Source organism: Bos taurus, chromosome 9, assembly GCF_002263795.3.
Source record: "Bos taurus isolate L1 Dominette 01449 registration number 42190680 breed Hereford chromosome 9, ARS-UCD2.0, whole genome shotgun sequence".
Taxonomy (NCBI): Eukaryota; Metazoa; Chordata; class Mammalia; order Artiodactyla; family Bovidae; genus Bos; species Bos taurus.
Genome location: NC_037336.1, coordinates 72,106,105 through 72,250,283, shown reverse-complemented (window position 1 = coordinate 72,250,283; position 144,179 = coordinate 72,106,105). Strand labels below are relative to the sequence as shown.

Here is a 144,179-nt window from a genome sequence, read left to right as displayed (position 1 = left end):
AATCCCAGACCACCTGACCTGCCTCTTGAGAAACCTATATGCAGGTCAGGAAGCAACAGTTAGAAATGGACATGGACCAACAGACTGGTTCCAAATAGGAAAAGGAGTACATCAAGGCTGCATATTGTCACCCTGCTTATTTAACTTCTATGCAGAGTACATCATGAGAAACGCTGGACTGGAAGAAACACAAGCTGAAATCAAGATTGCCGGGAGAAATATCAATAACCTCAGATATGCAGATGACACCACCCTTATGGCAGAAAGTGCAGAGGAACTCAAAAGCCTCTTGATGAAAGTGAAAGTGGAGAGTGAAAAAGTTGGCTTAAAGCTCAACATTCAGAAAACGAAGATCATGGCATCTGGTCCCATCCCTTCATGAGAAATAGATGGGGAAACAGTGGAAACAGTGTCAGATTTTATTTTGGGGGGCTCCAAAATCACTGCAGATGCTGATTGCAGCCATGAAATTAAAAGATGCTTACTCCTTGGAAGGAAAGTTATGACCAACCTAGATAGCATATTAAAAAGCAGAGATACTACTTTGCCAACAAAGGTCCGTCTAGTCAAGGCTATGGTTTTTCCAGTGGTCATGTATGGATGTGAGAGTTGGACTGTGAAGAAGGCTGAGCGCCAAAGAATTGATGCTTTTGAACTATGGTGTTGGAGAAGACTCTTGAGAGTCCCTTGGACTGCAAGGAGATCCAACCAGTCCATTCTGAAGGAGATCAGCCCTGGGATTTCTTTGGAAGGAATGATGCTGAAGCTGAAACTCCAGTACTTTGGCCACCTCATGCGAAGAGTTGACTCATTGGAAAAGACTCTGATGCTGGGAAGGATTGGGGACAGGAGGAGAAGGGGATGACAGAGGATGAGATGGCTGGATAGCATCACTGACTCGATGGACTTGAGTCTGAGTGAACTCCAGGAGTTGGTGATGGACAGGGAGGCCTGGAGTGCTGGGATTCATGGGGTCACAAAGAGTCAGACACGACTGAACGAATGAAATGAAATTAACCCATCATGTGCTAGGCACAGTTCTCAGTAGTAGGAATATAACAGGTGGGTGTCTCAACCACAACAGTGATGTGGTGAAAGCTAGAAACTTTTCTTGTTGATGCACCATATGAGTCTTCAGATCCTTCAGACAACACCCACCCTCCCCCTGCCCCGCAAAACATAGCTGATGTATTTAATTTAGAATAATTCAGTCTTCCCCACATGTAAATACTGTAGCTCATATTCATATCTGCTACTAGTTTGTTTGTTTTGAAAGAGTAGCTGTTATTGAGACATTTGGAGGGTGGGATAGGAAGTAGAAAACTAAGGCCTTCCTTCAATCTAGTTACATGGACAATGTAAAAGTTGATCTTTTTTTTTTTTTCCCACAAAACTATTCTATTATTTGGGCAAAAAAAAAAAAAAAAAAGAAAGAAAGAAAGAAAGAAAATCCTAAACTGGAGTCGGAGAAGGCAATGGCACCCCACTCCAGTACTTTTGCCTGGAAAATCCCATGGATGGAGGATCCTGGTAGGCTGCAGTCTATGGGGTCACTAAGAGTTGGACGTGACTGAGAGACTTCACTTTCACTCTTCACTTTAATGCATTAGAGAAGGAAATGGCAACCCACTCCAGTGTTCTTGCCTTGAGAATCCCAGGGACGGGGGAGCCTGGTGGGCTGCTGTCTATGGGGTCGCACAGAGTCGGACACGACTGAAGCGACTTAGCAGCAGCAGCAGCAAACTAGAATAAATGAGCCTCAAAGAGAGGAAACTTAAAATACTAAATAATGGGAAAAAATAGAAATGAAGCAAACAAAAATCAGGCTTTTCTAACAACAGCCCAGACTTCTAAATAATTTTTTAGAAAACAAACCAAAAAAGTTACACAGAATGTTAAAATAAAAAGCTAAATGTAGCCTTCTCTTCTCTCCATACAAAAATTGTTAAAATTGTTGTACAGAATGTGTGTGCACTAAGTCACTTCAGTTGTGTCCAACTCTTTGCAACCCCATGAACCGAAATCTGCCAGGCTTCTCTGTAGGATTCTCCAGGCAAGAAAGCTGGAGTGGGTTCCCATGCCCTCCTCCAGGGGACCTTCCCAACCCAGGGATTGAACCCGAATTTATTTATTTATTTTTTTAAATTTTATTTTATTTTTAAACTTTACATAATTGTATTAGTTTTGCCAAGTATCAAAATGAATCCGCCACAGGTATACATGTGTTCCCCATCCTGAACCCTCCTCCCTCCTCCCTCCCCATACCATCCCTCTGGGTCGTCCCAGTGCACCAGCCCCAAGCATCCAGTATCGTGCATTGAACCTGGACTGGCAGCTCCTGCACTGGCAGGAGATCTTTACCACTAGCGCCACCTGGGAAGTCCATTGTACAGAGAAGGAAATCCAAAAACGTTCATTTAAGGGTGGTCCGATTTAGTGTAAATAGCTGGATGAGCAAAACACCATATTTCTGAAGAGTGAATATTACTTAATATGACAGAATAAAAACAAAATAATTATCTTCCTCAAGACTTTTGAAAAATACATTACAATCCCTATTCCTTACTTAATTCAGAACTCCAAGAAAAAAGACTTGAAGATCCTAAAATCATAAAAATTATTTTTATTGTCACTTCTAATTCTTATGTTTGACTAGGGCCAAATGCCAAAAGCATTTAAAACTTTTCCATTTTCTCCTCATTTACCATAATGTTTGCCAAATCTAAAAAGGGAGTGAGAAATAATTTTAGTTTAGTTTTTTTTTTTGTTTTAACATGTGGAGGAAAAAAAAGGCATATGACTATGCCAGTTCCTACCATGCTCTAATCACAGAATGTTGGGTTTAATTTGCATAATAGCTGTTGCAAAACTTGTCCCCTAGCAAATAACTCTGACTCAGCAAAGTCGTGAAGTGAGCAAATAGTCTTCTGGCCCAACCTTTTTATGGCCTGGGCCCCTCTCCGCCCTTCTTCCACTGTGGTCTCTGTATTTCCCTACTAGGAAATTCCTAATTTAGGGTTAGTGGATCTCCCAAGCAAATTTTTATTTTGAAGATATGCAAATAAGAAATGCAAATGAGCAGCCTGAGTTAGGAGAAGATTTCTTCTATATAATTCTGTATCTATGTCTGTATTATGAGGTCACACTGTGCTATATTTGTTTGTGCTTCTGACTCTCCCATTGGACTAAAAATTGTGCAGCACATTTCTAACCCTTGTCTCTAGCTACAGCCCTGGAGCATAGTAGGTAATCAATTTATTTTTGATGAATTAATAATGAATCAATGTTTTCATATTTGGACACGTTGACAATATATGTTCTGTCTTTATTCATCTCAACTGCTATCTCTAATTCTATTTTCATCTTTCCTCAAAAAGTACATTTGAAAGTTGGATCTGAGTAAACAAAATGGAAATGTAACTTCCACAGAGTATAAGCAGAAAGCAACTTCATTCTTCGTCTTCATTGCCTTTCAAACCTACCCTGAGGAGGTATTCCTTCTCTGTCTGTTGAATAAAACTTAAGGGAGGTCCTAAGAATCTTATAATAACTCTCAGGAAATTTTTCAAAAAGAAGACCTCTAGTTACTTCTAAGTATAGGAAACAGCTTTATTTTAATACCAATATTTTTTGTTCCAGGTACAGTAAGAACTCCAAAACTATTAAGTGAAGGCTTCTTCTTTATCCAGCTCAAGCTGCCCTCAGGCTGGAAACTTGCAATGGGGAGAAGGGGCGTGGTCATAGAGTTTCCTTTCTATTTCCTTGAACTTCCGTCTCCTCTCTACCAGCTGATCTGGGGCTGTAATTGGGGATGGATAGTGGAGGTTCCTGGAGAAGGCAACCCACTCCTGTATTCTTGCCTGGGAAGTCCCATGGACCGAGGAACCTTTCGGGCTACAGTTCATGGGGTCACTAAGAGTCAGACACAACTGAACAACTGAACAAAAACAATGGAGGTTCCACGCAGACAGTTTTCTTTGAGCACCCTAAGGGTTCTCAGAGGCCCCTCGTGAGACCTCACATCCAGCCCTCTGATGTGGATGATGTATATTCTAAATAAACAATTGTGACAGCCACTACCCTCAGCACCGACCCAGAGGGCTTCCCTTGCCCTGATACTGATAGGATTACATCATTGGGTTAATCTCTTGTGTAGACTGCTTCCAGATGGATTTAGTCACAAACCTCACTGTCCACTTGGTCCAGAGTATACTCAAGCATCCTTGAGTATACCACCTGTCCCTATCGCAGCCCTCTTCCCTTTCCCTGTCTTCACACATGGCTTCAGCTTAGCCTTTTAGCTTTGTCTTCTTATGTATGGCCTCAAAATATTCCCACACACTAAGAAACACTCATCAAGCTTTGCAAATGTGTCTCTGAAGCCTTTCTCACTAGGCTTGAGTAAAGAGGAAGTAGTCCTCTCCTTTCCATATGTCTGGTGTCAGGGGAAGAAAAGAGACTTGGCTTGACAGCATTTTTTTCAAAGGAACTCTCTCTTCCGCCTTACCTTTTTACACCCTCTGGTGGATGTTAAGATGGAAGGGTCGCAGAAATAGCTTTCTAAAAATATACATTTATTTATTTTAATTGAAGGATAATTATAATATTGTGATGGTCAGGGAGGCCTGGCATGCCACAGTCTGTGGAGTCGCAAAGAGTCGGAAATGACTTAGCAATAGAACAACAAATTGTGATGGTCTCTGCCACACATCAACATGAGTTGGCCACAGGCATAGATGTGATCCTTCCCACCTCTCTCCCCATCCCATCCCTCCAGGTTGTCACAGATCACCAGCTTTGGGTTCCCTGCATCATACATCAAACTCTCACAGGCTATCTATTTTACATATGGTAATGTTTATGTTTCAATGGTATTCTCTCAAATTATCCCACCCTCTCCTTCTCCTGATCATCTTCCTTGCTAGCCCCATATAAGAGGTGCAGCACCTCACTGAGGAATGTGGGAATATTTGCTACCTATGATATTTGTATCAACCTTTTGAAGCTGTAGTCAAAATTGAGAGCAAAAGCGCCTATTTTAATTAGTCACTCAGTTGTGTCCAACTCTTTGCTACCTCATGGACTGTAGCCCACCAGGCTCCTGTATCCATGGGGATTCTCCAGGCAAAAATACTGGAGTGGGTTGCCATGCCCTCTTCCAGGGGATCTTCCCAACCCAGGGATCAAACTCAGGTCTCCCGCATTACAGGTGGATTCTTTACCATCTGAGCCACCAGGGAGTACAAGAATACTGGAGTGGGTAGCCTATCCCTTACCCAGGAGATTTTCCAAACCCAGGAATCAAACTGGGATCTCCTGCATTGCAAGTGGATTCTTTACCAGCTGAGCTATCAGGGAAGTCCATTTTAAATTCTATCCAAACACAAATGACAGGGTTTACAGTCACCTGTTGTTTCAAACCCAGACTCTTTTTAAAATAAAAGGATTAGGTTTCTGGTTCAAAATGTTAAGTGAGGGTATGAGTTACAAATGAAGAAATAGAGGAAAGGAAACAAGAGGCAATGAGATTTTAGCTGATTTCTGGAATACAGAAAGAAGACTGGGGATTGAACACCATGCCAGTCTGAGCAACCTCAGGAGAAGGTGATGTGCGAGGTGGCAGATGTTCTTTCAAGCTTCAGGGAGGCTAAGCTCAGCATCAGCAGGTCCAAGGCAGGAGTGGGAGGCAGGAGGCAGCATTCCCTGGAAGGCTTTCAGCAGAACTTGGGCGTTTCCATCTGTCTTCCCTAACCTCACACTTAACAAGCCACTGGCCAATACTCTCGCTAATGCTAGTGGCTGCCTTTCCATCTGTCTTCCCTAACCTCACACTTAACAAGCCACTGGCCAATACTCTCGCTAATGCTAGGAGAAAAAAAACCCCACACAGATGTGGTATCTAAAGAAAGGGGTGACTTATCACACTGGGCTTTGGGTTAACAAGAGTAGACTCTAGCACAGAAGAGTGAAGCCCTAGCCTTTTTGCCAACAAAATTAGCTTAAATGTCCTCTGCAGAGTTTCCACTCAAAGGTAAACCCTGTCATTCAGTGCATGCGTGTGTGTGTGTGTGCACATATACACACACACCTTCTCTACAGCATGCTGGTTTCAGGAAGAGCCTTGATGGGAGAACAGAGGTACTCAGTGCCTTTAGAAACTGTGTCAGTCACCTCTGTTCATCAGTCTTATCCTTCATAAAGAAATAAACACCCTAGGACAAGCAGAACACAGCCAGGGGGATCTGGGCAGCCCCCAGAGGCTGTCTGTGCTGGAAGCAGGAAGGACCCCAGTCTCTCATCTTGTAGAGAGGCCTGCTTGGTCTGGGGAGCAGCTGAACACGTGGTGGGGCATCCCAGCACAGACACCCTGACTCATTTTTCTCATCTTTTGTATAAATTGAGCACGATGATGGTCTTGAATGTGAAGAAAAAGAAAAAAAGATTGGCCTGGAGTACTGAGAAGTCTGAACTTAGAAGCAGGTTATTTAAGAGCCTTCTGACCAATGCCAGCTGTCCACATCTGGAGAATTTTAGGGCCTGTTAAGTGGGAAGTTGGGCTTCCCAGGTGGTGCTAGTGGTAAAGCATCTCCCTGCAAATGAAGGAGATGCAGGTTTGATCTCTGGGTCAGGAGGATCCCCCAGAGTAGGAAACGGCAGCCCACTCCAATATCCTTGCCTGGAAAATCTCATGGATAGAGGGTCCTGGTGGGACTCTTTGTCCATGATGGTACAAAGAGTCAGACATGACTGAGTGACTGAGCATGCACTAGTAAGTGAGAAGTTGAGTTTGGGTACAAGTCCCCCACCCCAGTGGAGGCAGGCAGAGCACTTGACTACAGAGGAAATTTCAGGCTCTGCCCCTAAGAAGAGTGAAGCATCAGGCTCACTGTTGAGCTAGCTTGTTGCCAGGTAACCAAGAACAGCTTCCCAAAATTAGTTATCAAGAGAGAAGGACCAAGAAAAATAAACAGAATGACTAATTCTAGAGAAATTGAAGTTTACCCAGGGAACCAAAGAGACTTGAAAAAAAAAAAAAAAAGCTTTATTGTGCCCACCTTCCCACAGTACCATTACCCACGTACTTGCCTTCAGAGCAGAAGAGTTGAATTGTCAAAGCTGACACATTCGAATCACAGATCTCATCTAGCACCAACCTTCACTAATAACTCAAAGATTACTGGCAAGAAGCAGGGACAGACATGGCCCTCCTTTCAGGAGAAGCCCCCATCTGTCAGACACAGCTTTTTAAAAGGTCTCTTTCTCCCTCCAAAGAATGCATTTTTTTTTTTCAGATTTCTAAACAAGGTATGTGGCATAGTTGTGTCTTGTCTATTCCCCAATCAGTCATCCTGCATAACTCCATAAATCTCATGGTTTTTTTTACAATCTTGACTTGATACGTTTCCTCCCTGGGATTAATTTTGAGTTTTACTGAGATAAATCATCAATACTTTTTTCAAAGAGTAAATGGTAGAACATTGTCTGAGAATGCCTTTATTTTGCCTTCATGTTGGAGTAATGATGTAGATCATTATACAGCTCTAGGTTGTCTTCCCTTTTATGGATCACAGCCTTGGCGTGGAGAAGGGGCTTGTGTAAATCAGTGACGCTGTGAACCATGCCTTTCAGGGCCACCCAAGATGAACAGGTCATAGTGAAGAGTTCTGACAAAACGTGGTCCACTGGAGGCTGGAATGGCAAATCACTCCAGTATTCTTGCTGTGAGAACCCCATGAACAATATGAAAAGGCAAAAAATATGACACCAGAAGATGAATACCACCCCCCTCCCCAGGTCGGAAGTATGCTATGGGGGGAGAGCAGACGGCAATTACTAATAGCTCCAGAAAGAATGAAGCAGCTGTGCCAATGTGGAAATGATGCTCAGTTGTGGATGTATCTGGTGGTGAAAGTAAGTACTTTGGCCACCTCATGTGAAGAGCCGACTCACTGGAAAAGACACTGATGCTGGAAAGTATTGAAGGCAAAAGGAGAAGGGAGCAGCAGAAGATGAGATGGTTAGATAGCATCACTGACTCAATGGACATGAATCTGAGAAAGCTCTGGGAGATAGGGGAGGACAGGGGAGACTGGTGTGCTGCAGTCCAGGGGGTCACAAAGAATTGGATACAACTTAGTCAGTGAACAACAATAAGGTTGTCTTAACTGACCACCTGAATTGGCTCCCCCTGCCTCTGTCTGACAGTAAATATCATTAATATGTTTACAAGAAGGTCCAGTCAAGGTCAGTGGACATGTAGGATATGACACTATTGTGACACAAACATACCTATGTCACATCTCCTCCATCACAAGTGTCTTATTTTCAGGAAGAACAGACAAAGAAGAGGACATCTTCCAGAGCATAGATTAAAGGGAAAAAAACATTTAAAAATAAAAATTGTGTGTGATGGCTTCAGGGGGTTTGACTGAGATACTTGGGATTCAGCAGACAGACTCTACGGTGGCCCCCTTCATGACCCCCCTACCTAGTGTTCACACTCTGGTATAATCCACTCCCATTGAGAGTGGGCTGGACTTTTAACTTTCTCCTAGTGAATCGGCTACAATAAACGTGATGGCATATCACATGTAATAAGGAACTACATTACCTTATTCAAGACCTTCTCTTGCTAGAAGACTAGTGAGCAGGGCTCTCTCTCCCCAGCTGGCTTTGATAAAGAGCCATATTGGAAGGTCCATGTGGCAAGTATCTGAAAGGGGCTTACAGGATTTAAACTCCCCCAAAACTGAGAGGCTCTCAGACTAACAGCTGAAGGGAAATGAATTCTTCCAAACTTGGAAGCAGATCCTTCCCCAGGCAAGCTTCCAGATGAGACTGTAAACCAACTGACATCACCACAGCCTTTTGAGATCTTGACCAGAGAACCCAGAGAAGCTGTGCCAGACAATGGGATAGTACATGTTTTGAGCTGCTGTTTAAGCTGTGATAATTTGTCATGCAGCAATAGCTAGCTAATACATGATAGATCAAACCAAAATCTGGTCCATAAGAGTTCCAGAAATAGAAATATTCAGTTCAGTTCAGTTCAGTTCAGTCGCTCAGTCATGTCCAACTCTTTGTGACCCCATGAATTGCAGCACATCAGGCCTCCCTGTCCATCACCAACTCCCGGAGTTTACTCAAACTCATGTCCATGAGTCAGTAATGCCATCCAGCCATCTCATCCTCTGTCGTCCCCTTCTCCTCCTGCCCCCAATCCCTCCCAGCATCAGAGTCTTTTCCAATGAGTCAACTCTTCATATGAGATGGCCAAAGTACTGGAGTTTCAGCTTTAGCATCATTCCTTCCAAAGAAATCCCAGGGCTGATCTCCTTCAGAATGGGCTGGTTGGATCTCCTTGTAGTCCAAGGGACTCTCAAGAGTCTTCTCCAACACCACAGTTCAAAAGCATCAATTCTTCGGCGCTCAGCCTTCTTCACAGTCCAATTCTCACATCCATACATGACTACTGGGAAAACCATAGCCTTGACTAGACGGACCTTTGTTGGCAAAGTAATGTCTCTGCTTTTGAATATGCTATCTAGGTTGGTCATAACTTTCCTTCCAAGGAGTAAGCGTCTTTTAATTTCATGGCTGCAGTCACCATCTGCAGTGATTTTGGAGCCCAGAAAAATAAAGTCTGACACTGTTTCCACTGTTTCCCCATCTATTTCCCATGAAGTGATGGGACCGGATGCCATGATCTTCGTTTTCTGAATGTTGAGCTTTAAGCCGACTTTTTCACTCTCCTCTTTCACTTTCATCAAGAGGCTTTTGAGTTCCTCTTCACTTTCTGCCATAAGGGTGGTGTCATCTGCATATCTGAGTTTATTGATATTTCTGCCGGCAATCTTGATTCCAGCTTGTGTTTCTTCCAATCCAGCGTTTCTCATGATGTACTCTGCATAGAAGTTAAATAAGCAGGGTGATAATATACAGCTTTGATGTACTCCTTTTCCTATTTGGAACCAGTCTGTTGTTCCATGTCCAGTTCTAACTGTTGCCTCCTGAGCTGCATACAGATTTCTCAAGAGGCAGGTCAGGTGGTCTGGGATTCCCATCTCTTTCAGAATTTTCTACAGTTTATTGTGATCCACACAGTCAAAAGCTTTGGCATAGTCAATAAAACAGAAATAGAGGTTATTGGCTTGGCCCAAAAGTTCATTTGGGTTTTTCCATAATGGAACTTTTTTGTCAACCCAGTATGAAGACACAATTCTGAAATATAAAGAAAAATCTAACTACTTAGATTGAAAACTGTTGTGTGGATTAATGTGTGTGTGTGTGCTCAGTCACTCAGTCATGTCCGACTCCTTGCAACCCCATGAACTGTAGCCTGTCAGGCTCCTCTGTCCATGGGATTCTCCAGGCAAGAATACTGGAATGGATTGCCATGCCCTCCTCCAGGGAAACTTCCCAACCCAGGGATCGAACCCAGATCTCCCACATTGCAGGCAGATTCTTTACTGTCTGAGCCACCAGAAAAGCTCATGTGGAATAATAGGCGGGGATAGAAAAGATTCACCAATTCAGTTCAGTTCAATTCAGTCGCTCAGTCGTGTCCCCCATGGACTGCAGCATGCCAAGCCTCTCTGTCCATTACCAGCTCCTGGAAGTTTCCCAAATTCAGGTCCATCGAGTTGGTGATGCCATCCAACCATCTCATCCTCTGTTGTCCCCTTCTCCTCCTACCTTCAATCTTTCCCAGCATCAGGGTCTTTTCAAATGAGTCAGTTTTTTGCATCAGGTGGCCAAAGTATTGGAGTTTCAGCTTCAGCATCAGTCCTTCCAATGAATATTCAGGATTGATTTCCTTTAGAATGGAATGGATGGATCTTTTTGCCACCCAAGGGACTCTCAAGAGTCTTCTCCAACACCACAATTTAAAAGCATCAGTTCGTTGGTGCTCAGCTTTCTTTATAGTTCAACTCTCACATACATACATGACTACTGGAAAAAATTCATACCAAAATATAAAAATTCAGGATACCAGGAATAAGTAAAACAGCTTAAAAGATTTTAAGAAAGGGAAAGAAATGCAAATTTCTCTAAAAGGAAGGAAAATTAGGTAGACATCCTCTTGCTGGATACCTTCAAAGTTCTTATTTTAACCTACTTATATATTTACTCACACCATTAATTCAACATGCAGACAAAATAAAAGTATTCTTAGACTGCAGAGTTCAAATAGTTTTCTACTATTTACCTTTTTGAAAAAAATACTGTGACTATACCTCAGGAAAACTTAAAATGAATCAAATGAAGAAGGTATGAGGTCAAGAAAGAGGAAAGTAAACTATGATGAAGAATATACAGTGGATCTGGAAAAAAACCTGTTCAAACTAAAACAAGTCAAAGAAGGTGAGTGGATTCACCTTGACAAATATTATTAAGAAGCTCGATGACTTTAGTGAGAAGGTAAAGGTATATGCTTCTTTTAGTGAGACTACAAAGTAGGCAGAAAAAATCTATAAGAAATTATAGGTTCAAATAAAAAGCAATCTAAAACATGGTATGATTTTGAGCACTTAAAGAATAAGACAGTAAATTATTTGATTTTAACATTTGGACATGTTTTTTTCTCCTTGTGTCACAGCTTTTAGTGACATATGAAGACATTTCTTTACGTTTCCTGTCTTATTACTTCACTTAGCTCTTTAATCTTTAATGAATAGTATATTCATAATCATCATCTTATAACTGCTGTATGGTGAATACCAGTTTTAAAAGTCACTCTATATATTACCAAGGCTGTTGCCCCAGAATCACACGCCTGCCTCTCCCTTAAATGGAAACCAATTACTCTTACTGAAGTTTTAGGAGGAACCTGCAAAGAGAAAAACAAGAACTGGTTAGTACCAGCTAGGCCCGAGATGGTGGAAGATTTGACTTCCAGTAGACCTTGAACCTCATTATACCCTCCTTATAATACATCAGCATGCTAAATAACACAGCAACCAGTGCCATGAAAACTACCATGACAACAACTGGAAGAGCCCACATGAGGAATGAAAAGGAGGGTTGCATCAGATCTGGGACCAAACCACTCCTCTGTTCTTGGATATGTCATGAATATTCCTCCCACTCTTGCCAACTCCCTCCTTTATTACTTCAATCATCATGTACATTTGATATCTCCACCCAAATTGGGTTGAGAAGCTGATTTGTGAACTAGGTTCCTGCTTCTCCATTCTCTGGCCATTAAATAAAGCTTGTGCTATTCCAGTCTCAGCATTGGTTTCATTACTGGCTGCACAAATCCACTTAAGAGAAACAGCCTTCCTGTCCAAGACAAAGGGTCTCAGCAGGGGTTCGGACCCCAGCATGGGTCCAGTCCACCAATTTGGTAACACATAGACAAATTATGAAAAATTAATTAGAGCTGAAGACATTAAAAACATAAACCCTATAAATATTGAGAATGTAAAAATTCATTGGGTTGTAACAGTTGAGAGGTGTTCTAGTGAGAATCACAGGCCTGAGGAAAAATCCAGTAGGAGAACTAAAAATAACTCTAATGAACTGGGTGGTAAGAGGAGGCCTGAGGAGCTTTGTGTTTGTGAAAGAGCCATTGGGGATTGAAATGAATGCATTCTGTTCTCTGCTGTCTTTGAGTAAGCTTAGGGAGTTGGTGATGGACTGGGAAGCCTGGCGTGCAGCAGGCCACGCAGTTGCAAAGAGTCGGACACGACTGAGCGACTGACTCTCTGCTCACCAACACCCAGTATGAGAGGGACAGCTTGGGGCAGCTCTGTCTAACTTCCAGGAAGAACTAGGTGAGGAGGAAAGGAACGATCCCTCTGGGTGAACCTAGAATCAGTTCCTCTCAGATTCTGCCCCCAAATGCTCAAGATTGTGAATATGTCAGGGTGAGGAGTGCTGCTTCTCTGGCTGTGGAATCACAAAAGCCCCCTCCACTCCCCAGTTCTGGAGGGGAGCGCGTCCCTTCAGGCACTTAGGTCTTTCCTACCCCGAGCACTCACTCCATTGGCTCTCGCTCTAAGGCAGCACAATTCCCCGGGATCAGCCAGGCCCAGGCAACACAAAAGCCAGGAGGAGGGGTGTCTTCTGGGTGCCTGGCAACCGCTCCTTCCAGCCTCGCCACACAAAGCGGCTGCCGGGAACATTGGGGCCTGGCTGTCTTCTGGAATGGGGGAGGTAAACACACAGGAGCAGCAAGACGCAAACTGCTATTTTCAAACAATCTTATCATTCTCCTCTCTCTCTTACCTTCTTGCACAATCCGGAGTCTCTGAAAAGAAAACAGCATTCCCGGCTTTGTCATACCTCCCAGGGGCCCAGGTCTGTTTCCCAGCATGTTAGCTTCTCCACTGGAAGCAGCTTTATCAGTCGGTGAGGGTTCAGGACTCCTAGACTTGAAGCCTGGGTCTGTAGCCAGTGGATGGGGAGGCAACTTCCCAGCTCATCATGAATCTCAGGTTTAGAATTTTCTTTGCCCAGTGAAGCCCCCAAAAACCTGAAGTTTGAGGGAGTGATGTTTGGCTTAAAGACAGCCAGAAAGGAAGAGTCCAGTTTTGACAAACCCAGATCTTGTCCCTAACTGGGGACTGGGCCCTCTTCTTCCTCACCATTCTTCCCTTCATTGTGGGGGGTCGCTGTAGGGTGGAATAAAAAAGAACACAGAAAGAGCCAGCTGAGCCTAATTTCTTGGTGTGTGGAGCTCCCCCACTCCTTGCTTTTCTCCCTAATTTGCTGAGATCACTGCAAATGCACCCGAGTTGCCGCTGTCAAGCTGCAAAGTCATTCTCGTGCACCATCTACCACAAGAGAAGGAAACACGAAGCCATTGGGCTTCCCTAATCCCTCAGTGGCTTTCTCTATATCTTCCCACACTGGGCTAAGCAGGGCCCTTGGTCTCCACTGGGGCCACTAGGGCTTGCTCCATGCTGTGGTCTCTTCACTTGGGTTCCAGGCCCCTCCTTCAAGGACCAGGTTCTTAAATGGGGAGGGATGAACCAGGCCAGAGGGTACTCTCTGTGGCTCAGCACCACCCCATTCCAGGGGACCCAGGCGAAGGATATCCACCATAAGATCCCCAAAGCCTGCACAAGAGCAATCAGGGCTTTTTATTGCTTTGCTAAATTCCCATCTGCCACAGCAGGCAAGATATGGGCTGCTGAAGTCAACTCATCCATGTCTCGCTCCAGTTTACATGGAAGTGAGCAACTGGCTCCTCATCTCTCTTCTCCCCCTTTCCTTCACCTGGTTCAATGGATAGGAGAGGATTTGGGAAGGGGGAGGGAACATAGGTTCAGTGAGGGTGGACATGCAGCAGCATGAGGCACTCAGCTGCATGTGTGTGCACGCCCAGTTTAAATGAGCAATTCTGAGCTACAGGGGTGTATCTCCCAGACCAGACACTTCTGTACCAAAGACTCTAATTCCAGTTTAAATACAGATCTCAACCTTTTCAACAGCCTTCAAGAGTAGACTTAGGGAACTGATCTGCAGCATCCTCTGGCTTTCAGTCAACTCTAAATCCTTTTCTGAAGTTCTCAGACATTCAGGCACAATGTCTGAAGAAAGGTTTCTCCAAGTGGGGTCCCAATTGTACCCCACTCCCCTAATTCATATATTGGAGGCCTAATCCCTGGGACCTCAGCATGTAACCTTATTGGAAATAGACACTTTACAGATGCAGTTAGTTAAGGAGGTCATATGGGAGTAGGATGGTGTCCTTATAAAGAGACTTGTGTTGTTATTAATCCAATATGGTTGGTGTCCTTATAAAAAGAGAATACATAGAGGCATGCACACATAGGGAGAATGCCATCTGAAGATTGAGGTTATGCATGGCTCTGCTAACAGCTTGATCTCAGACTTGTAGACTCCAGGGCTATGAGACAATTAAGTTTCTGTGTCTAAGCCGCCCAGTCTGTGGTACTTTGTTACAGTAGCTTTGTTAGTCTGCTAACTAATACACCTAGGATGTCTCATCAGTTGACATCACTTCTGGCCTTGGAAATCTGTCAATGTGGCACCATCTACTTAATGCTCCCACTTTTCTCAGCCTGGGACCTATAGTCACTTATTCCCTGATTAATTTCCATCATGGACTCCCCTCACCCTCAAACGAATTCCAAAAGCTTAGCCTGTAACTCGGGCTCTCTGGTCAGGCTGGAAGATACAGGGGTTGCTCTTGTACTCCTAGAAAAGATTACTTTTTAAAAGAAATTCAGGGCTCCTTTATATCTTTTCATGATTTGAGAGTTCCAGTTGTTTTTTTTTTTTTGCAGCTTTTTCAATATGAGATGGGTGTTGGGCCTGCCTGTTCCTCATGCCAGCTTCAGGTCTCAAGTTCTAGCTTATGCAAACCTCCCTTCTCTCCAACTCTTATCTATCTATTTTAGAACAAGAATTCAAAAAGGAGATGAGTGCCATAAAAGATACACATTAATGTGGTTATTTGAACTTAAAAATGAGTTTAAATATTTCGTGATGAAAAAATAAGTTGTTATTCAACCAACTAAATCTCCAGTACTTTGGCCACCTGATGTGAAGAACTGACTCATTGAAAAAGACCCCAGTGCTGGGAAAGACTGAGGGCAGGAAAAGAAGGGGACGATGGAGGATGAGATGGTTGGATGCCATCACCGACTCGATGGACCTAAGTTTGAGAAAGCTCTGGGAATTGGTGATGGACAGGGGAGTCTGGAGTGCTGCAGTCCATGGGGTCACAAAGAGTCGGACATGACTGAGCGATTGAAGTGAACTGAACTGATTCAACCATTTGATTTAACAGTAATGCCTATAAGAAGTCTGGATCAAAGGTCACAGTCTCAGAGAACCATGTCTACACAGTCTCAGAGAACCTAGAAAGGAAGAGTATTAGAGTCAAAATGAAGGTCAGGGCACAGGTACAAAGAACGCAGTCAGATCAACTGGAAAGGTCTTGAGTTCTTCTGGTTGCATTCATTGCTCCACCTCATCACCATGCATTGGGCTGGGTGCATCGTACATGACATTTGTGAGAACGGGTGAATGAGTGTTTGAAAGAACACCTACATTCCCTTTACTCCAGACAGGCAGGCAGGCAGCAGGAGCAAGCAGCTTAGCAGACCCACAAAACTGCACACAGCAGCTGACAAAGGCAACTCCCCCATCAATGTGGTGCTCTCTTTTCCCAGCAGACATTGGCAGCTACTGTTGCAGTCTCCAGGGTCCTTTAGCCCCTTGTAGCTGAAAACCTGCTTTTCCCTCTGTCTATCAAAAGGGGGCAGCAGAGAAGAGTAAATTCAGGGGCATGGGCGGTTGTGAGCAAAACCACCCCAATCCCACCAGCATCTGAATACAGATTGTCCAAACTGTGTCCTCCTAAAAATTAATGATTTTTTTAATTAATTTTTTTTTGTGGAGAAAAGAAGGATTAAAGTTAAAGAAGTTAGGGGAAATCTACCTTAAAATTAGATTTCCCCTAACACGATTCTCAGAGGCTGAGAATCTACCTTTAAATTATTTTGTGTCTATAGTGAAAATTTTCTTAAATATAAAATGTTTCTTGGTGTCCTAAGTACAGTATGGTCTTCCCTGAGTGACTTTCACTTTCTTTCTAAGTACAGTATATCATATAGGGAATTTCTCAAACATTTTGGACAATAAAAGAGCCCCCTCATTTTTCAGTTCCTCAGAATGTCTGTTAATATCTCACACCTCTGTAGAAGAGGAAATAGGAAGTACCACCTTAGCCAAGAGAGTTTCCCAGGTGGCTAGGAGAGAAAAAGAATCTGCCTGCAATGCAGGAGCCGTAGGAGACGCAGGTTCAATCCTAGCCAATCCATTCTTATCTTAACACCAGAGTTGATTCTCTCCACTTTAAGGTATTGATTCTCTTTACCAACAGGGAAAGAAGGACTGGGACGTTGACCCCTGCCATTTCATAGAGTAAGCTCTCTAAAAATGGGGCTTGAAAGATGGGGCCTGATTGTTTCTTGGCGCTGTCTCTTCTCCCCTTCTCTCCTGGTGGTAAGCATTCATGTGTGCTCATTCACTAAGTCTTGTCCAACTCTTTGCAACCCCATGGACTGTAGCCCACCAGGGTCCCCCCAGTTCAGTTCAGTTCAGTCACTCAATCGTGTCTGACTCTTTGTGATCCCATGGACTGCAGCACACCAGGGCTCCCTGTCCATCACCAACTCCAGGAGTTTACTCAAACTCATGTCCATTGAGTCAGGGATGTCATCCAACCATCTCATCCTCTGTTGTCCCCTTCTCCTCCTACCTTCAATCTTTCCCAGCATCAGGGTCTTTTCAAATGAGTCAGTTCCTTGCATCAGGTGGCCAAGGTATTGGAGTTTCAGCTTCAGCATCAGTCCTTCCCATGAATATTCAGGACTGATTTCCTTTAGGATGGACTGGTTGGATCTCCTTGTAGTCCAAGGGACTCTCAAGAGTTTTCTCCAACACCACAGTTCAAAAGCATCAATTTTTTGGCATTCAGCCGAAGCTCTCCTGTCCGTCGGATTATTTGGCAGGAATATTGGAGTGGAATTCCTCCTCCAGGGAATCAATCTTCCCAACCCAGGGATCAAAGCTGCATCTCCTGCAGCACCTGCATTGGGAGGTAGATTCTTTACCACCCAGCCACCTGGGAAATCCTCTGGTCATGAGAGCAGGCCCCAGATTCGTCTGAGAGTTAAAGATCTCACTGGGTCCTCCAGTTGGGTGTGTGGCTCTGTGAAATGTTGAGTCAGGTCATGCTATTGTAGAGGCTGGAGATGCGTGGACTGTTCTAGTGGACTGTTCTGGTTTATCACCACTATATCAGTTGCCACTCTACTGTCATATGGAATATCTGCCCTTATTTAGAAAGAGCTCCTGATGTTGTATGGATAAACAAACTGAGCATTAACTTGATTCTCTTCTATGGTTGCTACTGCTATTGCATTAGTGGATAAATTTTATTTATATAGCACCTGAACAGTTTTCAAAGTGCTTTCAAATATTTTCTCTGATTTTTATCTTAACCACAGTCCTTTGAGATAATTTTTGCTAAGGAATCTTTGGACTCTGGTCAACAGTAGCCAAAAACAAATGTGTTGCTGGGCTTTGACTGGTTTATAGGACTGCAGGAAAAAACAGGAAGAACGAAGTCTTGGGAGAAACCAGGAAAATTCTGGAGAAATAGGTAATAGTGGGTGATGTTTTCTGTTCTGTCATCAGGAATGAGTGACTGTTCCACTCAGGTATTGACCTGTGTCACCTCTCAAGACTCACATTCCGGGGATAGAACATCTGCTTGTTGTGGCAGGCATTAAAAGCCTACCCCTTGGCTAAGGGATGGTGCATATTAGTTGGCAGGTCAAAATGGCATGTCATTTCCCAACAGAAAATTACAAGGTTTTGCCAAAAGGAGAGAGCTTAGCTGCATGGCAAAAAAATTTATCAGCTTTCGGCAAAGCAAGTGTATGTTTTCCTATCTTAGAGATAAGGAAACAGCCTAGAAGAATCGTTTGAATGGCTTAAAGTCAAGTAGATAATAAACAAAAAATACAATAGCATTTATATGATCTTACTCTTGAATCGGTTTGTTTGTTTTTTTCCTAGACTTACCTGTACTTCCATGGAGCCCCTTGGATTCAACAGCTATTATTTATTGAGGGTCACTGTGGTTGGATTGGAAGGACCGATGCTGAAGCATTGGAAGGACTGATATTGAAGCTGAAGCTCCAATACTTTGGCCACCTGATACAAAGAGCTGACTTACTGAAAAAGATTCTGATGCTGGGAAAGGTAGAAGGCAGGAGGAGAAGGGGAGGACAGAGGACAAGATGGCTGGATGGCATCACCGACTCAATGGACATGAGTTTGAGCAAGCTTTGGGAGATGGTGAAGGACAGGGAAGCCTGGCATGCTGAAGTCCATGGGGTCACAAAGAATCAGATGTGACCAAGCAACTCAACAACAACAACAATGGTAGGATACTGTTCTAAATACTTTCTTTATATTAATACATTTAATCTTCATAAGAACTCTAAGAGATGGGTGCTATTGTTATCCCATTTTAGAGATGAGAAAGCTGAGACATAAAGAGGTTCCTGAGTTAGTAAGTGATGCAGCCAGAATTAAAACCAAAGCTAGTCCTAGAACCTACTTTCAAAGTGATTTTATAAGGAAGCAATACAAAATCAATTTGAAGTTTTATTGTTCATCTCTATCTTTTTCTCCTGTGTTCCTTTATGCAAATATTTAGTGAGTGACTCAAGGTTTCAGCCACCATGCTAGACTCCGGAGGAGTGGCAGGGAACATGTGATCACAACTAGCCAGGTGGGCACAGTGGTTACAGTCTAGCAGGGAGAACAATTTAGGAAATCATCATGTCAGCACTGCAGTCTATGCCATGGGAGCAGGGAGTGGGGTCCTTGGCCCAGCTTTTGTAAAGAGAGGACAGAGAAGACTGAGGCATCTGGCAGAGGGAGATGGGGAGGAAGTGGGAAAGGAAGGAAAAGATCATACCTCCCAATTCCTCCAGTATTGAAGGGCAAGTATAGAGCCCAACCAGACCTCATAGAAAGCCAAAAGCCAAGACCATTCTCCTGGGGCCTGACCTAAGAGTTCCACCTCTCTGTTTGACTCTGTGATTTTTCATTCTCTTGTTCCCTCTCCACCCAGCTTTCTCTGATTTTGCACATCTCCTCTGCTGCCTCTACTATAACTCTGGCTTGTACAGATTTTGGCCTGCCATGGCCTGCCATAGCTCTGACCCCAGGCTTCACTTCATATTAATCCAAACATTCACCCACCATTGGTGGATACAGTGGAATGGCCCTTTCAATTTCCATTCCATCCTCCTTCTGCTTGGCTAGAGTAGAAAACTACACTTCCCAGAGTTCTTTGCAATCAGGCTCTAGACATCAGTTGGAAGTATCTGCAAAACTGCAAAATGGTAGGAAAAAAAAAGAAGAAGGTAGATATGATGGGAGGCTATTTTCTTTGCCTCCTTGGGAGTTTCCACTAGCCTCTGAGATTAAGTGAATGTGAGATTTTCCTGAGGCAGTATTTGACATCCATAACTTCTTGGAGAATGCGAATGTGGGGTGGGTTGTGCATGCTCAGTCATGTCCAACTCTTTGTGACCCCATGCTCTGTGGTCTGCTAGGTTTCTCTGTCCATGGCATTTCGCAGGCAGGAATACTGGAGTGGATTGCCGTTTCCTCCTCCAGGGGATCTTCCTGATCCAGGGATCGAGCCCGCATCTCCTATATCTCCTTCATTGGCAGGTAGAGGTAGATTCTTTACACTGTACCACTTGTGAAGCCCACAGTTGTTAGGGTTAGGGTTAGTGTTAGGTTTAGTATTTAAAACTGAACTTATTGCTCCATTAGGTAGCCTTAGACATAGGAGCTCAGCTGATGAGTCTGCTCTGTATTATTCTGGGAGTCATTTCTCAATGATTGGAATTGAATCTTTCAGGCTTTCCAATGATTTTATAAGCCCCCAGCTCCCTGTGTCAAAGTCCTTCCTGTTTAAAATTCCCAAAGAGAAATCTGACTGACATATAACCAATCTCTAATTTAGTTTAGAGAGTGAAGACCCCTGAAGAGAGGATCCTGGCTCATCCCTTTGGCTCCCTAAACATGGGAACTCTATTCCTAGTTTGGACAGTTGGGCTGGAGGTGAGCCTGAGGCGACTACAGTGAGGAGTGGGACAAGAATGTCTAAAAGCGTATGAGGTCAAGGAGGCACTGGCCCATCATAAAGTCCAAGATGGGACTAGATTGCAGAGTTTCCAGTGAGGAAGCAGCAGGAGATGCATCCAGAGAAATCAGCTGAAGCCAGATCATGCTGGGCATTTTAGGACTCATTAAGAAATGTAGGCCAGTCCCAAGAACAGTTGGCAGTTGGTCAAAGGTTTAAAACAACTGGAACCATTTAAGGGTCTGGATTTTAGACAGAAGTCTTGGCTGTAGCATGGAAAGTGGGCTTTGGGGATCAAAGAATGCAGTCAGGTAGACCAGTTGGAGGTCACTACAGCTGTCCACGCGGGAGGTGGAGAGTAGTCTGGATTTAGAGAGTGACAGCAGAGATGGGGGTGGGTTCCCTGGTGGCTCCGATGGCAAAGGATCTGTCTGCAATGCAGGAGACCCAGGTTTGATCCTTGGATTGGAAAGATCCCCTGGAGGAGGAAATGGCAACCCATCCCACTATTCTCACCTGGAGAATTCCATGGACAGAGGAGCCTGGTGGGTTAGAGTCTGTAGAGTTGCAAAGAGTTGGACACAACTGAAGTTACTTAGCAAACATGCACAAGACTCTCAAACCAAATATTTATCAAGTATGGGGAGTAAAGAGTAATTTTTTTTTCTGCCATTATGGCATAAAAAGAAAGATAACCTAAAGGAAAGCCTTGGTGATTGAAAAACTGTGGATGCTGCCATCCAAAAAGTTCCAAGGAAAATTTAAAAATTAAGAATAATTTAATTGGAAAAATAGGTAATAGAATGGAGAAGGGTGCGCATAGAGCTAAGCAATACAAAAGCAGATATAGGTTGAACCAACAGATAAGACATTGCAAAGCAGAGGAAGATTATAATTTGAACAGCCCCATTAATTGCCCAAATGGATCTTTGTGCAAATTACATTTTAACTTTGATTTTCTGGAAAATCTGTTTTATAAATAAACAAATTTCTGTCCAAGGGAATGGGAATGACCCACCTATAATTGTGCGATGTACGTATTGCACAACAGTGTATGGCAACCCTAATTTGAAGCACTTTTCTTCAGATTTATACTTATTAGATAGACAGTATTATAACAACATTAAGAAAATATTTCTTCAGAAAATACTTTTAAACATGGTTTACCCATGATTAGGACTAAATTCATATGGAGAAGGCAATGGCACCCCACTCCAGTACTCCTGCCTGGAAAATCCCACGGACAGAGGAGCCTGGTAGGCTGCAGTCCATGGGGTCGCAGAGTCGTACACGACTGAGTGACTTCACTTTCACTTTTCACTTTCATGCATTGGAGGAGGAAATGGCAACCCACTCCAGTGTTCTTGCCTGGAGAATCCCATGGAGAGAGGAGCCTGGTGGGCTGCCGTCTATGGGGTCGCACAGAGTCGGACACGACTGAAGCGACTTAGCAGCAGCAGCAGCATATGTGACCTAAGATTACTCTGTCAGTGTATTTGTTATTTTCAATTTTTCCAAATTCCCTTCTAGTCTCTGCCAATATTCATACTTTACAAAAAAAATTATTATGGTGGTAATCAGCATGCAATTTTCTACTCTGATTTTTTCATTTCAAATAATGGAAATAATATTTTATTATATCGCTATACTATCCTTCTTTTAACAATTCATTTTATAATTTTATATCAAATGGACATAGAATGAATTTAATCAGACTTCTTTTTTAATCTGAGGAAATTTAATCAATATGTTATAACTATTAATATTCTACTCATTAAAAATATTGAATACCCTTAGAAAAAGTTATTTGGGTAGTATGAACATGTAAAATAATAAATATTCTTCCAAAAAACTTCTACCAAGATGAATATTTTATTGGAGTATAGCTAAAAAGACCTGCATTGGTATCTGGATATTTTTGTCCAGAGATCATATTTGCCATTTGTGTTTATACTGTAATGCACTATTTTAGGATAAAAACTGGAGGTACATTTCACAAAACCAGAGGGCAAGGGGATGCACCACAGAGAAGCAACAGGGTGTAGTGGAAAGCATGTGAGTTTTGGAATGCAATGGATTTGGACTGCTGTGCTTTGAAATGGTATGTTCTGCAAAAAGACTTGCAGAATGCTCATAACAGCTTTATTTATAATAGCCCAAACAAAACAGCCCAGGCGCCCATCAGTAGGAAAATGGATAAATAAACTGTGATATATTTACCCATGGAATACTAGTCAGCAATAAGCAGAATAATCTACTAATACACACAAACATATGGATGAATGTTACAGTTATGGTCAGTGAAAGAAGCCTTACACAGGAGTATATACTCTTTGATTCCATTCTATGAGGAGCTAGAACAGGGAATGGTTACCCATGTGGAGAAAATCAGAACATTGGTTGCTTCTAGGGGTTTTGATGGGAAGTTACTCAGAAAAGACATAAAGGGATTTACTGGATGATAGTAATGTTCTGTAACTTAGTAGAGGTTTGGAGTGGACATATGTATGTGCGTCTCTGAATTTATATAATGTTACACATGGGATTTGTGCATATTGTTGTATGTAAAATGTCTCAAAGAAAAAAAAAGAACCTAAACAGTTATTGGACTCTAGTTAATGACATACATACCAAAGTATTTCAACCTACTTTGAAATACATAAAATCTAAAATGAATCAATGGATGGATAGAGGGATTAAAATCCAGATACACAGGTGAAAGAGCAAGCCATAGTAAAATGTTGATTATTGGAAAGTGTTTTTTTTTTTTTTTTGATCTGTGACATGTTTCATAAACCTCTCAGTTTCAATTTCTGCCAAATGAAGGCAGTAGTCTTTACTTCACAAAGTTGTTGCAAGGTTTAAGAAAAATCATCATAAAAACAGACCTGGAGGATACATAGCAGAGGTGATGCTGCTTACCTTCTCCTTCATCTCCTCTTATTTGCCTTGTCAGTTTATAAGCTGTCATGTGTAGTTTGGGATTTGGTCGCATTAACTATGAGCAGGTGGTCTGAAATGGTGGTTGCTGTTGTTTAATCCCTAAGTCATGTCTGACTCTTGTAACCCCATGGACTATAGCCTGCCAGACTCCTTTGTCCATGGATTTCCTAGCAAGAATATTGGAGTAGGGTGCCACTTCCTTCTTCTCCAGGGCATCTTCCCAACCCAGGGACAAAACCCCCACTCCTGCATTGACAGGTGAATTCTTTACTACTGAGTCATCAAGGAAGCCCAGTCTGAAATGGTATGTAGCAAAATTATTGAAATTATGGGATATGAACTGTCCATCTGTTGATTATATCTTCCTTAAGTGGAGGAACAGTTTTTAAGGATAGTAGTGGCTCAAATTCCACTAAAGAGGGACAGCCTGTGGCGATACTTGCTTTAAAGAGAGTACCAAAAAAGAAAAAAAAGGACAAAGTGTTTCAGAAAGTAGTCAAAGGGGTTTTTAGAAACTACATAGTTAATCAGGTCATTCGTGCTGCGATTCATGGGGTCACAAAGAGTCGGACATGACTGAGGGACTGAACTGAACTGAACTGAACTGAAGAGCCCAATATGTGAGCAGTCACTTATTTAACATGTATTTATTGAGGGTTTGCTGCATGTCTAGCACTATGCTTAGAGCTAGGGACACAGAGATGAATGAATGCTCAGGGTAGACATAGGGGCCTGCCCTCATGGGGCTTACATTCAAGTCATGCTAAAGTTAGTTGGATTTACAGGAATCAGTCTGTCATCCAGCAAATATTTACTGAGTATTCACTCTGTGCCAGGAGCTTGGAATATCCATAATGAACCAAACAGACACAGTCCATTGTCACAGAGCCTGTGATCTAGCAGAAAAAAGGAAGGTTGAATCAAACTGCTGTTGTAACTATAATGAAACTGTATCACGGTAAGTGTACAAAATTCTATGAAGGAGAAGTACAGTGTTCTTCAGGAAATTTCGTCAGAAGAATATTTCACATTAGTCTGGGAGAAAAGACTTTTTCTCCTAAACTTTACTCTGTTTAAAAGAGAGAAGTGAGCACAGACCAGAGCTGGGGAGAACCAGTGGCCTGCACTGGGTCAACAGTGAGATAAAGAACAGAATTAGAGGTACCGGGAGCAATGTGGTCAGTCACATTGTGTGCTATTCCTTTGCATGTCTCCTTGGTTTCTGCCTTAGGAGATCCTATGTGGTTCGGCTACAGAAAGCAAATTGAGAATTGCTGAATTGCTCTTCACCATAGTAAGGGATTCTGGAATTAGGTTTATCTTCTACTTGGTCAAAGACTACAGAAAACACCCCCAACACATCCATGGTGCCAGGAAGCTGCTGGAGACACGGGGCCTGAGATCATTAAACAAAAGCAATTATACAGCTGATCCATCGCAAGAACATGTCCCCAGCCGAGGTCATGGATTCCCAGCAGAGAGAAGACAGAAGCCAAGAGAATACCAAGAGCTGATTAGAATACGTGTGTCTTGAAGATAAAACAAAACAAAACAAAACAAAAAACCTGTTGCTCCTACAATGATAACACATCCTGGGAACAAATACAAGCCACAGCATCACCGTACCACACATTCTATAGTGGGGACAGGCTAATCTGCTGCAGTCTGAACCACTCACCTCTGAATCAGAAGAGGGCTGGGTTACACTCAAATAACTAATTTTCCAGCACTAGCAGCTGACATATAATAGGTGCATGATAAACACTAGTTGAATCAACACAGGTTTGTTTCCATTTGCTGCCTGATTCTCTGAAGGAAAAGAAATACATGGAAACATCTAATGATGAGCAAAGTAAATGTATAAATTACAAGTTAATTTAGAGGTGTGTTAGGATCCAGCCAAAGTGATGAAAGTGAGTTCTTCACAGTTCAGCTTCTGCCTCTGCAAGCACGAACTTGTTTCTCTGTCCACAGGAATGACAAGGACCAAAAGCTGCAGTTCATCTTCTTCAGGTAAAGAAGTGCTCAAAGTGGCAGAAACCAAGAAAATCAGAGAAGCACAAGGCTTGAAAGTTAGCATATAAGAGTTATGGCATTAGATCACCTGGCTTCCTGGTCTCAGCTACACCACAGGCTAGCTGCTATTTTTGAGGTAAGTTACTTTGCCTCCATTTTCTTCTCTGTAGTATGGGTACCTGCCTCATAGTTTCTCCCCTCCCCAAAAAAGAATCATTTGAGTTAATGCCCTCAGCATAATTTCTGGCTCCATTGCATTAGTGCTCCATAAATTTTAGTTTTTACTCTTAATGATTTTCAAAAATGATCCCAATTTCTTCTCTAAGCTTTTTCAAGAAATATGGTTTGCTAAGTATATAACTAAAGGTAAAATGTCATGACTCTATAAGGCCTTTTATAGAAATATAGTCACAAATCAGGGTGGAAAAAAGTCCTTCTCAGGTCCTGATTTTGCTCCAGATTGGATGATACCACAGCCACACCATGGACCATAAAGTCTAGCCTCTTGGAATTGGAAATGCCCCTCCTTCTGCCATCAGGCTATCAGGCAACGCAACAAGAAATTTAGGGTCGGTTTCTCCTTTAGACAGCTATGCATAAATAAACTGGATTATCTTGCCGTAACCCCAGGATGCAAAAAGTCCAAAGAATCTGTGCATTATGACTTTGCCTACGCTTGGTCTCAGGCCTTGATTTGTCTGACAAGCCTTGGAGAGAGCGAGTATGTATGGTGTTTACCTAAGGTAACAACAGGTAGAAACAATGACTATGCTTCATGCTTTGTTGACTTCTCTAAGTGTCATGACTCTTGGAACAACAGTCTTGTAGAGAAATTGACACACTTTCCTTTCTGGTGTGTCTCTGCATAAATTGTTCCTCCCTCTGCAAGATTAACTAATACCATCTGTGAGTATTCCAGGCCCTCCCTCAGTTTGCACTTGGATCTGCCTGTTTCTTTTCTCTGCCTCTTTTCAAAGGTGCAAGAAGAGGAGAGCTCCCCACCACCTAAGGGCCAAACACTGTCAGAGCTCAGGTTCCCAAGCCTTGAAATCCTTTGCTTCCAACTCTGCATCTGCAGGCAAAAACAATCCTCCGGAGATTCGGCCCTCCCACTGCCTGTGATAGGCTGCTTGGAATAGCAACAGCCTGTGTCACCGAAAAGGGCAAAGCTTTCGGAAATAGAAACAAAGTTGGTCACAAATCACATTGGCTTTGCTCGAAGTTTTTTTTTTTTTTTTTTCTTCCCCACCTTTCTTTAGCATGCAACTATGGGAAAAGTGACCGCTCGTGTCAGTTGGGGAAGTCGGGGTGGTTTGGTGCCCAGGGAACGGCTGTAACTTCTACGTGACCATGGTACCTGTTGAAAACGCAGAGGGCCCCAGTCTGCTGAAACCGAAGGGGCGAGCGGCGGAGACTGATGGCAGCGACAGAGCCAGCGGCGGCCCGCATCCTCCCTGGGCGCGAGGTAAAGCGAGGCAGCCTGGCTGGGGGACCGCGAGAGGAGCGCGCTGGACGCGTGTCTCACTCGTGTGTGTGCGTGTGCTTGTGTGTGTCCACGTGAGCGTGCAAGGTGCCTGGAGACAAGGGGACAGGATCTCGTGGGAGAAGCGACAAGGAGCTCTAATGTGAAGACTGAAGTCTCACTACTCCTAAGCCGGGTCCCCTCCTCTGTGTGGGCTGTATCAGGGATAAATCTCTTTCATTTGGAGAAATTGACTGGCAAGATAATCGCGCCGATGAAGACACCCCCACACACCCCCACATACACACATTTTTTTTTTTCATTTCTTGTCACACATGGGTAATCTGTAACAATTGGACATCCTAACCACCATTTTAAAAACCAGCATTTTAAGGAGGCTTCCTAAAATTATTAGTTACATAATCAATAAATTCAACTTTCTTTTTAAGTGCCCAGTGTCTTTTTGTAATGAATTTGAGCATTGTTTGCAGTCTAAAACCTCTGCTTACTTGCTCCTGCTTTCTTTAAAACTGGCATGTTAGACTGAGGTTTGTTTAATACTTCTCCTTCTGGAGGTGAAATTTGGAAAAGTTTTCATTCATTTCAGTTAACTTTGCTAAATCAAATGCCTTTCTTCACTTCCATATTTACAATTTTCACAAACACACTGCCCACATGTAGTTGCCTCTCCCGATCAGTTAGTCTTCAAAGGAATAGGAACTCAGTGTAATATGAAATGAAATCAGACACAAATAATACCCCCTTCCCCTGCTTCTCTCAGCTCTGCTCCCTCTAATCATATAATACATTCCCAGGCCATATATTAGAATTTCATGAACAATCCAAACCACCAAATAAATACAAAAAGCATTTATCTTTCATCTTGGGATGGATCTGTATACTTAGTTATTTTTTTTAACAATTGTTCTTTTAAAAGAATTTTGTTTTAATTTGATTTATTTATTGCATGCAGAGTATTAGTTCCCCAATTCCCTGATGGAGTCTTAACCACTGGACACCAGGGGAAGTCCCCTATATGCTTAGGTTTGCATGGTGGGATTGTCTGATCTTGGAATTGAATCCACATTGGAACTGAGGCACCAAGCGACCCCTCCTCATAAATGGAGAAGCTCTCCTTCTCCCCTGCCCTCTTCCAGCTTAGCCCTCTTTCTAGTCAAGAATTCCCTCCTTCTAGTCAAGAATTAATATCTGGGGTCCCTCACACTACGGCCCAGTCCTCTCTTCAGCAGAGCTGCCACTTTCTCTAAGTGTGAGCTAAGTCCAAGAAAAAACAAAAGAAACTTGTATTGGGGAGTAGAGAAAGAGTGGCGAAGTTCTCTCTGAATTCTCGCAAGATTGAGCTGGAGGGTGAGTTGAGGTGGTAATAGCGACAAAAGCAGTAACTATATAGAGTCAGTGATAAATGTCGCAAAGAAGTTGAAAACAAACTTTATGCTAGAGGGGCCTCCACAGTAACAATAAAAAACTATTTAGTTTTGATATGTCTTTGAAAGCACAGTGTCCTTTTAATAGGTCAGATTGTCCAAGATCACAATGGAAAGCAAGAATGTGTGCTTCTAAAGACTGAACACACACAACTTTCAGTTTAAAGTACAACTTTAAACTGTTGAAACACTAAATGAATAAACACCATCAATTGTCTTTTACATTTAACTTTAAATGAATCTTTATCATGTAGAAGAAGAAACCTAAATGCTTTTCTTAACTCCTTAATGAATACAGCTTTGATGGGTGCTATATGTAGCTTATATTTAGACAAATACAAACCTTATTATTACTTTCATAAATTTTCCTAAATTGTCTTAGGCATTCTTGGTACCCAAAGGCAATTATACAGATCTACATATATAATGAACACATAGCAGGGACTTCCTCAGCTGTTTTGACAAGTTAGTTTGTCTCTTCTATCGGGGTTGTATTTTTGTCTGATTTACAAAGATGTCAAATGAAATATTTGACAAAAACTTCTTTCAACTTCTTTATATTTTAAACTTCCGTAGCTTCATGCAGGAAACTTCAAGTGTTTAAAATATGCTTAATAATTATCCTTCTTTTCCTGCATTTGAAGGTAGCAAGTTGTTCTATATTCCTAGATGAAAAACAATGTACAAAGAGGAATGAGTTATAAACCCCGGATAAGGTAATTAAAGCATTTGAGATACTGAAAAATGAAACAAACAAACAAAAAACCCCCTGTGATTGCACCCTTTAATGCTATTGTGCATAGTGAGAAGGGTTGGCAGGTTTTCCCTGGCCAAACCCTCTAAACTGGAAGGAATGCTTTGTTCCAGTGGCTAGAAGCTAATGAATTTAAATTCATTTTCAAGAAGTTATGGCTTAAGTGGGTACATTTTTAGTAAACATTTCAGCTTTCATAGACATGTTATAATTGACCTCGTAGGGCAAGGTTGAGCTCAATTTGAAATCTTGGTACTTAAAGCCAGCAACAGATATAGATGAGGTGAGAAACGTGATGGCTAGAGCACCTCACACAAGGAGAACAGGAGTCCAGAAGATGTGTGGTTGGCCCAAGTTCAGGGGGTGGCTGATCAAGGCGGACCCTGGCAGCCTGTTGCCCAGCGGGGCCTGCTTCTCCACCTCAGAAGCTGGGTCTCCCAGGCTCCTCTAATTCATGATTCAACAATTGGTTAGGAAGAGGGTTTCCTTAAGTCCTACTTTACCCGACTCGCTCTGCTTTTCCACATCAGGTCTGCCCAAAAGGTCAGAAACAGAACAATATTTATGTGAGTGCATGTTTTCCACACCGCAGATCCAGCTGCCCCATGTACTGGAACCCAGATCGCTGGAACTAGGCTCACTGAATCAGCGACACTGACGGCACTTCATCCCCTCCCAGACCCTTCTAAGCCTGAGCTGCCACAGTCCCGCAGTCTGAGATTCATGAAATGCACACCTCTGCTAGTGAGGCGGCTGCACTATGGCAGTTGTCCTTAAACATGTTTAAAGCTGCAAACTCCTTTCTGCAAATGGAGTCTGAGTAGGTGGTCAGTATGTGAGGCAGGTAAACATGGCACTTATTTAGTGGAAAGGGGGCAAGTGTAGAAAGAAAGCCCTGTGGCCTGGCTGCTTCTCTGCTCCCCTCGCATCCTCTGTGGCCCTGAGCCAGCTCTGGGGTCAGGATCACATTAGCAAACCTCAGGTCCATCACTGCTCTGGTTATGCAGGTCATGTTTTTGAGGTTGGGGCATATTTATAGTGCTCCTACTGTGAGCCTTGGGCCCTCAGAATGAGCCTAAACCAGTCCTTCTTGAATTGAGTCAGGCTTGGCCTTCTCAGGCTTCCTCAGACAGCTCAAGGAGAAGTTTACTTGTAAGATAGACTGAGAAGACTTTGGGGAATAGACTTGTTATCAGAGAAGAGAAGGTCAGACTGACCACCTTGACCTGGTAACAGAGCTTTGACTGTGAGACCAACTTTGGGAAGTTACTTTGGGAAGGCCCAGACCTTGACCATTCCCATGTTCCCAGGCTTTCCACATATTAAAAAGTGACGTCTGAAACTAATATAATATTATAAATCAACTATACCTTTAAAAAAGCAGGGAAAATTTTTTAAATAAACCATATACAGTATATATGTATCAAAAGAAAAAGTGACAAAACCCGTGACGAAACTTGTGCTTTTAAAAGCATGTGTATCTAACAAGTAAATGGCAGTTACAACAGCAACAACAAAAAAGTTGTGTATGGCTTGATATTCCCAAGGAAATGGCAGAATTTAGAGACATTTGAATTTATGAGGGACTATAGATGTTTTTGTCTGAAAATATGACCAAATTTAAAGATAACCATCTCCTCTTTCTCTTCAATCAGCTTATCTCTGGGTCTGTACATTTCACCTCATTTGGAAATCATATCAAAAATCTAAATTTGAGGGGTTTTGTTACAGTGAGACCTGGGTAAATGGCTTCTCTGGGACCTGTGGTGGTGGTGGTGTAAGTCATGTCCGACTCTTTGTGATCCCATGGACTGTATGTAGCTCCTCTGTCCATAGGATTTCCCAGGTAAGGGAGAAACCTCTAAACAAATATGGCGGGAGCTGTTCCTCTGCCAGCTCTGGGTGGGTGGTGTTTGACTCACACAGCAGGGATCTTTTCCCCTTTAATATCATGTCACCCCGAGAGGTCAAGGAAGATTGCTGCTTGTCACAAACCACCTCTAGGCTGCCACCACAGCAGCAGACATGCATTGATGAGAGCCTGTGGTGGCAGAGCTTGGCAGACAAGGAGCCACCAACAGTTCCCCTGACCTGGAGGGCCTGAAATTAGCCTGTGGATACCAGCGTGCCCGAGCAGGCTTAAAGCTGATGTCTATTTTGATAGGACAGTACCTTGGTGCGGTTGTTAGGTATTTTCAACATCACCCTTCTGTCTAGTAAGATTGCCGACAGGACCTGAGTGAGTTCTTAGGAACAAGCCTGGTGAATAGCTGGAAGGACCCTACTGGGAGCCCTCAAGTATATTTTTTATGTATTCTCTAGGGAGTACGTTTTAGTGGTCTAGACCCTGTAGTAGCTGAGAAAAACAGAACTCAAAATGCAATGAGTCCACTCTGGAGGCGACTATGGAAAATAATTTCCATGTATGTATTAAAGGTGAATCAGCCAATCTTAAAATGCAGTTTTTAATTGCTATAGATGTGTGGGATGATATTTTGTCATTGAAGAATAGTTAGTTCTTTTTTAAAAACTGATTAATTTTTGGCTGTGCTGGGTCTTCACTGCTGTGTGCAGGCTTTCTCTAGTTAAGTCGGGGCTACCCTGCCATGCGGTACTCCAGCCTTTCACTGTGGTGGCTTCTCTTGTTGCGGAGCACAGGCATTTAAATTGAATGGAATTAGGGCTCCCAAATTCAGCTTTTTCTCATGAACAGCCTTCCCCAAGTGGATGAGTTAGCGAATAAAATAAGGCAACGAAAGAAAGTCACCTAGAGTTACACCAAGTCATGGTGTGAGAAAGGAGAAGAGTTGAAACGGGCTGCTTTCCAAGTGGCTATTTGACCAAATGCCAAATGAGAATAATTCTCTATGCTGTCTTCCCTCAGAAAGTATCTGCTGCTGTTGCTGGTTAGTCGCTTCAGTCATGGCAGCCCACCAGGCTCCCCCGTCCCTGGGATTCTCCAGACAAGAACACTGGAGTGGGTTGCCATTTCCTTCTCCAATGCATGAAAGTGAAAAAATAAAGTGAAGTCGCTCAGTCGTGTTCGACTCCTAGCGATCCCATGGACTGCAGCCCACCAGGCCCCTCCATCCGTGGGATTTTCCAGGCAAGAGTACTGGAGTGGAGCAGAAAGTATCCAACCTCTGGAAATTCCAGAGCAGTCCAGTGGTTAGGCCTCTGTGCTTTCACTGCTGAGGACCTGCGTTCAATCACCAGTCAGGGAAAAGGATCCCACAAGCAGTATGGCAAAAAAAAAAAAAAAAAAAGACACAGAACCTGAAATCCCTCCAAGTATTTCCCAGCTGAAATGTTGAGCCAATATACTACCTTTATAGTAAACGTAAAGTCATATGAGTTTTTTTTTCTTTTTTTTTCTGTCTTGGCTCCTTGGGAAAGCTGTTCTTCCTGTATCACAGCATGCTCATTTATCCATTTGCTAATGGTTATGATTCAGTGATATACTAATTTTTCTATACAATTTAGGTAGAAGTGGTCAGATCAGATCAGTCACTCAGTCATATCCAACTCTTTGCAACCCCATGAATCGCAGCACACCAGGCCTCCCTGTCCATCACCAATTCCCGGAGTTCACTGAGATTCACGTCCATCGAGTCAGTGATGCCCTCCAGCCATCTCATCCTCTGTCGCCCCCTTCTCCTCTTACCCTCAGTTCCTCCTAGCATCAGAGTTTTTCCAATGAGTCAACTCTTCGCATGAGGTGGCCAAAGTACTGGAGTTTCAGCTTTAGCATCATTCCTTCCAAAGAAATCCCAGGGCTGATCTCCTTCAGAATGGACTGGTTGAATCTCCTTGCAGTCCAAGGGACTCTCAAGAGTCTTCTCCAACACCACAGTTCAAAAGCATCAATTCTTCGGTGCTCAGCCTTCTTCACACTCCAACTCTCACATCCATACATGACCACTGGAAAAACCATAGCCTTAACTAGACGAACCTTTGTTGGCAAAGTAATGTCTCTGCTTTTGAATATGCTATCTAGGTTGGTCATAACTTTCCTTCCAAGGAGTAAGCGTCTTTTAATTTCATGGCTGCAGTCACCATCTGCAGTGATTTTGGAGCCCCCAAAAATAAAGTCTGACACTGTTTCCACTGTTTCCCCATCTATTTCCCATGAAGTGATGGGACCAGATGCTATGATCTTCGTTTTCTGAATGTTGAGCTTTAAGCCGACTTTTTCACTCTCCACTTTCACCAAGAGGCTTTTTAGTTCCTCTTCACTTTCTGCCATAAGGGTGGTGTCATCTGCATATCTGAGATTATTGATATTTCTCCCAGCAATCTTGATTCCAGCTTGTGTTTCTTCCAGCCCAGCGTTTCTCATGATGTACTCTGCATAGAAGTTAAATAAGCAGGGTGACAATATACAGCCTTGACGTACTCCTTTTCCTATTTGGAACCAGTCTGTTGTTCCATGTCCAGTTCTAACTGTTGCTTCCTGATCTGCATACAGATTTCTCAAGAGGCAGATCAGGTGGTCCGGTATTCCCATCTCTTTCAAAATTTTCCACAGTTTATTGTGATCCACACAGTCAAAGGCTTTGGCATAGTCAAGAAAGCAGAAATAGATGTTTTTCTGGAACTCTCTTGCTTTTTCCATGATCCAGAAGATGTTGGCCATTTGATCTCTGGTTCCTCTGCCTTTTCTAAAACCAGCTTGAACATCAGGAAGTTCACGGTTCATGTACTGCTGAAGCCTGGCTTGGAGAATTTTGAGCATTACTTTAGTAGCGTGTAAGATTAGTGCAATTGTGCGGTAGTTTGAGCATTCTTTGGCATTGCCTTTCTTTGGGATTGGAATGAAAACTGACCTTTCCAGTCCTGTGGCCACTGCTGAGTTTTCCAAATTTGCTGGCATATTGAGTGCAGCACTTTCACAGCATCATCTTTCAGGATTTGGAATAGCTCAACTGGAATTCTATCACCTCCTCTAGCTTTGTTTGTAGTGATGCTTTCTAAGGCCCACTTGACTGCACATTCCAAGATAGACTAAAATAATTTATCACCTTATTCTCACCTTAGGAACTTTCATTCTTTTTGACCGTGACTCACTTTATATTGTTGTACTGAAGTATCAGGGAGAAAAATGCAATCTTTTGACTTATAGGAATATTTTTTTCCCCTTAAGAAAATCAAGTATTATTTATATTGTAGAATTGTGCATCCCTTGGAAGTAATCTCCAACTAGTCCATCCTAAAGGAAATCAGTCCTGAATATTCATTGGAAGGACTGTTGCTGAAGCTGAAACTCCAATACTTTGGTCACCTAATGTGAAGAACTGACTCATTGGAAAATACCCTGATGCTGGGAAAGATTGAAGGCGGGAGGAGAAGGGGATGACAGAGGATGAGATGGTTGGATGGCATCACTGACTCAATGGACATGAGTTTGAGTAAACTCCGAGAGTTGGTGATGACAGGGAGGCCTGGCGTGCTGCAGTCCATGGGGTCGCAAAGAGCCGGACATAACTGAGCAACTGAACCGAACTGAACTGGAAGTAATTGTTTCTCAAAAACAATCATGATGAAGGTCTGCCTGCCATTATTAGGCTCTGTGGCTATTAGCTGCATCCATATTATTTTATTTATATTATTGTTATTTTATAATGTGTTGCCCCTGTATGCACTTGTTTCCACATGCTTTGTGCAAGTTATGAGCCATGTACAATGCTAATTTATATATGGCATCTCAGCCTCAGAAGTGCAAGGCTTTTTAAGAATAAGAGAGAGACTTTCCTGGTGGTCCAATGATTAAGGCACCGCCCTTCCACTGCAGGGGCCACAGGTTCAGTCTCTGGTTGGGGAACTAAAGATTTCACATGCCCTGTGGCCACAGGGCATGAAATAAAATAGAGATGATAAATAAAGAATAGGGGGAGAAGTTGTAATTTTAATCAGTTAATCTTGTGAAAGAACATCCTTAGCTAATGAACGTTTCATTTCTATTGGGAAACAAAATTGTGGAAAACTCAAGGCAAAATCACAGGAAGAATTTTTCATGATTTAAGTCCCATTATTGCCAAAAAAAAAAAAAAAAGGAATTCAGGAATGTATGAAAAGGCAGAATTGTTATGCTGGAAACAAGGTATCATTTTACTTCCTTTGCTATCAGTAAGAGATTGTTTCAAAGTTTTACTTACTTGTTAGAGAGATTTCACTCCATCAGTTCAGGTCAGTTCAGTCGCTCAGTCGCTCAGTCGTGTCTGACTCTTTGCAACCCCATGAATCGCAGCACACCAGGCCTCCCTGTCCATCACCAACTCCCGGAGTTCGCTCAAACTCATGTCCATCTAGTCGGTGATGCCATCCTCTGTTGTCCCCTTCTCCTCCTGCCCCCAATCGCTCCCAGCATCAGGGTCTTTTCCAGTGAGTCAGCTCTTCGCATGAGGTGGCCAAAGTATTGGAGTTTCAGCTTCAGCATCAGTCCTTCCAAGGAAATCCCAGGGCTGATCTCCTTCAGAATGGACTGGTTGGATCTCCTTGCAGTCCAAGGGACTCTAAAGAGTCTTCTCCAAAAGCATCAATTCTTCGGCGCTCAGCTTTCTTCACAGTCCAACTCTCACATCCATACATGACCACTGGAAAAACCACAGCCTTGACTAGCCGGATATTTGTTGGCAAAGTAATGTCTCTGCTTTTCAATATGCTATCTAGGTTGGTCATAACTTTCCTTCCAAGGAGTAAGCGTCTTTTAATCTTATGGCTGCAGTCACCATCTGCAGTGATTTTGGAGCCCCCAAAAATAAAGTCTGACACTGTTTCCACTGTTTCCCCATCTATTTCCCATGAAGTGATGGGACCAGATGCTATGATCTTACTTTTCTGAATGTTGAGCTTTAAGCCAACTTTTTCACTCTCCACTTTCACCAAGAGGCTTTTTAGTTCCTCTTCACTTTCTGCCATAAGGGTGGTGTCATCTGCATATCTGAGATTATTGATATTTCTCCCGGCAATCTTGATTCCAGCTTGTGCTTCTTCCAGCCCAGCGTTTCTCATGATGTACTCTGCATAGAAGTTAAATAAGCAGGGTGACAATATACAGCCTTGACGTACTCCTTTTCCTATTTGGAACCAGTCTGTGGTTCCATGTCCAGTTCTAACTGTTGCTTCCTGACCTGCATATAGGTTTCTCAAGAGGCAGATCAGGTGGTCCCATCTCTTTCAAAGAGATTCCCATCTCTTTCAAAATTTTCCACAGTTTATTGTGATCCACACAGTCAAAGGCTTTGGCATAGTCAAGAAAGCAGAAATAGATGTTTTTCTGGAACTCTCTTGCTTTTTCCATGATCCAGAAGATGTTGGCCATTTGATCTCTGGTTCCTCTGCCTTTTCTAAAACCAGCTTGAACATCAGGAAGTTCACGGTTCATGTACTGCTGAAGCCTGGCTTGGAGAATTTTGAGCATTACTTTAGTAGCGTGTAAGATTAGTGCAATTGTGCGGTAGTTTGAGCATTCTTTGGCATTGCCTTTCTTTGGGATTGGAATGAAAACTGACCTTTTCCAGTCCTGTGGCCACTGCTGAGTTTTCCAAATTTGCTGGCATATTGAGTGCAGCACTTTCACAGCATCATCTTTCAGGATTTGGAATAGCTCAACTGGAATTCCATAACCTCCACTAGCTTTGTTCGTAGTGATGCTTTCTAAGGCCCACTTGACTTCACATTCCAGGATGTCTGGCTCTAGGTGAGTGATCACACCATCGTGATTATCTGGATCATGAAGCTCTTTTTTGTACACTTCTCCTGTGTATTCTTGCCCCCTTTTCTTAACATCTTCCGCTTCTGTTAGGTCCATACCATTTCTGTCCTTTATCGAGCCCATCTTTGTTCCCTTGGTATCTCTAATTTTCTTGAAGAAATCTCTAGTCTTTCCCATTCTGTTGTTTTCCTCTATTTCTTTGCACTGATCGCTAAGGAAGGCTTTCTTATCTCTCCTTGCTATTCTTTGGAACTCTGCATTCAGATGCTTATATCTTTCCTTTTCTCCTTTGTTTTTCACTTCTCTTCTTTTCATAGCTATTTGTAAGCCCTCCTCAAACAGCCATTTTTCTTTTTTACATTTTTTTACATTTTTTGCTTTTTTACATTTTTTGCTTTTTCATGGGGATGGTGTTGATCCCTGTCTCCTGCACAATGTCACGAACCCCCGTCCATAGTTCATCAGGCACTCTGTTTATCAGATCTAGTCCCTTAAATCCATTTCTCACTTTCACTGTATAATCATAAGGGATTTGATTAGGTCATACCTGAATGGTCTAGTGGTTTTCCCCACTTTCTTCAATTTCAGTCTGAATTTGGCAATAAGGAGTTCATGATCTGAGCCACAGCCAGCTCCTGTCTTGTTTTTGCTGACAGTATAGAGCTTCTCCATCTTTGGCTGCAAATAATATAATCAGTCTGATTTCGGTGTTGACCATCTGGTGATGTCCATGTGTAGAGTCTTCTCTTGTGTTGTTGGAAGAGGGTGTTTGCTATGACCAGTGCATTCTCTTGGCAAAACTCCATTCAGACCAAACAAATCATTATTGAATGATTATTGTGGGTAATTCAATGAAGTAACATTACCCCTAGTTGACAGATAAGGAAACTAAAGCTAAGAGATCAAAAGCTAATAGTTACTAAGCACTTACTAGTGTGCACCAGCTACTTTTCTATTTCATTTATTCTCACAACTTTATGAGGTATGTGATATTATTATCTTTACCTTAGGACACAGAGGAACAGAAAGATTAAACTAGACATGTCAGAGTCTAGCTGCTAACTAACCAGGTATTCTGATTCCAAACTGTACCTTCAGTGTTAAGCCGAGGTACCTCTGGGAGAAAAGCAAATTGCTCCATGTAGCATGGATAAGAGCCTAGAGAGCTAAACCCCAGTGTTATAAATCTCTGGTGGCTCAGATGGTAAAGAATCAGCCTGTGAGGCAGGAGACCTGGGTTTGACCCATGGAGAACGGAATGGCTACCCACTCCAGTATTCTTCCCTGGAGAATTCCACGGACAAAGGAACCTGGCAGGCTACAGTCCATGGGGTCGCACAGAGTCAGACATGGCTGAGCAACTAACACTTTCACTTTTCACATTCTAAATCCACGCCAGGGTTTTGCACTTGAGCAACAATACTATCCAACACTGATGTCTCTACTTTCTGCTCTGTTCCGTGTTCTGATCTATGAATTTGGGTCCCCATTACACTTGTTTCAGAACTTCATTGCATTTCATTTTAACTAGTTCCCTAATTTTCCATATGATATGTCTTTTTCTGTAAGATTATGAATTTCTGGGTTAAAATATATATTTTTGAATCTATCAGATCTCTGAGCTAGCTGTTTAGAAAGTACCATATAGCTCATATGAGGTAGGAACTGTGCCTTTTCCTCTGTATTGCCATCAGGGATCATGTGCACACGCATAAGTAACGCCATCTTGTAGCCTAGGAAATGTGTCAGCACGGTGCTCAATGCGCCCACCTTGATGACTGCACTGTCCGTCCAGATGAACCTGTCTGCCCTCTGTGTCCAAGATGGTATTGCCACGGAGTACATGCTTAATTGTTAAATCAGTGAATGAGTGAAGTGTTTGTTGAGTTAAACTAAAGCCCATTCTAATTCTGCAATAGTTATTGACTATCTGTGTAAGAGGTACAGTGCAAAATACTTCAGTGTAAAAAATAAAAATATCTAAAATATTGTCTGGGTCCATAAGTTTTACCAACTCATCAGACAGATAAGAATCCAAATAATGACAATCATTTAGCAAATATTGAGCATCTTCTGGAATCAGACATGATGCTAGAACCTGGGTCCAGTGGTAAACCAGGAACATCTGTGCAATGCAGATGCATATTATCAATGGGCGATGAGAGAGAAGAGATCAAGAAATGTAGACAGGAGGAGGTGACCAGACACTATGCCTTGGTAGTACACAGGGGATCCTAGAAGACAGTATGGCTAAGCTGAGTCAAGAAAGTATCACTGAAGCCAATAAGTTTACAGAGAACATTCTAAGCAGAGAAAATAGCTTGTATATGAGTTTGGAGAAGAAAGAATGGCACATTCAGGGAACTACAAATATATTTGTCTGATGAAAGCAGAATTCAAAGAAGGAGAAAGAAGGTTGTGAATGAATCTGAAGATGTTGAGTAGAGACATGTCATGAAACCTTTGTGTGATAAGTAACATGACAGAAGGAATTGTTGAGAAAAGATCTTATTGGTTTACAGAAATCAGGAAAAGTTTCTTAAAGTGATGATAGTGGTGATGGAATTAGGGGGTCTTGGAAAACTCTTCCTGCATGCCTCTAAACCCTTACCATTCTTTTATTTTTAATTTTTTGGTTGCACCTCAGTTTGTGGTGCAACCAGGATTGAACATGGGGCCGTTGGCAGTGAGAATAAATAGTCCTAACCACTAGTCCATTCTAAAGGAGATCAGCCCTGGGTGTTCTTTGGAAGGAATGATGCTAAAGCTAAAACTCCAGTACTTTGGCCACCTCATGCGAAGAGTTGACTCATTGGAAAAGACTCTGATGCTGGGAGGGATTGGGGGCAGGAGGAGAAGGGGATGACAGAGGATGAGATGGCTGGATGGCATCACCGACTCGATGGAGATGAGTTTGGGTGAACTTTGGGAGTTGGTGACGGACAGGGAGGCCTGGTGTGCTGCGATTCATGGGGTCTCAAAGAGTCGGACACGACTGAGCGACTGAACTGAACTGAACTGAACCACTAGATCACTAGGAAAGTCCCACTATTCTTTTAACAGTTAAACAAAAATAGCTCCAGCTCCCATAAATTTAAAATCACATACCTCTTTGTTCCCCAGCTCTGCCCATCCTCAACCACACACAGTGTACTGGTGTGAGTCTTAGGATCAGAAAGTGGTTTCTGATCACTTTTTGCACCAGCTTCCTATTTATCCTGGTTTCTTGCCCTTTGCTTCCCAAAGCTGGTCTTTTCTCTTATCCCTCTTCTAGTCCATGCATGGATTACAATCCTTTCCTTCATATATTCAAATCCCATTCACTCAAGTTTTTGGTAGATTCTTACTAACAATCTGAAGAGGGCTATAGTGCAATTAAATATTAGGTGGACACATTCATACAATTCTCCTGTCAAATCCACCTTAGGGACTTTCTTGTCAACTAATTTTTGCTAGAAGCTACAAACCTCTTATACTATTTTTCTCTTATCTTCATTCCTCATCCTTACCCACCCTCCACAAGTTGACAAATTCTCCTGACTTTTTTTTTCATTTGTCTTATTTCTGGGTTCTGTTGGCCTTTCTTTCTTGAGCTCTGGTGTGTGTGTGTGTGTGTGTGTTGTCTCTCTCTCTTTCACACACCACACACACACACATACAAATTCGTGCTTCTTAGCATTTTCTCCCTTTCTCTCTCTCCCTCCCATGGCTCACCTCTGTGTTATCAACATGACCCATGGCCTTTTCCCTTAACCCTGAGGTGGCCATCCAGGTATTCATTTTTAGTAAATAAAGTGCTCTTCCTAAGAACTTTACATCCACAAGCTTTACAATATTATTTTCTCCCCATTCATTTCCTTAATTAAAGAATTTTTAAAGCACTGAGGATGACTTTCAACCATTTTGAGTCCCTGAATTCATTTTTAAATAGAAAAACAATTTCAAATTCTCATGTAATAGTTTTGACAGTTTTACATTTAATGATTAGAAAATATAGAATGGCAGGCAGATACTCTGCATTCACTCACACTTTGAATTAAAACCTTTTATTTCATCACATCTACACATATGTATGGAATCTTGAAGGACAAATGTGTATGTTACTATTTTTCCTAATGTTTAGTAAGCATTGATGGGATGAAGATCCTTTTTGAAGACTTTATCAGTTTTCAAATGTCCCTCACTTACCATAATTCACACAGATTGAGAATCTCCTTCCTGGAGATGTCAGAGGTCTCTGGGTGAATGGCTGTTGGTTTGTTCTCCAGAGTCACCCCCTCTTAACTGTCTATTGAAAGTCCTCTTGAAAAGATGGGAAGAGATGCAAAATTGCAATAACATTAAAGCCAGGTATACTTATCAATGGGTTAGAACTTGTGCTGTGCTTAGTTGCTCAGTTGTGTCCGACTCTTTGCCACCCCATGGACTGTAGCCCGTCAGCCTCGTCTGTCCATGGGATTTTCCAGGCAAGGATACTGGAGTGGGTTGCCTTGCCTCCAGGGGGTCTTCCCCACCCCAGAATTGAATCCACATCTGCTGTGGCTCCTGCATTGCAGGCAGATTCTACTCCTGAGCCACTGGAGAAGCCCAATGTATAAAACAGGGAGTAATATTTTAGCTTTCCACAAACTGTCACTGAGCATCCCTGCTGAGAGAATTTTCATCGATCAAAGTATGACATCTCCACAGACCTCTTGGAGCTGCTTTTTTGAAGGGTCAGAAGGTTTTGCTCCATAGTCTAATTCTTCCCACCCTATCCTATCACCGTCCCTTCCCATTCTATATCTCTCCAGTTCAGTTCAGTTCAGTCACTCAGTCGTGTCTGACTTTTTGCGACCTCATGAATCGCAGCACACCAGGCCTCCCTGTCCATCACCAACTCCTGGAATTCACTCAGACTGACCTCCATCGAGTCAATGATGCCATCCAGCCATCTCATCCTCTGTCGTCCCCTTATCCTCCTGCCCCCAATCCCTCCCAGCATCTATATCTCTTAGGGGCTACAATTTCCAAGATTTCAGCAACTCTGGCTAGACAAATGAAGGACAGTGGTATTCTAGAATGTGAAAATCAGTGTTAAGAAGAGACAATGCTCAGATGAGCCACTGGAGTGGTATATTCTGGATGTTGTAGTTTTGCATGTACTGTTTTTGACAAGCAAAAAAAGAAAGTTTGCTTTATACAATGCAGAGATGTTATCCCCTGTTCACAGTCAGGGGACAAAAAGTAGAAGGGAAAAAATTCCTTTCTCAGTTCAGTGGGGTCCCACCAGAAAAATAACTTACAGATATCAGAAATGTGGCTAGTGTCTGTGCACATTAACTCCTCCTTCAAGTCTAACTAAGAAAATTTCCAACTGCAACTGGGTGGTTATAGTAAGATGTGTCAGACACGGAAAACTTAATTGCTATCCCAACTTCCTTTTATTTCTTTGTCTTTTCCAACTAGGGAACTAGAAGATTCAGATACTTATTCTTATTCTCTCTTGCAGCCAAGTTTGACTATGGAACACACTGGTTCTGGTCAATGAGACATGAGGATAAGTCTTTGTGGGGAGGTAAAAAGTTATCCTCAACCTTTTTAGGGTCTGTGACTGAGTCCAAAAATTAAACCAACAAAGGCAGATTAACACAAAGCATCCATATTTAATTAATGTAAGTTTTATGTGACATGGAAACCTTCATAAGGAAATAAAAGCTCAAAGAAATGATTAAGCCTGAATATATTTATGCTTTATTTGTTATGAAAATACGACAAGAATATGAGGTAAGTGTAGTAAACCAGGGGAAACTTAGCAAATCTGTTCATTCAAATTCTTCTTGGTGCCCCTTTGCTTTCTGAGATAAGGATGTTCTTTTCCTCTGGGTATAACAGAAAGTACCTCTCACATGAAATATTCAACATGCCAAGGTGTTGAATTTTGGGTTAGCATGTTGTGAACGCCATCATCTTTCAAGGTTCTGCTGGAAAGTTCCCTCCATGATAAGAGGAAAGAGGCACATGGGGATAACTCCTTGCCCTAAGCCTTCTCCACTGTGAATCTGGTTGTGAGAGCATCTCACGCCTGGAGCTGTGACAGCCACCTGGCACATATGGTGACAGATTGGGGACAAAAGCCAGCCCTCTGTGCAGGCAGGAACAGATGGATGGGTAGAGTGTGAATCCTTGGAGACACCAAATTCAACCTGGTCTTCTCACAAACTAAACAGTAAATGCCCTTGTTTTTCAGGTTTTTGTTTTCCTACAGTCAAAAATATCATAACTGATTTGGGGGCTGGGTAAAGAGAATGTGGCAAGCCAGTTACTGTCAAGTACATTTTAAATACAAAGGCAAAACATGCATTCTAAGGTTTTTCTTTACAGGAAACACATATATTTTGGACAGTATCTGATTTCTGTTGTCTATAATTTAAAAAAAAATGGACTCTGGGGGGAAAAAAAATGACATGCAGGACAACAGCTGGTGATAAGAGTAAATTGAGGTAAAGATGGAGCTCTTGAGAAACCTATATGCAGGTCAGGAAGCAACAGTTAGAACTGGACATGAAACAACAGACTGGTTCCAAATAGGAAAAGGAGTACGCCAAGGCTGTATATTGTCACCCTGCTTATTTAACTTATATGCAGAGTACATCATGAGAAACGCTGGGCTGGAAGAAACACAAGCTGGAATCAAGATTGCCGGGAGAAATATCAATAATCTCAGATATGCAGATGATACCACCCTTATGGCAAAAAGTGAAGAGGAACTAAAAAGCTTCTTGATGAAAAAGAAAGTGGAGAGTGAAAAAGTTGGCTTAAAGCTCAACATTCAGAAAACGAAGATCATGGCATCTGGTCCCATCCCTTCATGGGAAATAGATGGGGGAACAGTGGAAACAGTGTCAGACTTTATTTTTGGGGGCTCCAAAATCACTGCAGATGGTGATTGCAGCCATAAAATTAAAAGATGTTTACTCCTTGGAAGGAAAGTTATGACCAACCTAGATAGCATATTCGAAAGCAGAGACATTACTTTGCCAAAAAAGGTCCATCTAGTCAAGGCTATGGTTTTTCCAGTGGTCATGTATGGATGTGAGAGTTGGACTGTAAAGAAAGCTGAACGCCGAAGAATTGATGCTTTTGAACTGTGGTGTTGGAGAAGACTCTTGAGAGTCCCTTGGACTGTAAGGAGATCCAACCAGTCCATTCTGAAGGAGATCAGCCCTGGGATTTCTTTGGAAGGACTGATGCTGAAGCTGAAACTCCAATACTTTGGCCACCTCATGCAAAGAGTTGACTCATTGGAAAAGACTCTGATGCTGGGAGGGATTGGGGGCAGGAGGATAAGGGGATGACAGAGGATGAAATGGATTGGATGGCATCACCAACTAGATGGCCATGAGTTTGAGTGAAGTCCAGGAGTTGGTGATGGACAGGGAGGCCTGGCGTGCTGCAGTTCATGGGGTCTCAAAGAGTCGGACACGACTGTATGACTGAACTGAACTGAACTGAACTGAACTAGAGCTAGTTGAGATTAGAGATGCAGATAGACCTAATATGAAATGTGTGAAGTGTCAGAGTCTAAAACTGCAAAAGCAGAATTATTATCTGAAATCTGTGATGTGGAGGGTAAATAAGAGAAGCTACTACGAATGCACATTAAAAAAAAAAAAGACAAGAAGAAAGAGACGAAAGAGAAAAGAATGAAGCAGGAGATAGATCCACCCTACCCCTACCCATGGTAAGCAATTCAAGTTGGGTCCTTGTGGATACAAACTCCAAAATACCAATAGGAGGACAACTGAGAGAGGAACTTTGGCCCTGTCTGGATAAGAAATAAGAGACCACATATTTCTCTATTTCTAAAATGGAAGGACTGAACCTGTTGCCTCCTTGGACTATTCAATCACTAAGTCATGTCCAGCTCTTTGTGACCCCATGGACTGCAGCACACCAGGCTTCCATGTCCTTCACTATCTCCCAGTTCAGTTCAGTTCAGTTCAGTCGCTTAGTCGTGTGCGACTCTTTGTGACCCCATGAATCGCAGCACACCAGGCCACCCTGTTGATCACCAACTCCCAAGTTCACTCAGACTCACATCCATTGAGTCAGTGATGTCATCCAGCCATCTCATCCTCTGTCGCCCCCTTCTCCTCCTGCCCCCAATCCCTCCCAGCATCAGAGTCTTTTCCAATGAGTTAACACTTCTCATGAGGTGGCCAAAGTATTGGAGTTTCAGCTTCAGCATCAGTCCTTCCAAGGAAATCCCAGGGCTGATCTCCTTCAGAATGGACTGGTTGGATCTCCTTGCAGTCCAAGGGACTCGCAAGAGTCTTCTCCAACACCTCAGTTCAAAAGCATCAATTCTTCGGCGCTCAGCTTTCTTCACAGTCCAACTCTCACATCCATACATGACCACTGGAAAAATCATAGCCTTGACTAGATGGACCTTTGTTGGCAAAGAAATGTCTTTGCTTTTGAATATGCTATCTAGGTTGGTCATAACTTTCCTTCCAAGGAGTAAGCGTCTTTTAATTTCATGGCTGCAGTCACCATCTGCAGTGATTTTGGAGCCCAAAAAGTAAAGTCTGACACTGTTTCCACTGTTCCCCCATCTATTTCCCATGAAGTGATGGGACCAGATGCCATGATCTTCGTTTTCTGAATGTTGAGCTTTAAGCCAACTTTTTCACTCTCCACTTTCTTTTTCATCAAGAAGCTTTTTAGTTCCTCTTCATTTTCTGCCATAAGGGTGGTATCAACTGCATATCTGAGTTTATTGATATTTCTCCCAGCAATCTTGATTCCAGCTTGTGCTTCTTCCAGCCCAGCGTTTCTCATGATGTACTCTGCATATAAGTTAAATAAGCAGGGTGACAATGTACAGCCTTGACATACTCCTTTTCCTAGAGTTTGTTCAAACTCATGTCTGTTGAGTCTGTGATGTAATCTAACCACCTCATCCTCTGTTGCCCCATGTCTCCTACTACTATCAATCTTTCCAAGCATCAGGGTCTTTTCCAGTGAGTCAGTTCTTCACATCAGTGGCCGAAGTCCTTCCTGGACTAAAAAGGTCTTAGTTGCAGAGGCGTAGAAAAGCTAAGGGAATTGGTAGTTGCACGACTTAGCGACTAAACAACAAGTTGCACCAGTCAGGATCATAATTAAATTATCCAGCATGGGCAGAGAAGTTTAATAAATGCCAAGAGTGAAGGTGAGAGGAAAGAAGACAATAGTTATCTAAATATACCAGAGCATCTCAATTAATCGGTAAGTAGATTGGAGTACCAGAAGGCAAGAGGAAGATAGTGGCTACAGGTACTTGGCAAGAGGCTAAGAAGTTTTTTTGTCCCTTCTGAATAAGAGCTTCAAGTCTTGGAGTGGCTCACTCATCCACCTGGAATTTTCAGTCTGTTCTGAGTCCCCCTGATCCTGTGGAGATTTGGAGAAAGGGATGGATTCTCAGGGATGGCTGGAATGTGGGTCTTCAGGTTCCTGTAATGTATCAGTGGAGACAGGTTTAATCCTAGACAGATGAACCCAACTGGTGACATCCTGGAGTTTAACTGCTGTAGGGTTGCTCAGAAAGACTGGTAAGAGCCCTTCTGTTTTGAGAGAAGCTGGTCACCGGGGACTCATTTTTCGAGGTCTTTCAGGGATTACAACAGGGTACCTGGGACTATCATCTGGAGCGGGCTGCACTCTGTTGCCGTATTCTTGTATTGCCTTCTGGACCCGGCCTAGGTTTAAAATGTATTTAAGTTGAGCCTTAAGTTGGGTTTCTGGATCAGTTAACATGTCCAGAGTAAGGAATGGCCTTCCAAATATCGTTTCAAAATGGCTTAACTTGGTGGTTGCTTTAGGAGCTGCCCTGACCCTTAAGAGGGCTATTGGCTGCAGGTGATGCCATGACTCAGACATTTCCTGATGGAGTTTGCCCAAGATTTTCTTTAGCCTGTTCTACTTCCCCTGAGGACTGAGGTCTCCAGGATGAATGGAGGTGGTATTTATTTCCTAAAGCCCATGAAAGCTGTTAAGTGACCTTTGCAACTGAAGGCCAGTTGTCACTCTGGAGGTGATGGGGCAATCCAAATCTAGGAATAATTTCCTCTAGGAGAGCCTTAGCCACTTCAGTTGCCTCCTCTGTTCTAGTGGGGGAAAGCCTCTCTCTATCCAGTAAAAGTATCCATAAAGAGTAATAAAAGTTTGAAGTCCTAGAAAGAGGGCATCTGAGTGAAATCTATTAACTTAGCTAGTCCTGTCTCCTGGGTAAGTCCCACCACACTGGACTGGGCTTAAGAGGGGAGGCTTGAGGTTATCTCCTGGATTATGGGTGGCACGGAGGGCACAGGCCCAAGTCACTCTTTTAATCGTCTCTGGGAGCCTTTTCCCTGTAAAAAAAAAAAAAAAAAGTCAGAAAACAATCATAGACATTGCATCTCTCCCCAGATGGAGAGAATCATGTAACCCTTTAATAATTTTTTCATTGGTCAGAGAGATATATGAGCAACTTCTGACCTATATGCCACCAGCCATCTGTTCCCTCAGGTCCCCCCTCTGTCTCATGCCCAGATCTCTGCTAAAGTCCAGTGCCTGGGTATAACATTAAAAGGGATAAGGGGTGGGATTAATGCCTTTTTGGTTTGGGGTATCTGGGCTGCTTCCTTTGCTTTCTGATCTGCCCCACTGTTTCCTTGGGAAATTTGAGAAGTTCCCTTTTGATACCTGTAGCTGTGGATGACACCTGCCTGTTTTGGTTTTTGAACCGTCTCTATGAGACGTAAAATCTTAGCCCCATATTTTATAGGGGAATTTCTTGCATTTAGAAGTCTTCTCTTTTTCCAGGTAGCTGCATGGGCATGTAAAACAGGGAAGACATATTTTGAATCTGTATGTAGATTTACAGCCTTTCCTTTCCCTAGGGTTAAGGCTCAGGTTAGAGCTGTCAGGGTTTTGCTTCTGTGACGCTGTGGCATACCCTCCCTCTTGACTCCATCTTTAATGAAACTGCTGCCATCAGTAAACCACTCTTCCTTTTTTTTCCCACAGCTTCATCTGCTAGGTCAGACCTGCAGGCATTCGGTCAACGGTTTTGAGACAAGAATGTGTTAGCTCTGAGTTTGCGGCAGACATTAAGGAGCGAGATTAAGAGGATGGCAAGTTTTGAAGGTTAGCTCTGGGAAGTCAAAGAGCAAATCCTGGTACTTAATAAGGCAGCCTTCAGTTAGCCAAGAGTGGCCTTTTATCTCTAGGATCCCTTGCACTTGATGAGGGGTCTGGACTTCCGTTGCTGTCCAAAGGTAAGCTTGTTAACTTCTTCCACTAATAAAACTGTGGCAGCTACTTCCCAGAGGCCCCCAGGCCAGCCTCAACCATAGAGTCTAGTTGTTTGGAAAAGTCTCCTATAGGCTGAAGAACTTCCCCTAGCTTCTGTATAAGGACCCCCAGAGCTGTCTCCTGCTTTTCATCCACATAGAAGATGAATGGCTTCTTCAAATTGGGAAGACTGAGAGTCGGGACTCTGGTGAGGCCCTACGTGATACCATTAAAAGTCTTTTCCTGTTCCCTGTTCCAAAGTAACAGTTCTGTATCTGGTCCTTAAACAGCTTTATACAGGGTCTTAGCCATAAGCCTGAATCCTGGAATCCAAATTCTACAAAATCCTACCATGCCCCAAAAGATAGAGATGTTCCTTTGTCTTTGGAACACTTAGGCCTAATATAGCTTGTTTTCTATCTGGAGATAACTGTCTACTTCCAAGGTTTATAATATATCCCAGATAGTTAACTTGTTTTTTTGGAGATTGATGCCTTTGTCTGAGAGACTCTCTAACTCTGGATCCCAAGGAAATGAAGGACTTCAATGATATTTTGATCTGAGCCTCCATGGAGGGACTTCATATTAATAGGGCATCTATGTACTGTAGCATAGCACCCTCTTTTGGGTGTATTTCCCTTATTTACTTTACAAGGGTCTGGGCAAACAAGTGTTCAGTTTAGTTCAGTTCAGTTGCTCAGTTGTGTTCAACTCTTTGCAACCCCATGGCCTGCAGCATGCCAGGCTTCCTGTCCAAAACCAACTCCTGGAGTTTACCTAAACTCATGTCCATTGAGTCAGTGATGCCATCCAACCATCTCATCCTCTGTCGTCCCCTTCTCCTCCTGCCCTCAATCTTTCCCAGCATCAGGGTCTTTTCAAATGAGTCAGCTCTTCGCATCAGGTGGCCAAAGTATTGGAGTTTCAGCTTCAACATCAGTTCTTCCAATGAACACTCAGGACTGATTTCCTTTAGGATGGACTGGTTGGATCTCCTTGCAGTCCAAGGGACTCTCAAGAGTCTTCTCCAACACCACAGTTCAAAAGCATCAATTCTTCGGTGCTCAGCTTTCTTTATAGTCCAACTCTCACATCCATACAGAACTACTGGAAAAACCATAGCCTTGACTAGACGGACCTTTGCTGTCCCGAAACCCCTGAGGCAATATTGTCCAGGTATATTGTTGCCTTTGGCCTGAGTCAAGGTTAGTCCATTCAAAGGCAAACAGATATTGTGATGATGGATGAATTGGGATGCAAAAAAGGCGTTCTAGAGATCCAGCACAGTTAAACCATTTAGCATCCTCAGAGATCTGGGCTAATATAAGGATTGGCCATGAAGGGATGTATAGGGACCATTACACAGTGGTGACGCATTTACTGCTTTAAGGTCTTATACCATCATATATTCCACATTTGGCTTAACAACTGGCAGAATAGGAATATTGCATGGAAACTGTTAGGGCAGCAAGATATCTTAAGACTTTATCCACGGGGGTTGTAAACCTTTCTTCACTTCCAACTTTATGAAGTATTGTCTCTTGTTAGGATAGGCAGCTTCTGGTCCAAGACTAATCCTTACAGATTGAGGGTTTATGGAGCTTCCAAGGTTTCCTTTGTCCCACATTGAAGGAGCCACTGCTTGTACAATATGACTGGGATGAAGACTTACTCCTCTGGCTGTTCTGTGTTATAGTCAAGATAAGAAACTGCTCAGGGCCTCCTAACTGGAGTATTGCCTGAGGGAGCTCAGGTCTCTCCCCCGCAGAGGGTGGGACACTTAGATATAACTAAAAGGACACGTGAAATCAACCGCTGCTCACATTTGCAAGTGAGAGGCCCTGTAAAGGAATGGCTGTGAGGCTTTCTGTCCACACCAGTCACAGTACGACTTTTGGAGGAAAGAGGTCCAGTGTGAATTTATTTATTCACTCAACAGATATTTATTGAAGACTGCTCCTGTGGAGAAGGCAATGGCACCCCACTCCAGCATTCTTGCCTGGAAAATCCCATGGGCAGAGGAGCCTGGTAGGCTATAGTCCATGGGGTCACTAAGAGTCGGACACAACTGAGTGACTTCACTTTCACTTTTCAATTTCATGCATTGGAGAAGGAAATGGCAACCCACTCCAGTGTTCTTGCCTGGAGAATCCCAGGGACGGGGGACTGAAGTGATTTAGCAGCAGCAGCAGCTCCTGTGCCAAAGACTAGAGTTGAGAATATAGATGTTAAGGAAAGGAGACTTCTTGCCTCAAAGTCTTCCTGTGTGAGAGGGGAAGACAAACAGGTCAATAAATGACTTACTAATATGCCTTCATATGTCTGGAACCCCATATTCTGTGCACAGTGGGAGTCCAGAGGGGTCGAGGGTGGGGTAGCAGAAGGTGACAGAACAGGCCAGTCACTCTGGGGGTGGTGGCACTTGAAATGACTCTTGAGTGATGGGTTGGGATTACAGGTGTTCGGGAAGGAGGAGCTGAGAGCAGGGAGAACACAGATGCAAGGCCATTTGGGGGCCACTGCAAGTTTTTCTCAAGCAAATGATGAAGTAGGAGGTCTTTTCAATGTGTGAAACCTTCACAGTTGGTCAAGCTGTATAATGACCTGGCTGCCTGCCAAAAAAAGAACCTGTGTGTGCACGCTTTCCAGTTTGCTGTAGAAGGCAGTCTTCCGCCAAGTGTCTGTTGTGTGTTCCATTATGTACTTATGATATAATAGGCATATGGAGAAGAAAAGGAAATAAAAAAGTGGGCACAAAGTCAAATATTGTGGAAGATGGAGTGTTCGGGTGCAAGCCAGTTAAAGTTGTGGTTTCGTCTGAGTCACCGTGAGTGGCAGACAATGCGGCTATTGTTGTGGAAGTGGCTGCAGCTGCCTAGCCTGTGGGAGTTGGCCGCCCTTTGTGCCAGGGATGTGGGTCTCAGTGCTCATTTGCATAAAGCCTCTGGGTTGTGATCACATCTTCAATAGGAACAGTTTTACTTTATTATCTTATTAAGGAATTATCCTTGCTCCAAAGGAACACGACTGGTCTATTACTAACAAAGCAGCCAGACTCAGAGTGTAGGCATGACCCAGCAGCCTGTGGGTACCAGTTAGAAGTTTCTAGATAGTTTCTACTTCTGTGATGTCCACAAAAGGCTGAGAATCCCCTATGGCACCTTTAGGGGGACACAGGGATGTAGAGAAGGGCTCTCGTGAAGCAAATCCATGGGCAGAATGGCCAGGAATGCTAAACTTCACCATGAACTGGAAGTTCGGACTGACTTCAGGGCTGGATGTTTGTTGAAAAGGCTCTAATTATGATTCCTCACCCTCCTCTCTCCTTCAGCGCTGGCTGCTTCTCCTCTGTCCACCCCAGACTCTGTCCTGCTCCAGACTGCCATTCATGATTAAGCAGCCATTCTTTTTCTTTCCTCCTGGTCTCTGTCAGATTTTTTGGGAAAGTTATCTCTGCTTTCTGGCATTCATAGGGTAGCATCCTGCTTCTGTCATCAGCAACCAAAAGGTAAATACAGAAAAAAAGAAAAGAAAAAACAAACCCTACTCTATGTCTTTCTTCATTTTATTTGTATGGTAAAGTAGCACCAGGAAAATTTCCTGTGGGGAAGTCCTAAGGTGTCACAGGGCTGAGATCTTGGAAGACTTGGGGACTAGCCTTCCACCCTAAATTAAAATTCCAAATCTTGAATGGGCAGCTTGAGGACCATAATGGACCTCAGCAGTAATAAGCAACAGTGAGATGAATGGGGAAACTAGTTTGGAGCAGTAGCCCTTAAACCATGTAACAGGGAAGATATACTCTTCCAATAAAATTCAGACAATGAAAACCTTAGCTTAATTCTGTAGCATATAACCTATGTTGGTATCACCTCACTCATGTGAGAATAGGGTCATGGAGTGCAAAAATTTTTTTAATAATTAATTTAATTTATTTATCAATGGCTGTGCTGGGTCTTCATTGCTAGGGGCTTTTCTCTAGTTGTGGTGAGCAGGGGCTCCTCTCTCGTTGCAGTGCTCGGCCTTCTTGTTGCAGTGGCTTCTGGTTGCAGAGCTTGGGCTCTAGGGTGTGCGGGCTTCAATAGTTGCAGCTCCCAGGCTCTAGAACACAGGATCAATAGGTGTGGCACACAAGCTTAGTTACTCAACGGCGTGTGGGATCTTCCTGGATCAAGGATTGAACCTGTGTCTCTTGCATTGGCAGGCAGATTCTTTACCACTGAGCCAACAGGGAAGCCTGGGATGCAGTTGTTGAAGGCAAATTGCCTAGATAGATAGGTGATTGTTTTGTGTGTCTCCAACTTTTTGCAACCCCATGGACTGCAGCACGCCAGGCTTCTCTATCACCAACTCCCAGAGCTTGCTCAAACTCATGTCCATTGAGTTGGTGATGCCATCCAACCATCTCATCCTCTGTCATCCCCTTCTCCTCCTGCCTTCAATCTTTCCCAGGATCAGGGTCTTTTCCAATGAGTAAGTTCTTTGCTTCAGGTGGCCAAAGTATTGGAGTTTCAGCTTCAGCATCAGTCCTTCCAATGAATATTCAGGACTGATTTCCTTTAGGATTGACTGGTTTGATCTCCTTGCAGTCCAAGGGACTCTCAAGTATCTTCTCCAACACCAGAGTTCAAAAGCATAACTTCTTTGGTGGGACAGCCAAGGCCCAGGGCATGTCATCCAGCCAGGGCCCAGGGCATGTCATCCAGCTATGCATCGATAGATAGATAATATTGTGATATATAATTTTTAAAAATTTGCGATTTTGTACAGATAATTTTTTATCAATTCATATAGAGACAATTTTATTATATCTCTGAAGAATTGTACTGAGCACTAGCTGCTGGATATCAAGAGGGCCATTGAAAAACTGGGATGGTTTCTAGACCCTTTGCACATACCCTAGTCTGTCAGTGTCCTATGAACTCTGAATAAAAGAACTAGGCATATGAAGTTAAGTCCAGAAAGCTGAAGAAAAGGCTACATCTCTGTTCTGTTAGGAGCTTTTTTCCCCAGACCACAAGAAGCTGGGCCTGGGACTTGTACCCTCCTCCACCTGCTTTCCCCCTTAATCCACCACCTCAACTCTCTCTAAAGTAGAATAATAGAGCATCAAGGAGTATCTGGATGTATCTCAAAGGGTCTTTTTTTCTGCTGCTGCTGCTGCTAAGTCATTTCAGTCGTGTCCAACTGTGTGTGACCCCGTAGAGGGCAGCCGATCAGGCTCCCCCGTCCCTGGGATTCTCCAGGCAAGAACACTAGAGTGGGTTGACATTTCCTTCTCCAATGCATGAAAGTGAAAAGTGAAAGGGAAGTCGCTCAGTAGTGTCTGACTCTTAGCAACCCATGGACTGCAGCCTATCAGGCTCCTCCATCCATGGGATTTTCCAGGCAAGAGTACTAGAGTGGGGTGCCATTGCCTTCTCCATTCTTTCTGCAGGGAAGCACTATTTCCCATCCAACAAGAGAGAGAAACTAGGGAAGGGGAAGGAGAAGGACAATGTGGCAAAGACATCTGCTGCTGCTCACACAGCTCTGGCATCTCTTCCCCCAGGTCCTTGCTCAGTACCTTCCTGCAGCCTTCTGTCCCTCTAAATCCCCTCTGAGGGGCCTCATGCAACCTGTTCCCCAGGTGCATCACTCTCCAGAATCACTTATTTCTCCAATCCGAATATTGGAGATGAATCGACGAAGCACACACCCTAATCAACACATCAGACTTAGCTAAAATGAACAATGACAAGAAGAGATACAAAGCAATACAATATTCTTATCCTAATATGAAAATCTGACCCAAATCTCCTTTTGGTAGAAGAATCTGCTGAGAATTTTAAGATTATGTGGGGAAATAATTTATGTGGAAACTGAGGGCACGAGAGTGCTGTAAACTGATTTTGCACATGAAAATTAAAAGAGATATGATAAATAATAGAGATATCACTGGAATGTTAAGTTTCTTGGGGGGCAAGAACCACATTTGTTTTGTTTCATTATGTTACATATAAAGAGATAACACCTGTTGTGTAGGGATTTTACATATCTGTTTTCCAATTAGCTGGATAAGTTGCTGATGTAGTTTCATTTTAATGGTTTGTGTTCACAATGCTCATGCTGCTGCTAAGTCGCTTCAGTCGTGTCCGACTCTGTGCGACCCCATAGACGGCAGCCCACCAGGCTCCCCCGTCCCTGGGATTCTCCAGGCAAGAACACTGGAGTGGGTTGTCATTTCCTTCTCCAATGCATGAAAGTGAAAAGTGAAAAGTTAAAAGCGAAAGGGAAGTCGCTCAGTCGTGTCCGACTCTTAGCGACCCCATGGACTGCAGCCCACCAGGCTCCTCCGTCCATGGGATTTTCCAGGCAAGAGTGCTGGAGTGGGGTGCCATTGCCTTCTCCGACAATGCTCATATATCAACTTTATTTTATTGTGGATTATTGCATTTTTATTTGCTCCTCCATCTAAATAATTGATGCTTTTTAAATTTTATTTTTGGAGTCTTTCGTTTTCCTTATGCCATCAGGATCCCAGAGATGTGAAACACCTTGGATACTTGTAGCGGGGGAAAGTGGTTTCAGATCACCTTTGTTTGACCTGCTCCTTTCACCAAAGCTAAACAGCATTTTAAAACCATATCTGCTACTCCAGAATGGCACAATCTCAGCCCTAGCTCAGCCTGGGATAACTGTGTGTCCAAGTACACATTTCTAGTCCATTTCACACATATCTCAGTTCTGCTTCTCCATTGCCTTTGCTGTCATCTCCTCTTCTGAATGCTGGTGTTCCCAATATCCTCGCCTTTCGTCCTGTCTCTCCTGCTACTCTGTTCTGTCTCCCAAAGTGATCTCACCCCTTCCCATGGCTTTAAATATCATACACACATTGCTGAATCCCCAGTACATCTCTCCAGGCTTGACTTGTCTCTTAAGTTCCAGATCTGTATACTCAATCTGCTACCTGATATTTTAATCTGAACATCTTACAGGGAAAACAAACATTTTAGCAAGTCTAACGTGGAACTTCTGATTTCCACTTCTCCTTTCACCCCCACCCATAGCCAGGTCCCCTGGCCTTCTTCCCTAGGTCAGTCTATTGCCTGTATAGTATAATACGTAAGCCCATGTACAGGGTACTATTATAAAATCACCCAACTGACTGCTCAAACCAGGGGGCCATCTTGGGTTCTGATCTACTTCCTTACCCTCCAACACCAATTCATGAGCAAATGTCATCATTTTTACTTTCAAATTAACTCTTGAATTTGTCTGCTTGTCATCAATTCCATTCTCCACACCCAAATGCAAGCAAATGCAAGCTGGCACTGTTTCCTATCAACACCAAGGTTACAAACTACCCTCCCCTGCTACAAGTCTGGCCCCTTGAAGAACTAGTCTCCACACAAAAGCAAGAAGCTCAGAATACTTTCCCTTTTACTGGTCAGTAGGCATGCACACTGGAGAAGGCAATGGCACCCCACTCCAGTACTCTTGCCTGGAAAATCCCATGGATGGAGGAGCCTGGTGGGCTGCAGTCCAAGGGGTCACTAGGAGTCGGACACGACTGAGTGACTTCACTTTGACTTTTCACTTTCATGCATTGGAGGAGGAAATGGCAACCCACTCCAGTGTTCTTGCCTGGAGAATCCCATGGACAGAGGAGCCTGGTGGGCTGCCGTCTATGGGGTCGCACAGAGTCGGACACGACTGAGGCGACTTAGCAGCAGCAGCAGCAGTAGGCATGCACCCTCTGTTACTGGGAATACAATAAAAATTGTCACTGTGATCTGCCAGGTCCAGCATGAAGTCTACCTGTCCTCTCTACCTACCTATGCTCACTGACACACACCCCCTCTGCCTCCCTATCCAAGCTCAGGGTATGCCCCATACATCTGATAGTTCCTAAAACATGACCTAAGCTTCCTTGTGCTCAGACCTTGGAAGCTACTGCTTCTTCTGCCTGCAGTACTCTTCCCTGGCTTTTTGTCTTTTTTGTTTGTTTGTTTCCTTTCTGTTGTGACAAGTTGTTGTTCAGTCACTAAGTCATGGTGAACTCTTTGTTACCCCATGAACTGCAGCACTCCAGGTTTCCCTGTCCTCTGCTATCTCTCCAAGTTTGCTCAAATTCACGTCCATTGAGTCAGTGATGCTATCTAACCATCTCATCTTCTGCCGCCCCCTTCTCCTTTTGCCTTTAATCTTTCCCAGCATCAGGGTCTTTTCCAATGAATTGGCTCTTCGCATCAGGTACCCAAAGTAAATTACAAACATGTAACAAACATCGGTGTACCTACCACTGAAAATGAATGACTTAACATTTTGCCTGTTAAAATGAATTTGAGCAAACTCTGGGAGATAGTGGAGGATAGACAAGCCTAGGGTGCTACAGTCCACGGGGTCACAAAGAGTCAGACCTGACTTAGTGATACAACAACAATAACATTTTGCCATTTTCCCTCAGATATTAACCTCAAAAGAATGGGACAATACAAAGCCTCTTTTGTTCTTCTTCTCCACCCCTTCTTTCTGACCCAGCCCCGACTTTGTGAAGGCACTCACACCCTGGTCTTCCCCATCACCCTCCTGTGTTTCAGCAAAGCCAGGGGTGGCTGAATTTTGGCCAAGGAGACATGAGGGCAGGTTTCCTGGACGCTGTGCTTTATTTTCCCCCAGATTCCACACTGGGCAGACTGAGGCCCTTCCAGAGACTGCTTCCCTCTGTAACTTGCTCTCAAGGGTTTGCCTTAGACAGCAGGACCTGAGGAGCCAGGCGTTCTGAATTTCCAATCCAGCACCAAGACAGGAACAAAACTGTGTTCTTGCTTGTTCAGTCCCCATCATCTGTCATCTGTTTATCTCACATATGGGTCTGTTCAAAATGAAAACCAATATCACATCACACACACATACATACAAACAAAAACCATGTAAATGCCTCCACTCCCTCCTCACCAAAAAAGAAAAAAGGACTTTTCCTTCTTTATCTAATCATGTTTTGGTTAGTGTATTATTTGACTGTAATTATATGTGTTTATTGGTAAAGAATCCGCCTGCAATGTGGAAGACCTGGGTTTGATCCCTGGGTTGGGAAGATCCCCTGGAGAAGGGAAAGGCTACCCACTCCAGTATTCTGGCCTGGACAATTCCATGTACTGTATAGTACATGGGGTTGCAGAGTCGGACATGACTGAGAGACTTTCACATATATGTGTTTATAATCAGTGCTATGGAAAATGTACTTAGACAAGGTTGAGTCTCCATCAGATGCGACTCAGAACTGACCTGTTTCTTCTCTCTGCTCGTAGGTTGTGGCATGTATACTCTCCTGTCGTCTGTCACAGCTGCTGTCAGTGGCTTCCTGGTGGGGTATGAACTTGGAATCATCTCTGGGGCTCTTCTGCAAATAAGAACCTTGTTAGTCCTGACCTGCCATGAGCAGGAAATGGTGGTGAGCTCCCTGCTTATCGGGGCCCTCCTGGCCTCTCTAATCGGAGGAGTCCTGATTGACAGGTACGGGAGAAGGGCCGCCATCATTTTGTCCTCCTGCCTTCTCGGACTTGGAAGCCTGGTCTTGATTATCAGTTTATCTTACACCACTCTTATAGGGGGGCGCATTGCTATTGGAGTTTTCATTTCACTCTCCTCCACCGCCACTTGTGTCTACATCGCAGAAATTGCTCCCCAACACAGAAGAGGCCTTCTCGTGTCACTGAATGAACTGATGATTGTCATCGGAATTCTTTTTGCCTACATTTCAAATTATGCATTTGCCAACATTTCCCATGGCTGGAAATACATGTTCGGCCTTGTTATTCCCTTGGGAGTTTTGCAAGCCATTGCAATGTACTTTCTTCCTCCAAGTCCTCGATTTCTGGTGATGAAGGGACATGAGGAAGCTGCTAGTAAGGTTCTTGGAAAGCTGAGAGCTATCTCGGATACAACGGAGGAACTCACTGTGATAAAATCTTCCCTGAAAGATGAATATCAGTACAGTTTTTGGGATCTGTTTCGTTCAAAAGACAACATGAGGACCCGAATCATGATAGGCTTAATGCTGGTATTTTTTGTACAGATCACTGGCCAGCCAAACATATTATTCTATGCATCTACTGTTTTGAAGTCCGTTGGCTTCCAAAGCAATGAGGCAGCTAGCCTCGCCTCCACCGGGGTTGGGGTTGTCAAGGTCATCAGCACCATCCCAGCCACCCTTCTCGTAGACCAGGTTGGGAGCAAAACCTTCCTGTGTATCGGTTCCTCTGTGATGGCAGCTTCGTTGGTGACCATGGGCATCGTGAATCTCAACATCCACATGAACTTCACCAGTATCTGCAGAAACCATAGTCCTATCAACCAGTCCTTGGATGAGTCTGTGTTTTATGGACCAGGTAACTTGTCAGCCAGCAATGACACTCTTAGAGAATCCTTTAAAGGGATGACTTTCCACAGCAGAAGCTCACTGAGGCCCACGAGAAATGACATAAATGGGAAAGGAGAAACGACCCTGGCATCCTTACCAAATGCTGGACTAAGCCAAACTGAATACCGGATCGTCACAGACTCTGCAGATGTCCCCACTTTTTTGAAATGGCTTTCTTTAGCCAGCTTGCTTGTTTACGTTGCTGCCTTTTCAATTGGTCTAGGACCAAGTAAGTATTTTAGTTTTTATTCCTTCCCTCTCTTGCCTTATGAATGTTACCAATTACTTTTGACCAGTCAGAACATCCTACTGCTGTAATACTTCGTACGTGGAAATACTAGAAGCAAGCCAGGAATAGTATTGGCCACCTCATGTTTCTGGTAATGAGGAAAATACACCTGTCTTATATCTGCTTTGTGAAATGTGCTGGGCTAGTATCCAACCAATGAGGAGCTTCCCGTTATCTGTCACATGAAGATGCTTTACTATTAATTAATTGGGAAGGAATCAGACCTCAAAAGATATATTGCTCAAGAGAATATATTGTTTTATGAAGTCTAAGTTTACTGGGACATTTTCTTCTGTATAATTCTCTAGTTTCTTTGAAGGTGGAAGAAAAAAATTGTGTTTAGATTTTTTCAAAGACACAATAATGGATTCATTCCAGTAATAATGAAGAAGGGAATTAAGACGGCATTATTTGGGGAAGGATGATATTTGATCACTAGAATAACCTCCCAAGACTATACTCTGTTAAATGGGTGAATGGGGATCCATGTATTCCCATTGAAAACAGTGCAAACAGTCTACAGGGAGGTAGCTACAAGACTGTTTTATTTGATATAGTTGGTCTTTTGCAATGACAAAGCTTAATTACTTCTCTTGAGCAAACTTCATCTAGAGTTTGCTAGCATAGGTTGGTTGTTGCCGTTCTTTAATCTTTTAGCTTCTCATCCAAACTCTAAACCTCTCTGCAGAGAAGTTGTGAAAGCTCTTTTTTTTTTTTTTTTTGCACCTCATTGGAAAAGGACGGGCTTAAAAATCAAGGGCGGTCTGTCCCTACCACCTTTAGCTTCCATCTGCATCTCTCTCTCCCTTCTCATTCTTCTCCACCCCTCTTTCTTTCTTCCTCCTTTCTTTCCTCATTTACAGAGTTGATATTGAAATGTTTATTTACAATCATCAAGGAGCAGATATACTTGCTCCAAAAAAGGAAAGTGCTGGAAGCTCAGGAATAATAAGAAGATGTAGGCTGTGTTGAAGGAGAAGGAATTTCATGAACACATGCAGCTGCCAGACACGGGATAGTGTTTCTGGAAAAGGGCTTGACCTAGTGATCCACTGTTAGCTCTTCATTGAAATAATGTAGATTGAGTGACGAATTGTTTTAATAGCCAGGAACTATGAGTGATAGGGAAACAGTAATGAGCAAGACAGATATTGTCCTGTCTTCAAGGAGGTTTTTGGTTCAATGGATTGAGCTATGCTCCCTGTGTCTGCTTCATTCTGTTCAGCAATCAGCAGCTTTGGCCTGCTTAATCTGAGTTCATTAATGACTGGACTTGCACATGGCCAATGTGGCCTTTCCTTCAATTCTCTGCTTCCTCATCTTTTAGCTTCTACTCCTACTTCTTTGTGAAATCAATCTCTAGATAGTGATTCATTCAGATTCCAGAGAAGGAATCTGATCTACACTGCTCTTTGCTATGCCGAGTCATAACTGGCTGTTCTGGTATAAGCAGCGATGGCTAGATTGGATTGCATGATCTAAAGCATTGATGTCCTGAAGCTGGCCCTTTCTTTTGCAATATGGGTAGGCAGATTTCCCCATAAAGGACTGTGCTTAGGAAGAAGATGAAATACTACAGTACCATCAACCCTTGATCTCTCTGACAGATTCCTGGACCCTGGTACTGCTTCTTAAGGCTGAAAATGATGAATACCATTAACGAACAGTTTCCTGGAAACAAGTTTCTACCATTATTTCAGGATTCAATTACTTGGGTGTGTACCTGTGAGACGCTTGTTTTAATCAGCTTGGGTCGCCATGGCTTAGAGAACAAACATTAATTTCTCACAGTCTGGAGGCTGGGAAGTTCAAGATCAAGGAGTTAGGAGATTCAGTTCTTGGCAGCTCCCTCTTCCTGTGTTGTAAAGGCAGACTTCTTGCTGTGCTGGAGAGAGACAGAGAGAGAAGTAGCTATATCTTTTGTGTCTCTTATTATAAGGGTACTAATTCCATCATGGAAACTTCACCCTTATGATCTAATTACTTCCCAAAGGCCACATTTCAAATATCATCACAATGGGGTTTAGGGTTTCAATATATGAATTTTGGGGAGCCATAAAATGCAGCAATAACAATGCTTACATGTCAACTCTGATACATACAGCTAATGAAATAAATAAGTAAGCACCTTTTAAAAATTATTTTCAGAAACTCATTAAAGTCTACCGGAAGAGCAAGATATGAGTGCTAGCTTTTACCAAGGAACAACTTAGCCTTGTCTACGGACCTTTCTATATTAATAAGTACAATAATCTTTGCTCACTTGATAAACTTGAGGTGGTATTTATTGCTCCGTTGATTTCCTCTGCTGGCATCTTTTTTTTCCCTCTGTGCTTAGATGCTCAGTCAAGTCCGACTCTTTGCGACCCCACGGACTTTAACCTGTCAGCTTCTTCTGTCCATGGTGAGTCTCTAGGCAGGAATACTGGAGTGAGTTGCCATGCCCTCCTCCAGGGGATCTGCCCAACCCAGGGATCTAACTCAGGTCTCCCGCATTGCAAGCAGATTTTTACTGTCTGAGCCACCAGAGAAGCCCTTTTCCACCTATATATTTATCATAAAACTAAAAATATTTCCTTTTTTGCATCAGTTTTCTTGATCCAGTCTTTTGAAATATCACAGATCAACTAAGAATCTAAGAAAAGAATGCCTTTTTTTTTGTTTTGTTTTCATTCAGAGAACCTCTCAGATTGGAAGAGATTAATACATGCTACATATTATAATATGAGAAACTGATTTTAAACTTCCAGAGCCAACCTGTTCATTATAAGAATCTTCTTGAGCACATGCTACACTTCTTCTCTTTAGTTTTTGGATAACTTTGTAAAGTGCAGTAATTCTTCAGTTACACATATATCATTTGATACATTACTGTATTAGAGCAAGAGTTTTCCTTTTAGGATGTTCAGTCTGACTTTGGGGGAACTTATTGGAGGCTGTTTATTATTTACCTTCTGCTGCTGCTAAGTCGCTTCAGTCGTGTCCGACTCTGTGCGACCCCAGAGACAGCAGCCCACCAGGCTACCCCGTCCCTGAGATTCTCCAGGCAAGAACACTGGAGTGGGTTGCCATTTCCTTCTCCAATGCAGGAAAGTGAAAAATGAAAGTGAAGTCGCTCAGTCGTGTCCGACTCTTAGTGACCCCATGGACTGCAGCCTACCAGGCTCCTCCATCCATGGGATTTTCCAGGCAAGAGTACTGAAGTACTACAGTAGCCTTCTCTGATTTACCTTCTAGAATTCCTCAAATATTATTCTATACTAATTTTAAATATATATATATATAATTTAAACTTTAGAGTCAACTAATATTATGTCAAACACTGCTCTAGGAATTTTTTACATGTTTTGGAGGTTTCACCACAAGCCTTGGAAGAAAAACATTCACTAGATTTTATAAATGAAGACACTGAATCTCAGAGAAGTTAAGTGACTTGCTCACATGAAAACATGTACTGTTTATGAAATGGACAAGACAAACAGACAGAACTGTATTGGTCCTGATGGTAACCATTAATTGCTAGTTCAGTTCTCTCCTTGAAGATGTATTCAGCTCAGTTCAGTTCAGTCACTCAGTCATGTCTGACTCTTTGCAACCCCACGAATCGCAGCACACCAGGCCTCCCTGTCCATCACCAACTCCTGGAGTTCACTCAAACTCACGTCCATTGAGTCGGTGATGCCATCCAGCCATCTCATCCTCTGTTGTCCCCTTTTCCACCTGCCCCTAATCCCTCCCAGCATCAGGGTCTTTTCCAATGAGTCAACTCTTCGCATGAGGTGGCCAAAGTACTGGAGTTTCAGCCTCAACATCATTCCCTCCAATGAACACCCAGGACTGGTCTCCTTTAGGATGGACTGGTTGGATCTCCTTGCAGTCCAAGGGACTCTCAAGAGTCTTCTCTAACACCACAGTTCAAAAGCATCAATTCTTTGGCGCTCAGCCTTCTTCACAGTCCAACTCTCACATCCATACATGACCATTGGAAAAACCATAGCCTTGACTAGATGGACCTTTGTTGCCAAAGTAGTGTCTCTGCTTTTGAATATGCTATCTAGGTTGGTCATAACTTTCCTTCCAAGGAGTAAGCATCCTTTAATTTCATGGCTACAATCACCATCTGCAGTGAATTTGGAGCCCCCAAAAATAAAGTCTGACACTGTTTCCACTGTTTCCCCATCTATTTCCCATGAAGTGATGGGACCAGATGCCAGAAGATGTATTAGAAATAGGAATAAATGAAACTTGTGTATTATTATCCATTGCATGAATTCATTAAATAAGCCACTGCATTTTATGCAAGATAGAGGTAGTCTCTTTTTCTGAAGCTCTGCTAGGTAAGTGAGCATGTACATTTTTTATAAGATTGAACTATGGGCTAAAAGAGAAGGAAAATAATGATAAAATGAAGAAGGTTTTGACATGCATTTACCTGAATAACTAAAGAATTAAGATATGTTTAGCATGTATATTGGTTGAAATTCAAGGTCAGCTCCAACAAAGACCAAAATAAAAGTAGCTTAAGCAAGATAGGTGTTTCTTTCTTTCTCAGTTAACAGCTGGACCTGGGTAGTTCTGGGCATTATGGAGGTTTCCAGCTTAGTCACCAGTAGCCAAATAGTGTGCTTAAACCTCATGGTAGCCCGAACTTTGATATTGGTTTCCAGTCTATCATGAGGCCTATTTAGAAATATTAAAATGCATTTAAAAATTTCATCATCCTTTTCTGATAGCTGATGATCCTTTGAGAATAAGTGAAATGCACAAGTAGTCAATTAAAGGGAGGCTTGGTAGACAAAGGCCTGGTGAGAAGACACTGTGAGAAATTCTATAAGAAAAGGTAGAACCACTATGAGTGATATGAGATAAGGAATTTTCCGCAGGGATTAGACATCACATAATTGTGGGAGCTGCTGAGAAAGCACAGATCTGGAACGGACAGTTAGAGGAAAGAGAGAAGATCACTTATCAGGGCCTCAGAGGAAAGCTGGTAGAGTCTGGGAAGCCTGTGCCCTCTGCATCTGGATGCTGCCTGAAGTTTCTGCAGGTCAGCAGGGCAGGTGGGAGGAAAAGCTGCACTTGGAACAGGGGCAGCAAAGACCAGGGGCCCTGCTAGGACAAGCAGGAATCCCTGAGGAGAAATGGGAACCCACATTTGTCTCTCACCACGTCAATTCTGATAATGCAGGCCACCTGCAGGAAACCAGTGTCCTTTTTCACAGAGCCCTCCCATGTGCCTGGCCTGGTACTTGAAGGTGAAGGAGGAGATCTGGGTGTACTGGCTGCTCCTCCATGCCAACAAGGACAACCAGCATATCACAACAACTTATACATCCTGCATTGATGTCCAGGGCGCCAGCCCCCAAGCATGGGGCTCAGTGTCACCTTGGCCTTCCAAGTCTCAGGCAAATTTCTCTTTTGGCCAACCCTCACCCAGAACTACATGGGGAAGGGAATTCTGGGAAATGTAGTTCCAGCTTAGCTAAATTGGCACAGGACAAAATTGTCAGGTAATAAACTCGACTAAGAGAATAAATATGAATCTGGAAAGAAATATTTCAGAGGGTCAAAGGCTCTGTATTCTGTCTTCTGTGTAGACATTTATTTCTTTTAATTGAACATTACTTGTTAAAATATATGACTAGCTTCCATTCCATCTAGTTCTAAAAAAGAGGTTAGGTCATTTCATTATTGTCTCTTGGCTTTTGTTTCTTTAGCTATAAAACCAAAGGCACTCTTTTGCTAATGCATGATAAAAGCTTTCATATTTATTTTCTCAGGAATGTTAATTGTCTCCCTTGAGCTGACGATCGTCACGTATCTCGAGTTCCATCACCTCACATGACTTCTTGTTCCTTTTTTCCCAACGAGTGCTGGACTTTTCCATTTTGATGCTTCACTGTCAGCTGAACACAAAGAAGCTGTTGCTGAATTCTTATTCCCCTTATGCCAAGAAGACGTGTCTTTGTTTTCCATGGAATAGTCACTCTTCCAGTCACTTAGTTCTAATGCTCTGGGACCATTTCCCGATGGAGTCAATGATCAAAAGTTCTTGGATTTTCCCTCAAAATGGACTCCTCTGTTCATATTGTCCCTCCCTTTTCTGCCATCCTCATCTATTCTTTATGGTCTCATCCTGAGATTACTGGGAAGCCCTTCCTGTGGTTCTTTCCCCTTCCAGCCTTTTCTACATACATACATCCACCATACCAGTATTCCCTAAACAACCATGTTCCTCATGTCACCACAGCTCACAAATCTACCATGACTTCCCACTTTCTTCCATATCAGAAAAGTCAAATCATTTTCAAGATGAAAAGAAGACTAGAAATGCTCCACTCTACATTTCCCTTTTATAAAAAAGAAACAAGAAATTCTGAGAGATTGAGATCACAGAGATTTAGGACTAGATCTCTGGGTATCTATCCGAAGCCTAATTCCATTCTCTTTCTACTATGATATCACACATCTTGGAAGGAAAGGAAGTGTGATTTTCAAGGCCCTCCATGATCCACCCAACTCCATCAGGGTGTCTGCATGACTCCAAGGGAACCATTTACATCATAGTCTATAGATTTTTCTTCCAGGGCTACCATTCATATAGAAACACATTTAGGTTCTTAAGGATACGAAGAGTTGTGACATGAGGCAATACTTTGCTCTCTGTGCGTTTTTATCTTCCACTGCTCCATACCCAGGTCAGGAGACAGAAAGCACTTGTTGTGACCTCTTTTCCTTCTGCCTCTAGTCTGCCCAAATCCCTCCTATCTTGAAAGCTCAGTGAAAGTCTTATCTCCTCTATGAATTCACTCCATTTCTTCAAGGTCTTTATTCATATGAACTACCAGTTATTTCTAGTGTAGAGTAGTTCAGTTCTGGGCTACAAAGAGCCTGAATTTGAAATCAGAAAACTTGAGTTCTAATCTCAGTTCTTCTGCCTACTGGTTATGTGATTTTGAGTCATTTATTTTCTCGGAAGCTGTTTCTAAATCTATGAACTAGGCATAATAATACCTGTCCTACATCACAGAGTATAGGTGAGTATCAAGGGAGCCAATGCATAGTGTTTGGATCCTGGAGTGTACGATGTAAATGAAAGTTACCACGTGATAACAACTTAGTCCTTAATGAAACAGTGTATTGCTTTTGAGTGTTTACTGGTTTATTAATCAGAATGTGGTTACTGGATTGTAAGCTCTTGGAGGGAAGACATGACATCTCATATTTTTTCCTTCTATCCCTTGAAGTCATGCTGAGTGCTAAGTTGCTCAGTCTTGTCTGACTCTTTGTGCCAAGAGTAGTCCACCAGCCTCCCTGTCCATGGGATTCTCCAGACAAGAATACTGAACTGGGTTGCCATGCCCTCCTTCCGGGGATTTTCCCAAGCCAGACTCAAACCTACATCTCCTTTGTCTCCTGATTGGCAGGAAGGTTCTTTACCATTAGCACCACTTGTTTGAAAATGATGCTGGGGTATGTTCATGTTTCTAAGGAGGAGAGCAAAAGAACTTTAAAACAAAGATGAATATACAGGAAAATCTCGGACTGTGTTTCTTTATCTATGTCAAGCTATATCTAGTTGGTAGGATAAGTACTAACAAAGCTAGGGTCACTAGGTTGCCACAGAAAAGCCTGTATGTCCTGAAACCATCAAGTTTTTGCAGAACAATCCATCACTTTGCAATCACACACCTCAATTTGGGACTCAAACCCACAGTCTTCTAACCTCACTCCTTTGGGTGGGACTCCAATCCAGCTGCACTTCAGATGGTACTGGAACCCACAATTTCTGGCTTAAGAGGGGCCTTAAACCCACAGTCTCCCAGCTGAAACCACACACCTGGTCACAGGACTTAATGGACCTCAGGTTATTTATGTCTTGCTGCAGAAAAAAATTCAGCAAGAGGCATAGTGACAGGCAAAAAGTAGGTTTATTAATATAGGACACTTGTGAAGGATATAAGAGGGCAGGCAAGAGGAATCTGCTCTGAAAAGTAAATAGGAAAGCAGGTTTATTTAGGGAGAAACACACTCCACAGACAGAGTTCAGGCCATCTCAGAAGGCGAGAGGCCCCAAAATATTGGGGGGTCGCACAGAGTCAGACATGACTGAAGTGACTTAGCAGCAGCAGCAGCAGCAGCAGTTTGTATGAGCTGGATAATTTCATAGGCTAATAAGTGGGAGAATTATTCCAACTATTTTGGAGAAGGGGACTGAGATTTCCAGGAACTGAGCCACTGCCCACTCTGACCTTTTATGGTTAGCCTCAGAACTGTCATGGTGCCTGTGGGTGTGTCATTTTGCACATGCTAATATATTATAATGAGCATATAATGAGGCTAAGATTCACTGAAAGTCAGTCTTCTGCCATTTTGGGCCTAATCTGTTCTAACCAGCCTTTATCATACCCTCAATGGCCTTGTCATTCTTTTAAAGGTTGTGCCCTGCCCCCTTCCCTCCCGTCTCAATTTGGGCATGAGTTCTAAAAATCTTTTTCTGTTGTGGTCTCTAAGAAAAGATGCAGGAGAGTTAGCAGTGCTCAGAAACAAGTAATTGGAAGCACTTAGGGCATTTGTCAAGTCATAAAGAGTTATTTGGGAATTTCAGACACAAAGTATCTAAAATAGTACCAGATTTTTTTTTTTTTTGACATCTCTGCTTTTTACTCTCACATGGAGAAGAGTCTTTCAGAGCATTTCTTAGAACAAAAGCAAAGCTAATGAGATGAGAATCTCAGGTTTGAAGGAGGTTTGCATTTGGGAAAGGGAAATAACCCATCATCTCCTGATTTCTTCCACTTGCGATTGCTGTTTCAAGCACTGATTCAGATATTCACACCTGAGGCTAGAAGGCAAGCAGTAGGGGACAGAATGTGGTGGTGGTTTAGTTACTCAGTCTTGTCAAACTCTTGTGACCCCATTGATTGTAGCCTGCCAGGCTCCTCTGTCCTTGGGATTCCCCAGGCAAGAATACTGGAGTGGGTTGCCATTTCTTTCTCCAAGGGATCTTCCCAACCCAAGGATCAAACCCGAAGATCCCCTGGAGAAAGAAACGGCAACCCAACCAGTCCATCCTAAAGGACACCAGTCCTGGGTGTTCATTGGAAGGAATGATGCTGAGGCTGAAACTCCAAGTACCTCATGCGAAGAGTTGACTCACTGGAAAAGACCCTGATGCTGGGAGGGATTAGGGGCAGGAGGAGAAGGGGATGACAGAGGATGAGATGGCTGGATGGCATCACAGATTCAATGGACATGAATTTGGGTGAACTCCAGGAGTTGGTGATGGACAGGGAGGCCTGCGATTCATGGGGTCGCAAAGAGTCGGACACGACTGAGAGACTGAACTGAACTGAACTTTACTGCTGAGCCACCAGAGAAGCTCGAATACATTCCCTTTAAGGAAAACAAGCAGTTAATTTACACTGATGGCTTGAGACTATCAATACTGCTAGAGTTTTTAGAAGAGATCTGAATAATTCTCCTTTTTTTCTTGCTAAGAGTTAGTCATTTATGTCCATGTTCATATTGTATTTAATTTTTTCTTTTCCAAAGAAACCATGCCATAAGAATTCCAATTCAATAACCAAAATTGTGTTCTAGAGTATTGGCACAAATGATTTGAAATTTAAAGAATCTTTTTATTAAGAGCAAATTTTCATGCCAGATCATGAATGCATCATAAAACTTATTAACCTGATGCGATTATTGCTCAGGTATTTCATTTAAAGAGTTTATTACTTGTAATAGAAGCAAATCCTTTGTGTCAACAGGGGCATAAAGGGAAAAGTACTTGCTGTTCCAAAGAAAACTCAAAAGCAAGATTAAATCATCTTTATTAAATCTTTTAAAATATGGGTTGGCTTAGAACAACATTCCTTCATTGTATTAGATCACAACATAGTTTCTCTTGTCAGAAAGTATTTCTATTTTTAGGCTAAAGTGTATGCCCTACATTATTTCACTTTCTGGTCCTCTGTTTGCCTGAGTCTAGAATAATTGGGGTACTCTGGAATCTAGAATTCAGAAGGGGGCTTAAATTTGCAACCAAGTAATCTTACATATTTTATTTTGTACATTTAAAATATTATTCTATGGAGGAATCCATAGGTTTCATGAGCCTGCTGAAGGGGTTCATAGAGGTTAAGAACTTCTGCCCTCCTGTAACTCATACTAAAACTCTTCCATCAAATAAAATCACAATATATACCCCACTGCTTTTATTACTTTTATGAAACATTCTGTTTTCCACGACTCATCTCTCCCTTTAAAATATGTTCAAAATCTTTCCTTGACTCTCCACTCTTTCTGGGGTGATTCTGGTCATTTTAGCTCCTTCTAATAATGAACACTTTTCTATTGTAGTTCAAGCTTCAGGGTAGAACCAAAGATCCCTGACATTGTGAGGATATAGAGCCACATAGAGATTTGTCTTCTTCTTAGGCTTCAAAAGTAAAGCAGAAATGAGTCCAAACCCAAAGCATAAAGTTATTATCTCATGAGTTCATTTGAGGTAATACTTGTGTAGCCGCCTTCCTTAAAATAGCCTCTGCAACTCAGAAAAATGTGTGTGACTGTTCTTTTCAAAACAATTATTAGGGCCTTTTTTAAAAATCCAAAAACTCCTACGTCCATTAATTAATTAATTAACCTCTTCTTCTTATCTCATGACTAATATCTTTTCATTAGAGCAGATTGAAGGAATTTGTCCATGGTCACATATTAAGCTCCATAATGAGGCTATAACTGTTATCCTTTATCTGCCTTTGTATTCTCAAGTTTAAACAGAACTTTACCCTGAAGATTGAATGACAGATGACACCAAATCACCTCCATCTCTTCTTCCAAATAGGCAGGAGCTCCAGCAAGAAAGTATCTTGGAGTGACCCGGAAGAGAGGAGAGGGGCAGAAGGTGGTGGGGATTCATCTGGTCACTCACTTGTCCAGCACATGTGAATGGCTCAGTCATGACCCATTGGGCATGGGGCCCATTGATGGTGACTCAGGGATGGATGAGTGAAAGCCACACCTCCCCTGCATGGGGACATAGTGGTGGGGACAGGCAATAAAACAGAAAATAAATAGATGTATAATACAGCTTCGAGAAGAGAGAAGTGTCAACATTTAAGTGGAAGTAAGAGTGATGAAGAAAAATAAAAAAGGATCAGGGATAAGATCAATGGCCTTAAGGGGGTCACACAAGGTTTAGGAGAGAAAGAAAGCCTGCAGAGGTTGTAAACAAAGTGCATGAATTCAGACAAGACATTGGCATCAAGCTTCCTGACACTGAATTGCAGTTCCATGGTGTAGGACTCCAGACAAGTCAATCCATCTCCCCAGGATTCAGCTTCCTGACCTACCTCACAATTTAACTGTGGGGTTGAACAAAGCTATTTGCATGTAGTATACCTAGTGCATAGCCTGGTGGGTGGCATGGACTCAATACACTTAGTTATTAGTGCTATTAAACATCTGGGTACAGTCTAGACATGAGATGGATGGTTCCAGTAATGCCAAGCGCTGACCTCAGCTGGCATTTTGCTTAAGCCATTTCAGGAGACATAGCAAATGTTCCATAGCTCCATACTGAATTATGATGCCATGGTCCTTCTCACCTCCCTTCCAAGCATCATTCCAATTAGGTCAAGACTAAAGAAAATACATGTATTGCTTGAAGTATGGTTCAGTTCTGCATTACCTACAGTCAAGAGAGCCTTCTTTTATAGTATATCAGACAGATGTTACAGAAAATTCTGAGGCTTTGGTGAAAGGTGTGATTTAGGCTGAGAAATAACCAATTTCTTTGTTATTCTGAGTTGGCACAACTAATTTAGACTCTGTCTTGGATGTGCACAGTCCGTCTTGTTCATTGTTGTTTCCTTGAGCCTAACCTCGTGCCTGGCCCACAGGAAAGGCTCAAGAAATATTTGTTAGATGAGTCCAAAAAAGTTTCTGGAACTCTTTCAGCTTCTGTGATGTAGGGGTGCTGTCTCTCTAGTCAGGTGTTGACATATCCTGATCTCCTCTAGTATGAATTTGTATCAATATAGAGGGCATCAGAAATAAAAGTGGTTTGTGTGGAACCTCATACACATTTGACCAAAAGTTATGTCAGAGTAAAGCTACTCAATTGAGGATGTGGAGCCATCTCTAATTCATTTGGTGACTTAAGAAGTTTCATGTCTTAAAGTTACAAAAATTAAGGCCATAAAAAATTTATGGTATTAGAAAATATTTATTTCTATTATATTCTCCAAATATAAGATTCAACCCTTCTCCTGAAGTGGAAAAAAAGACTGAGATTAGCCATATCATGGGATAATAATTCCTATCTTGGTTTAGTAATTGAATGTTTTAAAACTTGACACTTTCCAAAAAAGTGTTGAGATAATTTCTTCCCGGTTTTCCTAGCAGAAATATACAAAAGTCTAAGTCTGGTATTTGGGGGTTGTTTTTACTTACTTAATTAGTGTTAGAGCTTATAGAAATATTTCAATGGATTATCTGAGGCTTAAGAATCATGTAAAATTTCTCAGATGTAAGTGGGAAGTCTAAAGTTAATAATGGTAATAAAAGATCTTTTTTAAAAATTCATACCATAGCTACAAATAATCAGCTCTCAAGAACTATAAACTGGCTGATATTTGAGCCCACTAGAAAGCTTACAAATTAGCCTGTCTCAGTTTCATGGATTTTGGCAAAAGACACTAGACTCTTTGGTCAGAGACAAAAGACAGTTTATTACTCTTAGCAATAGCAATAGCCAGAGTTAACCACATTTGCATGGTTCCCCAAGCCCTAATGCCTTGACATCATGAACCAGGCCAGATGACACCTACACATAGAATGGGTTATTTTAGAGGAGAGGAATCCCAACCTTGGGGAACCCAAGTCTTTTATAATAGACAGTAAACCGACCTGATCTTTCCCTTGGAGGGAGACATTAATGTAAGCAATAGTAAGCAAACTTTTGCCCAGAGGAGACACTCCATCTTCCAAGGCTGCTTGTTATATGAACATCCTTAGAAAGATAGTCTGGAACAAAGTCAGTGCTTTTCTCAGGAAACATACTGAAATGCAAGACCCATGAAAAATTGCTTTTCAACTCAAATATTCTAAAACATATTAAACAATGTTCTGTTTAAAACAAAACACTGAAACTTGTTAAGGCACAAAGATTGTAGAGCCTAGCTTTGGTTGTTTGGTTTTGTGGCGTTTAAGCAGCCTTTTGGAGGATAGGTATCAGTAGTAAGCATATGACTCTTCTGCCATAACATTTAATCTAAAATTTATAACTAAATAATGAACTCCTCTAAAAGAAATTGTTCATGTGATGTTTGCATAGTTAAAGATGATGACAATTCCAGGGATGTGGAACAGCAGGTTCTAATTTGGAAGTTTACTTAGCTGCTCGACTCCAAGATATACAGGGTTTAGAACAAAGGCTTGCAGACCAGAATTTCATCAAATGTTTCCAAAGAGATTTTGATATTCTTTATATTTCCTTCTAGGCTCCAGGCCTCTAATATTCAAAACCATTACAGTCAAAGACTTTTTTAGTGCTCAATCTTTTCTTTTCCCTACCATTCTTATGGAATAATACATACTTTTAGAGAAAAGGTATATTGATTAAATTATTATTCTTTAAACAGAGAATTTTATTATCAAATGTAGCCATTATACAATCATATTCACCCAATGGGTTTGTGTTGTGTGTCTACCTTTAAGATCTTCCAAATATGTCTTTTCTTTCAAGTTTTATGTTTCAGTTATTCAAAATTCATACCAATACTGTTCCTCCTCCCCCCAAGATAATTAAGTTAAAAGATATTTAACTTGATTAAAGTGGTGATTTATTTGGTCCTCTGGTGTTAGTCATTACAGTAATGCAAAGTAAACCAACAATAGTATCTGAATGGTTTTGTACTAAATTTGCATCCAAGCAAAAGAGGAAAAACTTAAAGAAAAGAAATATATGCCCTTTGCTAATTAAATTTCACTTTCCTCTTTGGAGTTAGATGATGCACAGTGGTTCCCAAAAGAACCAAAGAGTCTGAAACTGTATTTTTGTAGCACAAACACAGCTAAACACAGAGAAATTGCACCATTTATTACATTGCCATCAACAACTTTTCACATAATATAATACATTAGTGTTTAACTTTCCTCTCTGACCTGCACTATGATCACTGTCTCATGCCCTTAAAAATTATGAATATCAGACACTGAAAACATTAAAGAAATAGAGTAAAGATTTTAACACTATCTTAATAAGCACAGTATGTGCTTGTTACTTTATTGTTCTTCAGAACATGTTAAACATTTTTCCAAAGAACACTTGCAACATTAAAAACTATAATACTTTTCATTATATTTTTTATTATGAATACTGAAGCATCATTCACAAGAAAAGTACAACATAAAATGTTACGTGTGAAGCACTCCATTCACATCATACTGTAAACCAGAGTGGACTACTTTTTTGTAACTCCTTCCCTTTTTTTTGTTTTTCATTTTGAATTCTAGTTCAGTGATCTGCAAATTGGGATAAGCATACTCCTGGGGGCTACTTTCTGGAATCTTCCTTCAATGATTCATTAAAGGAAATCAATTTCTTGATCTTTAGGAAAAATCTGTTTCCTAGTTTCTTCTTCCTTATCTTCCCACTAAAAACTATTCTTCCACTTAAAAGAAAGCACATCTATTACCTTCCAGAAATCTTATTACGACAATATATCCCCAATTATAAAAACCTGAGGAACACTAATCAAAAAGGCAGTTTGAGATATTGGTGTAGGTGTGGACTAGAAAAATGACTCTAATGACTATACAATAATACTTCTTAAGCTTAGATATTTCCAATAATTTTCTTTCAACAAATCTATAGGCTGAGCTAATCAAGTTATCAACTGATTTATCATTACAACAAATTTTTTTGTTAATTTAAAGAATGTAGTGACACTGCTATTATAAAAAATTTTCAACTCCCCATCAATTTTTATTATTCTTGAGAATATTTCATCTATTTAAAAATGTAAACTTTATATTAAATGCCATATTGCTATATTTTTAAATGGATGAAGATGAATATCAAATAGAGATGGTATTTAAATTCCTCTGGAACTCTTTGAGTGATATAAATATTCTCTATTATAAACATAGATTTTAAATGCCATCAAAAATAAATAAATAATCATTGAAATTGCATATTTTGCTGTCATTTAAATTTATGGTAAAAAAAAAAGTGAGATGTTGACTTATAAATGAAAGAAAGTACTTAGCTTTTCTAATTATTTTAAAGGCTACACAAGCATTAAAGCTTGGAGACCCTGCCACAGTTCTTATTCCCAATTGGTACCTGCTCACAATAGGGTTCCATCTTTAACTCTGGAATTTTTTTAAGGATTTAAAATTTAATCCAATTAATCCACATAATCCAATTTCTCCTAAAATATTTTAGAAAATAATTTCTGATGGATTCTGACTAGAAATCATTAAAATAGAAAGATTGGGGAACATTGAGGCTTTATTTCATTGCTTTTCTTGGTTTGTTAAGATTCTTGAGTAAAGTATCTATTTTAAAAGCGGCCAGGAGTGAGCAAAATTCAGAGAGACTGAGAGAAGGGAAAATACAAAAAATAAAGTAAAAATATCATTGCTGATGTTGTGGATGGTGGTTTGCTGTGCTGTGCTTAGTCGCTCAGTCATGTCTGACACTTTGCTACCCCATGGACTGTAGCCAGCCAGGCTTCTCTGTCCATGGAGATTCTCCAGGCAAGAATATTAGAGTGGGTTGTCATGTCCTTCTCTAGGGGATCTTCCCAACCCAGGGATCGAACCCAGGTCTCCTGCATTACAAGTGGATTCTTTACCATCTGAATCACCAGGGAAGCCCAAGAATACTAGAGTGGGTAGCCTATCTCTTCACTAGTGGAACTTCCTGACCCAGGAATTGAACCAGGGTCTCATGCATTGCAAGAGAATCCTTTACCAGCTGAGATACCTGGGAAGCCTGATGGTGGCTTATGGAGGAGTATATTTTTAAAGGACAAGATTTTCCCACTCAAGGCACTTATAAGATCATAATTTAAACATCTAGTTGGAAGGAAATGAGCATACTCCCTTTCAAATTCACATTTTAAGTACCTCTTTACAGTGAAAGGAGAGCTTGGGTCTGCTGCACATTGCCTGCAAAGTCAGTAAAAGCCGTAGGATTTGGCTTCACTCCTACAAAGTATAGGACACTGGCTCCATCAGGTTGTTGGGAACTCTACAGCTTAACTGTAGAACTTCCTCCAAATTGCTAGGAGTTCCCTAAGAGTTTCAAGGTAAGGTAAGAGTTTCAAGCCTTCCATGAGTCTTTCAGACCTGAGGCTGAAATGCTCAAGCCAAATGGAAAGCATGCCTGAAATGCTGCAGGGTTTACATCTGAAAGCACAGGGAGAGAAAGGACAGCCTCAGTGGAAAAAAATGTTCAGCAGTGGCAGAAATATAGGAGGAGGGGGAGATAAGCATGGCTGCCGACGTGGCAGAGCTCAGCTGTTTCCACTGATTGGCTCTATTTATCCAAGTTTGTGTCCTCTGCTGCACACAGAGCCACTTCAACGAGCTTGTCCCTCATGGTCGTTTTATGGCACTCTGTGCAGCCATAAACACCACAGATTTCATCTGGATCAGGCCTGTTCTGACAGACAACCTTGGTGATTGAATACCATGTGAAATATGAGTCTCAATATTTGTGGACAATCATCTCCCAGCAAGTCCAAAATTTTCTCAATCCTTGTAACCTGGAAAAGACTTTAAAGACTCACGCAGACGTTTATAGAGGCACATATGTCAGAGGTGGTCCTGGAAGAGTAGGGTAAAAGGTGAAATAATAGATGTCAAGGAGAATTGTTGCAGGGCCTGCTCACCTGCAGTGAATGGCTGTACTCATTGTGGAAGAATTATTATATCTCTGACTACTCCAGAGAGAGCCACCACTTTACTGCGGCATGTGGCAATAACTTGATTTTTGGTGGTGAAAAATTAGGCTCTCTCATTGGAAAAACATTTGGGATTAAAAAAAAAAAAAAAACTTCCATCTATTATTAAATATCAATATATTAAATTCCTGTGATAGTTTATACCTCTTTGCTCTTTACTTACGACTTGAAACAGCTTCTCCATTCCCTCTGCTCTGGGTACTCACAGCCCTTTTCCAGAGAGTGTGGAGACATAAAATTGTGGCACCATCTTGCACCTAAGACTGCCATGGAGGGACTTTACCCTTTCAGTAAGTTCTATCTTGCTGCAAATGGCACTTTCACATTTTTATTTCACTCTCTATGGATCTGAAAACCTGTACTTTTTATGATTCTGAGATCTGTTAAAGCTATTTTAACATTGTCGTTGTTGTTCAGTCGCTAAGTTGTGTCAGAGCCTTTGAGACCCCATGGACTGTAACACGCCAGGCTTCCCTTTCCTTCACTATCTCCTGGAGTTTGCTCAAACTCATGTCCATTGAGTCGGTGATGCCATCCAACCATCTCATCCTCTGTCATCCCCGTTTCTTCCTGCCTTCAATGTTTCCCAGCATCAGGGTCTTTTCCAATGAGTGGGCTCTTTGCAACAGGTGGCGAAAGTTTTAGAGTTTCAGCTTCAGCATCAGTCCTTCCAATGAATATTCAGGGTTGATTTCCTTTAGGATTAACTGGTTTGATCTCCTTGCAGTCCAAGGGATTCTCACGAGTCTTCTCCAATACCACAGTTCGAAAGCAGGACTCCTACCTGAATCAAATATCCATGGCAGGAAGGAGCCCGGGGGGACTGGTCTTTGGCATAGGTGATTTGTCTTCAACAAAGTGAACTTACTTACTTTTATCTTGTATTTGCTCAAGGACAGCCTTGTTACAAAGGCTTCACCAAAATTACGCAGCTATCACTCTTCTCAGAGCCAGATCCTCAGTCTGCAAAGCTCAGGGCAAGGTTACCTGATCTTTGCACTGGTCTCCAAGGATATAATCTGCAGGAATCTGGTGAAGGACTTTGGGGCACAGAGTGGAGGGGAAGGCTCTGGAGTGCTATTTTGGAATTCCTTATTAATTAGAACAATAATCATGTTCCTTTGCTTGCGATTCTCTTCCATACCCTCAAGGTAACTGTATGTAGATTCACTTGGAGCAAATAATCAAGGGGAAAAAAATGTGTTTGCAGCCCTCTTCTGTAATTTAAATATTTTTCTTTGAAACAGCAAATTTACTTTGAGCAGATGTTCTCTCTACAGAGCATGATCCTGCTACGAGAGGTAAATTTTCCGTCAGAGACCCAGGTGACAGCCCCACGATTCTGGCACAGGCAGCCCGAGTGGTTGCTGGTCAAGGGGGGCCCTCCTCAGCCTCTTGTTTCTTCCTCCTCCGGGGTAGGAGGACGCAGCTGGGCTGGGTATAAACACTGGGTTTGCAACACAAGGTGACTTGGCCAGCACTGAGCCAGGGCTGGGGCAGCTCCTAAGCCCTTCTTTCCTCAGCATCAGAAGTGCTTATACTCCTTATCTACATGCTCATTAACAAATCTTTATTGAGCCACTCCCAAGAGCGCACCGAGATGAAAAAGTGTGAGATCCAGAGATGGTCGGGCTCCATGCCCCCTCCGAGCTCTGTTAGTGTTTAGTCGCTCAGTCATGTCCAACTCATTGTGACCCCATGGAGCCCGCCTGGCTCCTCTACCCGTGGAATTTTCCAGGCAATAACACTGGAGTGGGTTGCATGCCCTCCTCCAGGGGATCTTTCCGATCCAGGGATCAAACCTGCATCTCTTATGTCTCCTGCATTGACAGGGGAATTCTTTACCACTAGCGCCACCTGGGAAGCCAGTGTTGGGACCTTGGCAAATTATGAACTCCTTTCAACCTCAGTTTCCTCTACTTTTTGGCGTCCCTGGTGGCTCAGAGGTTAAAGCATCTGCCTGGAATGCAGGAGACCCGGGTTCGATCCCTGGGTCGAGAAGGAAATGGCAACCCAGTCCAGTACTCTTGCCTGGAGAATCCCATGGAGGGAGGAGCCTGGTAGGCTACAGTCTATGGGGTCACAAATAGTCGGACAACTGAGAGACTTCACTTTCACTTTCCTTTACTTTAAAAGAGGGGAAGAGTAATGTTAGTCCCTAATGAGGAGGGATTCAGCGAGGATACAATGACAACAAGGTTTGTAAAGGGCTGAGTCCATTGAAAGAACTTGTAGCTATTAGGCAAACTGTTTTTGACAGGCTGTGAGCAGAAGTCAAGTAATCCCATCAGGCAGGTCCTATAGTGGTCTGTGTCACTCTCAGATCACAAAAAAGTCCTCGGATCAGTTCTTGTGCCAAGAAGAGTCTCCTTTCAGAAAGTCAAATATTTGATATAAAATCAAATCCTACAGCTCTGTTTAACTGAGAGCTTCTCTCCACCCAGCTTGCCACAGGCCGGGAAGCCCGAGTGGGGGAAGGGAGAGGAGCCAGTCTCCTCTTCCACTCTCCTGGCTCTGTCTCCTACCCACTCCGTAGCTGTGATGGTGGACTTCTCCAAGGTTAGGGGCAGAGGAGATTACAGGATAGGGCCCAGAGGACAGTGGGGAGATCCAGCGTCTGGCACTGAGGCTCTGTGCTTGGCAGAGCCTCAGAGCTGCCTCCTGTCATGGGCAGGCGGCCCCAGCCGCCGCGCTTCCCCTTTGCAGTTCTCAGCCAGTGTCACCTGCCCCAGCCCTTTATGTTGCTCCCCCTACTTCCAGGGGCCCTTGTCAAGCTCCCTCAGTTTCTCACTTGACTGGAGAGAGAAGAAAGCACATCCCTCCTCCTTCCTCATGTAGAAGGACACGGCCCTGCAACCACAAATCTCGCAGAGGTCAGTGGGGCAGAGGTCAGTGAGCTGGCTGTCAGCTTCAGTGGATTTTCCATCATTTTGCTGTTCCCCGTCCACTCTTCCCTTTCTTCCAGTGCCCTGGTTGGTGCTGAGCGAGATTTTTCCCGGAGGAATTCGAGGACGTGCCATGGCTCTAACTTCCAGCATGAACTGGGGCATCAATCTCCTCATCTCTCTGACATTTTTGACGGTGACGGGTAAGAACTTGCTTTTCCCTAAGGCCTTTTATGCTCTTAGGACAGGTGTTAGGGAAGTACATCACCTGAAAAACACTTTCTTGTCAACATTTTCAAACACTCAAAAGTAAAGAGGATGGCCGTGAACCTGGTGTACCCACCACCCAATTTAAACAATTATCAATCCTTAATTCAGTCATGACCCCACTTGTTCTGCCCACAAATTACCTTAAGTCATATTCCAAACACATCTCTAAAGTTTCAACAGAGACCTCTAAAAGATAAGACATTTAAATACTGTGACTACATAGCATTTTCACCCCTAAAAAAAATACTACTAATAATCCCTTGGTATCAAGTATCCAGTCTGGGTTCACATCCTTTCAATTGTTTTATAATTATTTTTTATACCTTATTTGAATCACAGTTCAAATAACTGATTTACAATTGATTGGTATGTCTCATAATTTACAGGTTTCAACTCTATGTTTCTTCCCTCCGCACACTTTATATTTTTAATAAAGAAGCTGGGTCATTTGTTTCATAGACTTTTTCCCAGGCTGGTTTTGCTCATTGTAGTCATATCATATGACCTCCTGTCCTTTGTGTTTTTCCTATAAACTGCTATTTATCTGTGAGTGCTCAGTCACTCAGTCATGTCTGACTCTTTGTGACCCCATGGACTGGAGCCTGCCAGGCACCTCTGTTCATGGGATCTTACAGGCAAGAATGCTGGAGTGGGTTACCATTTCCTTTTCCAGGGGATCTTCCCAACCCAGGGATCTAATCCGAGTCTTTTGCGTCTCCTGCATTGGCAGGTGATTCTTTACCCCTAGAGCCACCTGAGAAGCCTATTTATCTGTAGAAGCTAGAAAAGATTTAGCTTTTCTTGTTTATTTGCAAACCTCTTCCCAGGTGATGGCGTGTGTCCTGCTATTAGAGGCATGTCCTGTCTGTTTGTCTCCCACCTTGTCGTGTCTGGACCTTTGAGGATCATTGCCCAGATCCATTATTTTCCTTCCATTATCCCTAAAAGACCCCCATGCTAGGAAAGATTGAGGACAGGAAGAGAAAGGGCGACAGAGGATGAGATCACTGAATAGTATCATTGACTCAATGGATATGAGTTTGAGCAAACTCTGGGAGATGATGATGAAGGACAGGGAAGCCTGGTGTGCTGCAGTCCATGGGGTCACAAAGAGTCAGATACAACTGAGCAACTTAACAACAACTGAATTTTTATCAGCAGTATTTCTCTAAGGAGAAAATTCTTCTCATTAGTTGTTTGCCTGCCCTGAAGTATGGATCATATACTAGATTCATATACTAGCAAGATTAGTGTTTGAAACTTTCTCTTTATTTTCTAGTTTTCAAAATAATAAGGTGGTTCCCCAGCATCCTCAAAAACTAATGAGTTGAGTTTTCTTTATTTTATATGCATATATATATATAAAATACATAAATTTTAAATAGTGTGTATATATATATATATACATAATATAGAGATAATATATACATTTTCAGAAGTGGTTCATGCGTGCATACTTAGTCTCTCAGTCATGTCTGACTCTTTGCGACTCCATGGATTGTAGCCCACCAGGCTCCTTTGTCCATGGGATTTTCTGGGTGAGAATATTGAAATGGGTTGCCATTTTCTTTTCCAGGGGATGTATACTCAAAAAAATATATATCTAGAGGGAAAAACAAGAGTCTTTGAACTCATGTACTTCTGAATCTTGTTGACCACTTTCTTTTTTCTTTTTTAGTACATCTACTTTTGGAAGTGAACTTTTGGAGTTATTAATTAAACTTAGCTTGTGTTTTTAATAAAATTTTTAAATATTTATGTCCCACATTTTTGGAAATAGCCCAAGATGAAACAAAGGAACTGGTCATTTGCACCAGCCATACATCTCCTGCTGAGATCACACACATAGATCCATGCCCTTCACCTTCTCTCTCTCTCTCTCTCTCACACACACACACACACACTTACACGACATTTATATAGAGAAAGAGAAATATAAAAGAAAAGAATGGAAATGATGGAGGATAAGTAAAGATGATACAAATCTCTGGGAAGGATGGCTAATATACAGGATGAGCTGATGAAGACTCAAGTTCTGAGTGGACTTTTAGAACAAATGTTTGGAAAGCATATTCATTTATTAAAAAAAAATCCTGGTATGATCTCAGACCTGTAGATGATATTTCATTGGACTAAGTTTGAAATTCTATACTTCTTTTCAAAAATCAGTTTTCCAAGTAAAAGATATAAGGGTTCAGCTTGACAGCAAGCCCTTGGGCACTGACTTTTAGTGCAATGTCAGCTGTACCAATAAAAGAAGAATGTTCTGGAGACACAGACATACCCTCCTGTGGTCATAATACAGCTGGGTACTGCTTTCAGCTCTGAGTAAAATATTTTTAGAGAGTTTCAGTGTGTCCCCCAAGGAGGGCACCCTGGGTGACATGGGCACATGACCTATGGTCTGTGAAGAACAGTTGCAGGAACTCGGGGTGTTTGACTTGGACAAGAGGATGCTCAGGAAGGGATGGAGGTGCATTCAAATATTTGCGGCATGTCTTGAAGAAGGAATGAGAAGGTTGATGCAGAGAACAAAACAGAGCCTCTGAACCCAAATTCCCAGAAGGGAGACTTGGCTTTAGAAATGAGTGAGAAGTATGTTTGAACAGACAGGGCTGATTCACAATGAAGTGTACATCTTTGTAAGTGGTGAGCTCCCTGTCACTGTAAGTACTCAGACAGAAAAGGGGACAAGTTTGATGAGATGAGCTTTCCCCAACCACCACCTTCTACATTTCTGATTTTATGCTCCAGAGAGGGAAGGAGGACCAAATCTTTAAACTCTTTATTAAGTATTCGCTTGGGGGAAACCATGCATCAGGAGCAAGAAAGGCAAGAGAGAGCAGACTTTAATTAAAATTGCCAGGAGAACTGCAGTGCTGGTCTTTTTTGCCTCTTGAACCCTCCTCAGCACAGCTGGCCTACAAGTGCTTAATATGTGTAGATCCTTCCACTCTGCATTTACCAAACTGCCTTCTTGCATAATTGCTCAGTCAGTGTTCCTGACTGACTAGCTGTGATTTGTGGCCACTCCAAGGGCTATTTGCACTGTTTCAGTCTGTGGCTGGTCTGAGCCAGGCTCCTCGTCTCGGCTCCTGGCTACACTGGACTTTCTGTTGTGCACAGGATGCCGCAATACAAGGTCATACTCAAGTGCATTGGGGGCCGCCTCTCACTAGCTACCTTACCTTGACCTTGGTCAGTACTACAAAGGGACAGTACCTCTGGCAAGAAGCCGTCAGAGGAAACACTAGGTTAGCAGATAAGATCCATCAAAACCTGGAGGATCCTGCTTCTTCCTGATGCTTCTTAGCAAGTTAATATCCTTCATTCAAACCATTATCACTTTTTTTCCCTCTGAATCCAGGAAGCAGCATTGCAAATACAGTGCCAGCTACTAAAATGATGAAATGCTGCCAACATGAAGTGATTTATTCAAGTCAGAGTAAAGAAGGGGGAGCTCATTCCAAGAAGAGTCCATTTGTATAAATGTCTTTACAAATGTCGACCAAATAGAAACCAAACTGCCATGGCAGTGATTCCCGAGAGAGGAACTGTAGGGGGTGAGGAGAGAGGAGAGTGCCTACTTTCTGCTTTATGTGTTTCTGTGTTATTCGAGGTTCTTTTTGTTTGTTTTGCAACGAACATGTCTATTACCATTTTGAAAACAAAAAGTATGTTCACCAAGAAAATGGCATTGAGTTTAAATTGTGATCCTTACAAGACTGTTATTCACTTCACCAGAGAGAGCTGGGGTTGTTTGTGAAAATGAACCTTTCAGATGCTGGCTATATTTTTAATTTGTGATTGCTATTTCTCTGGCTACTACTGGCATGTTTGAAAGTACATATGTTTTTATATGTGTCCTAAGAAGCATCTATCCACAAATAGGATGGAAGCCACACAAAATGCATCTCTAACTAGTTTCTTTTGTCTCCCCCAGATCTCATTGGCCTGCCGTGGGTGTGCTTTATATATACAGTTATGAGTCTAGCATCCCTGGTTTTTGTTATTGTGTTTATACCTGAAACAAAGGGATGCTCTTTGGAACAAATATCAGTGGAGCTGGCAAAAGAGTGAGTATTGTGTGCGTTGCTCTCTGAACAGCACTCTTAGCTCAAAAATTCAGCTTTTATATACAATGAAATGATAATATCTGAAATTATTTTAGGATATATGCTTTGGTGGGGAACCATATCTCAAAAAATAATTCTAGTTTCTCTGCTATGTGTTTAATTTGCATAATTCACCTAAGAATTTAGAATAAGCATGGTTTTTTAGTCTTCCAAAGCTCTTTTCAGTAATGATTGAAGAACCTCTCCCGTCTCTGTGCCTCCCCTCACAGGAGTGGTTTTTTTGCTTGGGGGTTTCAGATTGGTCCCAGAATGACATGCTCACCCTGTGCTAAAATAGTGGGCTTCAGCCTTCTGTATCACACTGGTAGGTTTCTTGAAGTTCTAAACACCCATTAAGGCTAAGATTACCAGGAAAACTCTTGGGCTTAAATGTCTAGAATTATTCCAAATATGGCACAAAGTATGTTATGCAAGATGAAGAGTTTCCTAATGAATAGGCAATTAGAACAAAGGTTAAATAAAACTCACATGGAGAGATTGCTTAAACAATTCAACACAGCAGTGGGCTGCAGAAAACCCCTGTTTTATTTAGGAACAGAACTCACAACTCTGAGTGATGAAACTGGTCTGCGGGAGGAGGTGATCAGTGCACAGAGGTCAGGGATGAAAGGGAACTTGCTGCTCTTCCTAGCTTTTAATCATTCTACTTGAAATACAGGAATACTTGTGCTTAGGCTGTAACATGACAGGAGGAAAATATATATTTACAGTTTGATTTTCTTCTAAAAATACTTCCAGTACACTAGAGAGAAATGTTATGATGGCTAAAGAAATTTGTAAGCACAGTGATTCTTCAGCTTTTGTCTGAAGGAAGAATAAACCTGAGGGCTGAACTGACATCCACTGACAGGTACATGTGTGCAAATATATAGACCGAGTTTTTAATCCTGGTTTAAAAGTATTATATAATAATTATTTGTTATTATTATTATTAGGGTACAAAGGAAGTAGGAGTATGGACGATTTTTACTTTGTACTTTATATACTTTATTTATTTATTTTTTTGGCTTTTATTTTTGTTTTACAAGTAATTATCTGGTCCTTCAGTAATTAGGACTCGGTGCTCTCACTGCCAGGGCCTGGGCTCAATCCCTGATTGGAGAACTAAGATCTCATAAGCTGAGTGGGGCAGCCAAAAACAAACAAACATAAAAAGGCTTACATTTTAAAGACATTTCCTTTTAGTAAGCAGAAAAACTTTTCTCTTAATTCAGCATAAATATCAACTGTAAGGCTAATTTTTGATGCAGATAAGGCCTTATTTTATAAGTATTCAATGAAAATGAAAATTATTCACTTACAAAAAAAATATGTATATATATAGTTGTCATGAAAGCCAGATATCCCCTTGGCCTGGTCAGAGCATTGTCTGGCTCTATACAAGTTAAAGTCAAACAATTGGATTTCTTGGTGAGCGCAGAATCTGAACAAGACAATTAATTACACATACATGATTTACATAAGGAATATCTTCAGACCTTAATAACGCATTCATCTGTAGACTGAAAACATGTCTGACAGAGGCAGGCCTTTTCCAGAACTGAGATGCCAGGACCCTGTTGACATCCACCTCTGTTGGTCACCCTTTACTTCTCATCCTTTCCTAAGAGCTTGTTTCACATCAGTGGTCTGTTTAGATATAAAACCTTCTCCCCAGATGTAGTGGCTTGAAATACACTAGTTGCTATTTCCCATGATTCTTTGGTTTGGCTGGGTGGGGCCCCTGCTCATTTCACCTGAGCTCAGTCACGTGACTCCAGCATCAGCAGGAAGGGCAGCTGGTGGAAGATGCTGACATAGAGGGGAGTTTCAGTTCTCTTTGGGTGGCCTCATCCTCCATGAGGCTAATGTGGCTTCCTCACCTGTCAGACTCTGGGCAGCATTCCCAGGTAGTGGAGGCAGAAGCTGCAAGGTTCCGTGAGGTTTCCATTCTGGAAGTCCCGCTACATCACTTTCATCAATTTCTATTGTCAGTACAAGTCCTAAGGCCAGCCCAGATTCACATAGAGAGTGACTTATGTCTTGATGAAATGAAGGGCAAAGGTCTTTTGTTTGTTTGTCACATTTAACCTATCACATCTATTCTTTCTTTTTTTTTTTTTAAGTCATTTATTTATTTGGCTGCACCAGGCCTTAATTGAAGCATGTGGGATCTAGTTCCCTGCTGCTGCTGCTGCTAAGTCATTTCTTGGTGAGAAGTAGTGTCCAACTCTGTGCGACCCCATAGACGGCAGCCCACCAGGCTCCCATGTCCCTGGGATTCTCCAGGCAAGAATACTGGAGGGGGTTGCCATTTCCTTCTCCAATGCATGAAAGTGAAAAGTTAAAGTGAAATCACTCAGTCGTATCCAACTCTTAGCGACCTCATGAACTGCAGCCTACTAGGCTCCTCTGTCCATGGGATTTTCCAAGCAAGAGTACTGGAGTCGGGTGCCATTGCCTTCTCCACTAGTTCCCTGAGCAGGGAATGAACCCAGGCCTCCTGCATTGGGAGCTCAGAGTCTTTGCTACTTTGGACTGTGATGGAAGTCCCACCCCTACTGTTTCTTGAAAGTCTTTTACCTCCTGCATGCATGCTAAGTCACTTCAGTCATGTCCAACACTTTGCAACACTATGGACTGTAGCCCGCCAGGCTCCTCTGTCCAAGGGATTCTCTAAGCAAGAATACTGGAGTGGGGTGCCATTTCAGTCTCCAAGGGATCTTCCCAACCCAGAGATCGAACCCGCATCTCTTACTTCTCCTGCATTGCAAGTGGATTCTTTACCACTAATGCCACCTGGGAAACCCTTTTACCTCCTAAGAAACACTTTTTCCCCCTGGGGCTTCTTCTCCTACTTCATCAACTCTTAATTCCTTCTTTCTCCTTCTACTCCTACATGATAGTTATCTTTGATATCTTAGCCATACATCCTTTTGCCTTAAGGCCAAATCTTCATCTTCAAAGCCTTGAGTAACCCTAGCCCTGGATAGTATTCCTTTCTCCTGGATCTTCAAGATTTTCTAGTCCTAGTTTCTTTTTATGTTGCCCTAGCTAAAATTCTTGTGGTTTCACTTCCTTAAGTACTTTATAAAATTTTGGTTTCCAGGGATGGTCTTGACCCATTATCTTTCTTATGTAACGTCTACAGTGCCTAGATTAAAACTGATTCCTAGTGGATGACTGAAAAACATCCACCATGTGGTCTGTCGATCCAATGCTGAATTCACTGTATGTGGGTATTAGATTGCAGGCAACAATACAAATCATAACAGGTTTTGATCTGTGGATCATAGGATGAGATTTAATCTATGACCTAACAGTCATAGAGGAGAAAGAGGTATGTGTTCAGAAAAGGGAGATGAATGGGCTTCACCATACTGCTCCCTTCCCACAACTGCAGAGATTACTCATTCAGCTCTTTGTTGATGATCTACTAGGGACTAGACACTGTATTAGGAAAGAACTGAAGGTATCCAGAGTTCATAACTTCCTTATTTGAAGAGGCAGACCAGAAAACAGACCATTGCAATACACTGTGTTGGCAAGTGCAAAGGAAGGTCACATGTATTGGGGAAGAGAATTCCTTTAAAGGTAAGGGTTCGTTACCATTCTGGTGAGCAGTATTAATTTAAAAAATTGAAGTAGGGAGAAAGCAGTAATGAATGAACTGAACAAGACTATGCATCACTCCTTATTGCACTCTCTTTTAAAAAGTCTGAAAGCAGAATGTTCTCAATGAATTAAAGTTAAGAAACTTTTAGATCTTTCTTTTTCATATGGGACTGTCAGAATGTATCAAACTTCAAACCAAATGAAAATTTGAAGACAAAACTTAAGAAAAGCCAGTCTTTCTATCCAGTAGACCTTCAGAATAAGGCATTCGTAAGAACATAGTGATTTGGGTGGCTAAAATTCAACAAAACGTATGCATTAGAATTGAGGGTAGGGAAGAAATTCGTCTAAATTAGCAAAACTCTGCATTATGAAATGTTTTTGAAAGAATCACATTTCTGTTCCTTTTGAGTCAAACAATTACTCAAACTTAAATCCATACCCTCTCCAAGAAAGTTTTACATCGCAAATTAGGAGAGATCCAAAAGCCAAAGGCAGACTCTTCTTGTGCCAGGAGGTTGATGTAGAACAGAAACAGATAATGGCACAGGTGTGAATTATGAAAGATGAGTTGGCAAAACAGTTCTGCATTTTGAATTCATTTCTAGCAGCAGCAAGCAGCAGTATCTACCTGGGTTGCATTCTTGCAGAGAAGCCCAGCACCTGAGGGCAGAAAGGAAACAGTTGCTTTCAGAAATCTTGGTTAACTGATTTCTACAACACCAAAGAACCTGGGACAAGTCTTAGCTTGAAGCAGCAGATTGGCCAATGCTTTAAAAATTAAGAAGTAAGCAGCCTGAATGGTGTAAATTGACCAAAGTTATGTATGAAGTATGGGTGTTAAACAAGGTTCCCTGGAGGGAAATGGTGGAGACAAAACTAGAAGTAAAATACATAATTTTATTGAAAATGTATTGAACTAGCTAAGTGAATATGGGGTGGCAGAAAGCCCCAGGGAACTTGAGAGGACATGAAAGTTGAAGAAAACTTGAAGATGGAGGAAGGCCACAGCTGAGCTAAGAAAGTCTTTCTGAACTTAGAAGTTGGTGAAACAAAGAATCAACTTTTGTTACCAGGGAAACACAGAGTTCAGATGTTATGTCCAGTGATTTTCTAAGCAAGAAAGGAAACTACTTATAACATCGAATTAACTTCAAATTTGATACTCCATTCCACTTAATATTTTCGTTTCTCATATTTAGAGCTGGCTTCTTTTCCTTCTGTTTCTACAAGACTGAGAAAACACATCTTCTTCCAAAGTTGTTAAATTTTTTGTAAGATAAACAATGACTCAGCGGAGAGGTCAGAAAAGATCTCACTAATAATGTAATTTGAAAGGATTTTATTTTGAACTCGTGCCCTGCCAGCTACAAACACAAAATGGGACACTTGCCATGTGTGCTATTTCAGCTGTGACTTTCATTCTTTTCCTCGATTTAAGTGGAAGCAATTAGAGAAACACAAGTTAATGTTTTGTAAATATTTTAGCTCTGAGGCTTAGATTATTTTTCACTTTTAGCAGCTAATTTTATGTGGCCATTCCTTCATTCATTCACACAAATTCATTTATTCTCTGAATATTTACCGAGCATCTGTTCCATGCCACACACTGCTCTAAGTGCTATAACATTCATCAGTGAGCAAAGTGCCGTAAGAATTAAGATAGTAAATGTGTGTGTGTGTGTGTGTTGGGTGAGTACTTTGAATTGGTGATCTGAGAAGATATCCTGAAAGATAACATTTTAGATAAAAACTGAGTGCTTATAGTCAGTCCTGCAAAGAGAGAGGGAAAGAAAATTCATGCAGAGAGAATACTAGTGCAAAGGCTACAGTAACATTCTTGACCTGTTCTAAGAACTGAAAGATGCCCAGGAGGAGGCTGCAATCTTTGAGATTCAGTGAGAAAGTCAGTGGAAATGGATGTGACTGAGTGTGGATTTCATTCTAAGTGCAATGGGAAGCTACAAAAGTACTTTAAGCAGGGAAGTGACGTGACCTGATTTACTTTAAGGTGTGCCGAGCTAGTGTCTGCAGGCACACAGCTGCACAGGGCAGAGAAAGCACACGAGAACAGGGCTGGGCCCCAGGTTCAATCCCCCTCATACCTCCAGGGCCCCTCCCATGCTGCCCGGCCATTGCCCACGTCCATTGTCTATGAACTGCCTCTCCTGGACAACTGCTCAACACCAACTCCTCTCTCTGGGAACTTCCCACCTCCTTGGTGGTGGTGGTTTAGTCCCTAAGTCATGTCCAACTCTTGTGACCCCATGGACTGTAGCCTGTCAGGCTCCTCTATCCATGGGATTCTGGACAAAAATACTAGAGTGGGTTGCCATTTCCTTCTCCAGGGGATATTCCTGACCCAGGAATTGAACCTGGGTCTCTTGCATTGCAGGAAGATTCTTTACGACTGAGCTATGAGGAAAGCCCACCTCCTTAGCCCTCCTCATTCCTGCTGACAGCCTTGCTTCTGACTCCATGGAGGCATGCGTGCCCATTCACTCAGTTGTGTATGACTGTTTTGTGACCCCACGGGCTGTAGTCCACAAGGCTCCTCTCTCCATGGAGTTCTCCAGGCAAGAAAACTGGAGTGGGTTGCCGTTTCCTTCTCCAGGGGATCTTCCTGACCCAGGGATTGAACCCAAGTCTCTTGTGTCTCCTGCATTGGCAGGCGGATTCTCTACCACTGAGCCACCTGGGAAGCCTCTACTTCTGACTTCACGGAAGAAATGAACACAATCAGAAAGGAAACTTCCCTAACCTTCCGCCTCACCCTCATCTCAGTGTCTGTATTGAAATATAGTACCGTCCCTCTAGGTTCTACCTTTAACTTATTGCTACATGAAGGTGACCACTTCACACCCTCTTCCCTTCCCTTTTCCAGAAAATTCCCCAGCAGTACTCCTGGTCCACCCCATCCATATCTCCCTTCTCTCCTGGATCTTTCCTTCTCATCAGCAGAAAGATCTTATGTGATTTTTTCCCCTATCTTAAACAAAAAAGTCTTTTGGTCCCATTTTCCTCTCTAGGTTTTGCTCTGCTGTCATTTATTTTCATGTTTTCTTTGCCATTATTTGTAGCAAAGTTCTTCCAGAGTTGTCTCTATTCCCTGTCAGCAATTCCTCTCTTCCTATTCTCTCATGAACCTGCTCCAGTGAGCAGACTTTTGTGGCCACTACTCCACTGACATTGTTCCTTTTAACATCCAGGTTACTCCGCATTGCTAAACCCAGCAGTCCGTTCTCAGTCAGCATCTTAATGCCTGGGATAGTGACCATTGCCAGCATGGACTGGGGTGAGCGTGTCCTTCTTTCCAAGACCCTTGCTTCACTGCCTTCAGGGACCAACCTCCTGGTTGTCTTCTGCCACTCGCTCCTTCTCAGCATCCTCTGCTGGATCCATCTCATGTTTCACTGTCTTAAAGTTGGCGTGCCCTGGGGCTTCATCCTCTGATCACCTCTCTCCCTCACTGGCTCATTGATCTTAAAGCCATGGTGCTTATACTATCCATATGCCACTGATTTCAACATTTATACCTCTAGCTTCAATATCTTCCCTGAACTCAAGTCTTGTTTATTCAACTCTTTGCTCTACACCTTTTTTCAAATGTCTAACAAATCTTTCAAACTGAGCATGATCTAAATTCAACCCCAATGCCCCCCAAACCTACTCCACTCACAGACATCCACCTCACTTGAGGTCAACCTTATCCTTCTACTTGCTCTGGTCACAGACCTTCGAGTCTTCCCTCTCCTTCCCTCCCACTCCATGTTCAATCTTTCAGAATATAGTGTTGGTTCTTATTTCAAAATACATCTAGAACCTGGCCATCTTCACTGTTCTTTCTTTGATCTGAGTCACTATGCTCTCTCCTGTATTACTGTAGTAACCATCTGTGCATGCTCATTCTCTTCAGTCATGTCCAACTCTCTGAAACCCTATGGACTATAGCCCACCAGGCTCCTCTGTCCATTGGGATTCTCCAGGCAAGAATACTGGAGTGGATTGCCATGCCCTCCTCCAGGGGATCTTCCCAACCTGGGGATTGAACCCACATCTGCCTTCATCTCCTGCATTGCAGGTGTATTCCACTGAGCCACCGGAGACCCACCTAACTGGTCCTGTTTTCAGACTCCATCCCCTCCAGTGTTTTCAGCATAGCAACCAGTGACCCCTTTAAATGTGATCAAGCCATTGCTTTGCTCAACTCTTCCAGCAGCTTTGATGGCCCATGTTCTTCAGTTGCCAAGTCACATCTGACTCTGCAACCCCACGAGCTGCAGCACACCCAGCCTCCCTGTGCCTTACCATCTCCCGGAGTTTGCTCAAATTCACGTCCATTGAATTGGTGATGCCATCCAACCATCCCGTTCTCTATCATCCCCTTCTCCTCCTGCCTTCAATCTTTCCCAGCCTCAGGGTCTTTTCCAACGAGTCAGCTCTTCGCATCAGGTAGCCAAAGTATTGGAGCTTCAGCTTCAACTTCAGTCCTTCCAATGTGTATTCAGGCCCATGCAGGTCTACATATCCTACCACTCTTCCCCACTCTCACTCTTACCAGCTGTATAGGTCATTCTGCTGTATCCCAAACACACCAGGAAATGGTCAAGACTCAGGGTCTCTGCCCTAGTTTTTGTATACTTAGTTCACTGTAGTTTCCCAGCACCTGGAATAATTTCTTTGCATATAATTGAAGCACATTATTGAAAATGAATGGATGAATGAATGAATTCAATATAGGAGTAAGGTAATGGAGTAGTGGGGCTTCTCCAGTGGCTGGGCAGTAAAAGAATCCGCCTGCAATGCAGGAGATGTGGGTTCAATCCCTGGGCTGGCCAGATCCCCTGGAGAAGGAAATGGCAACCCACTCGACTATTCTTACCTGGGAAATCCCACGGACGGAGGACCCTGGCAGCTACAGTCCATGAAGTTGCAAAAGAGTTGGACATGACTGAGCAACTAAACCACAGCAATGAAATAGTCAGGATAATAACTAAATTTTTAGCTTGAGAAGCTGCATGGATGGTAAAATTGGGGAGCCTGAAAGAGAACTTGGTTTCAGAGCTGGAAAGATTTCAGAGATGTCCATTTGACATCAGATGGATGTGTATTCATTGGCAGCTGGATACATGAGATTCTGGAGACATTCAGAGTCTGGGTCAGATTTGGGAGTAAATGGTATGTAGGTTATGGAACCAGATGAGATCATCTAGTCAGAGAGCAGAGCAAAGAGAATGAGATCCAGGACCAAGCCCTAGTTTATGCCAACATTCAGAGAACAAGCAGGGGAGAGTGAGCATGGAAAGCACTGAAAAGGAGCCAACAGTAGGGTTGGAGAGGAGCCCGGAAAATATGGAATCACTGAAGCCAGAAGGAGTGTTGTGGGAAGGTGGCACCAAATGATGTTAAATGCTGCAGAGTGGCCAAGTACAAAGGTGGGTGGTGACTACAGGTTGTTGGGTACAGTCTCAGTGGGATTGGGAGGACAGAAGGGACTGAGGAGGCTTGAGAGTGGAAGTTTGTGAAGACATCAGCTACAGTCCAGTTTTGCTGGGAATGGGAACAAACAAGATGATCACGGTCTTGACTGTCTTAACCCATCACCACTCCTTTCATAAGCCTCCCACGCACCCTTGGACCACTCTGCATTTCAGCTCACTCTCTCAAACACCTGCCAGGACTGGGAATCCACTGAAGAGTCATCGTCCACTTCCTTTCTTACGTTAGATTCCATGCACCACCCCTCCCTTTACCTTGTCCCCTCTCCCTTCATTGTTCAGGCAAATCTTAGTTAAGTCTATTCTTAATCAGGCAAATGTGATTAAGTCTGTTCTTAGCCTGTTTTTTCCCTGCATCCAAGGAACTACACATGGCTGGAGAAAATAGCCAACTGTGCTAGGTAAGTTCAGTTTTGAATTGCTGAACGTAAATCTCAAGTAGGTTTCCAGGAATGTCCTTCCGGAGTTGGTCTTCTACTGTCCTAGATGGCAACCTCACACTCTGTCACCTCTCAAACCTCCAGCATTCCGTCCCACTTCCTCACCCCCTGCTGATGGTCTTGGCTTTTTAGTTCACACACACGCAAAAAGAGAGAGAGAGAGAAATAAAGAGCCCACCTCATGCTCTATGCCATCTACTAAACTACCTACATCTATGCCCGTTTTCTGCGTCTTGGTATAAAGGCCAATTCTTCCATTTGTCCTGAGTATGTCATCAATTTCCCCTTTCTATGGGATTATCTGGAGAAGGTGATGGCACCCCACTCCAGTACTCTTGCCTGGAAAATCTCATGGACGGAGGAGCCTGGTAGGCTGCAGTCCATGGGGTCGCTAGGAGTCGGACATGACTGAGCGACTTCACTTTCACTTTCATGCACTGGAGAAGGAAATGGCAACCTACTCCAGTGTTCTCACCTGGAGAATCCCAGGGACGGGGGAGCCTGGTGGGCTGCCGTCTATGGGGTCGCACAGAGTCAGACACGACTGAAGGGACTTAGCAGCATGGGATTATCACTACATACACACACACAGCTACAGTACTTCCCATCCTAAACAAAATACCTCCCTAGACCTCAAGTCTCAAATTCCCCTCAGGTACCACCCACTCCTTGCTCTCACTATTCAGTTACAGAGTATTTTGTTTGCTGTCTCCACACCATCACCTCTCATTCAGTATTGAACTCACCCCACTCAGGTTTTCTTTCCTGCTTTCTTACTCCCCATGACTTCTGCTGTTACCAAACCTGTTACGTTCCCGTTATGTGACTCTAGCAGTATGTGCCCAGTTCTCCATGCTCCCATCTTTAAACACTTTTTCTTCTACTTATCTTCTAGAATATTGTACTTTCTTGGTTTTCCTCCCTCATCAGTGACTCCCTGGTCTCCTTTGTTTCCCTTTCTGTCCCTCCTTCCTCCCTCCCTCCAAATACCATAATGCCCAGAGCTCCATCCTTGATGTCCATCTACACTCACTTCTTGGGTGTATTCCCCTGGCTTTATAAGCCATCCATAAATTGATGATACCCAAGTGATTTTCTCTGGTCTCTGACCTTTTACCTGATTTTCAGTTCCCAAATCTGTCTACTTGACATCTTCGGTTAGAATGTCCATAGGCATCTCTAATTTAACATGACCTGCACAGAACTCTGGATTCCCAGTACCATTGACTACCCTTCTTATATTTCCTCCACAAGTCTTTTGCTTGGGGGAACCTCTGAGGCCAGAGGCTTAGGACTCATCCTAAGTGTAAGGAACAGTGTAATGTTCCTTACACTGTCAGTCTTGTTAGCTGTGAACATGCGAATATACACTTTCTACCAGTACTATTCTAACTCCAAGCCACCATCTTTTATCTGGACTAACCTCCAAACTAGTCCTCTTTCAACTTCCACCTTCTGCAGTCCATCCTCCATACAGCAGCTAGATGGATCTTTTAAAAATATGTCATTCTTAAAGCTCAAAATCCTACTACATTTCAAATAAAATTCATGCTTCTTAATTATGGCTGCTACCTACCCCTCCAGCCTCACCTGTCATTCACATACTCGCCATGTTCTAGCCATGCTGGACTGTCCGTAACATGGTCCTTAGTTGCAGTCCTTCACATGGTTTCCTCCCTAACTTCACTCCAGTTTCTGACCAAACGTCACCTCATCTTTGGAGATGCCAGCAGTATGATAGAGTCCTCCACATCCCCACTAAGTCATTCTTTTCCCCTTTCTTGGTTTACTTTTCTCATTACACTCTTACTAGTTGAAATCATACGCTTATGTGCTTGTCTCCTTTGTTAAGATGTAAGATCCTTGAAAGCAAGGTCTTTATCTACTCCAACCACAGAACACCTGGAATGTTGTAGCCACTAAACGAACTGGATAAACCATAGGACAGTATATTTAAGGGGAGAGAAAGGTTTGAAGGTGGTCTTTTTAAAAGTAAACATAAAATATTGGAGCATGTTTCTATGCTGATGGAAATAATCTTGTAGAAATGAATTTGTTAAAGCAGGAGCAAGAGAATAACGCAGAAAGCAGAATGTGTAGACACAAATATAGGCATATTGGTAACCAGTCTGAGAAAAGGGGGGAAAAAATAAGAGGATCTTGGTTGTAATCTCCACTCATTCTACGTAAGACTACCCTTGGAATCCTTCCTTGCAGACAGGAATGCCATGGTTGTTCTGAGAAGACACCCCACCTTACCCTTTGCATGAGATCGATCAAAGGTCTGTGGTGCCCAGAATTTCGTGACACGTGGAAACTTTGCAATAAACATTGGTCTTTTTTGCACAGCTAAAACATTAAAGCCCCAGGGTGATTTTAAAAAATGATAGCCTGCACATTTTTTCCCCTCAAATACTGTAAATTAAGAATGACATTTTCATTAGTGCCTCTTTCTCTTTCAGGAACTATGTGAAAAACAACATTTGTTTTATGAGTCATCACCGGGAGGAATTAGTGCCAAAACAGCTTCAAAAAAGAAAACCCCAAGAGCAGTTCTTGGAGTCTAAAAAGCTAAGGGGTAAGGGACAGCCAAGGCAGCTTTCTTCAGAGGTCTAATGGCCTCAAAACTCTTCAAGTGTTGATACAGAAAGAGTACTTACGGTGTCTTCCTATCAATATGTGTTAGCCACGCCTGTGTTTTCTTTTCAGTGTCATAGAGCTAGTTTACAAAGGATACCCTGAAATTATAGTCTTTACTCATTACCCCACCCCCCAAAGGAGCCATGAAAGGTATTTGAGGAACAAGGTCCCAAGTGGTCTCTTTCTTACTCTGAGCAGGACACCAGGATAAAAATAATACCAGCTGGTTCAGTATTTTCCACCTTCTTCACAGAGGAGCCTTTGAAAGACGATGAACTAGTGATGAGAGCAACTTTTATCTTAAGGTTTGTTATGCATAGAGGCCTGTTGCGGCTTTATTATTCAGACACATAAGTTGTCCGAACATAAGCTTGCAGTTCTTTGCCTACCAAGACACTCCCCACACTAGGTCTTGTGTAAAAAAGAACCAAGACACAATACAGACAATTGCACACATGTTCTAGGTTAGGATGGGGTCCTGGTTAGGACTTCAGTGATCATCTCTAATTATAGTTCAACAACTATAAGGATTATCCATCTTATTTTATGAATCATGAACTACAATGTAATTCAAAATACTCTTTTATGAATTTGATGTTAGTATTACCAAGTATTAAAAAAGAAACAACTCTGCAATAGTTGAGAAAGATAAGCATTTTTCTATCCATTAAAAAATATATGAGTAGAAAGGATACTTTCAAAATCGTGGGATCATATTTATTTAGTAGTAGTTGTTAGTAAACATGAGAAAAGGAGTCAGGTCATTAGGTTATTTATCCAAATCTGTAAGTAATTAGGTTTGAGTTACTAAGTTAAGCTTGCACACGTCTCTCTTTGTAAGACTTTCATGATAACTTAGATCCATAGTTTCCTGCAGTTCTTCACACGCCTCAGGAATATCACTACCTCAAGTTACAGCCTATGGGCTATAATTGATGCTGACTTTCAGATGCTTGCAGACATAATAAATGACATCTGGACATTGGGACAATTCCCTCACTATGTTCTTTTCTATGATGAAACAGAGATCACTGACTGTACCAAAAACTTGGGTTTTCACCCACACAGTAATGGACTGCTCTTTTCTGTACTGCACCAGTTGAATTTTAAGATGTGGGGAGGCATTTTACCAATACATTTTGGTACACTAGAAAATCTACAATAAAAAATCTCAAACCATTTATGCAATAATCCATTAAATGACTTAAGCTATGGGAAACACACACAAAACATAATGAACAACCTAAGTTGAAAAAGAATACAAAAATATGATTAGCCTGAAGAAAAGAGAATCCTCAGAGTCAAAAGCCCTTTTCAATTAGCCTGAAATTTTTGTATTGGCCCGTAACAAACTGTCCCAGTTTGATATAAGGAAGTAAGATCTACTGCAGCCCTTTATAATGAAATGGTCAGACTTCAGCCTCTGTAAGCAACAGTAAAACTGTATTATCAGAAACTCAGGAGAATGACTAAAAGCCCTGGTGCTGAAAAACACTATCTACATTAAAATTGGCAGGGGAACTTATGAAGAAAGATCTGCAACCTCCATTCTGCACAGTACATTTCTCACGCAAGTTAGAGCATGCATTGTTCATTTGTTCTGGAAGAAGGGAAAGTATGTTCTGTAGAGGTAATCGATTGAAGAAATTTATTAAGAACCTTCAGTGGAATTATATGCTGACATTAAAAAAGGTCAAGACAGGTAATTAATCAGTATGATGTTTTTTTCTTTGCCAAGCATCACAGATTGTAAGATACTAACAAAACTGTTAAACTGTGCAAGTTCAAACACTGTATCCATTAGCTATTTCATGGCTTAGCCATGTATTATCAATGGGCAGGAAACTGTTTATAAACTTAGTAGGTTTATCATTAAGTGATTTCAACTTCAGTATCTTAAACATTCTATTTTTCTTTTATTATTCAGAATCTGTAATGAAACAATTCTATTTTCAAGCTAATTTTTACCCAATACAACCCCAACTACAGCATTTTCACTTTCAAAAATAAAAAGGGGGAATACTTACACTTTTTATGTATATATTTACAGTTTTTATTTATAAAAAAAAATGTACAGCACTTGTGAAAAGCCAGAAGACATCAGACACACTCATTTCTTACCAGCTTTAAGTCTAGTGGGTCACACCCATGGCACTTTGCCAGGCGACACGCGAGCAGCAGCCCTGAAACCAGACCAGTTGGATTGTCTTTCTTCCAGTTTTCTGAGAAAGCGTTTTGATGAGCTACTGATCTACCTAGTTTTCAAGTCACTCCAATACTGAAAAATCTTAGAACATTTGGATCTGCCTCTTGGCTATATCATCATGTTCCCCTCCAGCCCTCCTTCTCTTTTTCTTTTTCTGTGAACACTGCAGAACAGGAGATCACTTAATTACTGTTAATTAAGTTTAAGTGAAAACTCAAATTTTTCAAACAGTCTGCCCAGAACCTATAATTTTCATTGAATTTTATTCTGTATATATTTTATGAGGCTACCTAAACACAAACGTAACAAGTGAGAAAGAAGTCTGAAAATCACAATTAAGTCTCTCCCAAGAGAGAAAATATAAAAGTTAGCCCTTGCCTCCAACTTATGAAAAGTCAGAGGAAGGGCAGGGGAAGGTATTGAGAAGACAAAGATAAACATAAAATAATATGCATTGTTCAGTACAGTTTTCAAGATTTTAGAACATGGTCGGGAAAATGTACTAGAATATAGAGGTTAAAGTGTTCCAATTTTTCACAAAGGTTCCAAAACATTTTGGAAATTCAAGGTTTTAGTGGAAGACTATGTTGTATTATTATCTCTGTTAATGTTAACTGAGAACTAATATGACTCTCCACTTAGTTTTATTTCTAGGTAAAATCATTCTTAGTTAATACTCAATTGGTCGAGCACCATTACAGCTTGATACTGTTATTACCATTCCCGGGCTCATGGGTGAGCCAGAGTCACTGGTTCACAAATGCGTATTTCCTGTTAACTTTAAAGGCGCAATCCCATGTATTGAATAGTCACTCTTTAGCTTCATTCAATAAGACACAGCAAGGGGAAAGACTTATCTTGCAAAATGGCTTTCAAGTTCAAGTTGAACTGCAGTATTAATATAGTCACACTGGGGCACTTCTTGTTAAAACAGCACGTTTCAACTTCTGACAAGACTCCTAATATACAGCCTTGAGTATCAACCTCAGATTATTCTTTTCCTATAACCAGAGTTGAGTCTTTCCAGAATAACAAAGGTACATATGAGGTACAACCCATCACAGCTTTTCTTGTATTTATCTTGTAGGTAATAAGAGGTTTCTTTTTTTAAAACTACAACTCTGCAACTTTTAAAAGATGGTTAACATTTTCTACCATGTTAAATTAGCAACATAAAACATTATGCTTAATCTATAAAGTTCTACTCTGGTTCCCTACAATTTATATACAGGTTTTCATTTCTAATCTTCAAGAAAAAAAAAAATTCCTATTTGATATTTGGTAACAGAGCATTAAAAGATACTATACACATATGGCATATTTACAAAATACACTTCAAAACGAAGCTGACACACTTTAGCAAAAGTCTAAGCTTGCATAGATTAAAAAAAAGAATTATGAATACAATTTTTGTTAAAATAGAAAAATGGGGAATAAAAGTTATAGAATGGATATGAAGAGAGATCTTTTCCAAACTTTTATTTGTGCACATTCAATTGAAAAAGGTAACTTTTACAGGTTCTTTGGTGCCCATATTCAGCATACAAAAATGTAAAAGACTATTCACAAATAAAACACATTAGCTCAAACTGGAAAAAAATAATGACAACAACAAAACGATCTGCGGTAGTGCACACGGTGACAGCTCTGCTCACGGGGACATGAAAATTACTGCGAAAATAAATAGAAATGTCCTTTTGTAAAAGCAGCAATGTCATGTCTTGTAAACTTCCTTTTTATATTACAGCAAGGTTTGACATAAAATCCAAAGGGCCTGGAGCTTACACTGTAGCCGTGAAAGAATAAAAGAGTCTATTTCCTCAGTTACTGTTGGTCCGGTTTTCCTTTTGAGTCCAATGTGCAGCAGGTTTTAAAAGGTGCTCAGTTAAGGATTCTAACCAATTAAGTGGTGAATTATAAAATCTCTTTCCTGCTTTCAAACACAAATGGGTAAATCTGTTCCACAGCAGTAGCAACAGCCTTTACATTGGGTCCTGCAACAACACAATGGAGGAAGAGGTGAGAAGAGGCAGAAGAAAACTAGGAAAAGCTGATTTCCCAGAATTACAAAGAACTGAGTACTTTAGAATATCAGGTTGTTCTTTTAAAAATCTACACTTATATAACTGTACACATAGTAAGAACCAAGAAATACAACTTTTTACGAACAGTTAAAGGGAATCAAACATAAAATGATGTTATTCATCTTGGTTTGGGCACCATTGTGAAAATAAAGTATATTAAACACACACACATACAAAGTCACAGAGCAAATACGAATTGCTAAAATATGCTCATTAAAGGAAGGGAAAACAAACGGAACTAGACAACTATTAATAATATTATCCTTTTGGTCACTGTAGCCTAGCTTCTGGTTAGGCTACGACTAAAGCTCATCACAGGAGTATCAAGGAACCCAGCAGAAGTAAACAAAGCTGCTACCAGAGTTGGGAAACCAGAGGGCTGTTATAAACTGCACAGTCTGAACATCCCCACAGATTTACCACTATCTGGTATTCACATCTTTATTACTAATCTGGTCATTCAGCTTACATCCTTACATCCTTACAGCTTACATCCCTGGTGGCTCAGTGGAAAAGAGCCAATGCAGGAGATGCCAGTTTGATTCTTGAATTGGGAAGATCCCCTGAGAAGGAAATGGCAACCCACTTCAGTATTCTTGGCTGGGAAATCCCATGGACAGAGGAATTTGGCAGGATACAGTTCATGGGGTCCCAAAGAGTCAGACATGACTTAGTGACTGAACAATAACTGCCAATTAAAAACAAAAAAGCACCAGGGGATGGGTGATGTAATATATTTATTAATCCATACAATGCTAAGAATAACTTTAAAATAAGTAAGCTTTCATCTAAATAGGTAAAAATATATATAGAAAAGAAAGTGAAAAATAGTTTCATAAAATCTATTTTGAATAAACACATGTATTTCCCCCCACTAACATTTACACTTACTTTTTGAAAGATCCTAAAAATGTACATATGCATCCACTGGGAACCCTTTCCTGACTCACCTCAGTCCCTCCAGAGACTAGAGCTCTGCCTGTCGGGACCACTCAGAATGTGTCCACTGAACCAACAGATCAGAGGGTATTCCAGATGTTAATATATAATGCATAATAGGTAACCAGGTCAATGGTCTTCAGTTTGCCATTGTGTTAATTATCTATTAACTTAATATACATATTTTACATAAGCATTATTTTATTCCATACTTCTTGTTGTTTTGTCACTAAGTCGTGTCTGACTTTTTTGCAACCCCATGGACTATAGCCCACCAGGCTCTTCAGTGCATGGGATTTCCCAGGTAAGAATACTGGAGTGGGTTGCTATGTCCTTCTCCAGGGAATCTTCCCAACCCAGGGATCAAACCGAGTCTCCTGCTTGACAGGCAGATTCTTTACCACTAAGCCACCAGGGAAGCCCAAGTCTATACTTAGCAAGGACTTTATATATTTTAGAACCTCTGTGAAATCTGAGCTCCAAAGTGTACACACCCAAAGAAGGAAAGAAAGAGACTTGTTCCCCATGATCCTGGCAAGAGCCTTTAAAAGTCTCCAAGGAAGATGTGAAAACCCAAGGATGAATAAAAACTAAAGCCTTTCTATTGAAGGTTTATAGGTATATTTTCCTTTAAGGATTAATGAAATAAAAAGAAAATTCAAGGACCTAAAGAAATTTTCCTTAATTTTCCCAAAGGTTGGACCTGACTCCAAAGTACTGTCTGCTGCTGCTGCTAAGTTACTTCAGTCATGTCCGACTCTGTGCGACCCCATAGACGGCAGCCCACCAGGCTCCCCCGTCCCTGGGATTCTCCAGGCAAGAACACTGGAGTGGGTTGCCATTTCCTTCTCCAATGCATGAAAGTGAAAAGTGAAAGTGAAGTCGATCAGTTGTGTCCGACCCCCAGCGACCCCATAGACTGCAGCCCTCTAGGCTCCCCCATCCATGGGATTTTCCAGGCAAGAGTACTGGAGTGGGGTGCCATGAACAATTTATAACCACAATACCATTTAAAAAAAATCACCCTGCATGCTAAATGCTACCCTTTGACATCTATGCCTACTCTTTTGAAATCACCTCTTCCAAATAATTAAAAAGACTTGAAAGATATAACAAAATACACATTACAAATAGATACCAATTATATTTGAATATTCTGCTCATGTAAAACCTCTATGAAGTTCATAAAATAGGCTTCTCTTGAGTATTTTAAATGCAAGACATCATAAACTTAAAAACAATGTATAAAAACACATACTAGAATATTCTTAATTCCAAACTGAAAACCCAAATGTCCATGGAACAACAGATTCACACACTGGGTACTAAACAGCAATAAGAATGACTGATCCACAACTATGTGGAACAATACAGATGAATCTACTAAGGTAATGAAGAAGATAAAGAAGACAGACATAAAACTGTATACATAAGATTTCAAAGTAGTATATAAAAGCAGGTTAAACTCATCTACTGTGTTTGCCAACAAAGGTCTGTAGAGTCAAAGCTATGGTTTTTCCAATAGTCCTGTACAGATGTGAGAGTTGGATCATATGGAAGGCTGAGTGCTGAAGAATTGATGCTTTTGAACTGTGGTGCTGGAGAAGACTCTTGAGAGTCCCCTGGACAGCAAGGAGATCAAACCAGTCAATCCTAAATGAAATTAATCATGAATATTCATCGGAAGGACTGATGCAGAAGCTGAAGCTCCAATACATTGGCCACCTGATGTGAAGAGCCGACTCATTGGAAAAGACTCTGATGCTGGAAAAGATTGAAGGCAGGAGAAGAAGGGGGCAACAGAGGATGAGATGGTTGGACGGCATCACTGACTCAATGGACATGAGTTTGCGCTAACTCTGGGAAATGGTGAAGAACAGGGAGCCTGGCGTGCTATAGTCCATGGGGTTGCAAAGAGTCAGACATGACTTAGTAGCTGAACAACAACAACTGTGTTAAAAATGAGGAGACTGGCTCTCTGAGGAAGGCAGAAGGGAAAAAGCATACTTCATCTCTATTTTGGTATGAACACCTCCTTATCTCATTCAATCCATAATTGACAAGCTTGGTTTCAATAAAATAAAATACCTGTTACTGTGATACTTCCTGTTGAAAAAATCTGTAATGTAGCTCTTAGCGATTTTATCCGATAGCACACAGCAGGATGAAGCTCAGGTTCGTAACTATACCAAAAGAGCCAAAATTAATATAAATATTTATAGACTGACAAGTAATTTCAAATTTGGTAAGTTACGTTGATTCTTTGAAGACCTACCTGGCATGAGGTCTATTGTTCTTTGTGAATTCTGGCAAACGGATTTCAAACGGCATGTTACACACTGCCAAAACGTTAACAACCTTAAAATCTGTAAATATTACCTTTAGGAGAGAAGTAAAACCAATGAATTATTTTGAAACAAACAAAAAAACCTTACTCATCATGGCAATCTTAATTTTAAATCTTAAATTTTAATCCTTAAAAATAAGAGCAAACAAGATAAATAGAAACATTTCAAGCATGGTTTAATATTTGAAGTTACCAGAGACTCCTTAATGCTGTAATTAAAGCGGGGAGGCGGGGAGCTCAAAAACTTTATTAAAAAATAAACAAAGCCTGAGATAACTGCATGAATAAAATAGTACATCTGGGTCTTCTGAATCTTATTTTAAGACTGTACTTTAAACGGGATATTTAATCTACCGGTGTAAGAGGGAGAACGGTGAGGAAACATTAAAGCAGATTCCTCCAAAAAGAGTCAAAATGGAAAAGCTGTCATTTCAAACTCAAAAAGCAGTGGACACTGAGCTCCAAAGGCCAGACTTTTTCTTATACACAGTAAGGTAGAATCACGTTTCTGCAAATTTAGTTAGATGTTTGCTCTTTTGGGGGGACAGAATGAGGAACAGAGTGACAAAACTGTGTCTTTAACTCACTGGGATTTCTCGCAACATCTCTAATGTAAAAGAGGCTCCAAGGCTGAAAATAATGTCCTCTCAATATTAATAACTTTAGCCACTTCTGCCAATGTTTTAATGGTTTTACCCTGTTATCCTTTCAACTGTTCCTAGTAAAACCGCAAATCTGGATGAACTAACTATCCTCTAACTCAGCACAGCCACAAAGCAGTGAGAGAAAGTCAAGAGACGTGCCCAGTGGCCCTGCCATCAGTCTCGGCTCTCTACTGTACTCTTGGCCAGCACCAACACCCCCACACCCCCCAGCACCTCGGGGCCTGCTTAGCACCTTCCACCTCAGGGGAGACTGCAGTCATCAGAGAGAAACTTGACCCCCATCCCCTCCCACCCAAATCCCAAACTGCCTAGGCCCATCTCTTTTTCTTTTACTTACTCATCATTTCTAAGTGACCCAGTGAGTCCAGGATACATATTCACCTTATTCAAAGTTATGCCTCCAGAAATTATATTTTATAAGGCTGACCTGCTAGAGATGGTCACCTTACAAGGCTGAGAGCCTGCTAAGCAGTGTGTACATGTCAACAGGGTCCTGTGGCTCTCGCTCATCATCCTGACACAGCATTCTTGTGATGATCAAACACAGATTGTGTGTGTGCATGTGTGTGTGAGAGTGTGAATGAGAGAGAGAGAGAGAGAAGTGAAAAATGTAAGGAGTTGTAAAGCAGTTAATGTATAAGGAAACACGTCTCTTTGGGAAAGCAATTTGTGAAAAAGCCAGGATCCCACACAAACATCCACGTGGGCAAAGTCTGCCACTACAGTTTTGAGCTGAAGGACAGAATTACACAACTTAAAAAAAGGTCAATCATAAGAGGGGACTTCTTCAAATCATTAAATAAGATATATATATATATATATATATATATATATATATATAAAATTTACAGAAATAAATTTTTGGATATCTGCAGCTTGGATAGCTTTTGAAAACATTACCTGAAATCCTAGTTTCTGGAGACTACGGGCTAAACGTCTGGCACCAAATTTAGCTTCTTCTTCACTATGGTTTGAAAGAAAGAAAAAGATTATCAGTTACACAGGAAACAAATTGTACACTGAGGAACACAACACACTGTACATGTGATTTTGTTTTCAAGTCTGGAAAAATATCTTTCCCATGAGGGGCAAATTAAAAAGTAAAAACCCAAGTAACATTTACCTTGTTGCTCCAGTGCAAATAATTTTTCCTGAGGACCAAATTGTAGCTGTAATTCTAGGCTTTCTAAGCTTCATTAATACTTTCTGCAAAAAGAAAAGAAAACCAAAAACCCAACAGCTTGGTTAATTTCCACACATGGTTCTACTCTGTGTGGCCATTTTACGTTTAAATACTACTTCAAGCTTACCCAAGACTGAAATAACTGTTCTCCAAACCACCCACTCTGAAATCAAGAACCACACTGAACATAAAGAACATATTAAGTCAAAAGGACATTTAATTAATAAAAAATTCAAGGCCTGTATATATCTCTCACTATATACTTGAAATCAATGTACTACAAATACACATTCCAACTTCTCACTCTGCTCACATAACTGGAATTTGCAATTTCCATGGATTCTCGAACATGCCAAATTGTGCATGCCTTAGGACCTTGTTACTTTCTTCTGGTATTCTCTTCCTTCAGTGTTCTCACTTCATTCAGGTCTCTCACCAGATGTCATCTCTACAGAGACCTTCCCTGACCATTTCACCAAAACACCCATCCCTTCACCCCTCTGTGACTTCTAACCCTGCTTTTCTCTGCTTCATGGTGCTTATTACTTTCTTCTGTGTCTTACAGCTGATATGCCTATTACATATTCATGACTGATGTGCAAATCTTGAATGCAGGAGGAAGTTTGGAGCTGGAGATGTAATTTTAGATTCCTTAGAAATGAAAGGCACTTAAAGCTATGGATTTGGACTAAATTATCTATAGTGTGAGTGTAAATAGGTCAGGGACTAAGATCCAAGATAACATGTGAATTTAAATTTTCATGGCAACTTTTCATTTATGGCAATATTTAAGAAATGGCCATAATATATAAAAGAGCTAAATGTTTTACTGAATATGAAACAAAAAAAGGAATTGGACATTTCTTCTTAATACTCTTGACATTTTGAGTTCCTCTCTTTCTCTGTCATATATTATTAAACTACAAAGCTAGTAAACCTGGGGAGACCCAATTTATCACAGGCTCAAAATAAAATTTGAGCTAAAATAGATTATAAAATTTCTTACCTAAGTGGCTGAGAAACAGAGTTTTTTCTTCATTTAGTTGTCTTTCACTACCAGCTTGTCCATCGACTCAAGACATAAACCTTCCCAGGAATAATGACTTGTCTGCCATATGGCATGCTCAAATTTCAATGCAGCATTAAGCCTGTCCCTCTCTTTTTAGCAGATTATTTACTTCTTTTTAAAAGTGAAGATGGCATTATTGATGAACATGAAAATCTTTAATTGTGACTCACTGAAATTTTTAATTGAATTCATCTGTACTTCATTTCTAGCCTGAAGAACTAATGCAAATTTACCAAGATATACTGGCATCTAATTTTTAGAGCTTCAGCAGGGCCTTCATACCCATTCTTAATTTTTATAATAAATGTATAAGGTATTGTCCTCATTCTTTACTTAGTATGTCATTCACAGCACTATACAATTAGGCTATGTAGCACACATGACAAAAATCAGATACTTACTCCAACATCACGCTTATAAATTACGTTTGCTCCCTCTAAAGCAATCTTCCTTAAGTTCAAATGGCATCTTGTTCTAAAAACACATACTACATTTGTAATTAGAATGTCCAGTGCAACATCACTGTCTGCATCCATTGGGGTAGTTTAAAAACTTGGCTTCCCACCACGAAGATCACATCCTGAGAAAGAAAAACAAACAAATAATTGAACTCAAATGTTCTGTTACTGTTAATATTTTCGTCACAAGGAATTGAAAACTAAAATGCAAGAAGTAGATCTCTATTTTTTATTTTTCAAATGTTATTCAAATCACGTCCTTTCTTTTCCCCATGAAAAAGGTCACTTTCTAAAAGATAACGTGTCATAGAAAGTCTTTGAAAACCTGAATCTAACTTTTATTCCTTAAAACCAATCAGTAACTTTTACATGCCAGGAACTTGCCAGACTTAACTCTTGCAACTCGCCTTTACAGCCACCACTTTCCAGGTGTGTCACGGCTACGGTGATTCTCCAAACACACCATGTTCAAGGGCTGGACTCTATGCGGTCCCAATGTCCAACCATTAATGGGACTAAAACCCACCTCATACAACTTGAAAGGGCTATATAAAGAATGACCTACTTTTTCTCTATTCTGGTAGGGCCACTGACTTTCTTAAGTTTTAAGACACAGCAATGTTAATAATAACATTCATTAACAGACTTTCTTCATTTACTAGTCATTCATTCATTAATCACTTACTGAAAACCTCTACACACTGAAGAGACTGGAGAAAAACAGAAATAAGGCAAGGCCTTTCGTCCTGAAGCAGCTCACCGGGCTGTGTACGTACGGGGAATCTCTAACAAACAACTGCTCAGCACAATACCACTTTTACCAAGATCCCAACCTTACAGACTGCACATCTTTTCAAAACAATGCCAGGATCATTTCCAAAAGCAAACGAAAATGAGCCCTAGTTTTTACTAAGTACACGATCTAAGTCCGGCTAAAATATTTTCTCTTTGAGTATCCACATCTTAAAAAATAAGCAATGGTAATTCAGTTGACCTATCCCACAAAGAGAAAAACCAGAAAATGGTAACAATGCTATTATAATTATCTTTATAATTCCTTGAAGCACAATATGAAAAAGAACTAGTATTCTTTATAAGGATTCAAATTATTATATGACTAAAAAATGAAGCCAAGAGTCCAAATTTAAAAAAAAAATTCTACCTTGTTTTTCTGCCTTTTAGTTTCTGGTAGGACACAATGAGAAGTCAGGTGGAGACTTTTAGCATCTCTCTAGGATCCTACAGCATTGAACTCTGTGTATCATTTGAACCCCAACTTCATTCTATTTTCTTTCTTCTATTTAGTTCAATCTACCTATCTTTTTGTTTTTCTGTTCTTTGTGCTTGAGCAACCTCAAATGATTCTTGGGTACAAGAGGCGGGGACAGGGGTGGCAGTGGCATCTGAGGGATAGATACATAGGTGGACAGATTAATAAACAGAGGACGGAAGCAGTTATAAGTGACGATCTTTAAGTGCACATTCAACGTTCGACTCACCACTGACTATTCGGAGGACGCGGGCCAATTATACCATCTATCTGTGTCTTGGTTTTCTCACCTATGCCATGAAATGGACAGTGCCTAACAGATAGTGCCATGGGAATTACATAAAATGTATGAAAAGTACTTAACACATAACACATATACTTGGAAAATAGTAACACAAAAAATAACAGTGATTAGGGGTAAAAGTTTAAGTCCAAGTCCACAGGTAGAGCAGAAGTTTCTTAGCCGTCACTTTGCATGATTGTATCATAACCCAGATATTGCTCCACTTGCTACTTTCCTATTAGAACTCTGAAATAACTGTGAGGCAGAGGCTCCTGACTGCTCACCCCAACACCCATTTCACCCCTCCTTCACAATGAACAGAACCCAGATGTCTAGCTGGATACATTGTGGCAGGAAAAAAAAAATTCTATACATTTTAGCCTCCCTGGCAACAGACATTCCCCAAGAGGACACAAGCGCTGCACTGTCAAAGAAACGTAAAACACTATGGCTTCATGACTTTTGAGAAGCCTGCTCAGAGGGACCGAATTAACCAGAAGACCCTTTTGCCTTTCTGCTCTTCTTCACTCTTGCTGGATGGAGTCTGGATGTGAGGGCTGGAATTCAAGAAGCCATTCGGGATCATGAGATGGGCACGGAAGAACAGTAAGAGAAGGAGCCTGTGACCCTGATACTGTGAAACTCCTTGTCACCCCCATCATTTTCTAATTCTAGACTTTATGAATGTGAGGGGGAAATCAATTTCTATTTTAAGCCCTCCTGGTGGACTTTAGCTATATGCAGCCAAATCTAATCCTGACTGATACACATCCCAAGATAAGAGGCCACAAAAAGCATGACTTAAAAGAGAAATTACATATTAAGGAACTATGTTGAATTTACCGCCTCACACAGACTTTTTACATCAAACAGGCTAAAACAAATGATTCAGATCTCCTACTCTGAGTATTAACTGCTGAACTGTCTGGAAAGACTACAAGGATAACATACAAGGTAAAAATAAGTCAAGAAACAAGGGGGAACGCAAACTTTGAGAATGCAAAGAAGCCTTGAAATTAATCAAAATTTGATGATAGTTTCCATACATTAGCAACTTAAAATCTAAAAATAAAGTCATGGGCATAGATAAGTTAGGAAGTATTCATATTTTAGATAAGCATCCTAGCAAACAGTCTCAGAAGATATATCATTGATTTAAGAGGTTTTAAATCAAGAGTAAAATATGAGAAAGTCATTACTAAGGAAAACAAAGAGGCAGGAATACTACATGAAAACTCCAGATTTTTAAAGCAGTACTAAAAAAGAGATGCATTTGCAAACAGTTTATCTATCTTGTAAAACAAGAGTAGTACTGAGTATTAAAAAGATTCACTTCTTACAGCTAAGCACTTCATATCACTTTTAAGTAGGATAATTCAAATGGCAATCTAGTGAAAGAGACAAATCTCAATTTCTACAGAGCATCTGACAGCCTATCATAGTCCTTCCAATTCTGAATGAAGCTAAATCATTTATCAATGTGTGAAAAATTCTACCTGAGTAAACTTAACTCTCAGCATTAAAGAGGAATGAATTGATTATCTCTAAAATTAGTTCAGAAGGCTTACATTGTTCCTAAAACATACACATAACTTTTTTATTAATTAATTTAAATCACTGCAGATGGTGACTGCAGCCATGAAATTAAAAGACGCTTGCTCCTTGGAAGAAAAGCTATGACAAACTTAGACAGCATATTAAAAAGCAGAGACATCACTTTGCCTACAAAGCTCTATAAAGTCAAAGCTATGGTTTTTCCAGTAGTTATGTATGGATGTGAGAGTTGGACTATAAAGAAAGCTGAGCACTGAAGAACTGATGCTTTTAAACTGTGGTGTTGGAGAAGACTGTTGAGAGTCCCTTGGACTACAAGGAGATCCAACCAGTCCATCCTAAGGGAGATCAGTCCTGAATGTTCACTGGAAGGACTGATGTTGAAGCTGAAACTCCAATACTTTGGCCACCTGAAGTGAAGAACTGACACACTGGAAAAGACCCTGATGCTGGGAAAGACTGAAGGCAGGAGGAGAAGGGGACGACAGAGGATGAGACGGTTGGATGGCATCACTGACTTGATGGACATGAGTTTGAGCAAGCTCCAGGAATTGGTGATGGACAGGGAAGCCTGGTGTGCTGTAGTCCATGGGGTTGCAAAGAGTTGAACATGACTGAGCAACTGAACTTAGTTTTTAATTGAAGGATAACTGCTTTACAGAATTTTGTTGTTTTCTGTTAAACCTCAACATGAATCAGCCATAGGTATACATATGTCCCCTTCCTCATGAACCTCCCTCCCATCTCCCTCCCCACCCCACCCCTCTAGGCTGATATAGAGCTCCTGTTTGAGTTCCCTGAGACATATAGCAAATTCCCATTGGCTATCTATTTTACATATTATAATGTAGTTTCCATGTTACTCTCTCCATACATCTCACCCTCTCCTCTCCTCTCCCCATGTCCATAAGTCAGTTCTCTATGTCTGTTTCCCCACTGCTGCCCTGAAAATAAATTCTTTGGTACCATCTTTCTAGATTCCGTATATATGCATTAGTATACGATATTTATCTTTCTCTTTCTGATTCTGTATAATAGGCTCTAGGTTCATCCACCTCATTGGAACTGATTCAATGGTGTTCTTTTTTATGGCTGAGTAATATTCCATTCAAAAACCAATACCCAGCTGTGGATGTAACTGGTGATAGAAGCAAGGTCTGATGCCATTAAGAGCAATATTGCATAGGAACCTGGAATGTCAGGTCCATGAATCAGGGCAAAATGGAAGTGGTCAAACAAGAGATGGCAAGAGTGAATGTTGACATTCTAGGAATCAGCGAACTAAAATGGACTGGAATGGGTGAATTTAACTCAGATGACCATTACATCTACTACTGCGGGCAAGAATCCCTCAGAAGAAATGGAGTAGCCATCATGGTCAACAAAAGAGTCCGAAATGCAGTACTTGGATGCAATCTCAAAAACGACAGAATGATCTCTGTTCATTTCCAAGGCAAACCATTCAATATCACAGTAATCCAAGTCTATGCCCCAACCAGTAACGCTGAAGAAGCTGAAGTTGAACGGTTCTATGAAGACCTACAAGACCTTTTAGAACTAACACCCAAAAAAGATGTCCTTTTCATTATAGGGGACTGGAATGCAAAAGTAGGAAGTTAAGAAACACCTGGAGTAACAAGCAAATTTGGCCTTGGAATACGGAATGAAGCAGGGAAAAGACTAATAGAGTTTTGCCAAGAAAATGCACTGGTCATAGCAAACACTCTCTTCCAACAACACAAGAGAAGACTCTACACATGGACATCACCAGATGGTCAACACCCAAATCAGATTGATTATATTCTTTGCAGCCAAAGATGGAGAAGCTCTATACAGTCAACAAAAACAAGACCAGGAGCTGACTGTGGCTCAGACCATGAACTCCTTATTGCCAAATTCAGACTGAAATTGAAGAAAGTAGGGAAAACCAATAGACCATTCAGGTATGACCTAAATCAAATCCCTTATGATTATACAGTGGAAGTGAGAAATAGATTTAAGGGCCTAGATCTGGTAGATAGAGTGCCTGATGAAAATGAGGTTCATGACAATGTACAGGAGACAGGGATCAAGACCATCCCCATGGAAAAGAAATGCAAAAAAGCAAAATGGCTGTCTGGGGAGGCCTTACAAATAGCTGTGAAAAGAAGAGAAGCGAAAAGCAAAGGAGAAAAGGAAAGATACAAGCATCTGAATGCAGAGTTCCAAAGAATAGCAAGAAGAGATAAGAAAGCATTCCTCAGCAATCAATGCAAAGAAATAGAGGAAAACAACAGAATGGGAAAGACTAGAGATCTCTTCAAGAAAATTAGAGAAACCAAGGGAACATTTCATGCAAAGACGGGCTCGATAAAGGACAGAAATGGTATGGACCTAACAGAAGTAGAAGATATTAAGAAGAGGTGGCAAGAATACACAGAAGAACTGTACAAAAAAGATCTTCACGACCCAGATAATCACGATGCTGTGATCACTCACCTAGAGCCAGACATCCTGGAATGTTAAGTCAAGTGGGCCTTAGAAAGCATCACTACAAACAAAGCTAGTGGAGGTGACGGAATTCCAGTTGAACTGTTTCAAATCCTGAAAGATGATGCTGTGAAAATGCTTCACTCAATATGCCAGCAAATTAGGAAAACTCAGCAGTGGCCACAGGACTGGAAAAGGTCAGTTTTCATTCCAATCCCAAAGAAAGGCAATGCCAAAGAATGCTCAAACTACTGCACAATTGCACTCACCTCACATGCTAGTAAAGTAATGCTCAAAATTCTCCAAGCCAGGCTTCAGCAATATGTGAACTGTGAACTTCCTGATGTTCAAGCTGGTTTTAGAAAAGGCACAGGAACCAGAGATCAAATTGCCAACAGCCGCTGGATCATGGAAAAAGCAAGCGAGTTGCAGAAAAACATCTATTTCTGCTTTAATGACTATGCCAAAGCCTTTGACTGTGTGGATCACAATAAACTGTGGAAAATTCTGAAAGAGATGGGAATGCCAGACCACCTGACCTGCCTCTTGAGAAATCTGTATTCAGGTCAGGAAGCAACAGTTAGAACTGGACACAGACCAACAGACTGGTTCCAAATAGGAAAAGGAGTTCATCAAGGCTGTATATTGTCACCCTGCTTATTTAACTTATATGCAGAGTACATCATGAGGAACACTGGACTGGAAGAAACATAAGCTGGAATCAAGATTGCTGGGAGAAATATCAATAACCTCAGATATGCAGGTGACACCACCCTTATGGCAGAAAGTGAAGAGGAACTCAAAAGACTCTTGATGAAAGTGAAAGAGGAGAGTGAAAAAGTTGGCTTAAAGCTCAACATTCAGAAAATGCAGATCATGGCATCCGGTTCCATCACTTCTTGGGAAATAGATGTGGAAACAGTGGAAACAGTGTCAGACTTTCTTTTTTGGGGCTCCAAAATCACTGCAGATGGTGACTGCAGCCATGAAATTAAAAGCCGCTTACTCCTTGGAAGGAAAGTTATGACCAACTTGGATAGCATATTCAAAAGCAGGGACATTACTTTGCCAACAAAGGTCCATCTAGTTAAGGCTATGGTTTTTCCTGTGGTCATGTATGGATGTGAGAGTTGGACTGTGAAGAAGGCTGAGCGCTGAAGAATTGATGCTTTTGAACTGTGGTGTTGGAGAAGACTCTTGAGAGTCCCTTGGACTGCAAGGAGATCCAACCAGTCCATTCTGAAGCAGATCAGCCCTGGTATTTCTTTGGAAGGAATGATGCTGAAGCTGAAACTCCAGTACTTTGGCCACCTCATGTGAAGAGCTGACTCACTGGAAAAGACTCTGATGCTGGGAGGGATTGGGAGCAGGAGGGGAAGGGGACGACAGAGGATGAGATGGCTGGATGGCATCACTGACTCGATGGACGTGAGTCTGAGTGAACTCTGGGAATTGGTGATGGACAGGGAGGCCTGGCGTGCTGCGATTCATGGGGTCGCAAAGAGTCGGATATGACTGAGCGACTGAACTGAACTGAATATTCCATTGTGTATATGTACCACAACTTCTTTATCCACTCATCTGTTGATTGACATCTAGGTTGCTTCCATGTTCTAGCTATTGTAAACAGTGCTGCAAGGAACATTGAGGTCATTTGTCTTTTTCAATTTTGGTTTCCTCAGGGTATATGCTTAGGAGTGGGACTGTTGTGTCATATGGTAGCAGGGCAGGGGGCACTGAATGCAGCAGAGCATGCAGGGGACCTTTGAAGGAAGTTGCTATTATCTTCATTACCTTCACCATAGTTTGCCTCCAGGTCAAAAAAAAGCCAGAGAACACTGCCTCCCTCATCAACAGAAAACTGGATTAAAGATTTACTGAGCATGGCCCTGCCCATTAGAGCAAGACCCAGTTTCCCCCGTCAGTCTCTCCCATCAGGAAGCTTCCATAAGCCTCATTATCCATCAGAGGGCAGACAGAATGAAAATCACAATCACGGAAAACTAATCAAACTGATCACATGGACCACAGGCTTGTCTAATTCAATGAAACCATGAGCCATGCCACGTAGGGCCACCCAAGATGGATGGGTCATGCTGGAGAGTTCTGACAAAATGTGATCCACTGGAGAAGGGAATGGCGAACCGCTTCAGTATTCTTGCCTTGAGAACCCCATGAACAGTATGAAAAGGCAAAATGATAGGACACTGAAAGAGGAACTCCCCAGGTTGGTAGGTGCCCAAATTGCTACAGATCAGTGGAGAAATAACTCCAGAAAGCATGAAGAGACAGAGCTAAAGCAAAAACAACACCCAGTTGTGGATGTGACTGGTGATGGAAGTAAAGTCCAATGCTGCAAAAAACAATACTGCATAGGAACCTGGAATGTTAGGTCCACGAATCAAGACAAATTGGAAGTGGTGAAACAGGAGATGGAAAGAGTGAACATCGACATTTTAGGAATCAGTGAACTAAAATGGACTGGAATGGGTGAATTTAACTCAGATGATCATTATATCTACTACTGTGGGCAAGAATCCCTTAGAAGAGATGGAGTAGCCATCATAGTTAACAAAAAAAGTCCAAAATGCAGTTCTTTGGTGCAATCTCAAAAATGACGGAATGATCTCTGTTCGTTTCCAAGGCAAACCATTCAGTATCACAGTAATCCAAGTCTAGGCTCCAACCAGTAATGCTGAAGAAGCTGAAGTTGAATGGTTCTATGAAGACCTACAAGACCTTCTAGAACTAACACCAAAAAACGATGTCTTCTTCATCATAGGGGACTGGAATGCAAAATTAGGAAGTCAAGAAACACCTGGAGTAACAGGCAAATTTGGCCTTGGAGTACAGAATGAAGCAGGGCAAAGGCTAACAGAGTTTTCCCAAGAGAAACCACTGGCCATAGCAAACACCCACTTCCAATAACACAAGAAAAGCCTCTATGCATGGACATCACCAGATGATCAATATCAAAATCATAATGACTATATTCTTTGCAGCCAAAGATGATACAGTCAGCAAAAATAAGACCGGGAGCTGACTGTGGCTCAGATCATGAACTCCTTATTGCCAAATTCCAACTTAAATTGAAGAAAGTAGGGAAACCACTGGACCATTCAGGTATGACTTAAATCAAATCCCTTACAATTATACAGTGGAAGTGACAAATAGATTCAAGGGATTAGATCTGCTAGACAGAGTGCCTGAAGAACTATGGACGGAGGTTGGTGATACTGTACAGGAGGCAGTGATCAAGACCATGCCCAAGAAAAAGAAATGCAAGAAGGCAAAATGGCTGTTTAAAGAGGCCTTACAAATTGCTGAGAAGAGAAGCTAAAGGCAAAGGAGAAAATGAAAGATATAGCCATTTGAATGCAGAGTTCCAAAGAATAGCAAGGAGAGATAAGAAAGTCTTCCTCAGTGATCAATGCAAAGAAATAGAGGAAAACAATAGAATGGGAAAGACTAGAGATCTCTTCAAGAAAATCAGAGATACCAAGGGAAGATTTCATGCAAAGATGGGCTCGATAAAGAACAGAAATGGTATAGGCCTAACAGAAGCAGAAGATGTTAAGAAGAGGTGATAAGAATACACAGAAGAACTGTACAAAAAAGATTTTCATGACCCAGATAACCACAATGGTGTGATCACTCATCTAGAGCCAGACATCTTGGAATATGAAGTCAGGTGGGCCTTAGGAAGCATTACTACGAACAAAGCTAGTGGAGGTGATGGAATTTCAGCTAAGCTATTTCAAATCCTAAAAGATGATGCTGTGAAAGTGCTGCAGTCAATATGCCAGTAAATTTGGAAAACTCGGCAGTGGCCACAGGACTGGAAAAGGTCAGTTTTTATTCAAATCCCAAAGAAAGGCAATGCCAAAGAATGCTCAAACTACTGCACAATTGCACTCATCTTACACGCTAGCAAAGTAATGCTCAAAATCTTCCAAGCCAGGCTTCAACAGTATGTGAATCTTGAACTTCCAGATGTTCAGATTCTAGATTTAAAAGAGGCAGAGGAACCAGAGATCAAATTGCCAACATCCGCTGGACCACATATAAAGTAAGAGAGTTCTAGAAAAATATCTACTTCTGCTTTATTGACTACACCAAAGCCTTTGACTGTGTGGATCACAATAGACTGTGGAAAATGCTTAAAGAGATTGGAATACCAGATCACCTTACCTGCCTCCTGAAAAATCTGTATGCAGGTCAAGAAGCAACAGTTAGAACTGGACATGGGACAACAGACTGGTTCCAAATTGGGAAAGGAGTACATCAGGCTGTATATTGTCACCCTGCATATTTAACTTATATGCAGAGTACATCTCTGCATATAAGTACAGAGTGAAATGCCAGGCTGGATGAAGCACAAGCTGGAATCAAGACTGCCGGGAGAAATATCAGTAACTTCAGATATGCAGATGACACCACCCATGGCAGAAAGCAAAGAACTAAAGAGCTTTTTGATGAAAGTGAAAGAGGAGAGTGAGAAAGTTAGCTTAAAACTCAACATTCAGCAAACTAAGATCATGGCATTTCGTCCCATTCAGTCAGTTCAGTTCAGTTCAGTCGCTCAGTCGTGTCCGACTCTTTGCGACCTCATGAATCGCAGCATGCCAGGCCTCCCTGTCCATCACCAACTCCCGGAGTTCACTCAGACTCACGTCCATCGAGTCAGTGATGCCATCCAGCCATCTCATCCTCTGTCGTCCCCTTCTCCTGCCCCCAATCCCTCCCAGCATCAGAGTCTTTTCCAGTGTGTCAACTCTTCGCATGAGGTGGCCAAAGTTCTGGAGTTTCAGCTTCCATTACTTCATGGCGATTAGATGAGGAAACAATGGAAAGAAACAGTGAGTGACTTTATTTTTTGGGGCTCCAAAATCACTGCAGATGATATAGCCATGAAATTCAAAGACGCTTGCTCCTTGGAAGAAAAGCTATGACAAACCTAGACAGCATGTTAAAAAGCAGAAACATTACTTTGCCAAAAAGGTCCATCTAGTCAATGCTCTGGTTTTTCCAGTAGTCATGTATGGATGTGAGAGCTGGACTATAAAGAAATGAACTGTGGTGTTGGAGAAGACTCTGGAGAGTCCTTGGGACCACAAGGAGACCAAACCAGTCAATCCTGAAGAAAATCAGTCCTAAATATTCATTGGAAGGACTGATGCTGAAGCTGAAGCCCCACTACTTTGGCTACCTGATGCAAAGAGCTGACTCACTGGAAAAGACCCTGATGCTGGGAAAGACTGAAGGTAGGAGGAGAAGGGGATGACAGAGGAGGAGACCGTTGGATGGCATCATGGACTTGATTGACATGGGTTTGAGTATGCTCTGGGAGTTGGTGATGGACAGGGAATCCTGGGTGCTGCAGTCCATGGGGTCACAGAGTTGGACATGACTGAGTGACTGAACTGAACTGAACTCATGGTGGTTTCTGCCTTATGGCAGAAAGCGAAGAATAATTAAAGAGCCTCTTGATGAAAGTGAAAGTGGAGAGTGAAAAAGCTGGCTTAAAACTCAACATTCAGAAAACAAAGATCATGGCATCCAGTGCCACTTCATGGCAAATAGATGGGGAAACAATGGAAACAGTGACAGACTTTATTTTCATGGGCTCCAAAATCACTGCAGATAATGACTGCAGCCATGAAATTCAGACGCTTGCTCCTTAAAAGAAAAGCTATGACAAATCTAGACAGCACATTAAAAAGCAGGGACATTATTTTGCCAACAAAAGTCCATCTAGTCAAGGCTATGGTTTTTCCAGTAGTCATGTATGGATGTGAGAGCTGAACCATAAAGAAAACTGAGTGCTGAAGAATTGATGCTTTTGAACTGTGGTGTTGGAGAAGACACTTTCGAGTCCCTTGGACTGCAAGGAGATCCAACCAGTCCATTCTGAAGGAGATCAGCCCTGGGATTTCTTTGGAAGGAATGATGCTGAAGCTGAAACTCCAGTACTTTGGCCACCTCATGTGAAGAGTTGACTCATTGGAAAAGACTCTGATGCTGGGAGGGATTGGGAGCAGGAGGAGAAGGGGACGACAGAGGATGAGATGGCTGGATGGCATCACTGACTCGATGGATGTGAGTCTCAGTGAACTCCGAGAGTTGGTGATGGACAGGGAGGCCTGGCGTGCTGCAATTCATGGGGTCGCAAAGAGTCAGACACGACTGAGCGACTGAACTGAACTGAAATGAATAATGAGTGATATTTAGCATCTTTTCATGTGTTTGTTGGCCATCTGTATGTCTTCTTTGGAGAAATGTCTGTTAGGTCTTTTTCCCACTTTTTGATCGGGTTGTTTGTTTTTCTGATATTGAGTTGTATGAGCTGCTTGTATATTTTGTAAATTAATCCTTTGTCAGTTGTTTCATTTGCTCTTATTTTCTCGCATTCTGAAGGCTGTCTTTTCACCTTGCTTATCGTCTCCTTTGCTGTGCAAAAGCTTTTAAGTTTAATCAGGTCCCACTTGTTTACTTTAAAACATACCCATAACTTTTAAAACACAGTTTAAACACACACATACACAGCTACAACTATAAAAAAGATGGGGAGAATTAACTGAACTGAACTGAGGGGAGAAATAGACCAAATTGCTTGTAACTATGGTACCTATAGTTCCCTATGGTACCTTGAAGTTCCCTGATAGTTCCCACAGTAAAGCGTCTGCCTACAATGTGGGAGACCTGGGTTCGATCCCTGGGTCAGGAAGATCCTCTGGAGAAGGAGATGGCACCCCACTCCAGTACTCTTGCCTAGAAAATCCCATGGACAGAGGAGCCTGGTAGGCTACAGTCCATGGGGTTGCAAAAAGTCGGACATGACTGAGCAACTTCACTTTTCATGGTACCTATAGTTAAACATCTATTTCACTTATTATATTCTGAAGGTTAAAGACTACATCTTAAACTCACATTCATGACTTGGCACCATATCTCATTCATTGAAAATGTTCTATTACTATTTCGTGAATAAATGCTACAAAATCCAACAGTTCAATCTTCAGGTTAAATTAAAATTCTCATTAGCTAGAATCCCAAACTACTATTTTTTTTAATATTGGTTATGGAAAAAAAAAAAAAGCAAAACTAAAAGCTCCTGAAGAAAGTGCTTCAGGTCAAGTCCAGCCTGCTTTAAAGTCAAAATGGAACCATCAATTTGAAGCAAAATGAATCCAAAACAGAGTGAGTGCCACTAGTCTACTAAATCTCAGAATTGAGGTAAACTAAACATAATAGTGTTTACTTGATGATAATACATTATTATTAAAGAAAAACAACATGTAACAGAAAGAAAAAAAGAAACTAAAAGCAAGCCTGAAACTTCAGTTCCAAAGCCACTCATTCTCATTTAAATGAAGAAGAGCGAAGAGTCTTTTTCTTCCCTACATGCCCCTTAATATCCATGAAAATGCATATGTAGTGTTCTTTACTATATTTCATGATGGCTTACACATTTAAAACTTTTAAACTTGTTTGCATGCATCCAAGGGAAATAGGTCTCAGCAAATCCACAAAAAACACCATTTTAAAGTGGCATTTAAATTTACAAAGCTGTTAAGCCTGCTAACACTATAGCACAAAATACTTAAGACAACATAAATGACAAAAACAAACATCTATGTTCCTACCACCCAGCTTAAAAAATATAATTTACAATACAATGGATGTCTCCCCTCTTGCTCTTCTCCTAGATAAGGTCCTCAATTCCTTTCTCTGGAGAAAACTCTATTCTCACGGAACTGTTTTATCATTCTCATATATTCCTCTTAAGGTTATGACATACACATTGTATCCTTGGACCCAATAAATCATTAAAAAAATACATTAATGGATTTGGCTTGCTAATACTTCATTTTGGATTAATACATCTATTTTTGTAAGCAGAATTTACCTATAATCTTTTCTTGGACTTTATCTGGTTTGAGTATCATTCATGGTGATACCACACTTACTAGACAAGTTAGGTTGCTTTCTTCTTTAAAAAAAAAAAAAAAAAAAAAATCTCTGGAAGACAGTTTTAGAAGACCTTATTTGAAAACTATCTTGACCTGTTTCTTGGTTCCTTTTTTTAAAAGGTTAATTCAATGTAAGAGTTTTAAGACATTTGATATCTTCTATTTCTTCCTTGATCAGTTTTCCCAAATTAAATTTTCTTGGGAAATTTTCCAGTTCTTCTAAAATTTAACATTTTATGGCATATAATTTTTCGTGGTTTTCCTACAAATTTTAAAAACTCAACTTCAGTATACTTATCTCTTCATCATAGTATCATTTATCCCTGATTTTTTTTTCTATCATCAATCTTGCTGAAAAGTTTTTCTATTTTTTGTTTGTTCAAAGGACAAACTATTGGTAGTTCGATCCTCTTTATTAAATTTTTTTTTTTCCTTGTGTTCTTCCTTCTACAGATCTACTCTTTTCTTGATTTCTTATATTGGAAAGTAAGCTGGATGCTTAATATGTCAGTTTTGAACTTTTTCTCTTTTCTTGTATGAGCATTTACAGGAGTGATAACCAAGTGCATTCAGTATTTCTGAAGTTGGATATATAATGTTTTCACTATCCCTTGATTCTAACAATAGTTGCATTTCCATTATTATTTTTCTTAAGACTACTTATTTATTAATTATTTATCTTTAGACATACATAGCTTTAAAATCACTAGCAATGAGGAAGTGCTAACTTAAAAGAATGAGATACCACTACTCATACTGGTAAACATCAAACATTGCTGATGAATGCATCTTGAGAAATTATTCAACTGAGCAAAGTATAAATAAAGATGATATACTGCAATTCTGTTAATAGCAGAAACCTACGTGCCAATGCAGAAGGGGTTGGTTAAATAAAGTATAGCCCAGTCTAATAAAACAGACTACTAAACTGACTTTACAAATTATAACTACATGGATATAGACAGAGGTTCATAATGTGAAAACAAACATACATTTGATAGAGTTCATTTTGGTTTATATATCTACGTATGTACTAAAAATGCCAAAATGTTCACAATTATTCTATTCAGAGAACTGGCAACAGGGTGACTTTGGTAATTTCCCCACTGTCCAAAGCCTAATAGTAAGACGTGATTTAACAAGACGTTTTGTCCTGTTTCTCAAGTAAATGCCAAATATGAGTTTGTCAAGTATTTCCTTCTAATAAAAAGCAAAGTTGAAAGTTGAAGCTGTCCTACTTCAGGAAATAACATATTTCTAGCATTGTATTAAGATACAGTACTGAGTTGAAGCAGATTTTTATGGACAAGTTAGGTCCTCCTGGTGGTATTCCAACCACAACCTTAAAGCATCAACTGGAAAACATCGCCACCTCCTGGTTTTTAAGACAAATTACATCCAACACTGCTACATTTAAAATTTCCCACTGGAGGAAAGAAGGAAATGGCAACCCACTAGTCAGTGTTCTTGTCTGGGAAATGGCATAGACATGAAGGAGCCTGGTGGGCTGCTACAGTCCATGGGGTCACAAAGGAGTCGGACAGGACTTAGCAACTGAGCACACTAGGAAAGATATTTTAAACTAAAAGGGCACAATAAGCATTGTTATGAAAACAAAGCAAAAATAGCCCTAAAATCTAACCAAAAGCCAAAAGAATAAAGTAAAATAAAACTGAGAATACAGAACAGTAGATTCTGGCTACTTTTAAGTGTACTTAAGTTGGATCTGAGGATACAGTGGGTGGGTCCTCTAAGGTTTAACCACAGAACTACTCTCCATGATTTGAGAAATGGCAGACAGAGGCAGACTGGACACAGTCCAGCTGCAAACACAGCGTGAGCCCAGGTGGTGTCCTGGGGGTCGTTCTTTTCTACAAACAAGACACGCCACCCAAACTAACTGCATATTCTTTATAAAGTTCCCAAAATAGCAGTTTAGGAAAGAGATATTTTGTGTTCCTGATTCCAACAGATTACTCAACCATCTCTCAATACACACCTGTGACTGAGATGGAGAAAGGCTAATATTCTGCCTGTTACAAAGAGGGTCTTCTTTCACATAGATTTAATATTAATAGTACACCATAAACCTTATAAAACAGGGTGCTGACCTAGTGTTCACATTTAGGTATGTGACACTGGGTAAGTTACCTAACCTCTGTCTTAAGTCCTAATTTTCTCTTCTCTTCTCACCCATCTTATCTCCCAGGGTGTTTTTAAGAAGTAAGGACTAATTATCTGTGTCAAGTACACAGCATACTGTGTGTATTCACTAAATGGTAACTATTACCATTTAATGGATTCACAGGTAGAATATTGCAACCAGATGGTATTAATGAACTGACACAAAACTTGGGAACAATCATAGTGATAGAAAAAAACAAACAAACAGACCATAATAGGTTAGGCAGGGGTCAGTAACATAACAACCCGTGGGCCAGGCCCTGATTTTTTTTTTTTAAATCTTACTGAAACAGTCATGCTCATGTGTTTACTTAATGACTATGTGGCAGAGCTGAGCAGTTGTTAAAGCGAAAGTGAAAGGCACTCAGTGGTGTCTGAATCTTTGCTACCTCATGGACTATACAGTCCATGGAATTCTCCGGGCCAGAATACTGAAGTGGGTAGCCTTTCCCTTCTCCAAGGGATCTTCCCAACCCAGGGATCAAACCCAGGTCTCCTGCATTGCAGGCGGATTCTTTACCAGCTGAGCCACAAGGGAAGCCCTAGCAGTTGTGACAAAGACCAAAAGACCCACAAGCCTAAAGTAGTTACTATATGGTCCTCTAAGAAAAAGTTTGCAGATCCCCGGGCTAGTGCAATGGGGCAGTATCAATAAAATGACATCTAATGTAAATAAAGTTTACATTTTTATTAAGATGAACAAAATATCTGTATACCATGGTCCCTGATTGGCTCCTGGTTTGAACAAAACAGGTGTTAAAATCTGAATACGATAGATAATTTGAGTATATTAGATAGTATTAGGGAACTGCTATTAATTTTGCTAGGCCAAATAATAGAGTGGTCATACAGACGATTATGCTTATTTTTTAATATGCATATTCAAATAGTCAAGGGAAAAATGCCATGTCTGGAATCACTATCTGAACTCAGTAACAAACAGATTTGGTAAAGTTTCAGATGATCCCCTCAATATCTAGCATCTTGCCACAGGAACCAAACAAATTTGGACAATTTGAGTACAGAACAGATCTGGATCATAGGTATAATTTTAAGACAAAGAAATGCCATATTACTGCCTCAACTCTTAACAATGATTAAATCTAGGCGAAAGGGTATAAGGGTATTCATCACACTGCTCTCCCTACATTTTGGTCTAAAAAAATGTCCATAATAATTTTTAAAAGCTGTTTAAAAAGAAAAACAAATTTCTTCACAAATAGGCCACACTAAGACAATGTGGGCATTAATTATATATATATTTTTTAAAAGAAAAACCAGATCAGATAAGAGTATTCAGAGCAAAGGAATTACTAGCTTCTTTGCTACTAAAACATCTAGAATATCCTGACCTTATCATTTAAAGAGGCCACTGATATCCAGATATCCAGAGGAAAGTACGGTGGCGTGAGATATAAAAATACTTGTGAGGAAAGTCTCAGGATATTTAGCACAAGACAGGAAAGACAGCAGTTGCTTTCAGATGTCTGAATAAAAAGGAAACTGAAAAATCCAAATGAAGGCCCAGAGGAGACCTTATGAAGCCACACCAAAAACCAAATACCTGCAACGCAGTAGGCTCCATGGAAGATAAGTGGCCAAAAAAACGGAGGCAGGGCAAGACGAACTGGAGTGTTAGAGAATGAGTTTTTTATTCGGTAAAAGATGTGACTAGATGGTTTCTAAGATGCCCATCTAACTCTCAAATCCCAGGATTCCAACATCTTAGATGAAGACATACTCTAGACACATCTAGGAATTACACACTAAATTTCAATTTTCAGTCTAGAACTATTATGTAGTTTAGTTAAATTGACAACCCATTCTGAACTCCCCACTTTTCCTACAACAAGCACTTGCATTCAAATGGACAATACAGAGAGGAAGTTAGACGCATCGAGGGCCAACAGCACAGGCAGATGACCCAACTGCAAAATCCGTCTGACCTGGTGACATCGCATCGTGAAGACACTTCTGTGTGTGGCCCAACAGCTTATACTTTATACCAACAGTTCTTGGTGTTGGCGTTTTTGTGTTCTAGCCACATGCAGAAAATTTTATTAACAATATGCCTGACCACAAAAATCCTTGTATATTCTAAAGGAAAGGATTCTGAAGGAAAGGATCATATAGTATACTACTCATATGACAAAAAACAGTTAACAAATGCTTAAGTAAAAGAGAAAGTATGTACAAAACCGTAATTTGTTGTTGTTCCATTGCTAAGTCTTGACCAACTCTTCGTGACCCCATGGACTGCAGCACGCCAGGCTTGCCTGTCCTTCACTCTCTCCCAGAGTTGGCTCAAACTCACGTCCATTGAGTTGGTGATGCCATCCTCTGTCTTCACTACATATGTATCTACCTTTTACCTTTGACTTTTTCTAAATACCAATTCTGAAGACTGGTATATCAGAATAGTTATTACAATTTTTAAAAATCTACATCAAGAAAATTACAAATACTGTTTTTCTCTAGTTTTTATTTTACATTGGAGTACAGTTAATTCACACGTTGTGTTCCTTTCAAGTGCACAGCAAAATGATTTAGTTACACATATACATACATCTATTCTTTTTCAGATTCTTTTCCCTTATAGATTATTACAGAGAAAGGTACTGGTTTTTAAACAACTCTGATGGTTGCCAGCAACCATCTATTTAAAAAATCAGTAAGGAGAAGTATATTTTATGTTTCAGTCAATAAAAATATCTGTAATGATGCCTAAAAGGTGGTGGAGGAAGATTTAAACAGTGCTGATTTTCAGAATGAGTGCTTAAGTCACTGGTTTATACAATCATAAAAAAGTTCCAGTACAAAAACAAATCTGCCTGCAATGATGGACACCTGAGTTTGATCCCTGGGTTGGGAAGATCCCCTGGAGGAGGGCATGGAAACACACTCCAGTATTCTTGCCTGGAGAATCCACATGGACAGAGGAGCCTTGTGGGCTACAGTCCATGGGGTTGCAAAGAGTTGGACACGACTGAGCAACTAAGCATCTTGCAATTTGAGAATACATAATCTAATACTTATCCTATATTAACAATGTTTAAACAGTAGACTGTTAAAGGATTTCACTATTTTAATATGTACTAAAATGTATCTGTGAAGTAAGAAAACTTGGGTATTAAGGTGTGGACTCTAAAATGGATGCTATGTGACACAGACTGATTCTAAACTGTTCTTACCTTTATATGCAAAATACAAACAACACTATTTACTCACAATATGACTGATTTGAGGGATTAATGAGCACCTCACAAATTATAATAGCGTGGGGTTTAGTCGCTAAGTTGTGTCTGAGCCCTTGATACCTCATGGACTGTAGCCCACCAGGCTCCTCTGTCTATGAGACTTTTCAGGCAAGAATACTGGAGCAGGTTGCCATTTCCTTCTCCAGCACAAATTATAATATGCTCTATTAAAGTAACATTACACTAGTCAATGCTAACATTAATTTTAACTAATGTACTATTATAAGAGGATAAAGTATATTTTGATGAATACAACTTGAAATTTGGGGATTCAAACTCAAAGATGAAGAAATCTGGCATAGAGATTCCTTACTATGTAAAAGAAAAATTTATTTTGGCTAGATTTCTTAGTATTTCAAATAAGTGGTCTTAACATATGATTTTTAAAGATTATATGTCATTTTCTGATTACATAAGAAATATTTAAAGAAAAAAAGTCATCTATAGTCCCACCACTGTGATAATTACTACTGTTTTTCTATGCTCATATGGGCACATGTTTTTAGGCTGCTAAGTCCACATACTTATTTGTATATACTAAACAAGGTTGAGATCATATGCATATGCTGTTGCATCTAGTCAACAAAAGATTTTGTAAAAATATCTGCAACTTTTGCTAAGAAAAACAGTAATATTGAATTCATTAATTTTCCTTGAACACTAATGAAAGTGAACTTTTCAAATATTAATAGTTACATTTACTCTAGGCTAATTGCCTCATATTCTTTGCTCATTTTCCTTCTGAGATATCCTACTGATTTTATAAATGCTCTTATATGTAAAGAAGTATCAGTCTTTTGCCTGCTTATGCTATTTCTTCAGCTAAAAATGATTAATGCCTATTTTTACACCTGGCTCATTCCTACTTGTTCTACAAGTTACCTTCATTCATAATCAGTTCTGGAACAATAAACGGTAATCTAAGCATCAGGCCCCATCTTAGTGGATGGGGATCCAGTAGTGAGGAAGGCTTGGCAGAGGGGACAGCAGGCCTTCTCAGCTCTGAGGAGAGGAATGTGAACTGTTCAGATGTGAAGAAGGGCCAGTCTGGCTAGAGTGGGAAGAGGGAAAGGGGCACGAGACCAGGCTGGAGGTGCAGGGAGGGGTTAAGTCCTGCCTTCCAGACCATGTTAAGGATTTTCACATTTATTCCAAGAAACTGGTGGACTAAAGAGAAGCAAGAAATGACATAACGTATTTGCTTTTCATGAGACTCTATCATTGCCATTTCTTTAACAAAAGAATGGGATGCAAGGCAAGAAAGGGCAGAAAACTCAGTCACGTCCACCGCTGAGGTCCTGGTGAGAAGGGACAGTAGTGGGAGCAGGGTGGATGAAGAGGCAAAGCGGTAGGTCAGAGAGAGACTTCTTTAGGAGACAGAGGGAACAGAGCTTTGCGACTGATACAGAGAAGAGGAAAATGGAGATGGAGTATGCCTCCAGGTTTGTGGCCTAAGACGCCGTCTACTGGGACAGACACACTGGAGGCAGAGCAGGTTTGCAAGGGGGTAAGGATTCTGATTTTGACCTGTTGATTTGAAGGAACTTGTGAGACATCCACAAGGAGAAACAATCAGGTAAGAGTCCACTGCTCAGGACAGGCCTAGGTCTAGACTGCAGGTGAAATCTTAGAAACCCACATGTAGAAGGTAATTAAAACCATGCTGGATAAAATAAGAAATCAAAGGTACTAAGACCTCTGGTCTCCAAGACTGAGCCATTACCATGACCCACTACACAGCACTTGCTCACACTACAGTGGAATTTCATATTTCAGTGTCTCTATGGTAGACAATAAGCTCCTCAGAAGAATGATCAATTCTTACTTATTTCTGTACCCAAGTCTTGGTATAGGTCCCAAGGCATGAAACACATTCAATGAAGTGTCTGTGAGAGGTTAACTGTTAGCTTGAGATTATTAAAAAGCAGTATCTCCAAACACGCACAGAGAAACAAGTTTTAAGAGCCCAGGCTCCGGAGCAGATTACTTGGGTTAAATCCAGACTCTACCACTTATCAGTCATATGGCTTGGGAAAGTTATTTAATGCCTTTGTGCCTCAACTTCCACATCCATAAAATAACAGGTAGCAGCATCTACCGCCAAGTGTTGGGAAAACTAAAATTTCATGCAGACCATTTAGCATAGTACTTGTACATGATAAGCATTCAAATTTAGCTATTCTTATTGTTCTATTATTATATTCTTTCTTCATCTTCCATAGATAGAGAAACGTGCAAAAATGGAAAGGATTTCCAGTTATTCATTGTGGTCCTCCAGCTTTGGAATGCAAAAACAGATCATGTTGTTTCAGGTCTAAAAGCAAGGGTAAAAATAAAACAACTTTGATGTATCTGGTAAATGATATAAGGATTTAGAAAACAACTAAATTTAACAGTGAATTAAAAAAAAAAAGCCCTAACAATAACAAAATCATCTCAAACCAACACAAAAAGTAGTTGTTGACTATGTCAGGTGTTTTTCTGGAGGGGGCAGTGGAATATGGGGGAGACAGAGACAGGAATAGACAAGAAGAAAGAGTCTGACCAAGTCTACAACAAATTACAAAACAGACATTTTGCTAATGTTTACTTAGCTAGGTACCTGGAAAAACAGGAAAACTTCACTTAAAAAATCAGCAAGTTTATCTCTTTATAGAGAATCTTGATATCTGCCTTAAGTTACCCATGATAAGTAACTACAATTTGTGACTAATCTCATCATTATGCTGATGCTATTAACACAGCAGACTCTTTTAAGATTATCGTTTTCTTTGCAAGTAAAAATGTTAATTCATGAGGTTGCTAACAAACTGAATAAACCCTCTTCCAGCTTGTGGCTGGTGTCAAGGCTGGCATGCATAAAGATCATTTTTCTCCATATTCTAATTTTTATTTCAAGGGTGTGAATGCAGCATTCAAGCTTGAACTTCTGACAGCTCGTCAAGAATTTAATCCAGAGAAAGCACTGCAAGGTGAAAACACAACAGGCTGAATTTCGTATTTTGACAGTTTCCTTTCAACCACTTTTATAGGCTTACCTTTCATATGAAATGTCTGTTTTAATGGAGACAAACTGTTTAAGGTCTGGGTCATGTATGACTGCCATTTTAAAAACAGGAAGGTAAGATTATGAAATTAGCTATTTGGAAAACAGTGTACAGAGTTCAAACTTTTCTAGTTAAAAAACAGTTTTTGCTATTTAGTGAAAAAAAAAAAAAAGCAACATTTAAATAAAAGCAAACAGGACTACAGAGTGAATACTTTCCACGTGTTGGCACCATTAAGAATTTCTTGTTTTACTCAGAAATGGGCAGATCTTTCACTGATTGAGGGCTGTATCATCCAAAGAAGACATATGTGTACAACTCGGCTAAAGATCAGAAGAAAGCCACAAAAAATATTTTGAATTAGAAATTCAAATTCAATGTAAAAAGGACTACAGGGAACTGATTTAAAACTAGCATGACAGTAAGCTAAGTAACTGATGATAATGTACAAGAAAGTGTTCTAACACAGAATACACAAGAGTGATAAGGAGGTTTTCTGATGGGTACACTGGTTCTTAATTCTAAGAAAAAGCCAAAACAAAACAAAATAAAAGCTATAAAAGAGGCACAAGCCCCAGAGATATTGATTAACTAACCTTTGCACGGCCCTGATTTTAAAAACATTTCCAAGTTGTTTCTAATGGGGCAGTCAGTTGAGAACCACTGGGCTGAAACGCCACAACAGGTCAACAAAATGATAGAACTTCCCTCTCAGTAGGTCCTTAAAATGGGTTATAGTCTCACACCAGGGCTGTTTATCATAGAGAACATCAAGATTTCTGCACTGTTTCCCATGTGTGGCTTCCTTAACTCGGATTCATGCCTTAAATTGTCACAATCTGCCTTCTGCCTCTGCCTGGGATTAAGTGTTACAAAAAACTGCTCCTTGCTGAATCCAGTGTCACCACTGACACTTCCTTTTATTGGACTACTCCAGAGCATAAAGCCGAAGAAGGTGCTGGCACCCCACTCCAGTACTCTTGCCTGGAAAATCCCATGGATGGAGGAGCCTGGTAGGCTGCAGTCCATGGGGTCGTGAAGAGTTGGGACACGACTAAGCGACTTTACTTTCACTTTTCACTTTCATGCACTGGAGAAGGAAATGGCAACCCACTCCAGTGTTCTTGCCTGGAGAATCCCAGGGACGGGGGAGCCTGGTGGGCTGCCGTCTATGGGGTCGCACAGAGTCGGACATGACTGAAGCGACTTAGCAGCAGCAGAGCTTAAAGCACTGGGAACCCCTGATTCCCCAAATTCTTCCTCACTATTCCCTATCCTTGGCTTCTGAGGCACCTTTCCTAGGTTCTCCTCCTATCTCAAATATTGCTCTGTCTGCCTCTTAAATCATAAATTCTTCAGGGAAGTCAGTGACATTCCCTTAAAAGGTCAGCAACGGGTTCTAGAGGGCAAACTCCCTTGGAATCATATCCACACTAACCTGGATACGTATCTGAGGAGGCCATTATTTTCTTCATATTTTCAAAAGGATTTAAGATCTTTGAAGGTTATAAATCATTGCCTTAAATACTTTTTAATTTAAGCTTTCCAGGCTTCAATCACTATCCATAAATTTAGAGGTCTTACTTCAATATTAACCTATCAGAGACTGAATCCAGATTCCTATCTGTTAGGCATATTCATTGAGCTAAACCAATGTATCCAAAACAAATAATTAATCCCCTCAGAAATACTTGCTCAGAATAAAATGGTCAGGTAAGGAGCCCTCCTGACAGTTGTCCTCCAGTGGAAGAAACAGACGACAAGCAATGAGAATAATTAGAGAATGTGATCTATGTTATAAAAGAAATGGCATGAGAGAAACTTCAGAGTGATCCAGGAAGGCCTCTTAACTTCCTTAGAAATGAAAATTATTTTTAAAATGAGATCTTGAAGGTTAAGGAGGAGCCAGTTATATGAAACACTGAGAGAAGAGACTCCAAGTAGAGGGCACAGCAAGTGCAAAGGTACTGACTGTACTTAACTGTCTACTAGACTGTAGGCACTGTGATCCTTAAAGAGAACGATTTAATATAAATGTGTATCTTTGGAATGTGGGTTAGTAACTGGTACTTGGTCCTAAACTCAATAAGTAGTTGCTGAATTAAATGCAAAAGGACAACTGAAAGAAAGAATTATGGAGTTGGGTGGCTGCTAAGTGGGAAGGGGGTGGGGGAGGAATGGATTGATAATAAAGCCATTATTCCTCTCTTTATAAAGTGAGAGTGAGGATACAATACAGATAAATTAAGAACATAGTTTCACAGATTTGAAACTCTTCCAATTTAACAGGCCCCAAACAAAAAGCCTACTAAGAGTAACTTTAAAGGCATGCATTCTTAATATATAGACAAATTAACAATTATCCAAAGTAGGTTTACACTATGCATTGAAGTGGAATTTTCAAGATTACAAGATTTATACTGGCAATATGCTGCTGTGATGATGGAAAAAAGCATTATTCATAGATTAATATGATTTTTTTTTAAATCAGTTGTGAATTGTTGAACCATGTCACATCCTTTATCTCAGCTTCTCCCCCACCAACAAAAAAGAGGAGAGAACTGAATTAAGAAATCTGGCAGACTTTTGAGATGAGCACACCAAGTTTGTTTCAGGAAGGTCCAATGAACTGGTGACTGTGTCTTCTACATAGCTGTGGCTCCTACCATCACCCTAACCTGCCACATCCTGGGATGTGGTCAACCCACAAGCAATTAAGGGAGGCTCATTACCACCTCACTAGGCTGCACATGCATACAAGAAACTACAGATATACAAGATGCTCACCACAGCCATAAGCAGGTGACAGAAAAAAGGTTTTGGGCTCAACAAAAGTATTTGGCAAATTCAAAAGAAAAGGTTCTTGTTTCATAAAAGCTGCAGGTTCCTCATGAACCTAAACAGAGGTTCAAACAACGACAGGATCTATTAAGTGTTGGCCGTATTCACAAACCAAACGCCCATCTTCAGATCTGCACTTTGGGGTTACACACTGGTTTTATTCTCTTCACGTCTGAAAGATGGCAACACCTGTCCCTGAAAAAGAGTGATGTTGAGAACACCAGGGAAATATTAACCATGTGGCAGAATACAACACCTAGCTTTTATTCTGGGCAATAGTACTGACACCTTGAAGACCTGTTGTCATAAAAGTTCCCAATACAGTTCTCAGAATATCTAAAATTAAAGGATATATGGATGGAGGAGCCTGGTAGGCTACAGTCCATGGGGTCACTGAGGGTCGGACATGACTGAGCGACTTCACTTTCACTTTTCACTTTCATGCATTGGGAAGGAAATGGCAACCCACTCCAGTGTTCTTGCCTGGAGAATCCCAGGGATGGGGGAGCCTGTTGGGCTGCTGTCTATGGGGTCGCACAGAGTCAGACACGACTGAAGTGACTTAGCATACATGTGTATGTATACGCGCGCGCACACACACACACACACTTATATGAAAATATATATATGAAACAGCCAGGATCATTTCTATGCTTATTTCAATATTTTTTTAGATCTGGACTCCATGATGGTTATAGGCATTATGTTAACAATATTACATCAGTACTTCCTCTATTGTGGCCAATGTAGTTATCAGTACTCAATGAAATCAACAGTAGCAACTAGATGTCACTCTCTTCAAAAAGGAAAACAAAAGTCACGCCTCTAAACACAAACATATTTACCAATCTGGGGGAGGGAGAGTTATAAAAACCAACTAAAACAAAAATTGCACAATATGGAAGAATTATAAAATTTTACCCCTGTATATTGAAAGCAAAACATACTTTTAATAATGTGTTTTATATAAACTTCCATATGTCTTATAAAAAATATTATTTCAACTAAAAACTAAGACCTATACATTAGCCAAAAAGAGAGAACAGTTTGCAATTTATTATACTTAAGCAGAAATAGTCATTTTCTAGTCAATAATTTCAAAGGTCCATATAACTAAACTAAGACATTTGGACTTAACATTAAAAAAAGTTAGCCATTTCAACAGCAGTCTAATAAAGCTATATTTATCAGGTTACTCCCTGATTAGGCAGTCTCAGTATTTGGTGTCAACCTTATCATAAACAAATAATCTTGCAATCATATGCAGTCATTCCTGAGCTACTTGTATTATCAGAGCAGAGCAGCAGTTTCAACTACATCTAAAATGACAAGAAAGCTACTATGAAGAGCACATTTATACTGACACAAAAACCTCAAGCTAAATGGTCTGACAATGACATCAGCAAGTTTCAAGTTTACCATCACCTACGGTTATACAAGTAAAAACAGTGTATTCTACAGAAAGACTAATTCTGCTAAATGAAACCACTGGGGTCTATTCCTTTTATTCAGAAGTACCATACAACTAAACAAGCAGTCAAGTCCACAGGGAAATAGCATTTCAATAGCTGCAACATGGTGCCAGACCAGCCTTTGTTGGCCTTCCTTTTCCAAGAAACAGAGATGTCTCTTTTTACTGAGTCCATCTGCCATAAGTGATAACCAGATGTCTGTGTGACGATTCAAAATTAAAACAAAAGTCCTTTCCCCTCCGAAGACCTAATAAGCAGACATGAGTCCAACAGGCAGCATTACAAAGAGTTTCAATGTTTTAATCGCCTCCAACTGAAAGAAATAAAGTTAACTGTGCCACCGCAACAAGCACCAGCCAGTATCTTTTCAGCTAACTTCGCACAACACTGTGCTAAGTGCTTTACACTTCCTTATCACGGCAACCCTATGAGGTGGTACTAACATTAACCCCATTTTACAGCTAAGAAACTGGGGAATGAAGGCAGTGAAAAGACTTGTTCAAGGCCATACCGCTAATAAGCAGCATCGCCACCACACTGAACACAGGCAACCTGTATCCAGAGTCCATACAAGGGCTATACAAAGCCTAGTCTCAAGAAAGTATAACAGATTTTGATCAAAACTGATTTTACAATGAAAACTGTAATTTATTAGAGGGAAGAAAGTTAATGCCTGATTCTTTGAAACCATTTCATTAATAAAAACAAATTCTGACTTCTTTTAAAATGTTCTCAGTTCTCACTTACTGAATTACAAAACAAAGGTGTATCAGGTCTCAGTGTCTATGGACAGCAGTCTATGATGGTAACGATGACAATTAAAATACAAAGAGTCATCCATATAGGTCCCGAGAAAACCATCCATAAAGATGCAATCTGATTTTCAGTATTCTTTCTTGACAGATGAATATTTGCATGGTCAAAGTCGCCAAAGTTTTATGGTGCATTTTTTGGGGGTGAAATTTTAAATAGCTTCATTATGGACTCACACATGAAGGCTGATTTGAACTGTCCCAGAATTCACCTTAGTATGTTATGGTTTTTGTTTTTAGTATTTAGTGGGATCCCCAAGCAGCACACTTCGCATTACAAAACAAGCCATTTAAACCAAATTGTGAATTTTATCACCCGTTAACCACATGAAAAGACCAGATGGGTACAATTTTTGATACGACCTGAACTGATTCCTTTCTACTATGACACAGTTCTGGAATCTTGTTTTTTCACAACTATACAAACATACTCCATTTTTCTTCTAAATCAAAGGTTGTGTCACAATACAAGAATCAAATTTGTCTACATGGCCTGTGAAGACCTCAGATAAATATACTCTTTTACCCTTTTGAAATTACTCAAAGTGACAGTCATGGGACAAGAGCAAATACTGTATCAACTCAAAGCAGTAAACCATTATTTTTATTATTTGAATTGGTTAAAAAAAAAAAGCCCTAATCATGTTTGAGAAATTTTGTTGCTTAGAATATACAGCCAATATAAAAGTTTAATTTTAGGCATCAGGATTAGATTCCTAATTAGATTAGATGTCTAAAAGTTCCCTTCATCTACTAGATAAGTCCCTGAAAGGAAATAAATAAAATATGTATATCCTTTAATTAATGTTAATCTTCAAAACACACACACACAAACATACAACAGGATGGCAATTTACAGTCCTGATCCCCAAGAAACTTCTAATTTACCAGGCATGATGAAATCCGTACACCAGTAAGTATAGCACCAGGAAGCATGTAATAAAGGCTTTAAAATCCAGATTTGTGTTTGTCATGTTTTGGTGTCTACCTATGTCATTTCCCTGCTATCTACAAGTGCACAAAAACGCACCTGATGAGAGACACCTTTAATACAGCTTTACACACCATGGCATCAGACATATTAAAGGTGCAACAAACATGGGTGTAAATTTCAGGAAATCTTTATTAATTCAAATGCCACAATACAGCTAAACTGCCAAAGCACTACAGGTTTTGAGAACACTGTGGAAACATTCTACTATTATCAATTCTAAAATCCATTTAACAATTATTCATCACACGGGCTATGATGCAACAGAAAGAAATCAATCACTAGATAATTATAAGCCTCCTTCACCAAAAAACAGCACTGATACCCACTTAACTAAATTATACAGTATTTGCTGATTTTTAAATAATGTGCCACGTTCATGCTAAGAAAGAACACTCTCCAGAAGTTTTCAGCTGTAAATTTCCTATTTATTCATACTACTTTATAGCAAATTCTATACATTCTATATATATATACATCTATAAAAATTTTGATATGACAATTTCCCACACATGAAAAAAAATTATGGGACTCACTTAGTTTTCCCCTCTAATTTGGCAAAGCATAATTTCAGTCAAGTACTCAGATGCAAAATGATCTGAAAAGTTGGATGTTAAGACAAGGTTTTTAGAGTACAAATTTTGAAAATCTAAGGTTCAATTAAAAACAGGGCTGTACTATATCTTTTATCTTTTTTTTAAAAAAGTGACTACATCTTCAATAATAGTGTTACTAACTGGACTTCTGTAACACCTTTTATTCCTAAAAGTTCAAACATTTTTACATGCCTTATTTCAGTACAGTCTTGATTCTCAGCACAAGGCTCTTACCTGTCATATCATACAACCAACAGTTGTTGGTTCAGAATGAATAGAGAACATCTGACATGAATACTCCATTCTCAATATAAGCGGAGGGATACAGAAGGAAAATGCAACAGACAAAGTAACGTTAACGAAAAGGATACACAGGCCAAGGACATATGTTGAAAACTCCCTAAGAAACAGAAATAATACAAACAGCATAAGGAATCATTTTTGATTGGGACATGATGAGGTGAAGAGAGGAACTAAGACAACATGAAATGCTGCAAATATTGGAGCAGATGGCAGGGAAAGCGGGGATTGTTAATAAATGTAGAAGCTGAGGTAGCTGGGGCTTAAATCCTTTTCCTCAAATACAGAAGGGGTAAAGGGAAGAGGCAGCAGCAATTAAGATCTAAATGAAGTGAGTGTGACGGCAGCCCTGAGGCAGAGGGAACTCAGTGAATCTCACATGAACCAAGAACATTCTCCAGCACCTCAAGTGCCATCATCCCCCAGCACAACCTCAAACAAGAGAGTAAGCCAAAGTCCTTGACTCACTAATCTACAGACGACAATATTAGGTTTTTCTTCTCAAGAGGTTTAAAATGCAATTTTAAGTTTCCCAATGTTTGTACTTCCCGGGCATCCCAGGTGGCGCCAGTTGTAAAGAATCTGCCTGCCAACACAAGATGCGGGTTCGATCCCTGGGTTGGGAAGATCGTCTGGAGGAGCGCACGCAACCCACTCCAGTATCCTTGCCTAGAGAATCCCATGGACAGAGAGGCCTGGCAGGGTGCAGTCCAAAGGGGTGCAAAGAGTCAGACACGACTGAAGCAACTTAACACACACACAATATTTATATTTTGCATCTTTGTTAAAGGTATCTTCCCACCTCTTTGCACATATATGAAATTGGTTTAACAAGAGATACTGTACCTCAATTCCATGAAAATATCCGAGTCAAAAACTCGATTCTGACATCAACCAATCAAGAGCACAGAGCAGCAGATCATAATAGTCTCGGAGACTGACTTTGAGGGCAGAGTACAAAAGCAGGGGTTTGGGGGAGCAGGATGAAACGTTTTTACTTAAGACAAGCCAGACTTAGGGGAAAAGTGAGAGGGAAAAAAAAGTAAGGGACAAACAGAAACCATGGTTGACATCATTGCTTCTGTGATTTATCAATTTTCTTTTCATCTTTAATCTTCAACTAAAGAGCTTTGTTCCCGCTGGACACAAAAATAGTATTACTGTAGCATGCGTATATGGCCATTTCAGTATGCCACAGGAAAACCTCATTTACTGACCTAGAAAGGTTTGGGAAGCATAAAACCATTAAACAGAGGCCTAAGGCCTAATGAGATGGCACAAACTGGTAAGCAAGATATCAGCTGTGAATAATTCTTTCAACTAGAGTGATGATAAAAGTCCTTTTTCGATTTAACTGCCATTCTCTCAAACTTTCCAAAAGACTGCATGCAGATTATGCTAAAATAGCTAAACCTTCTCATATTTCTCTTTTTCAATTTCCCCACGGAAAATGTCATTCTTTCTGCAAACAAAAATCACACCAAGCTCGTTTCCTTTTCTTTCCTTGAGCCAATTTTAAGTCACTCTCCTTAACTCTAAATACACAAGCCCACGCTGGTCAACTGCCAGTGTCTCTCTAGAACTGCAGGTGACAGATGCAGTCAGAGAGCTCACAGACGTGGATTGGCTGCGGTCTGAATCCTATTGCAATGAACACACTAACAGAGCCCGCAGAAGCACATCTCGGCAGAAGGAGAGAGTTTAAAAACCGTCATTTCCAATCGAATTTACTTTTAGACCTCTTACTGGCTATTATCCTCTTACCCCGGTTCTCAACCTTGCTTAGCCCTACGTCCTACCTATTTTATTCTCCTCAGTTCCAGATCCTTCATCAAGCCTAATTCTGGTTAATACTACTACTACTAACAACAACAACAAAAAGGTGGGGGGAGGTGCTGCAGGCATTGCCAAAAGTAGGAACCGACCAAGGTGCTATTTGGGAGCCTTCCCGCCGCGGCCGAGGCCGCAGGAACTTTTCTGGGAAGCAACGGACCCTTTTAGCATCTTTGCACGATTTCCCGTCCCCTGGGTGAGGGCTCCACAGAGAAAGATGGGGAATTTCCCTTCTCCAGTCTTCCCCAGTGGTGGCTAACCCAATAAATAAAAATATATCTTTTCTTATCCTACATCCCGCCGGATAACGTTCCCAGGCAGTGACGCCCCACCCCCACCCCGTTATCCCAGACGAGATCCCCAAATATCACCCCGTCCTCCTGAAAGCTGGACCCTCCCTCGGCCGCTGGACCAATTTTCCGCATCGGAGCTGCTCTCCCCCCAGCCCCGGCATCCGCCCCCGCACACTCCATCAGGAGCACGGCCGCGGCTCCGCACAAGCCCGCCCCGCGCCAAGACGCCCCGCAGCCGGCACTTGGGCAGCCCCGAAGACCGCGCTACCCCCCGCCCAGGGTCGCCGACCGGGTTACCGTGGGAAGAGCGGGCGGCGGCAGAGGACGCGGCGGCAGCGCTGCTGCCGGTTGCGGCGGACGCGAAGGATAAGCTGGAGGATAAGGATGATGATGAGGCGAGCGCGCTCCCCAGTCTCCATGGAACTCCCGCCCCGGCCGGTTGCTAGGAGCCCCCAAGGCTCGGGCTCCGTCTTTCGTGCTTTGTTGTTCCGGGTACAGGGCGGCCGCTGCTTCCCCGCGACAATAAATAGACCAGACGCGGGGGAGCATAGAGACAACGCGCGGCGGCTAGAGCGCCGCCGGACAGGGCCCTGCTGGGTTCCTCGCTAGCCAGTCATATCCGGCTCTCACTGCTCCCGTCACTTTCCCCCGCCCTTTCCTCCACTTTCCCTTCCTCCTTCCTGGTGTCCGGGTCGGCCCGGCCTGCCTAAGGGCTTGACGAGGTGGGGCTAGTGGGGAAAAGTGTGGAATAGGCTAGACTTGTTTTGCTTGAGAACCGCCTGGAAAGATTGCGAAAAAACTGTGCATCCCTTGTACATTTTTAGCTAGTAGTTACACATGAGTACGTGATTTCTGGCATACAGTGTAATATAAACGGACTTTAGGGTTTTTATTTTGAGGGGTGGGGGTGGGGCAAAACCTTGCCACTTCTGTTAGTTCATTCAATTCATAGAAAAGGTCCACCATTCAATATAGTTAGCGAAGCTGGTCCTCAACAGCTAAAAGTTGTTTTCTAATTCTGACGAATACATTTTCTGTCTTGAAAAAGTCCGACTTCGCTTTTTCGGTTAAAACAAACGCGTTAATTTAAGTGATCAAGCTCTTGTGAAGGAATGCTAATCCTAGTCCTAAAATACAGTGATAGGATATGACAGGTAAAAGAATGGATAGATAGGTGATAGATCATGCAGGGGGGTTAGGTCGCATTTCTGTCGCCTGTCCCTTTGGCAACCATACTCAACTTGGGTTTGCGGTCAGGACTCTGCCTTGGAAGCCGGGAAGCACTTGAGAGGCTTTTAAGCCGCGTAGCTGGATCCAAGAAGGATGGGAGGAGGGAGAGGGCGGCTGCACGCTGGGACCGGGGTGCTGGGCAGAGGCGGCGGCGGCTCTGCTCACACGGAAGCCGGGCGCCTGAGGACTGAGGCCCTTCTGTAGCTCCGCGCCCAAGTGGCCCTGGAATGACCCGGGGGACTCCGAGAGGCGCACACTTCGCCAGTTTGAACGGCTGCGCTTGGGCCCTCGGGGCCCCTCGGGGGCCACTTGAAGGGTGCTGCCTGCGAGAGCGAGACGGGACTAACGGTCCGGGAGCTCCAAGCAGCGGCGCGAACACCCGCCGCGCCCCCGAGTCCCACTCCCAGGCCGGCCGGCGCAGGCCTCTGCTTAGAGTTGGGCTGCAGTTAGAAACCTCCCTGGATGAGGCCAGTGGGCAGCTCTAATTTTAATAAAAGGCCCGAAGGGGCTCATGAATACCTGGCCGCTGGTTGGTGTGCATCCGGCATGAATCATGCTAATACCACAGTCCTTTTTGAAAGAGATGACTTGGGCTGACTTCTGAGGGGTTAGGGAGTAGGCAACCATTTGAGTATTTCACTACTTATGGTGTCTTCAAGGATGGCTATAGATCTTTTCCTTCCCACTCTGAATATTCAGTAAAATATGTGAGCATTTAAAGGCACTGTAGAATTATGGAACTTTGATCTGTTTCAGTTTGTGTACTCATTTATTCTTTGAACAGTATTAAATAATTATAGCTTGTATTAGGTGTAATGAAGACAAACAAGCTATCTGAATGGGAATGGAAGGGGTGCCCAGTGTTCCAGGTGGAGGGAACAAGACAGGCTAGAGCTATCTTTGTGGGAGATTGCAGCCATGAAATTAAAAGACACTTACTCCTTGGAAGGAAAATTATGACCAACCTAGACAGCATATTCAAAAGCAGAGATATTACTTTGCCAACAAAGGTCCATCTAGTCAAGGCTGTGGTTTTTCCAGTGGTCATGTATGGATGTGAGAGTTGGACTGTGAAGAAAGCTGAGCGCCGAAGAACTGATACTTTTGAATTGTGGTGTTGGAGAAGACTCTTGAGAGTCCCTTGGACTGCAAGGAGGTCCAACCAGTCCATCCTAAAGGAGATCAGTCCTGGGTGTTCATTGGAAGGACTGATGCTAAAGCCGAAACTCCAATACTTTGGCCACCTCATGCGAAGAGTTGACTCATTGGAAAAGACTGAGGCTGGGAGGGATTGGGGGCAGGAGGAGAAGGGGACGACAGAGGTTGAGATGGCTGAATGCTATCACCGACTCGATAGACATGAGTTTGATTGAACTCCAGGAGTTGGTGATGGACAGGGAGGCCTGGCGTGCTGTGATTCATGGGGTCGCAGAGTCGGACACGACTGAGCGACTGAATTGAACTGAACTGAGTAGCCTGGATGGGGCATCATGATCAGTGCAAGGGGAAGCGGACATGAGGCAAAGTTGACAAGAAACTAAGGCTTGAACCTTCAGTGCCTTGCAGACCATGTGTAAGAGAGTTTGGATTTTCTTTCAAATGCTGGGGGAAGTGAAGGGTTTTAAATGGTAGAGTGGCATGGTCTGATTTACCAAGGAAATGGCAGGAGAAAGGCTCTATTCCAATGATCACTGCCACTGTGGATAAGTCAGCTTTATAGTAACCGTGACTAAGGTCTTTACGTGTCACCTTCCTTATAGGAGACCAGCAATATAGCTGGTATCAAGCATGTCAACTGCTTTGGACTCCCCTTTTGTCACAGACAGTTCAGGAATTTGCCTCATTATAGTATTTCCTCATTCTGGAATTGGGTTTGATTTTACTGCAGGCACCATTCTCTATAGAGAAGGAAATGGCAGCCCATTACAGTATTCTTGCCTGGAAAATCCCATGGACAGAGGAGCCTGGTGGGCTATACAGTCCATGGGGTTGCAAACAGTTGGACCTGGCTTAGCGACTAAACGATGATAACCATTCTCCCGACGATGACCATTCTCCATAGACTTGTTGAGTGCTTTAGCTGAAACACCATTCTACTGACCAAGGAATTCATTTTAAGATGAAAGAAGACAATGAGATAAAGCCCATGGGCTGCACTAGTCTTATAATGTGCTCCATTTCCATTAGTCAAGATCCAGTTAAGGCTATAATATTATTTATTATCCAGGTGCCAGGAAAAGTTAGAATATACAGCATATGTTCTAAACCAAGACTCTTTTTTAAAAAATATATATTATTTATTTATTTTAATTGGAGGCTAATCACTTTACAATATTGTGGTGGTTTTTGCCATACATTCACATGAATCAGCCATGGGTGTACATGTGTTCCCCATCCTGAACCTCCCTCCCACCTCCCTTCCCATCCCATCCCTCAGGGTCATCCCAGTGCACCAGCCCTGAGCACCCTGTTTCATGCATCAAACTTGGACTGTCGATCTATTTCACATACGATGATACACATGTTTCAATGCTATTCTCTCAAATCATCCTATCCTCGCCTTCTCTCACGGAGTCCAAATTCTGTTCTTTATATCTGTGTCACTTTCATTGTTTCTCATATAGGGTCATTGTTACCATCTTTCTAAGTTCCATATATATGTGTTAATATACTGTATTGGTGTTTTTCTTTCTGACTTACTTCGCTCTGTATAATAGGCTCCAGTTTCATCCACCTCATTAGAACTGACTCAAATGCATTCTTTTTAATAGCTGAGTAATATTCCATTGTGTATATGTACTGCAGCTTTCTTATCCAGTCTTCTGCCAAGGGACATCTAGGTTGCTTCCATGTCCTGGCTATTGTAAACAGTGCTGCAATGAACACTGGCATACATGTGTCTCTTTCAATTCTGGTTTCCTCGGTGTGTATGTCCAGCAGTGGGATTGGTGGGTCATATGGCAGTTCTATTTCCAGTTTTTTAAGGAATCTCCACACTGTTCTCCATAGTGGCTGTACTATTTTGCATTCCCACCAACAGTGTAAGAGGGTTCCTTTTTCTCCGCACCCTCTCCAGCATTTATTGTTTGTAGACGTTTTGATAGCAGCCATTCTGACCGGCGTAAGATGGTACCTCATTGTGCCAAACCAAGACTCTTGATTAATACAGAAATTGATATTTAGGCTGGTAAAACAGTAAGCTTTATAAGTTGGATAAATGCTGTTTAAAATGTGATATAAAGGCAAAAGCCCATCTGTAAACTGTACTGATCAGCAATGAAATAGGTATAGAAATCAAAAGGAACATTTTGAGACTTTCAGTAATCTGACATTACTGTTACATCTAAACATGCAACTTTGTATTTATAGAAATATTTGTGTTGGGTTGGTAACAAATCTGATCCTTTACCATAGTTATGCCCATTAAGCCTCCAGTTTTATGAACTTAGCTAAAAAAAAAAATCAGGCTATTGGAATATGTTGATTTATCTCCTTTAGTGCTTTGATATAGAAAAACTGTTCAGCATAGCCTTTCTGAAGAGGTAAGTGGTAGTGGAATGGTACTTAAACAGCATTGTTAAGAGGAGTCCTTTCTGCCAGTGGTTTAGTTATCCTACACTAGTAGAGATCAGATAATATCTACTCTGCCAATTGAAACAATAAAATTTTCTACCCCACGTGAAGTTAACACATTAACTATGAATGCAGTGATCAAGCAGAGCAGTGGTGTCAGGGATCCTCATTTCTTAGAATTCTTCTTGAATATCTCCTGTTATACAGTCTGTACCCCAGTTGAAAGAGTAATTCCTCCCAGTTTGCCAGTTAAGTAGTGTGCAACTTATGGGGCAGAGTCTGATACTGTAACCTGATTTTATGATGCCAGCTGTTCCCTCCCTCTGTGCTCAGATAGTGTCTATGGCAAAGACAGTGCACAGGGATCTAGGGAGATTGATGGAGTTGCCAGGTTAGTTTCCAAGAGGTAGAAACAGGAAGGGCAGAGTCCATATTCAAAGCTTATGTCTCAATGAGATTTCTGATAACAAGCTAATAGATTTCCCCCAAATGACATTGACTGGCAGCCAAGTAAGTTTGAAGGTGTTGCCAGAAAGTCCTCACTCTGGCAAAAAGCATCTACCAACCAGTGTACTGCCTCAAAGACAATGTCCCATTCTCCGTCTCTGTAGGAAGATGAATTCAATTGCTGAGGCAGTCCCAAGAGATTCCTTCTTAGCACTCCTCTAAGGCAGGGTCTTTGAGGATAATACGTAGAAGAAATCTGGACACTTTCATTGGCTCACCAGAGATCTCAGTTCTCTGCTTGTTACTCTTGTCCAACAGGATATGATGTGATCTCACAGCTATCACGTGTTGTGTCTCCTTTTTGCCCTTTCTCATTAGTTTTTCTTATCCCACCCCACCTCCTTTATTGTATATTTGTGTATTGGGAAAAATTTATTATTCATCAGTTAGCTACATCTGGACCTGTTAGACTGACTACACCCAAAAACTCTGAATTTGTGCTGGACATGACTTTGAGTTTTCTCCTCCTACTGGGTAGGAATTGAGTACATTTTCAATTTCTTATGAGATCATCACTTTATGTCAAGAGAAACTATAAATATGGAGAAAACTCTGTGTGTGTGTGTGTGTGTGTGTGTGTGTGTGTGTGTGTATTGTGGAGCCAAGGATGATGTGAAGGGAACATTTATTGTTTTGTCAACCCAGAACAAAGGTCCAACTTGCCAACAAAGGCCCATCTAGTCAAGGCTATGGTTTTTCCAGTGGTCATGTATGGATGTGAGAGTTGGACTGTGAAGAAAGCTGAGCGCCGAAGAATTGATGCTTTTGAACTGGGGTGTTGGAGAAGACTCTTGAGAGTCCCTTGGACTGCAAGGAGATCCAACCAGTCCATTCTGAAGGATATCAGCCCTGGGATTTCTTTGGAAGAAATGATGCTAAAGCTGAAACTCCAGTACTTTGGCCATCTCATGCGAAGAGTTGACTCATTGGAAAAGACTCTGATGCTGGGAGGGATTGGGAGCAGGAGGAGAAGGGGACGACAGAGGATGAGATGGCTGGATGGCATCACTGACTTGATGGACGTGAGTCTGAGTGAACTCCAGGAGTTGGTGATGGACAGGGAGGCCTGGCGTGCTGCGATTCATGGAGTTGCAAAGAGTCGCATACGACTGAACGACTGAACTGAACTGAACAACCCAGAACTGCTCTCTTCTTTTGGGAAGAGTACTCTTTCCTTCTATTTGGGGCAACAACTTCTACTCTTTACCTATCTCCAATCTAATGCGAGTCCAAATGGGAGGTACAGTAGCCACAGTGGTTGACAGAGCAGTGGGTTTCTGAGCTGAGGTAGGACGATTATATAATAACTG

General features: G+C 41.5%; 2 protein-coding genes across 4 annotated transcripts; one reads left to right on the top strand and one right to left on the bottom strand.

The window, feature by feature from the left end:
* Positions 1 to 26,783: 26,783 nt before the first annotated feature.
* Positions 26,784 to 102,756, top strand: SLC2A12 (solute carrier family 2 member 12). Of its 2 annotated transcripts, XM_024996436.2 has the most exons (6): positions 26,784 to 27,083; positions 57,585 to 58,925; positions 78,936 to 79,058; positions 83,069 to 83,201; positions 95,256 to 95,371; positions 101,359 to 102,756. In XM_024996436.2, the coding sequence occupies exons 1-6, from the start codon at positions 26,969 to 26,971 to the stop codon at positions 101,367 to 101,369; spliced, it is 1,839 nt and encodes a 612-aa protein (XP_024852204.1). In that variant the 5' UTR covers positions 26,784 to 26,968; the 3' UTR covers positions 101,370 to 102,756.
* On the bottom strand, positions 99,104 to 140,383 carry TBPL1 (TATA-box binding protein like 1). Of its 2 annotated transcripts, none has more exons than XM_024996825.2 (7): positions 138,801 to 140,383; positions 106,328 to 106,506; positions 104,798 to 104,880; positions 104,575 to 104,638; positions 102,938 to 103,041; positions 102,751 to 102,845; positions 99,104 to 99,633 (listed from the first exon to the last, which is right to left on the bottom strand). In XM_024996825.2, exons 2-7 carry the CDS (start codon positions 106,460 to 106,462, stop codon positions 99,554 to 99,556), a joined length of 561 nt encoding a protein of 186 aa, XP_024852593.1. In that variant the 5' UTR covers positions 106,463 to 106,506; positions 138,801 to 140,383; the 3' UTR covers positions 99,104 to 99,553. The 2 variants fall into 2 exon arrangements, with proteins under 2 accessions (XP_024852593.1, NP_001069758.1); NM_001076290.2 differs by lacking the exon at positions 138,801 to 140,383 and adding an exon at positions 137,857 to 137,985 and having other exon boundaries at positions 99,106 to 99,633.
* Between the last annotated feature and the right edge of the window lie 3,796 nt (positions 140,384 to 144,179).

What these genes read in the sequence shown, in the direction of transcription:
- SLC2A12 (XM_024996436.2), top strand. Translation starts at nt 26,969, where the DNA reads ATGGTACCTGTTGAAAACGCAGAGGGCCCCAGTCTGCTGAAACCGAAG. An exon ending in GACATTTTTGACGGTGACGG is followed by an intron (nt 79,059 to 83,068) that starts GTAAGAACTTGC and finishes TGTCTCCCCCAG; the next exon opens with ATCTCATTGGCCTGCCGTGG. An exon ending in TCAGTGGAGCTGGCAAAAGA is followed by an intron (nt 83,202 to 95,255) that starts GTGAGTATTGTG and finishes TTTCTCTTTCAG; the next exon opens with GAACTATGTGAAAAACAACA.
- TBPL1 (XM_024996825.2), bottom strand. Translation starts at nt 106,462, where the DNA reads ATGGATGCAGACAGTGATGTTGCACTGGACATTCTAATTACAAATGTA. An exon ending in TTTATAAGCGTGATGTTGGA is followed by an intron (nt 104,881 to 106,327) that starts GTAAGTATCTGA and finishes TTCTTTTTGCAG; the next exon opens with AAAGTATTAATGAAGCTTAG. An exon ending in ATTTGCACTGGAGCAACAAG is followed by an intron (nt 104,639 to 104,797) that starts GTAAATGTTACT and finishes TTCAAACCATAG; the next exon opens with TGAAGAAGAAGCTAAATTTG.